Source organism: Nerophis lumbriciformis, linkage group LG11, assembly GCF_033978685.3.
Source record: "Nerophis lumbriciformis linkage group LG11, RoL_Nlum_v2.1, whole genome shotgun sequence".
NCBI classification, from domain to species: Eukaryota; Metazoa; Chordata; class Actinopteri; order Syngnathiformes; family Syngnathidae; genus Nerophis; species Nerophis lumbriciformis.
Genome location: NC_084558.2, coordinates 7,885,881 through 8,010,827, shown reverse-complemented (window position 1 = coordinate 8,010,827; position 124,947 = coordinate 7,885,881). Strand labels below are relative to the sequence as shown.

Genomic DNA, 124,947 nt, shown 5'->3' with positions numbered 1-124,947 from the left:
GTAGTTTAGAGTAGCCAGTGTACAGCTTGTATAAATATGTCAACATTGGAGGCTTGCATGGTCCTGCTACAAAGCCATGAGGACTCAAGGAAAGCCAAAGAAACAAACACTGGCTGTTTTCTTCTATGAAGTTCTCTCTAAAGGGATTAAGGGTTTAATGAACGGCCGATTCCTGGCCAGAAGTCCGGGCGATAGGCAGGCAGAGGGTGGGTGTCACCAAAGAGCTCATGTGAAGGTGGGCCACTCAAGTATTAGTGGGATTAAAGGAGTACTTTGCACTGAGTTAACCCAAATAGGACACAACAATTAAATAATATGTAATGTACCGTAATTTCCGGGCTATAGTGCACACCTATAAATAAAATGCAACCACTTACTTTTTGGATGAATTTGATTTTGTGCGCATATTTGCCGCACAAGTCTATAAGCCACAGTTGTACACATTGCACATTAAATATTTACAGTCGCTTGTGTTATTTCACAACTTTAACAAAATATTTATCGTGCGGGGATGTTTTTTGTTTTTTTCGATGGCGGGATTGATCTCCCTCGGCTTTGGGGCTGCGTCGTGTGCATTTTGTCATGTATTCTCCATGATGAGGGTGAGTCCATAACAAGCTAAATGGCTGACTGAATGATTGTGTGAGTGCAATTGATTTATTGTCAACAATTTAGTTGGTCTACCGTGACACGTTCGGCAATCTCATTGGTCTGATGTGACGAGGCTAAACTTATCGGCGGCATGTGGCGCATGTGAACCCGAAGAAATATCCATAAATTAGCCGCAGCATTGTACAAAGCACATCTTGGTATGATTATTCGATTAAGGATTTGAGTCTCTATTCAAATCAATTCTCTTTTCAAAACAGTAACAGTTACACAATCTCCTCTTGGCTGCAGACGTATGACGTATCCAGTCATCCCTTGTTTATCGCTGTAAATTGGTTCCGGACATGACTACAATAAACACATTTCAGCGAAGTAGAAATTAATAATCATAAATTGGAAATTTTCATAGTTAAAACATAAAAAGATGTTTGCGCCTTCTAAATACGTTTTTCAACATTATGAGAGCCCTCTAGACATGAAATGACACCCTTTACACTTTATAATAGTATTACTGTCTGAGGCTGGGCTAATCAGTGGGCACAGCACCGAACAGAGCGCTCTAATTGGTTTGGTCTTCTCTAGTGGCCAATACTTCTGTAGTATTGATATTTTTTTGATATTTAGTTTATTTAGGCATTTTTATGATTGAAAATACTTATTTTAGATACAAAAATTTGTAGAACATGCCATAGAAAAATGGCATCAAAAAGTAATCTGCAATCTGGTAAGGCCGCAATATTTGTACGACGACTGTACGTCAAATAAAACATTATATATACTTCATTTTTGAAAATTCTGAATTGATTCAGAATCGCATTAATAAGAATTGCGATTCGGATGTTATTATTATTTTGTTTTATCACCCCTAATGGCTTATAATCCGAAAATTACTGTAGTTTGCAGCGGTCCACATTATTAGGAGAAATATACTCATTGGGCCCCATTCAGCAATAAGTTCCTAACTTTTCCTCTTATCTTTCTTCCTAAGTGATTTCCTAAAAGGAGTCCATTCAAATTCATGACATGTTCTTAAACGCCCAAATTGTTCCCACCTGCGGTTCTTAAGTTGCTGAATACCAAATGGTTAGCGCGTGGGTGTCTATCATAATTTGCATATAAACACACCCTTATTTCCCTAATATGCATAGGTAAACACCCTTAATACCGTAATTTGCATAGGTAAACGCCCATAATTCCCCATATAAGGGCACAATTCTGGCGGAAAAGCCGAACATCAAGCACACGGAAAAAAACACAAACAGTCATAACGTAAATCTAAGAAAGGGGCGACTGCTCTCAGTAGCCTAAAGCGTTCAAATAACTATTCGTCACTTCGGGCAAATAGGTCGACATGGTCGTGAAGTATGCGCTCCCTCCCAGGGCACGATCTGCGTCATCTTGCAGTGTGTGTGTGTGTGTGTGTGTGTGTGTGTGTGTGTGTGTGTGTGTGTGTGTGTGTGTGTGTGTGTGTGCGTGTACACGGTATTTTGAAATGTCTATATATTGCTCATTTAGCTGTCTGTCTGTATCTATCTATCTATCTATCTATCTATCTATATATATACAGGTAAAAGCCAGTAAATTAGAATATTTTGAAAAACTTGATTTATTTCAGTAATTGCATTCAAAAGGTGTAACTTGTACATTATATTTATTCATTGCACACAGACTGATGCATTCAAATGTTTATTTCATTTAATTTTGATGATTTGAAGAGGCAACAAATGAAAATCCAAAATTCCGTGTGTCACAAAATTAGAATATTACTTAAGGCTAATACAAAAAAGGGATTTTTAGAAATGTTGGCCAACTGAAAAGTATGAAAATGAAAAATATGAGCATGTACAATACTCAATACTTGGTTGGAGCTCCTTTTGCCTCAATTACTGCGTTAATGCGGCGTGGCATGGAGTCGATGAGTTTCTGGCACTGCTCAGGTGTTATGAGAGCCCAGGTTGCTCTGATAGTGGCCTTCAACTCTTCTGCGTTTTTGGGTCTGGCATTCTGCATCTTCCTTTTCACAATACCCCACAGATTTTCTATGGGGCTAAGGTCAGGGGAGTTGGCGGGCCAATTTAGAACAGAAATACCATGGTCCGTAAACCAGGCACGGGTAGATTTTGCGCTGTGTGCAGGCGCCAAGTCCTGTTGGAACTTGAAATCTCCATCTCCATAGAGCAGGTCAGCAGCAGGAAGCATGAAGCGCTCTAAAACTTGCTGGTAGACGGCTGCGTTGACCCTGGATCTCAGGAAACAGAGTGGACCGACACCAGCAGATGACATGGCACCCCAAACCATCACCCAACCATGCAAATTTTGCATTTCCTTTGGAAATCGAGGTCCCAGAGTCTGGAGGAAGACAGGAGAGGCACAGGATCCACGTTGCCTGAAGTCTAGTGTAAAGTTTCCACCATCAGTGATGGTTTGGGGTGCCATGTCATCTGCTGGTGTCGGTCCACTCTGTTTCCTGAGATCCAGGGTCAACGCAGCCGTCTACCAGCAAGTTTTAGAGCACTTCATGCTTCCTGCTGCTGACCTGCTCTATGGAGATGGAGATTTCAAGTTCCAACAGGACTTGGCGCCTGCACACAGCGCAAAATCTACCCGTGCCTGGTTTACGGACCATGGTATTTCTGTCCTAAATTGGCCCGCCAACTCCCCTGACCTTAGCCCCATAGAAAATCTGTGGGGTATTGTGAAAAGGAAGATGCAGAATGCCAGACCCAAAAACGCAGAAGAGTTGAAGGCCACTATCAGAGCAACCTGGGCTCTCATAACACCTGAGCAGTGCCAGAAACTCATCGACTCCATGCCACGCCGCATTAACGCAGTAATTGAGGCAAAAGGAGCTCCAACCAAGTATTGAGTATTGTACATGCTCATATTTTTCATTTTCATACTTTTCAGTTGGCCAACATTTCTAAAAATCCCTTTTTTGTATTAGCCTTAAGTAATATTCTAATTTTGTGACACACGGAATTTTGGATTTTCATTTGTTGCCACTTCAAATCATCAAAATTAAATGAAATAAACATTTGAATGCATCAGTCTGTGTGCAATGAATAAATATAATGTACAAGTTACACCTTTTGAATGCAATTACTGAAATAAATCAAGTTTTTCAAAATATTCTAATTTACTGGCTTTTACCTGTATATATATATATGATATTAATTTAACATTAGACAAGAGAAGCAAGGGAACTTGTCACACTTAAGAACAAATAGGCCACCCTCAGAGAACTCTGGAGCACTCGTACATTTTATTCTTACCTACGAACAAATCCCAGCTAAGAAAACATTGGTGAATACAAAAATCTCCTTAAAAACTTCGTAAGTGGGCCTAACAACAGAATTTGTTCTTAAGAATGGTTGCTGAATGGGGCCCATTGAACTTATTTTTATTGCCAACATTTAATAAAACTAAAATTAATTTAAATGAATAATAAACAAATAATTGAGTATAAATCAAATAGATAATACAACCCTAGTAGTGTCATTTTGAATACTTTAATAATTAATCTCAACAATCAATAGAAACATCTGTCAACACAATACTGCAACCACAGATAACAAACGTATTATCATCACAATCATCATTATCATCATTATGATTGCCATCGTTGTTATTAATAGTATCACTGGTATTGTTATTATCATCATTATTATTATTATGACAAAAATGGCGAGGCAAGTGTAACAGGTGGGACATTGTCAAGTGAATTTGAGTCAAGTGGGCGTGGCCCAGAGAGAGAGAGAGAGAGAGAGCAATAGAGAGAGAGACCTTACCATTATGAGACTTCCAGTGCGCGCGAAGCAGCAGTGTCACTGTCTTGCGTGGGGAGGTCCTTACGGCGTTTCTACCTGTTGGAGCCCACCATCCTTCCCCACGCTCAGAGTGGATCTGCTGCCCTCTTCAAAAAAATGTTTCCGAGGATTTTTTCTTACGCTTTGCTGCTTTATGTCCACGCAGCGACACTCTCCCGTGGATTTAACATAGATGAACGCTTCCCTGTGATCAAGCAGGGCAAAACCAAAGGGAGCTTCTTCGGACTTTCCGTGGCCATGCATGAACAGACGCAGGGCGCCAGCAAATACCTGTAAGTCACGCTTTTCTCTCCCTAAATGCTCCACTTTGCTGTGTGGCTTCAAACAAGTGAATGTGAGCTGACACCTGTTTCGGTCCAGTAGGCGGAACCAAATCCTCCCACCTTATTGCGCACCCAAAAAACCCCACTATCTGCCGTTTATAGTGGCGCACCTGCTCTCTATTTATACACTTTACAGATACTTCTGTTTAGCAAAAGGTTCTGTAAAGTCCAAAAGTTGATATAAGAAAGTGTAACCAATGGGCAGTGTCCCACCACAACCAGCAGATGGTGCTGTTTTTCTTTCTTTTCCTCCATAGTCATGATATTATTTTATATAAATTCAACGATCTTATATTAGGCTATATTTAATATGTCTCAGAAGACCCACAATAGAGTATTTAAAGTGTGTTGCCCAAACTGTGACGATCTGTCGCTTCATTTCTGTTTGTTTCCTTGTTTTGTATTCACTTCCTGCCATTGCTCTTGTTTTGTTTCCACTTCCTGCTTGTCCCTCTGAGCGCTGAGTGTTTCCCCTCACCTGCTGTTGATTGGCAGCCGGTCCACACCTGCTGCCAATCAGCATGTTCCTATATCAATCGATCAATCAATCAATCTTTATTTATATAGCCCTAAATCACAAGTGTCTCAAAGGGCTGCACAAGCCACAACGACATCCTCGGTACAAAGCCCACATACGGGCAAGGAAAAACTCACCCCAGTGGGACGTCGATGTGAATGACTATGAGAAACCTTGGAGAGGACCGCATATGTGGGTAACCCCCCCCCCCTCTAGGGGAGACCGAAAGCAATGGATGTCGAGTGGGTCTGACATAATATTGTGAGAGTCCAGTCCATAGTGGATCCAACATAATAGTAAGAGTCCAGTCCATAGTGGGGCCAGCAGGACACCATCCCGAGCGGAGACGGGTCAGCAGCGCAGAGATGTTCCCAGCCGATGCACAGGCGAGCGGTCCACCCCGGGTCCCGACTCTGGACAGCCAGCACTTCATCCATGGCCACCGGACCTGTGCCCCCCCCCCTCAAGGAAAAGGGGAGCAGAGGAGAAAAGAAAAGAAACGGCAGATCAACTGGTCTAACAGGGGGGCTATTTAAAGGCTAGAGTATACAAATGAGTTTTAAGATGGGACTTAAATGCTTCTACTGAGGTAGCATCTCTAATTGTTACCGGGAGGGCATTCCATAGTACTGGAGCCCGAATAGAAAACGCTCTATAGCCCGCAGACTTTTTTTGGGCTCTGGGAATCACTAATAAGCCGGAGTTCTTTGAACGCAGATTTCTTGCCGGGACATATGGTACAATGCAATCGACAAGATAGGACGGAGCTAGACCGTGTAGTATTTTATACGTAAGTAGTAAAACCTTAAAGTCACATCTTAAGTGCACAGGAAGCCAGTGCAGGTGAGCCAGTATAGGCGTAATATGATCAAACTTTCTTGTTCTTGTCAAAAGTCGAGCAGCCGCATTTTGTACCAACTGTAATTTTTTAATGCTAGACATAGGGAGACCCGAAAATAATACGTTACAGTAGTCGAGACGAGACGTAACGAACGCATGAATAATGATCTCAGCGTCGCTAGTGGATAAAATAGAACGAATTTTAGCGATATTACGGAGATGAAAGAAGGCCGTTTTAGTAACACTCTTAATGTGTGATTCAAACAAGAGAGTTGGGTCGAAGATAATACCCAGATTCTTTACTGATTCGCCTTGTGTAATTGATTGGTTGTCAAATGTTAAGGTGGTATTATTAAATAAATGTCGGTGTTTAGCAGGACCGATAATCAGCATTTCCGTTTTCTTGGCGTTGAGTTGCAAGAAGTTAGCGGACATCCATTGTTTAATTTCATTAAGACACGCCTGTCTCGTGCAATATATGCCTGTCTCGTGCACTCCTCAGTGCTGCAAGGAGGACGATAAGGAGGACACGAGACCATCAACACGACGGGGTGAAAGAAACACAGAGAGAGAATGCATAGTTCAGTTCAGTTTCAGTTTATTTCGAACATGCATACAATACAATGTAGTACATCACACAATTCCAGGTGTTTCATTACCGCATGTCCGAAAAGGAGTAGGAAGAAGCAGAGCTTATTTAATCCCACCCCTTTTCATACCATAGCAATTTTATAGAGCTAGATGATCGCTTACTGTACAGGAACAGATGACTACGTTCTGGCACAGGATGCAGGTTTGCACTGGCATAAGAAGGCAGGTCTTCTGATCAGCCACAGGTGCGCTGATTGCTGGCGATTGATTGCAGCTGCCGGCTTGCGCCGTGACACCATGTCAGTCTTCGACAATTTGTGTGGCTCCGAGAAATGCTTTTGTGCATTTTATCCACTTTTTACATGCATCATCATTCTGTACATATATCAACCCTGACATTAAGGAGTGCAGGGCAGCAATCAACATTGTCGACAAATGTTGACAATAAAATTTGGTGCCGACAATTAAATTTGTCGACAGTAGAATATTTCCCCCGCCTCTACTATACAATATGCTAGATCAGGGGTGTCAAACTCATTTTAGATCAGGGGCCACATGGAGAAAAATCTACTCCCAAGTGGTAAAATCACGGCACGATAACTTAAAAATAAAAGACAACTTCAGATTGTTTTCTTTGTTTAAAAATAGAACAAGCACATTCTGAAAATGTGCAAATCATAATGTTGTCGGGGTTTTTTTTGTTGCAGTTAATAGTATTCTATCTTTATTTGTCGTTATTTATACTTTCTGAATAAATTATGTGATAATGTTCATCAGTCAACTCATTGGTGTTAATTTTCAAACTATCACGATGATAAATAATATCAAAATCAAATTACAGTATGTTATTTAGGTAGCTTGCTCATTTTCCTCTGGTGCACTAACATCACATGGTTTATTTTTTGTACATATGTAGCATCATCTACAAAGATACAAAGAATTGTGACATCCAGTGGACACATTTAGAACAGCAGTTTCTTTCATTAAAAAATTTCGGCTCATTTTTATACTGAGCAAATTCATCCCGCGGGCCGGATAAAACCTGTCCGTGGGCCGGATCGTACGTTTGACACCCCTCTGCTAGATGTTACCAGTATCAGTAGTGACGTCATCACTCATATTTTACCGTCCGGAAGTGGGTCACTCGCAAAAACATTGCCAGTGGTAACATGTAAAGTGTGAGGATATTTCCTCTTATTCTTGTTAAAAACATGAATACCTTGCTCATTTTGCAAAGCGGATCTTGTTTTTATGGCAGTACATCTGTGATGCGCGGGCATTTAAAGGGGAACATTATCACAATTTCAGAATGGTTAAAACCATTAAAAATCAGTTCCCAGTGGCTTACTATATTTTTCGAAGTTTTTTTCAAAATTTTACCCATCACGCAATATCCCTAAAAAAAGCTTCAAAGTGCCTGATTTTAACCATGGTTATAAACACCCGTCCATTTTCCTGTGACGTCACATAGTGAAGCCAACACAAACAAACATGGCGGAAAGAACAGCAAGCTATAGCGACATTAGCTCGGATTCAGACTCGGATTTCAGCGGCTTAAGCGATTCAACAGATTACGAATGTATTGAAACGGATGGTTGTAGTGTGGAGGCAGGTAGCGAAAACGAAATTGAAGAAGAAACTGAAGCTATTGAGCCATATCGGTTTGAACCGTATGCAAGCGAAAACGACACGACAGCCAGCGACACGGGAGAAAGCGAGGACGAATTCAGCGATCGCCTTCTAACCAACGATTGGTATGTGTTTGTTTGGCATTAAAGGAAACTAACAACTATGAACTAGGTTTACAGCATATGAAATACATTTGGCAACAACATGCACTTTGAGAGTGCAGACAGCCCAATTTTCATCAATTAATATATTCTGTAGACATACCCTCATCCGCGCTTTTTTCCTGAAAGCTGATCTGTCCAGTTTTGGAGTTGATGTCAGCAGGCCAGGGAAGCTAGGGTCGATATTCTTCTCTTGATCATCTTCGGTGGCATAAGGGACGGTGTGAGCCAAGACATCCAGGGGTTTAGCTCGCTCGTCTGCGGGAACAAACTGCCGCCATTGCTTGCCGTGCTACCGAGGTCCTTTGTCCCTGAATTGCTCACACACTCCGGCAGATTCAATGGGGGTCTGGCGGCAGATTTCTTTGACTTTATCGTTGGAAATGCATCTGCTTTGAGTGTCGCAGAATATCCACACATTCTTGCCATCTCTGTCGTAGCATAGCTTTCGTCGGTAAAGTGTGCGGAACAAACGTCCAATTTCTTGCCACTTTCGCATCTTTGGGCCACTGGTGCAACTTGAATCCGTCCCTGTTCGTGTTGTTACACCCTCCGACAACACACCGACGAGGCATGATGTCTCCGAGGTACGGAAAACAGTCGAAAAAACGGAAAATAACAGAGCTGATTTGACTCGGTGTTTGAGAAAATGGCGGATTGCTCCGAGAGCGAATATTAGAAAGGCGTTTAATTCGCCAAAATTCACCCATTTAGAGTTCGGAAATCGGTTAAAAAAATATATGGTCTTTTTTCTGCAACATCAAGGTATATATTGACGCTTACATAGGTCTGGTGATAATGTTCCCCTTTAAAGCAGAGACATGATGTCGGACATTTGGAGGGACGATGCGGACACAGCCTCGTTAGCTCGCTAACAAGAGTGACAGTTAATAGTATTCTGTCAGCTGCTACTCCAAAAAAGATTGTTAATGCATCATGAGTAATTTTAGTTAAGTTTTTTCACTTTATTGGAATGCAAACACACCCTACCAGTGCAGCACCAACCCACTTTAAACAGCTTAAATGACTTAATTTGGGATAGAATGCATTGTTTGTGTAGCTGTAGGTAAAACAGCTGGTCCAGGTGAATTGGACAGCTTAAGGCATGTCTCAAAAGTGGGGTGTCCACTGACACATGCTCTGTAACCTTCCTCACTTTCTGTCCACTTAACCTTGCGCTCCGTTTAACCAAGCTTTGGTTAAACGCAGTTTTTTTCTGAGACTACTTAGTTATAAGAAAGAGCCTTTGTGTGAGGACTTGTCTTCCTATAGAGTCTTTGACCATGTGATGTCACTGTTTATTTAATGTAGGATTCCCCCCTAGCCAATTACAGCCCCCCCGCCCCCGTCTCGGAAGCTTCCACATCCATAATCACACTGTAAGTGCACACCCGGCAGTTATCTGCGTTCCCGCCTCCGCTTTGAGAAGGCCAGCGTGACAAAAAGTAGCAAACCGGGACACAGATATTTTCCGCGTCCTCTATCAGTATAAATGTACTCTCTCTACAAAGAGGGACACAGATGTGCATTAGGGCGAGAAGAATGGACAGCAGTGTCCTGATGAAATATAATCAATGTGCCATCTTGGCTGTGTCCCCATAGAGTGGCAGACATCCTCCCCAGACGGACACTCAAGATGTGGACAACATGCTAGTGGCACTGAGGAGGTTGTCATTGCTCTCCGTAATACTAGTGATAATAATAATAAAATGAGTATGCAAATATAAAATAGAGAGTATTATGGAAACAACATGATAATAAAATGAATAAACGTCTCTATTTACATGTTCCGCAATCCTTATGTGAGAGAAGAACACACGTCTTTCTCCTTCAGTGCATTCTAAACTGTGAAAACATGCCAGTAAGTGGTGGCTAACAATGCTAATAATGAGGATACGATCTATTCCGCCTATAACGCACTCTAAAACACATCTAAAAACCTCTAACACCATTTTATATACAGGCTGTAAGTATGTATGTAATCAATCAATCAATCAATCTTTATTTATATAGCCCTAAATCACAAGTGTCTCAAAGGGCTGCACAAGCCACAACGACATCCTCGGTACAAAGCCCACATACGGGCAAGGAAAAACTCACCCCAGTGGGACGTCGATGTGAATGACTATGAGAAACCTTGGAGAGGACCGCATATGTGGGTAACCCCCCCCCCCCCTCTAGGGGAGACCGAAAGCAATGGATGTCGAGTGGGTCTGACATAATATTGTGAGAGTTCAGTCCATAGTGGATCCAACATAATAGTAAGAGTCCAGTCCATAGTGGGGCCAGCAGGACACCATCCCGAGCGGAGACGGGTCAGCAGCGTAGAGATGTTCCCAGCCGATGCACAGGCGAGCGGTCCACCCCGGGTCCCGACTCTGGACAGCCAGCACTTCATCCATGGCCACCGGACCTGTGCCCCCCCCCCCTCAAGGAAAAGGGGAGCAGAGGAGAAAAGAAACGGCAGATCAACTGGTCTAACAGGGGGGCTATTTAAAGGCTAGAGTATACAAATGAGTTTTAAGATGGGACTTAAATGCTTCTACTGAGGTAGCATCTCTAATTGTTACCGGGAGGGCATTCCATAGTACTGGAGCCCGAATAGAAAACGCTCTATAGCCCGCAGACTTTTTTTGGGCTCTGGGAATCACTAATAAGCCGGAGTTCTTTGAACGCAGATTTCTTGCCGGGACATATGGTAATGTAGTAACAGGTACATTCATGATAACATGTAGTACGGTATTTATAGTATTTTGCTCTTTGTAAGCATTGCCATAACTTACTTGCTGAGTGCACTTTCTGTGTTTGCTATCAAATGGCAGAGTTTGTAAGAGCCTTGGAGTGTTATCATGTATGACTTTTGCTAGTTGTTTCAAAAAAGAACATAAAACAGTGACTTACAATGTCCGCTTTCACTGAGATCGAGGCTTCTTCATGTGAGATTCTGAGATTCCCTGCGTTGCAATGAACTGCTGACCAAAGACTGGAATTTGCCGTGCTTTCTTCTGCATCTACGTACCGAGTGAAGATGCTTTTGTCCGTCAGAGGAACATGGACTTTAACATCGAGCCACTCTCAACGGCGCAACTGAGAATCGGAAGGGCGGAATCACAAGACAGCGGAAATTGCCAAGGCTGCAGTTCACCCCTGCGAGGCTTTGCCATCTCAGGAGCAACTCGGAGCCTTGACAAGATCCGGAAGAGATTGCCGACCGCGCAATCGGCACGTATTCTGTTCGGATTAAGGATTTTCCCTGCGCAAAAGCTGTCGGACTCAATCGCCTTTCTCTCTGGCAAATGGGTAGGAACTAAATTAAGAGACACCAGGTCACAATTGTTCTTTGATTTCTACTTTATCTGACTGGAGCTCATTTCACCAACTATGATTGTTCTATTTTTTAATTATTACCTTGCTTGCTACTACTCGCTTTTACTATCCCTTGTTCCTTTAATACATGGGTGTCAAACTCTGGCCCGCGGGCCAAATTTGGCCCGCCATGTAATTTCACTTGGCCCTTAAAGTGATATCAAATTAACACTAAAGCTGGCCCGCCCATCCTCCCGGGAGTCTTCCAAACGCCGGCCGGTCAGCATGCCAGCCAGCCAGCCAAACAAGTGCTGGCCCAGTCACATAGCATGTGCGGCTTCTGCACACACACACACATTAGAATGCAACGCATACTTCATCAACAGCGATACAGGTTACACTGAGGGTAGCCGAATAAAAAACTTTAACAATGTTAGAAATATACGCTACACTGTGAATCTACACCAAACCAGAACCCTTTGCAGCACTAACTCTTCCGGGACGCTACAAGGTGTGTGTGTGTGGGGAGGGGGAGGTTTGGTGGTAGCGGGGGTGTATTTTGTAGCGTCCCGGAAGAGTTAGTGCTGCAAAGGATTCTGGGTATTTGTTCTGTTGTGTTTATGTTTTGTTACTGTGCAGATATTCTCCAGAAATGTTTGTCATTCTTGTTTGGTGTGGATTCACAGTGTGGCGTATATTTCTTACAGTGTTAACGTTTTTTATTCTGGCACCCTCAGTGTGACCTGTATCACTGTTGATGAAATATGCGTTGCATTCACTCGTGTGTGCGTACACAAGCCGCACATATTTTGTGACTCGGTCTGAACGATGTTAGAATGGATGAAAAGCGGACGTGACGATAGCTCGTAGAGTACGTTAAAGGTTAATTTGTTCAACCTTGGCCCACGGCTTTGTTCAGTTTTAAATTTTGGCTCACTCTGTATTTGAGTTTGACACCCCTGCTTTAATATATCCATCCAACCATTTTCTACCGCTTGTCCCTTTTGGGGCCGCGGGGGGTGCTGGAGCCTATGTCAGCGGCATTCGGGCGGAAGGCGGGGTACACCCTGGACAAGTCGCCACCTCATCGCAGGGCCAACACAGATAGACAGACAACATTCACACTCACATTCACACACTAGAGTCAATTTAGCGTTGCCAATCAACCTATCCCCAGGTGCATGTTTTTGGAGGTGGGAGGAAGCCGGAGTACCCGGAGGGCATCCACGCAGTCACGAGGAGAACATGCAAACTCTACACAGAAAGATCCTCAGCCCGGGATTGAACTCAGGACTACTCAGGACCTTCGTATTGTGAGGCACATGCACTAACCCCAATTCCACCGTGCTGCCCCTTTAATAAATTTTTATTGTTAAAATGTATATACTAAATTGTCACCTCAAGTTCTTTATGATGGAAAACTATTGTGCGCAGTAAGTAAATTCCTTTTAGGTTGTTACAGTTTTATAACCTTTGTAACAGGTCCTATCCTATCGATACATAAAATGGGTAAATTACCCTAGGTTGTTTTCAAATGTAATTAACCTAAGAGGGGGCTCAGCTCCTCACGTTATACTGAATCCAGTTACTCCATTCGCGCTTGGGACTGAATGCAGCAGGGCCGCCTCCGCACAACTGGCCGTAACTAACTGGGTGAGTTTCCCTCACCCCGACTTAAACGTTTCGTCCTTAACACAGCGAGATTAACGCTTTAAACACCGTAGTCAGGTCGGTAGGTGCGCGCGCCTCAGACACGAATCAGCACCATTGTGTAACTAGGGTTACAACAGATGCCAAATTATGAGATGGTTGTATCTTTCAGCACTTGTGCTCTCCTTGAGCTGGTAGATTTAGAATAATGTTCACTCCTCAGAAGTTAAAGTAGAAGCTGCTCAAGCTCTTTCTTCTTTATTTTTTGGCGAGTCGCAGCCATCATTAACAGTTCAAGCTAGCGAATAGCTAGTAGCTTGCTACTTGCTCGTGGTCAGTGCAAGCAAAGCGATGTGTCACAACGCCGAACAAGTATCTCCTCAGTGTTAGCTCTTGCAATAACAATGTCGCTGAAGCTTGGTTAATAGGCAGGTCAAGACATGTAAATTGAGTATTGTTAGTGGTTTTTGGATGTTTTTTAGTGCGCTTTATAGGCAAAATAGATTAAACTCTATTTCTTGCATTGTTAGCCGCCTCGTACTAACAGCTTTGCACTATTTAGAATGTGATCCCCTGTTCCTGAATGCTATCCCTTGCACATTAAAGGGAAATACGTGTGCTCCTGTTTGACATGGGGATTGTGGATGATGGGTAAAATAAAGGGCAGTTTTCCCTGAAAGTGAACACCTTTATGTTGTCTTGCAACATAAAGTGAACCAAAAAAAAGGAAAATAATCCACCACAAATTCACAGTAAAACAAAAAATATTTAGCTGAAAATCACAAGAAAGTCGATATTAAAAAGACAACATAACATTTAAAAATACTGACTAATACATTTTTTTTACATTTTCTGCATATTTTTAAATTTAATTCTAGTCTTTCTCAATACACTCATTATCCAATGTTGTCCAAGTATAACTGACTGGAATGCTATGCAATATGCTAGATGTCATCAGTATCTGTTATAATAAAAAAGTAAATTGGAAAAATATATATATTTTTTTTTCTTAATATTTATTAACACAACTTCCTAATCAATTACAGCAAGAAGATCACTTTAACAAATAATTTTGTCCAAGTACTTGAGTATTTTTACGAGACACATAAACAATGGCTTCTCTTGGTTCTTCTACATTTTGATTTCTCATGGTTCCTTTTTTTCCTGAAGTGATACATGAGAAAAGATTAAAATTGGCATAAAAAGCATGTGAACCTTGACTCAAAACAAGAGTAAATCCCCCATGTGTAATCAAACTTTCTCAAAATAGAAAACCCCAATTCCTCATCGGATCTTAAGAAGGTGTTTTTCTTCCCAACATTCATTTCTCCCCCACAGAAACGCTGGTGTTTACCGTGTAACTGTGCAAAGGGTGTACTCTACTGACGGGGTCTCTCATGTTTGTCTTGGGCTGGCTTCTTTTGAGGTGTCTGCTTAGTTCATTCAGTACTACTGAGGGCATACTTGAAAATGCACAATGCAAGCATATAAACCAGCTTCAACAAGTCCCAACAGTTAAAGTGGGCATACTTTTGTGCTTGCATGAGTCAGACTGAGACCGGGATGAAAGTCAAGAGAGATGCTTACCACTCCTACTTCGGTAATAACGAAAATGCATTAAACTTTTAACCAATTAGTTGCAATGAAGCAGTGCACCTTGGCTCAGTTGAAGCCATTTCAGGAACACATTTTAGACTAGTTAGAAACCTCCTAGCTGGGTTGGACATATATTCAAAGTTGTACAGGTTGCTGCTACACTACCACTCACCTAGATTGGCTCTACGATTTTCCCCCCTCAGAGGGCTTTTTTTTGTTCCCACTTGTATCAGGAGGAGGGACTGTCCAGTCAGCTGGCCACCTATTGGCTCTTCCAGTCCCCTGACCCCATGGTATGTCTGGAATGTATTAGCCTTCTGTGCACAGTCACAACCTGCAAGATTTCAGGTTGAGACAAGACAGTAGTCATCGTGATGATTTGTTTAGAAACACTCACAAACCCACCAAAATTTAGAATTCTGGGCTTTTTTACCCCAGACCAGGTTGATAACTCCTTCGTTTTGTAGTTACAACCCTCAGTAATCCTGATGAGACCACAATGAAGTAATTTACCTTACCTAGAATAATAAATGAATGTGTCTTTTTGCTGTTTGGCTGCAGTGACTGGAGGCCATGAAAGTTTGCAATTTAATTTGTTGGTGACGACGCCCTTTTTTTTTTTTTACTGTGAGACGATATTAGCCAGGTCAAACTATGCTATGAGGTTTATACACACAAACAATCATGCTGACTTTGCTTAGCTTCTAAGTTTAACCAAATGAAACACACTTTTATCTCAAGAAAAACAAAAAAAAACGGGCTTCACTACACATCATAAACAAAGCCTGGCGCTCTACCAACAAACTGTCAGTCAGCTATCAATTAATCATCAATCAAAGTTTATTTGTACAGCCCTTAGTAACAAGTGCATCAAAAGGCTGCACAAAACACGACGTCCCCTGATCTGAACCCACAAATGGGAAAAAGAAGAAACCTTAGGAAGGGACCTCCAGAGGTAGGGAACCCTATCTGGGTGTCATGCTGCAATGGATGCCAAGTGGGTACAGTTATTGAATTATTCATAATAATTTGAGAGTCAAGTCCATTGGGAGAGCTAGCAGAGGGTCTTAGGAGGTCTTCTTGCATGCCTTTCAGGAGTGGTCCACTCCTGGTCAGGAATTAGAACAGCTAGCACTTCTTCCAGACTGGTGCCTCTCCAGAGATGATCCGTGGCCACCTGGTAACAACTCCATGCAGGTGAGGGGGGCAAAAAAAGAAAAGCGTCAGTTCAACAGATCTAAAACAGAGTCTATTTAAATGCTAAAGTAAATAGATAAGTTTTAAGATGGGACTTAAATGCTTTTACTGAGGTAGCATCTCAAACTGTTGCCAGTAGAGCATTCCAGAGTACTGGAGCACGAATAGAAAACGCTGTAGAGCAGACCTGGGAATTATTTGGACCACATTGAAAGAAAAAAATGTGTCTGGGGGCCGGTGTGAATGTATAAGTGTGTGTGTGTATATATATATATATATATATATATATATATATATATATATATATATATTTACTGTATATATATATATATATATTTACTGTACCGTATTTTCCGCACTATAAGGCGCACCTAAAAACCACAAATTTTCTCAAAAGCTGACAGTGCGCCTTATAACCCGGTGCGCTTTATATATGGATAAATATTAAGATTAATTTTCATAAAGTTTAGGTCTCGCAACTACGGTAAACAGCCGCCATCTTTTTTCCCCGTAGAAGAAGCGCGCGGTGCATGCTGGGATATGTGACGTTTCATTTCCATTTGTGTGTTTATGTAAAGACCCCAAAATGGCTCCTATTAAGTGTGTTGTCTGTCTAATTATAAATAATGCAGACGAGGCGTGTTAACTGAGTTCTCAACGTTTACTCACAGCGTGCTAACTGCCAGCATACAACGCTTCTCAGGGCTACCGCGCATGCTCGTAACTATCGTTGCATGCGGGGTAGTGTAGTTGTTATATTTGCTAGCTCATAACAGCACATTGAGAGACACGCTTACGCGCTTAATTCAATACTCGCCGTCATTCCGGGTGGATTGACAAAAGACCTCCAGCCGCTAGATATTGGTGTCAACAGGGCATTCGAAGCTAGACTGCTAACTGCGTGGGAACAATGGATGACAGAAGGCGAACACACCTTCACTAAGACGAGGAGGCAGCGCCAGACGACGCCAACATCTGCCAGTGGATCGTAAATTTGCCCAACTTTTCACTTCGGACACCGAAGACGAAGGATTTACGAATGAAGAATAACTTCAGAAAGTGAGCGCTATGTTTATTTTGTGTGTTGTGACATTAACGTTCGAGCAACATTATGTTGCTATTGCTCTGCACTATTTTGAATTTTACTATGTTTGTGATTGCACATTTGCGTACATTTTGGGAGTGAACAGAGTTGTTAGAACGCTGGTTTTTAATATATTATTAAAGTTTGACTGACCTATCTGACTGTTTTTTTGACATTCCCTTTAGCGCAGCGTAGGCGCGGCTTATAGTCCGGGGCGGCTTATTGGTGGACAAAGTTATGAAATATGCCATTCATTGAAGGTGCGGCTAATAATCCGGTGCGCCTTATAGTGCGGAAAATACGGTATATATATATAGTTGTGGTCAAAAGTTTACATACACTTGTAAAGAACATAATGTCATGGCTGTCTTGAGTTTCCAATAATTCCTACAACTCTTTATTTTTTTGTGATAGAGTGATTGGAGCACATACTTGTTTGTCACAAAACACATTCATGAAGTTTGGTTCTTTTATGAATTTATTATGGGTCTACTGAAAATGTGACCAAATCTGCTGGGTCAAAAGTATACACACAGCAATGTTAATATTTGGTTACATGTCCCTTGGTAAGTTTCACTGCAATAAGGCGCTTTTGGTAGCCATCCACAAGCTTCTGATTTAATTTTTGACCACTTCTCTTGACAAAATTGGTGCAGTTCAGCTAAATTTGTTGGTTTTCTGACATGGACTTGTTTCTTCAGCATTGTCCAAAGTCAGGACTTTGGGAAGGCCATTCTAAAACCTTAATTCTAGTCTGATTTAGCCATTCCTTTACCACTTTTGACGTGTGTTTAGGGTCATTGTCCTGTTGGAACACCCAACTGCGCCCAAGACCCAACCTCCGGGCTGATGATTTTAGGTTGTCCTGAAGAATTTGGAGGTAATCCTCCTTTTTCATTGTCCCATTTACTCTCTGTAAAACACCAATTCCATTGGCAGCAAAACAGGCCCAGAGCATAATACTACCACCACCATGCTTGACGGTAGGTTGGGTGTTCCTGTAATTAAAGGCCTCACCTTTTCTCCTCCAAACATATTGCTGTGTATTGTGGCCAAACAGACATAATTTGCCCAGGTCTGCTCTAGCGCCTGCAGACGTTTTTGGGGCCCTGGGAATCGCTAATAAGCCAGCGTTCTTGGAACGTAAATTTCTGGACGGAACATGGGGTACAATACAATCAACAAGATAAGATAGTATTTTGTACAAAAGTAATACAACCTTAAAATCACATTTTAAATGTACCAGGAGCCAGTGCAGGTGGACCACTATAGGTGTAATATGATCAAACCTTCTTGTCTCATTTAAGACTCTAGCAGCCACATTTTGTACTGCCTGTAACCGGACATGGGGAGACCTGAAAATAATGTGTTACAATAATCAAGACGAGACGTAACGAACACATGTTCAATGATCACTGGCAGCATACAAATGCTGAAAAGTGCAGGGCCAAGAACTGAACCCTGTCGAACTCCGCATGTTACCTTAACATACTCAGAAGTCGTAGTTATAGGATGCATAGTGCATCCTTTCAGGGAGATAGGAGTTAAACCAAGAAAAAGTTCAGTCAGACATACCGACACATGAGTTGATGTGTTCTAATAGGATGTTATGATCAATGTGAGGTTTATTTTATTTTGATCATATCTATTTACTCCCAAACTTTGTAACTTTTAGTGTTATAAATAATAATAAATAATAATCACTTAAATATAAAGTTAAAATATTTTTCCATCATACTGATATTCTTAGGGCAAAATCCAAAAGATTTATAGCAGAGCGAATAGTAGGAAATAATTAGAATTTTTGATATTGTTTCACCGTCATCCTGTGTTTTTGTCTGATTATAATTGTGATCAAAAATGTAATCATATATAATATAATAAGGATTTTTAATGTATTTTTTTAAGTAATACCATCAGTATTGGTATGACTAATACTGCCTCTGTAACTACTTTGTATTTGATCCATACCCAAATGTGTAGCTTTGTCCAAAGCTAATGTAAAGTTAACACAGACCCGCAGACGTGAGCACATCACCCCTATTTTAGCGTCCCTTCACTGGCTCCCTGTGCGTTACCGAATACATTTTAAACTCCTTTTATTTGTTTTTAAATGTCTAAACAACCTCGCGCCAACCTATCTCTCCGACCTCCTTCAGCCTTACTGCCCCACCCGATCCTTAAGATCAGCCGATCAGCTGCTGTTGACGGTCCCTGACACAAGGCTGAAGCTTAGAGGTGACAGAGCTTTCGCCGTTGCTGCTCCCAAGCTCTGGAACGACCTACCCCTGAGTGTTAGACAAGCCTCCTCTCTTCCTGTTTTTAAATCTCTCTTAAAAACATACTTTTATTCCATGGCTTTTAACACTGAGTGATATCCATCCTGCAATGGCGCCCCATAATACACCTGCTGTGATCCTGTTTTTATGTTTTTATGTTTTTATTAATTCTATTTTAATTATTTATTTTTTATCGTGTTCTGTTTGTGTTGTGTTGTGTTTGCTCGGTACTCGTTTTATCTTTTAACCTGCTCATTGTACAGCACTTTGGCTACCCCTGTGGTAAATTTTAAATGTGCTCTATAAATAAAGTTGATTTGATTTGATTTGATAAAGTATCCAAACAACAGTAAAATAAGTGCTAGTTATATTTTAACAGAAGTGTAGATAGTAACCAGATATTAAGAGTAAATTAGCAATAAGAATTGTTGTGAGAAAATAATACAACAGGAAATTACGCAATATGTTACTGCATTAGCCAGCAGCCAAATTAGGAACCTTTGTAACCCGTTTTGAAATAGTTATGTTAATTACATACCAAATAATATATTGTGATATATATATTTTTATCGCATGAGGCTGCAACATACAGTATATCTCGATATAGATTTTAGGCCATGACGCCAACCCCTACTCTGACCCTTGCCCCCACAAGTTTAGGCTCAATTTAGGCTCAAAGGGCCGTGTCTACCTATTCAATGACACTAGCAGTTTAGCTCACCTAGCTAGGTAAGTGTTGCTAACGTTTGTGTCCTTAAGGTTACATTGTTGTACGTGACATATACTCCTTAGAACTGCGTCCTGTCTAGTGGAGATTTGTTTTTGGTCTATTTCTTTTGTCAAATTTTACGCAAAACACAAAAGTTCACTGCAGAGGACACTGCTTTTCAGGGAGGATTTGGCATCTATTACAGTGGACAAGTACACATGGAGACATTCATATAGTGCTTCTTGGAGACACATTTTGTTAGAGACAGATATTAAAATAGCTCATCACCATTCAATCTATAGACGCACAACAGTGTGTTTCCGGTAGAAAAACACTTAAATCGAAGATCAAGGCTTCAGGAGATTTTAGCCCACACTTTCAATACACTATTGTGGAACATATTTAACTTTTCGAGGCTTTTAAAACCTGTCACAAACTTTGCGATTTATGGTAGCTCATATACAGGACTGTCTCAGAAAATTAGAATACATGCTTCCATCTGTTGAAAAGCTCTATGGAGATGATCATTTCATTTTCCAGCATGATCTGGCACCTGCCCACAGTGCCAAAACTACCAGTAACTGGTGTACTGACCATGGCATTACTGTCCTCAATTGGCCTGCCAACTCCCCTGACCTGAACCCCATAGAGAATTTGTGGGGTATTGTGAAGAAGAAGCTGAAAGACACCAGACCCAATAATGCAAATGAGCTAAAGGCCGCTATTGAAGCATCCTGGGCATCCATAACACCTCAGCAATGCTACAGGCTGATTGCCTCCATGCCACGCCGCATTGATGCAGTAATCCGTGCAAAAGGATTCCCAACCAAGTACTGAGTGCATTAATTGACATTTTCAAATGTTTGATTTTGTTTTGCTGTTATAAATCTTTTTTTTTTACTTGGTCTGAGGAAATATTCTAATTTTTTGAGATATGATTTTTTAGTTTTCTTAAGCTGTATGCCATAATCAGCCATATTAAAATAATAAAAAGCTTGCAATATTTCAGTTGATGTGTAATGAATCCAGAATGTATGACATTTTTGTTTTTTTAATTGCATTACAGAAAATAAAGGACTTTATCATAATATTCTAATTTTATGAAACAGTCCTGTATATGCTAAACTGTAGGACAGGGATTCTCAAACTGTGGTATGCGGGCTCCATCTAGTAGTATGCCAAATAATCACTTAATTGTTACTGTTCAAACTGTGCGTAATGTTACAATGGCCAAAAATGTTTAATATATCTGGTAAACAAAACCTCTGCCTTGATTTTAATGAATATTTAGGCCTACTACGCTACTGTTTTTTTTAATGTTGGTCATTACGGTGGTACTTGGAGTGCTAAGTGTTTTCTGAGGTGGTACTTGGTGAAAAATGTTTGAGAACCACTGCTGTAAGATGTGGCACAGGCTAAATAAAGTAAATGACACAGATTTACATCATGGCTGCGCTCCAAGCTTTCTTTATCTGCAAAGTGTTGGTGGTCTTTGAGCCTGGAGGAGGCCTTTTGGTGATCTACTGTCATGCCCAGTGAAACACTTTGAGATAAGAATGCAGGCGTGTTCATTGCACCCTCATTCATGTTTTACAGTCTAATTCTGCTGCAAGTGAAAGTTAGTCCATGGTGACCGTTGTATTTATTGTGTGTATCCAATCAGTATGTTGAACTTGCACAATGAATGGCAGCCTCTAATAACATAGTGAAATGGATCCCAGCAGGATGCTATACCTCCTGCTATTCTCCACAGAGGAGATTCTCTCCAGTGGGCCTTTCATTGCTATACTACCTGCAGAGTGGACTGTTTCAAAACTGTAAGAGATCCTTTTTTTTGCCCCGTGTGTGGAGCAGCATGGAAAAGACGCTGGTGTAGTTGGCTGGCCTGCGGGTGGATGAGGGTCACCTGTCTTTAGAAAAACTATATGCTTCAATACCTCAAAGACCATGTTTCATCTTTGACACGGAAATGAACCACAAGGTTTGGCTTACACTCCTGCTTGGTATGTGTTTGAGGACATATATCATGTGTGCATACTTGTTCAAAATGGCACTAACAATTTATTATATGGATTATTCATAAATGTAAAAAATAATTAACTGTATAAATAAATACATTATTGTATATGTATATATATATATATATATATATATATATGTGTGTGTGTGTGTGTATATATACGTGTGTATATATATGTATATATGTGTGTATATATATATATATATATATATATATATATATATATATATATATATATATATATATATGTGTGTGTGTATATATATATGTATCCATCCATCCATCCATCTTCTTCCGCTTATCCGAGGTCGGGTCGCGGGGGCAGCAGCTTAAGCAGGGAAGCCCAGACTTCCCTCTCCCCAGCCACTTCGTCCAGCTCCTCCCGGGGGATCCCGAGGCGTTCCCAGGCCAGCCGGGAGAGATAGTCTTCCCAGCGTGTCCTGGGTCTTCCCCGTGGCCTCCTACCGGTCGGACGTGCCCGAAACACCTTCCTAGGGAGGCGTTCGGGTGGCATCCTGACCAGATGCCCGAACCACCTCATCTGGCTCCTCTCGATGTGGAGGAGCAGCGGCTTTACTTTGAGCTCCCCCCGAATGACAGAGCTTCTCACCCTATCTCTAAGGGAGAGCCCCGCCACTCGGCGGAGGAAACTCATTTCGGCCGCTTGTACCCGTGATCTTGTCCTTTCGGTCATGACCCAAAGCTCATGACCATAGGTGAGGATGGGAACGTAGATCGACCGGTAAATCGAGAGCTTTGCCTTCCGGCTCAGCTCCTTCTTCACCACAACGGATCGATACAGCGTCCGCATTACTGAAGACGCCGCACCGATCCGCCTGTCGATCTCACGATCCACTCTTCCCCCACTCGTGAACAAGACTCCGAGGTACTTGAACTCCTCCACTTGGGGCAAGATCTCCTCCCCAACCCGGAGATGGCACTCCACCCTTTTCCGGGAGAGAACCATGGACTCGGACTTGGAGGTGCTGATTCCCATCCCAGTCGCTTCACACTCTGCTGCGAACCGATCCAGTGAGAGCTGAAGATCTTGGCCGGAGGAAGCCATCAGGACCACATCATCTGCAAATAGCAGTGACCTAATCCTGCAGCCACCAAACCAGATCCCCTCAACGCCCTGACTGCGCCTAGAAATTCTGTCCATAAAGGTTATGAACAGAATCGGTGACAAAGGGCAGCCTTGGCGGAGTCCAACCCTCACTGGAAACGTGTCCGTCTTACTGCCGGCAATGCGGACCAAGCTCTGACACTGATTATACAGGGAGCGAACTGCCACAATAAGACAGTCCGTTACCCCATACTCTCTGAGCACTCCCCACAGGACTTCCCGGGGTACACGGTCGAATGCCTTCTCCAAGTCCACAAAGCACATGTAGACTGGTTGGGCAAACTCCCATGCACCCTCAAGGACCCTGCCGAGAGTATAGAGCTGGTCCACAGTTCCACGACCAGGACGAAAACCACACTGTTCCTCCTGAATCCGAGGTTCGACTATCCGGCGTAGTCTCCTCTCCAGTACACCTGAATAGACCTTACCGGGAAGGCTGAGGAGTGTGATCCCACGATAGTTGGAACACACCCTCCGGTTCCCCTTCTTAAAGAGAGGAACCACCACCCCGGTCTGCCAATCCAGAGGTACCGCCCCCGATGTCCACGCGATGTTGCAGAGTCTTGTCAACCAAGACAGCCTCACAACATCCAGAGCCTTAAGGAACTCCGGGCGGATCTCATCCACCCCCGGGGCCTTGCCACCGAGGAGCTTTTTAACTACCTCGGCAACCTCAGCCCCAGAAATAGGAGAGCCCACCACAGACTCCCCAGGCCCTGCTTCCTTATAGGAAGACGTGCTGGTAGGATTGAGGAGGTCTTCGAAGTATTCCCTCCACCGATCCACAACATCCGCAGTCGAGGTCAGCAGAGCACCATCCCCACCATACACGGTGTTGACACTGCACTGCTTCCCCTTCCTGAGGCGGCGGATGGTGGTCCAGAATTGCTTCGAAGTCGTCCGGAAGTCTTTTTCCATGGCCTCCCCGAACTCCTCCCATGTCCGAGTTTTTGCCTCCGCGACCGCTGAAGCCGCACACCGCTTGGCCTGTCGGTACCTGTCTGCTGCCTCAGGAGTCCCATGAGCCAAAAGAACCCGATAGGACTCCTTCTTCAGCCTGACGGCATCCCTTACCGCCGGCGTCCACCAACGGGTTCTAGGATTACCGCCACGACAGGCACCAACTACCTTGCGGCCACAGCTCCAATCGGCCGCCTCGACAATAGAGGTACGGAACATTGTCCACTCGGACTCAATGTCCAGCACCTCCCTCGTGACATGTTCAAAGTTCTTCCGGAGGTGGGAATTGAAACTCTCTCTGACAGGAGACTCTGCCAGGCGTTCCCAGCAAACCCTCACAATGCGTTTGGGCCTGCCAGGTCTGTCCGGCATCCTCCCCCACCATTGCAGCCAACTCACCACCAGGTGGTGATCGGTAGAAAGCTCCGCCCCTCTCTTCACCCGAGTGTCCAAAACATGAGGCCGCAAATCCGATGACACAACTACAAAGTCGATCATGGAACTGCGGCCTAGGGTGTCCTGGTGCCAAGTGCACATATGGACACCCTTATGTTTGAACATGGTGTTTGTTATCGACAATCTGTGACGAGCACAAAAGTCCAATAACAGAACACCACTCGGGTTCAGATCCGGGCGGCCATTCTTCCCAATCACACCTCTCCAGGTTTCACTGTCGCTGCCAACATGAGCGTTGAAGTCCCCCAGTAGAACGAGGGAATCACCCGGGGGAGCACTCCCCAGTACTCCCTCGAGTGAATCCAAAAAGGGTGGGTACTCTGAGCTGCTGTTTGGCGCGTAAACGCAAACAACAGTCAGGACCCGTCCCCCCACCCAAAGGCGGAGGGAAGCTACCCTCTCGTCCACCGGGTTGAACTCCAACGTGCAGGCTTTGAGCCGAGGGGCAACAAGAATTGCCACCCCAGCCCGTCGCCTCTCACTGCCGGCAACGCCAGAGTGGAAGAGAGTCCAGCCCCTCTCAAGAGAAGTGGTTCCAGAGCCCTTGCTGTGCGTCGAAGTGAGTCCGACTATATCTAGCCGGAACTTCTCCACCTCACGCACTAGCTCAGGCTCCTTCCCCCCCAGCGAAGTGACGTTCCACGTCCCAAGAGCCAGCTTATGAAGCCGAGGATCGGACCGCCAAGTGCCCTGCCCTCGGCTGCCGCCCAGCTCACACTGCACCCGACCTCTATGGCCCCTGCTATGGGTGGTGAGCCCATTGGAGGGGGGACCCACGTTGCCTCTTCGGGCTGTGCCCGGCCGGGCCCCATGGGGACAGGCCCGGCCACCAGGCGCTCGCCATCGTGCCCCACCTCCGGGCCTGGCTCCAGAGGGGGACCCCGGTGACTCGCGTCCGGGCGAGGGAAATCTGGGTCCTTGGTTTGTGTTCTTCATCGAGGTCTTCGAGCTGCTCTTTGTCTGATCCCTCACCTAGGACCAGTTTGCCTTGGGAGACCCTACCAGGGGGCATAGAAACCCCCGGACAACATAGCTCCTAGGATCATTGGGACACGCAAACTCCTCTACCATGGTAAGGTGGCAGCTCAGAAAGGAGATACATATATATATATATATATATATATATATATATATATATATATATATATATATATATATATATATATATATATATATATATATGTATGTGTGTATGTGTGTATATATATATATATATATATGTATGTGTGTATGTATGTGTGTGTATATATGTGTGTATATATATATATATATGTATGTATGTATATATATATATGTGTATATATACTGTATGTATATATACATACATATATATATATATATATATATTTTTTCATTATTTTAAATGTTTATTTAGGAACAGCATATGAATGAGGAAGGATTATCACGTTTGAAACTTAAAGCAGCTGTATGTAATAATTTGACGTTAAAATTATTGTTTTTAACTTAATAATACTATTTGAATTGTTGGCATTTAATAAGGAGAATCATGTCCGCGCCATTGCTGTGGCAACCCTGGATCACTTACTTTTGTGCACCAGCCAGGACACCTCTCTTATTGTGTTAGCAGTAGACTTGGCGTTAATGTTACATTTGAATACACTTCAATGATTACAAAATGCATATTAAAAGACATTAGCTGCCTTTCATTAGCTTAGTGTTGATAGCTTATGTAAAGGTCAATTCACAAAATTCACATTTGTCTCTGTCAGTTTGTACAAGGGCTGCCATCATTTATCGATTAAATCGATAAACTCGATTAGATAAAAAGTTTTAATTCATATTCTGTTGCTTCGAGTAATCATTTAACAAGTGTAACTGACAACATTTTATAGAATCCGGACTGCATGGAGTTCCTGGGACTTTAAATATGCGAACTCGGCCTGGGCGATATATCGATTTATCGATATATTTGATTATTTTGTTGTAGACGATTTAAGAAATAAAATATAATTATTTTTCTCCTCTTGCTTCGGCATATTACTTGCCCCCAAGACTTTCTGTAGCTTGCGCCGCCCCCTTTATTTCCTTTGCGGCACACTTAGAAAAACATGGCTAATGCTAATGCTAACAAGAGCGAGGCGTTTGTTCCAAAGAAAAGAAAAGTGTATTCAGTACTTCAGTTTTGAGGCAACAAGCATGGAACAAATGATTACACACTGCAAAGTTTGTTTGAAAAAGGCAGCAGCACAACAAATTTATTCCAGCATCTGAAACCGAAGCCTCTAGCCGAGTACGGGAAGTGAAATTTTTTTTTGAGGCGAACAAGACCGCAACAACAAACTGTGACTAAAAAGGAGCTTCCTGTGGAGGAATCATTTACACCAGGTGTGTATGATGATCAGTGTTCTGATGTCACATGGAACGCTATTTTTGATGTGGTTTTATGTTAACATGTCAGTGTCAGAAACGCAGCAAGTTCAATGCAGGGAATATCATTTTGCTAATGAAAGCAACAACCAGTACTCAACACAAAAATTAACTTGATATCTAATAGGAAGGGGCAACACCACACACAGACAACAAACACACGCACACTTAGACTTCCTTTTATTGTCATTCAAATTTGAATTTTACAGTACAGATAAGAACAACATTTCGTTGCATTAGCTCGTTGTAGTGCAGGATAAAAGTGCAATAAGGTGTAGATATAAATAAACAGATTACTGTACAGATAAATATTGCACTTTTGCATATGCATCCACGTTTATGGATGTACAGTATGTTTTATTGTCTTTATATTCCAGCGAGTTAATCCGTTTTTGGGGGGAATTGAGGGGATTATTATGATGCATACATACACACTACTACTAATTGCGAGAGAACAAATCAAAGTGTGAAGTGACAGTTTTCCGCTTACAATCCAAACAATACTCCCTGTGTGGACCAGAAGATATGACAGCCATGGAGACACAATCCAGTGAAAACATGCAACAGAGCTGCCATAACTGCCGACAAACTACCGCAGCTAAGCTAACAAACACCATCCATCCATCCATTTTCTACCGCTTGTCACACGTCACGTGGCAACAGGCACCGCCTTTTAAAGGCACACACACACGCACACGCACACTTTGCTCCAATATGAAACATCTCTCAAGTGCATATTTTTTTTATGTAGCATGTAAATTACTTTCCCTAGTAATTAATTATATTTATCAGAGTAATTCCATTATTGATTCAATTGTTTTTTTTTTGGTAAAGTAACTATAATTAATTACTTTTTTAAAGTAATTTTCCGAACACTGATGACGATACCATGTAGTATGAGAAAGAAGCACAGTGGAGAACAATTACTAAAGCAGTCGCTGTGCACTCCGCCACGATGTGTGAATGAAAAAGCCTGCCTTTATCCACTTGACTTACTTAAAATATACTCTTGTCAATGTTTTACTTGAGTATGTATTTGCATACAATGTACAATACTACATTTTTATGTACAGAAGTATTTTATTGAAGACAGAAGTTTAAGTTTTCACTTTTTTATTATCAATGTGAGATTATTGTTTACTTGCATGCAATGTGCAATATAACATTTTTGTTATATGTTATATATAATATTATTTTATTCAAGACAGAAGTATTGCTTCCCAGAAGAAACTCTTAATATAGTTCTTTGAAAATTATTCCATAAAAAAAATATATATCTGGTCTAAAAAAACAACATTATTTAAATCTAAATGTTGCGAAGAGTAAAATACAATGTATGGAAATATTTCAAACTACTAGTTTTTGATCAAATGAAATAAAAATATGTTTTAAATGATCTCTGTCATTTGTATTCAACAGTTTGTTTAAAAGGTAGGGGGAAAAAAATCATAAATCAAATTTTTGGAACAAAAAATCAGAGATTTCATTTTCAGGCCATATTGCCCAGGCCTAACGCAAACATAGTTTCCGCAAGGCCGCTGAAATAGAGCGCACAAGAGACCATGAACGATGTGGCGGCAAACAAGAGATTAAAAAAATTCAAACGATATTAATGCACACATTTTAAAAGTGCAATTTCAATGTTGATAATATGCATTTGTTGTGGGGAAAATAGTGAAAATTATGGCATTTTACTATTTTACCCAAAATAAATATTGAGGTTATGCAGTGTATTTTGTCCGATGATTCAGTTACTCGAGCAAACTAATTGATAGATTACTCAATCAGTAAAATATACAATAGCTGGAACTCTAATTTCTACTATTCACAGTGGGATAAAGGCAGTTTAAGTTTTTATAACTGTAGCGACAACCCAGAGGACAAACATACTTTTTCTTACTGTAGCTTTAACCGGGCCTTTTTTTTTTATATGGCTAAGTCCAGTTGTAATGAACTTGAACTGCAAAACTTAACTGTTAATGATATTATAATTTTCCGGTGGACTATACTATTGTGGCTGTTGTGTTTTTGGTCCGAATGACAATAGCAGACAGTCGGAGGCCCCTTTTCCCAGCATAAACCAGCCTTGTCAGTCGAGATTTTTCTAGCTGCTAATGAAAAGCAAGTTAGTTTAGTATCAATGTAAGTCCTGCCATGTTTCATTCGTCACACTGGCCCTAAATGAGTTTGTTCTCTTGTTACTGTTTCACTAGTGGCATATGGTGGTCTCCAAACAGGATGTTTGGCCTGCTGAGATGGCGATTTGACTAGTGTATGACAACACAGGTGTGCACTGTTAAGTCCTGCACGTCAACACTATTTCATCTGTTTGAATATGATTTGATTCATTTTGGAATCCGATTTCATTTAAATGTATCCCTATGGTAGGGATTTAATACGGTTTTGGGGTTGTTGTTGTTGTTCGGTTCATCTCCTAATAGGTGTCTTCATGTAAACAATTATGTTCTGTCATTGTTGGGCTTCTTTGTTGTTGATTTATGAGATCTGTTTCGAGTTCAACTTGCTACAGTTTATTTTGTCGGCTGATGGCTGGAAAGATTACATTTGTGTGCCTGCATGCCACAGTCTGCAATAATCCCTTGTTATAGTTTGCCAGAACCTCAACTGTAATAAATCACATGTATGAAGATTGTATCAAGTTGTCCTCTATCCAAGTTGTTTTACGCAATATAGTTGTCTGCAAGTTTTTTTTAATGTGTAGTGCTGTATCACTGTTTGTCCAGTAACAGCTCATGTGTGAGTCATATTTTGTGTAAGGTCAATGTGTTAACAGCAAGGTGTGCTTGCTCTGAATAGTCCAATAGCAATGTGTGTATTCACCAGCTCATGCTGCTTTATTACCCTGTTTCCTGAACACACAGAGCCAATTCATCACTTTGCTATTGAAGCACAGGAGTCAATCACCACATCACTGTTATCTAGGTACCGCAAGGTGTACAGCTACACTTCTTGAGTGTTACCAAAAGTCCTTTGTGTAAAACCTTCCATTATTTTTTCCATGTAAAATGACATATACGTATAAAATCGTTATTCATTTTTTTGTGTTTAGAAAAAAACAGTTATGTTTATGTAAAAAAAAAAAATATGTGGAATTTTTTTTTTTTCTATTATTAAATATTAGGGAGTATTTACTCATTATTGACAGTGACATTAATTTACATAAAATTAAAAAAAAACACTTTGTCTTAATGACTTCCCCAAAACTGCTGTGAATGTTATGCATATATTTATTTATTTTTTTCACTTTTAGCACTTTTAAAGGGGAACTGCACTTTTTGGGGGGAATTTTACCAATCATTCACAATCATTAGGACAAGAAGACAAAAGTTTTTTTTATTTTTTTTGCTTTCTAACCTATAAAAATTGTCTCATTCCAGGTGGCTGGCAATGCAGATAATGAGAGCAATCAGTTCTACCTCTAAATCACTTTAAAAATGCATTAAAAACTGTCAACAATGCTTGATTTACGCAGGCCTCGATATTTAACTTTTTAAGGTCAAGGCAAGTGTTGCCTTAAAGGAGGGCTCATATTTTAGGGCACTAAGGCAAGTTGGAAGGGCACCAAGGCAAACATTGTTTTCTTTCAAGGCAGGGGCTCCAAAGCATGCATGCATATATGTATATATATATATTCATACACATTTATATGAAAAAAATGGGCATAGTTTCCCCTTACGCCGGCCTACAAACTTATGGTAAAGTTGTGTGTAAACCAGGGGTCGGGAACCTTTTTGGCTAAGAGAGCCATGAAAGCCAAATATTTTTAAATGTATTTTCGTGAGAGCCATATCATATTTTTTAACACTGAATACAACTAGATGCGTGCATTTTTAAGTAAGACCAACATTTTAAAAGTATAATAAGTCTCTTATTCTTTTTAATAACATTGTTATTCTGAAGCTAACCAATAATAAATAAAATGCTTCTTACCATTAATGCGACTTCTTGAACAGGTGCGGTAGAAAACGGATGGATGGATTAAAATGCATGAGAATGTTTTATATTTGAACGTTATTTTTAACACTGTGATTACCAGCTGAATTATTCATTACTTATCGTGTTAAGCAATGCCAGCTAAGATTTATCTGAGAGCCAGATGCAGTCATCAAAAGAGCCACATCTGGCTCTAGAGCCATAGGTTCCCTACTCTTGGTATAAACGAACATATAAAACGGCATGCAATTTTAATTCAATTATTGTTTACATCAGCGATGTTCAACATTTACAAAAAAGTAAACAAATCCTTGTGTTTTACACACGAATCAAAATAAACATTGACGATACAGCACATAAACAACATTGACTGGTCTAGAATTGCTGAGTTTTGAGGGCAAATGATCGACTAATTTAGCACTCCATTTAAACTATGAAATAAACCTACCAAAAGAAGTTGTGTAGCTTGCTACATTTTCCCCAACAGCCTGTAATTGTTCGTATTTTCCTTTTTTGATTCGTTCCTTACTCGGCATTTTGAGAGGTGCCTGACCTAAATTCACCGAACACCTGACGTCCTTCCAAACCCTGATACAACTAGTGTATCTCTCGGAAAATCTCGGAACAACTCGGCTGTTCTCTTTTTCGGTTAACCTTTGACACACCCTTCTGAAATGGCTGCGCCCATGTTGTTTATATCGATTAACGTTAATTATGCGATGTCTTAAACAGTTGAAAATGTAAGAAAAAAAGGAATGTCGTGGTGTTTTATCAATTTATTCGACAAAACAATTACGTTACTATTGCCCATTAACAAGTAAAAAGTCAAGGGCGGTCACGGCATGTTCTTGTCGTTGATGCTGGTCAATTTTCTAGTGCATTACTGCAAGTTTCAAGGGCGGTCGCGGCACTCACCGCGGTTGCCGTGGTTAAATTCGAAACCTGTTTATGTTCTGTAACCCGTATAATAACCAAGCTATAGCAACATTGTTATTGCAAGAGCCAACACTGAGAAACTATTTTTCTATTGTAGTAACACATCGGTGTGCTACGGTTTTAGCCGTAAAAGCTAACTACGGCAAGAGATAAGCTAGCTTCTACAACAGCACAAAACGCCTTTGAGTTTTTAATGCACAACACTGCGATAGAACACCAATCTGTATTGACTGAAAAACATAAACAATCATATTACAGTATCTGTAAAGTATTAGCCCACATTTCATATATTGTTTGTACAGAGCTGAGCTAGCCAGACAGCGTATGTACTGTAGTTGTACTAACATGCATTAAGTGCTGCGTTAATCATGACCGATATTAAAGTGACTCAGTCAATATACACTTGTTTGTCTGGTGCAGCTGGCCAGGGATGTTTCCTGTTGATTTTGGGAAGGCAATCCATTTATGTTGAAATAGCTTGGCTCCAAGTTCCATATTTATAGCGTCAAAATTGCTTTCATCCCCCTCTCCCGGCTTCCGTCTGCTCCTACGTCTCACACTCTTCTTTGTGCTCGCTTTTATAAGCACTAGTTCATCCTCAATATATTTAGCTTCAAAAACATAAGGTTGTAAATCCAGATTTGTCCAAAAAATAGTTGTTTTCGTTGTCTGTTACCAAGTCTGCCATGATTAGAAGACACTCTCGTGTTTGATTCCGGAAGTAGGAACACACATGTTGCCAGAAGTCAGACGTACAGAAATCAATGCGCGAAATAAATCAGTCCCGAAAATGATTAAAATACGGTACATATTCAACATATTACATATTGTTCACATCAGTGTGTGAATGTGTGTGTGTGTGTGTGTGTGTGTGTGTGAGAATGGGTGAATGTGGAAATAGTGTCAAAGCGCTTTGAGTTTCTTAGAAAGGTAGAAAAGCGCTATACAAGTACAACCCATTTACCATTTACCATTTGTTATGAATGTGTCTGTTACTACATTATATATAGACTTGCACTGTGTTTATAAATTGTTGCTGAAGGGTTTGAAGTTGTTTTAAAGGGCTCTGAAGGTTACAATGGTGACTCCCATTAGCCTCATCTTTTAAATGTTTTTTTTATCATCTTTAAAATCATTGAAAAAAAAAGACTTGTCTCTTGTCTCTCATAAAAGTGTTGTTCCCTTTTAAAACTATTTCTACATAAAATATACTTAATTCATGTATTTTATATATATATATATATATATATATATATATATATATATATATATATATATATATATATATATATATATATATATGTATTTTTATATATTGCATATGTGTGTGTAGGATATATATACACGCACACAAAGATATATATCTACACCTAAGTATTTTATATATGTGCTGTGTGGCGTCTCACAGCGATCGTGGATTTAAAAAAAAATGTTTGTCTTGTCGGGAGAAGAACTTGTCATGGCTTTGGACGTGGTATTTCCATAATTGACCCTTTTCTTTGTTCATTTCTGATCACTATTTTTCCGCTTGTGGCTCATCAGTAAATAGTAAAAACAGCCACATTCCTAACCTACGGAATGGTACGAGAGTCAAAAAGGAGTGGGGGCGCATGCGCGTTTATCGGGGATTAAAAAAAATATTTCGGTTAAAGGAACTTACAGTATAGTTAACGCGTTATTATTGCATTAAGTTCGACATCCCTAACATATATATATATATATATATATATATATATATATATATATATGTATATATATATATATATATATATATATGTATATATATTATATATATATTATATATATGTGTGTGTGTGTGTGTGTGTGTGTGTGTGTGTGTGTGTGTGTGTGTGTGTGTGTGTGTGTGTGTGTGTATGTAGATATACTTATATATGTATATATACATATATATATATCTATTAATATTTTCCCTGTGTATAGCTTTGTGTTTTAAGCATTCTTGGCTGTTCAGCTGCCGCCTGTTTGTCTTCTTAGTGCTGTGGATGGTGAGCGACTATTCTATTCTGTTGTATTCTATAATTTGTGACAAATATGTATCCATTCAATTCATTAGCAGAAAATAGTAAAATGGGAAGTTTTGCTGAATGCTTTAAAAACACAATTGCAGCACCATCCTGTGGACAAACGAAAAAAGTTATCAAATCATTCATCCATCCATTCATTTTCTACCGATTGTCTCTCTCGGGGTCGCGGGGGTGCTGTAGCCTATCCCAGCTGCACTCGGACAGAAGGCAAGTTACACCCTGGACAAGTCGAGTATATAGTAAAGTGCTGTATTGCATTAATTTGTGTTAAAATAAATGTCGGATTAAAACATTGAAATATTAGTAGTTTTGAATGGGACATTTTGTGTTTAAACCTGATGACAATTTTTTTTTATTATCATCCTGTGGCAAACTTTGTGTTTAACCATTAAAAAACTGAATGCCAAAAAAAATTGTCTGGGTTTGTGTGGCTATTTCCATTTTTAGGCAATTTAAAAAAAAATTATTAAAACAAAATGATAAATAAACAAACTCCAGGATCTTTTCATGGTTAAATACTGCAAGAAAATGATAATTAGAACATATTTTCTGTCTCCAGTAACCAACTGTCTGTCTGCGTTTCCCCTAATCTTACCCTGACAACAGCTACAAGCTTCTACATGTTTACAATTTGGCTGCCAAAAAACAAGCCTTACACATCACATTTTTGGTTAGAGAGGAGATGGTTGAGTTTATTGACGACAATAAATATCTTGTATTCTGCGTATATTCTTAATGTTACTCTTCATTCTTAGCCACAATGTCAAGGAAAACGATTGACGGTCATTTGTAGTGTTGTGTATTCTATCAAGAGTTAAAAACAAAACCTGAGGTTTTGTAAAACATTTTCTTTAGCCTGAGGGCCATATTGGCACACCCTGCACTGGACAGGTTACGTATTAACAAGAGATACAGGGAAATTGTGAAAAACACTTTAAAAATTCACAGCCAGACAGCTTACAGTTAGACACTTGCCTTGTGTTTGCTAGACAAGCTTTTCCTAGACACTATTACAATACTATTTATACATTGACATGTAAGGCTAGAGGCAGCCGTGTGAAAATACACTATATTGCCAAAAGTATTTGGCCACTTGCCTTGACTCACATATGAACTTGAAGTGCCATCCCATTGCTAACCCATAGGGTTCAATATGATGTTGGTCCACCTTTTGCAGCTATTACAGCTTCAACTCTTCTGGGAAGGCTGTCCACAAGGTTGCGGAGTGTGTTTATAGGAATTTTCCACCATTCTTCCAAAAGCGCATTGGTGAGGTCACACACTGATGTTGGTCGAGAAGGCCTGGCTCTCAGTCTCCGTTCTAATTCATCCCAAAGGTGTTCTATCTAGTTCAGGTCAAGACTCTGTGCAGGCCAGTCAAGTTTATCCACACCAGACACAGTCATCCATGTCTTTATGGACCTTGCTTTGTGCACTGGTGCACAGTCATGTTGGAAGAGGAAGGGGCCCACTTCAAACTGTTTCCACAATGTTGGGAGCATGGAATTGTCCAAAATGTTTTGGTATCTGGAGCATTCAAAGTTCCTTTCACTGGAACTAAGGGGCCAAGCCCACACCATAATTCCTCCTCCATCAAACTTCACACTCGGCACAATGCAGTCCGAAATGTACCGTTCTCCTGGCAACCTCCAAACCCAGACTCGTCCATTAGATTGCTAGATAGAAAAGCAATCACTCCAGAAAACGCGCCTCCACTGCTCTAGAGTCCAGTGGCGACGTGCAAAATAATTTTGCCACACCTGGTGTGTGTGTGACAATCATTGGCACTTTAACGTTTAACTTTACACCACTGCATCTGACGCTTTGCATTGGACTTGGTGATGTATGGCTTAGAATGCAGCTGGTCGGCCATGGAAACCCATTCCATGAAGCCCTCTGCGTACTGTACGTGGGCTAATTGGAAGGTCACATGAAGTTTGGAGCTCCGTAGCAACTGACAGTGCAGAAAGTCTTTGCACTATGTGCTTCAGCATCCGTTGACCCCTCTCTGTCAGTTTACGTGGCCTACCACTTAGTGGCTGAGTTGCTGTTGTTCCCAAACTCTTCCACTTTCTTATAAAAAAGCAGACAGTTGACTTTGGAATATTTAGGAGCGAGGAAATTTCACGACTGGATTTGTTGCATAGGTGGCATCCTATGACAGTTCCACTGAGCTGAGAGCGGCCCATTCTTTCACAAATGTTTGTAGAAACAGTCTCCATGCCTAAGTGCTTGATTTTATACACCTGTGGCCCGGGCCAAGTGATTAGGACACCTGATTCTGATCATTTGGATGGGTGGCCAAATACTTTTGGCAATATAGTGTATGTTGTTGGTAAACACAGGAAATGGATGTTCTTTGAATGAGTCAAAACAGGGAGGGAGGAAGTCTCCTTTAATTGACTTCCTGGTGGTCAGGTGAAGTTTGAGTATTTGAAATCTGGTCAAGTTTTTGGAGTGTCCTACCGACAGATCCCTGTTTACAAAACTCACATGACCTTGTGACATTTTTGTTTGTCCTTCTTTCCCCTCACCATCACTCCCTCGCTTTCTCTGTAAGACAGTGGTTTACAAAATCTGAGTGGGAGGCGCAAGGAGACTTCAGACAGTGGCGCAGCAGTTTTAGAAAATTGTAAAAATTATATTTTTAGAATATAAAATTATATTTTTAAAATATAAAAAATTATTTAAAAAATTATATTTTTAAAATATAACATTTTAGAACATGCTAAACTAAATTCTGTTATACTTTTCCATTTTCTTCTGTGACTAGAAGAAAATGGAAACGTATAAGAACAAAAAGTCAAAGGGAACCCTTTTGAGTAAGTTATTTTTTTAAAGGTATACTATATTGATTTTTAGTTACTATAGTGAGAGAACAAACAAAATCTAGGATGAGAAGGAAAAACTCTTTAGCAGTTGCTAACTCTTGTTATATTTTAACAATTTAATAAGGCCTTATAGTATATCGACAGGTGTTTGTAATGCTTATTTATCGTGCTGTCGATAAGCGATTAAAAAATGAGCAATTAACTAATGATTTGTAATAATATTTTATTAATCTCTTTTTCTTCTCACCTAAAATGCTGAAAAAAGCCCCTCAACTTGAAGTATTTTCATTAATATTTATAATATTATTTAAAAAATAAATATTCTAATTTTAAGTCAGTTATTATTTGAACATATGCAGTCTGACGTCCTTCCAGACCCCGATGCAACTAGTGTATCTCTCGGAATATCTCGGATCAACTCGGCTGTTCTCGTTGTCGGTTAACCTTTGACACACGCTTCCGAAATGGCCACGGCCATGTTGTTTATACTGATTAACGTTAATTATGCGATGTCTTAAACAGTTGAAAACATAAGAAAAAAAGTAATGTCAGGGTGTTTTAATCAATTTATTCAATAAAACAATTACGTTACAATTGTCACGGTTATCATTATTATGGCCGTATTTTTAAATGTGTTCAAAAAATACTTACACTGAAATCTTTTAACTAAGTTTTATATAAAAAAACAAATAAAACATTCAAAATGATATACTTTGTAGAAGAAACATTATTGTAGATAACTGTTACATGTACCTCAAGTAGAAATTAAATGTGCGTATGAAAGCAACATAAGCATTATTAACAGAGTAACATGGCAGAAACTAAATAACATAAATAAATAAAACTAAATGTAAAAATGTGCAAGATGAGACATGGTGGCAATAAGATGTAACTGCATTATTTGTCCTAGTATACAACAATAGTGTTGATGAGAGGTTTAGTCTCATCAGATATCTACACATAGCAGAGAACACCTCTCAACCATTTGAAAGTTTGTCAATTAAAAATGACAGCATTGCAGTGAGGTTTTTTGCCATTTTTGACGATGGAGCAAGCACTTGCTTCTGGAAGGCATCAGGTAGTTGGTAGACGATGATGTACTGTAACTGTGGCATCGAACTTGCCCACTGCACGCCCACTCTTTAAATAAGGGAAAAGCAAATGTATTATTATTTTTATTAGATGCTAATTATTACTATAATCATCTGACTGACACACACACAGTGACACGCAAACCCTAATGTTATAAAAACAAAACATGTTGCAGTGTTTTTGCTAGGATTTGTTTTTAACACTAAGTTTTAAAAGTAACGTAAAGTAGCAGCAGTCATTAACAGCACAAAACACACAAGCAGAAGTCCATTTTGCTCTGCTGCAGTATATGTTGTGTACACGCTCTCACCCAATAACAAGTAACTTTATGTAACACTTAAGTGTAACTATAAGAACGTGTGTGTTATGATCCGCTGCCCGGATCATATTTTTGTTTTTGTTTTCAAGTCACTTGTGTTTTCAGCACCTCTTGAGTTTGTTTCTGTTGCCATGACGGCAGATTATAGTCACCTGCCTCTGGTTAGTGTCCCGGACGCGCACCTGTTGCCCGGGCACTAATCAGAGGGCTATTTAGTTTACGCGCTGGCCTCATTCGGTCTGTTGGTTTTGTTTGCTCCTACGCAACAAGTTACGCTCCTAGTTTCGCTCATAGTTTACATTTTTGATATTAGCATCTTTGCTACCCTCTTGTTTTCCGTGCCGTGGTGCACCGCGCAGCATTTTGTTCTGCAATCAGAATAAATCATTTATTCTCACCTGCAAGCCGCTTCCTGACATCCCTCTGCATCTTGAAAAGACGACCTCCGGCATCACAATGCCTCGAAGGCGTAACAGTGTGAGGAACAAACAATGATATGTTCATTTTTAACACTTTCCATTATGCATTCAGCTACAAGTTTATAATAACATTTAATATTGTCGTATTAATTTAAAAAACGCATCACATTTGCTTTTTTTTTTTTCTTCATCACTGATTTCTGCTCAATGCAGACTTTAGGAGAGACAACAAACATAATAAAATATCACTTACTGTACAGGGTCTGCTTTCATTAGGATGCCGACTGCTCGGATGTTCATATATTCCCATTTAGGTGAAAAATGTCTCATAATCCTCGCAAAGAAACGGGGTGGGGGCTTTTTATGTCGTTCTCGCCAGATCCATGTCATAAATGGCAGTCTAAGTGTCCCAACTCGTCGGATTATATTCTCAGTCATCTACTCTCCAGGTGAGAGGCACGATTTATGATCTACAATAAACTTAAAGGGAGCAGGGGAGCAAGGAAGCAGCAGTTCACTCGATGATGTAAACATGGGGCCAAACAGAAGTGATTACATCGCCGCTTTAAATAGTTTGTCTGTGTTAGCGCTTATAATAACAATATCACTAATACTTGGTTAATATTTAAGTCACAAAATGTCAATTGATTATTGTTTGTGCATTTTCAATCAATCAATCAATCTTTATTTATATAGCCCTAAATCACAAGTGTCTCAAAGGGCTGCACAAGCCACAACGACATCCTCGGTACAAAGCCCACATACGGGCAAGGAAAAACTCACCCCAGTGGGACGTCGATGTGAATGACTATGAGAAACCTTGGAGAGGACCGCATATGTGGGTAACCCCCCCCCTCTAGGGGAGACCGAAAGCAATGGATGTCGAGTGGGTCTGACATAATATTGTGAGAGTCCAGTCCATAGTGGATCCAACATAATAGTAAGAGTCCAGTCCATAGTGGGGCCAGCAGGACACCATCCCGAGCGGAGACGGGTCAGCAGCGCAGAGATGTTCCCAGCCGATGCACAGGCGAGCGGTCCACCCCGGGTCCCGACTCTGGACAGCCAGCACTTCATCCATGGCCACCGGACCTGTGCCCCCCCCCCCCCCCCCCCCCTCAAGGAAAAGGGGAGCAGAGGAGAAAAGAAAAGAAACGGCAGATCAACTGGTCTAACAGGGGGGCTATTTAAAGGCTAGAGTATACAAATGAGTTTTAAGATGGGACTTAAATGTTTCTACTGAGGTAGCATCTCTAATTGTTACCGGGAGGGCATTCCATAGTACTGGAGCCCGAATAGAAAACGCTCTATAGCCCGCAGACTTTTTTTGGGCTCTGGGAATCACTAATAAGCCGGAGTTCTTTGAACGCAGATTTCTTGCCGGGACATATGGTACATATGGTATTTTGAATGGTTATTTATCGGATTTTATTGAGCGGTATAGTGGAGCTCCCATTGGCCTTGCAGTAAGCTGACTTTTTTTACGTTTATTTAATATTTAGAAAGCATTAAAAAAAAAATTCATCCGTCATATATTTCATAATGATTGTAAACGATAGGCAAAATTCCCAAAAAAGTGCAGTTCCCCTTTAAATGTAATTGAGGGGCCCCTAGTTCAGAGAATCAGAAAGGGGCATTTTATAGGTGCGTCTATCATTTCCTTTTTTATCCCTTCGCGGGTGGTCTTTGAACATATCATCTGCAAATAGCAGGGATCTGTTGTACTGACTGTAAAAAACTGACTGTAAAACACCACTTTGAGACACAATGTAGTAAATGGTGGCTTATCTAAGTCCTCTTACTGGTGATGTGAAGAATGCTCAGCCACTCTCACCTCACCTGGGCGTGCTAGCCATACTAAATACACGCTTCAAGCAGCCGTTCACCTCACTTCTTTAGCAGAAGAAGACAGATTTCAACCTGTCCTCTACACGGTTTGGAATGCAGAAGTTCGGGGCCCACTCATTTGCTATGCTTTTTTTTTGTCAGCCTGTTTATGAGGAAGTGATGAGCTGGGAAGGAGACGGAGGTGAACACACATGGTTGTAGAGCTTGGCCTGGATATGAGTCGTGTTGGCATGGCTGAGTCAGTGGTTATGTATAAGAACAGAGTTGTTGCAGGAAAGGACTCAGGATAAGCTGGAAGTATTAGAACATGTGTTACTTTTATTTTCTTTATGGTCCTATTGGGTATATTGAAAAGTAGATTATTAGTTTTTTATGATTATGGTTTTAGACGGTATGCTACTTTGAGGAACTAAAGCATGGTGTTACCTTGATGGGATCAGTCTACGGTGATTCATTTCAGCAAATCCCTTATTGAGGGATTTGTAACACTTTTATTTACCCAAAATCAAATTTCCCTTGGAAATTGCATGAGGAAAAACACTTTATTTGCTGCAATTCCTTACAAAGTGCTAACGAAAGTACAAGAAGATTTGTATCTAGAAAAGGTCAGCTAGTATGAGATGAGTGCGTACATGTAAATAACTCCTTTATTATAGTCATAGCTTTTCTTCCTGTCACTCACACACATACCATTGACCTGGAGAGATGCTTCCGCATCTTACATTACGATGCTAATTTTAAGATTATGGCTATGGTATGAGTTTATTTCGAACATGCATATAATTACAACATAATAAACACTATTTACCATTTATTGCATTGGTAATTTCCTCAGTTATTTCGATTAAAGCCATCGATGATGAAATATTAGCTTTTTATCCATATTAGTTCTCAGCGAGTATTCTATGTTTGTTTATGAAATTGTCCAATATGTTATTGAAAAGTTTTTCAATGATTTTAGAAAATTGTAGAAGTGAAGTAACAGGTCAATAATTAGTACATTGGTGTTTGTCTTCAGTCTAATAAATTGGTAGAATTTTAGCTATTTCCATTTTGTTCGTGAATTTGCCTGTTTGAAATGATAGGTTACTGATATTAATTATCCTGAGATCTCATCAATAACCGTTTTTATCGTTTCCATATAAATTCCATTACAATCGATTAAAGTCTTGGATTTGCATTTTTTAACAAATTTAACTATTTCGTCTTGTGTCACTTTCGTGAGGAACATTGAGTTGGGGATTTCTATCTACGGTGTCATTGAAGTCCTGTCCTTAAACTGTGTCTGGAATCCTTTCTTCCAATTTTGGTCCAATATTTACAAAGTAATTATTGAAGCTTTCAACTACTTCCTTCATGTTGTTATTATTTACGTTTCTGTCTAAGAAGTATTGGGATGCCCCATGTTGCTCTCATATTGTTTTTGTTCCTGTCCAATAATTCACTGTAATATTATTTTCTACATCTTCGTAGTATGCTAGTAAGCTTGTTTTTATCCTTTCGGTACATATTTCTTGCCTCTGAAGATTTTTGTGTTATACATTTTCTATATAATGTATTCTTGTTATTGCAGGCATTTTAATAATTTTGTCATCCATGGTTGATTGTTCTTTTTCTGCTTTCTACGGAGTTGTTTCCATGGACAATGTTTGTCATAAAGCACTATGAACGTGTTTAAAAATGTACCATATTCTTTATCAACATCATTTTCATTGTACACATTGTCCCAATTGTGCTTCTTTAGCTAATTTTTGAAAGCAATCATACTCCTCTCCGTGCATGGTAATCAATGAAGCAGAGTCATTGACGACTATTGGGCAGCTAAGAAATATGATGAATGAAATATAACTTTACGCATCTTTGACTCTGCCCAATATGATATATACTATGAATGTGTCAATCGATCGGTCACTGATCAGTATCGACCGATTTTCGTGTAAAAGTAGGTGATTGCAATTGGCAATTAATTTATTTTTATGCCAATCACAAGCACCGGTCTCCTGAAGCTGACAGTGTATTTATTTTTAGCAGCAGCTATCAGCTAATTATGTGTGTCCATACACAGTGTGTAGCCGCTCCCCTAAGTTAACAACAATGACCTCCATTAACACTCTTACTAATATGTGCCACACTGTGAACCCACACCAAACAAGAATGACAAACACATTTCGGGAGAACATCCGCACTGTAACACAATATAAACACAACAGAACAAATACCCAGAATCCCATGCATCCCTTACTCTTCCGGGCTATACATTATACACCCCCGCTACCACCAAACCCCCCAACAATAACAATAATCTGCATTTTTTAGAATATTTAAGTATTATGTAGTATTATCACTGGAGGACGAGACGAAGTCTAGATCAGGGATGTCAAACATGCGGCCCGCGGGCCTCATTGAGGCCCCGAACAGGTTGAAGTGTGAAAATGAGCTGCATTTTTAAGTGAAAGAAACATAAAACCTGCCGTTTAAGATAGATAGATAGTACTTTATTGATTCCTTCAGGAGAGTTCCCTCAGGAAAATTAAAATAGTTTAAGTCTCTGCTTCAAACACACCGTGCTTTGGCACCCTCATTTACACGAAATGTCTCTGTCAAAAAAGACAAAAGTGAACTCAGAGTGCACAAAAATGATCATCCTCCTATTTATTCACAGAAGTGAACGGGAAACCACATATCTTTGTGAGTAAGTTTTATCTGTAATGAGCATCAATAAAACAAAGCCACGCTTAAGGCTCACACACAAGCACTTGAATAGCTTTCTGAAACTGTCTGCCACTCAAGATGTCACACCTGCTATCAGGGGTGTCGAACAAGTTTTCATTGAGGACCAAATCGCAGTTATGGTTGCCCTCAGAGGGCCGCTTGTAACCGCGAATAATTTATGAATATAAATATAGAGGGATTCACCTCATCATATGATTATACAATTGCCAATGCATTTTATTTTTTTACATTCACTGTAAAAAAAAGAAGTCTTTAGATTTTGCAATAAAAAACTCTCAGCTCAGTCACCACAATTTGACCATAAAATGTACAGTGTGTGTTTTTTTTTTTACAGCATATTACTGTCAGTGGAAAAACGGTACTATAGTTTTTTACGGCAAAATTCTGGCCGTTTTTTTTTTACCTTAAACTATTGTCATTTTTGTACAATTTGATGGATGAGTTGCTTTAAAATCACAAGTCAAGCAGCTATTTATTATTATTATTTTTGTTTTCACTAACAACAAGTTTGAAATGTCTGATATATATTTGTTGCTTTATTAGACAATATTGAAGTTTAAAGGATATTTAATTGCATGCAATACATGTATGTTTTTCTGTCAAAATGGAAAGATCGAATACATTTTGTAAAAAAAGAGAAAATCCTTTATTGATGCAAACATTTTCAAGGCTTTTGCGGGCCACATGTGGCGGCTAGATCTGGCCAGCGAGGTTTGAGTTTGACAGCTGTACCCGATATTGATGCACTTGTGAAAGTTAAAAGATGCCAGGTTTTAAGGGTAAAATAAACAATTTGTAACCCCACTTAAAATGTTGCATGGAACACTGGACCCTGATATAGTTCGGTGAAAATGATTTTTTTCTGTGGAAATTTAAAGAGAGTGAACAGTGTATGATTTACTGCAATACTGTCAGTCTCTTAAGTTCATACATGTGGTTTGTTGAAATTGCTCATGCATTGTGCAAGCGATAGAAAATGGATGGATGGATGGATGGATGGATGGAATACACAGTGTTGTCTACCAGACAGGGAGTAACTTAACCCTCTTGAATAGGTTCTACCTCAGTTTGTATGGTTTATTAAGTTAGCACAGGATTAATATGGGGAAATGACAAATGAGGTATTTGATACCTACAAGTTTTTATTTATTATTTACTTTGTATTTTGTTCAATCTCAGATAGGCTGTGACTTACAATTTAATAGACTTATCTCAATGTATCTACTATAAAACTGAGTTAATTGTGTTCTTCACCGTGTTATTGCAACTGCAACATTTTTTTCCTTAGAATTTTCAACTAACTTGAAGTGTTTTGTCAAGAGAATTATTTGGGATTGTACATTTTCAGAATGTGCTTGTTCAATTTTGGGTCAAAGTAAAGCAAAGAAAACAATCTGAAGTTCAATCAATCAATCAATCAATCTTTATTTATATAGCCCTAAATCACAAGTGTCTCAAAGGGCTGCACAAGCCACAACGACATCCTCGGTACAAAGCCCACATAAGGGCAAGGAAAAACTCACCCCAGTGGGACGTCGATGTGAATAACTATGAGAAACCTTGGAGAGGACCGCATATGTGGGTAACCCCCCCCCCCTCTAGGGGAGACCGAAAGCAATGGATGTTGAGTGGGTCTGACATAATATTGTGAGAGTCCAGTCCATAGTGGATCCAACATAATAGTAAGAGTCCAGTCCATAGTGGGGCCAGCAGGACACCATCCCGAGCGGAGACGGGTCAGCAGCGCAGAGATGTTCCCAGCCGATGCACAGGCGAGCGGTCCACCCCGAGTCCCGACTCTGGACAGCCAGCACTTCATCCATGGCCACCGGACCTGTGCCCCCCCCCCCCCTCAAGGAAAAGGGGAGCAGAGGAGAAAAGAAAAGAAACTGCAGATCAACTGGTCTAACAGGGGGGCTATTTAAAGGCTAGAGTATACAAATGAGTTTTAAGATGGGACTTAAATGCTTCTACTGAGGTAGCATCTCTAATTGTTACCGGGAGGGCATTCCATAGTACTGGAGCCCGAATAGAAAACGCTCTATAGCCCGCAGACTTTTTTTGGGCTCTGGGAATCACTAATAAGCCGGAGTTCTTTGAACGCAAATTTCTTGCCGGGACATATGGTACAATGCAATCGACAAGATAGGACGGAGCTAGACCGTGTAGTATTTTATACGTAAGTAGTAAAACCTTACAGTCACATCTTAAGTGCACAGGAAGCCAGTGCAGGTGAGCCAGTATAGGCGTAATATGATCAAACTTTCTTGTTCTTGTCAAAAGTCTAGCAGCCGCATTTTGTACCAATTGTAATCTTTTAATGCTAGACATAGGGAGGCCCGAAAATAATACGTTACAGTAGTCGAGACGAGACGTAACGAACGCATGAATAATGATCTCAGCGTCGCTAGTGGACAAAATGGAACGAATTTTAGCGATATTACGGAGATGAAAGAAGGCCGTTTTAGTAACACTCTTAATGTGTGACTCAAAGGAGAGAGTTGGGTCGAAAATAATACCCAGATTCTTTACTGATTCGCCTTGTGTAATTGTTTGATTGTCAAATGTTAAGGTGGTATTATTAAATAAATGTCGGTGTTTAGCAGGACCGATAATCAGCATTTCCGTTTTCTTGGCGTTGAGTTGCAAGAAGTTAGCGGACATCCATTGTTTAATTTCATTAAGACACGCCTCCAGCTGACTACAATCCGGCGTGTTGGTCAGCTTTAGGGGCATGTAGAGTTGGGTGTCATCAGCATAACAATGAAAGCTAACACCGTATTTGCGTATGATGTCGCCTAGCGGCAGCATGTAAATACTAAAGAGTGCAGGGCCAAGAACCGAACCCTGAGGAACTCCGCACGTTACCTTAACATAGTCCGAGGTCACATTATTATGGGAGACGCATTGCATCCTGTCAGTAAGATAAGAGTTAAACCACGACAAAGCTAAGTCTGACATACCAATACGTGTTTTGATACGCTCTAATAAAATATTATGATCGACGGTATCGAAAGCAGCGCTAAGATCAAGAAGCAGCAACATAGATGACGCATCAGAATCCATCGTTAGCAGTAGATCATTAGTCATTTTTGCGAGGGCTGTCTCCGTAGAGTGATTTGCCCTGAAACCGGATTGAAAAGGTTCACAGAGATTGTTAGACACTAAGTGTTCATTTAGCTGCTGTGCGACAATTTTTTCGAGGATTTTTGAAATAAAGGGAAGGTGGGACACCGGTCGGTAATTTACCATGAGGTCAGGATCAACGTTAGGTCTTTTGAGCAGAGGATGAATAACCGCTTTCTTGAATGCTAGGGGAACAGTGCCAGAGGAAAGTGATAAGTTTATAATATTTAGCACTGATGGACCTAATAATACAAAAAGCTCCTTGATAAGTTTCCCAGGAAGTGGGTCAAGTAAACATGTTGTTTATTTTATCCCACTTACACGCTGTAATAGTTCCTCTAATGTTATTTCATCAAAAAGAGAGAGACTATTTTGTATTGCCGTATCCGTCGTAGATACAGTTGTATCTGTGTTCATAGAACCCAGTTGTAGCTGGGTTGCGTTGTCTTTAATCTCCTTTCTAATGAGTTAAATTTTCTTATTAAAGAAATTCATAAAGTCATCTGCCGAGTGGGTGGAGCTATTGGGAGGAGTCCCTTGTTGGGTTAGTGATGCTACTGTACTAAACAAAAATTTAGGGTTGTTTTTGTTGAGGCGGATGAGATTTGAGTAATATTTAGCTTTAGCTAAGGTAAGCATGCGTTTATACGATATTAAACTATCACTCCATGCTTGATGGAAAACCTCAAGCTTGGTCGCGCGCCATTTGCGTTCCAACTTTCTACATGATAATTTATGAGCTCTGGTTTCTTCTGTAAACCATGGGGTGCGCCTTTTAGGGGCCCTTTTTTGTTTTAGCGGTGCTATACTATCAATGGTTTTGCGCAGGGCATTGTCAAAGTTGTTAGTGAGGTTATCAATAGAGCCGACATAATTTGGGGATGGTGCCATTACCGAAGGCAGTAGGTCAGCAAGAGTCATCGTTGTGGCAGCATTAATGTTGCGGCTGCTATAGCAGTTATTATTATTATTAGTTTGTTGACAATGAGTCAGAACTTCGAATTTTATAAGGTAATGATCGGACATTACTTTAGTATACGGGAGTACCATAACTTTGGAGGTGGTGACACCCCTGACCAGCACTAGATCTATCGTATTGCCGTTGCGATGCGTAGGTTCATTTATTATTTGTGTAAGACCACAGCTATCAATTATAGTCTGGAGCGCCACGCACTGAGGGTCCGATGGGGTATTCATATGGATATTAAAGTCCCCCATTATGATTATATTGTCTGCGTGCGTCACTAGATCAGCAACGAACTCTGAGAATTCATTAATAAAGTCCGAGTAGGGCCCTGGGGGGCGGTAGATAACAGCCATATCGAGAGGCAGCGGTGCGACAGACCTCATAGTAAGCACCTCAAACGATTTGTATTTATTATTTAGGTTAGGGGTAAGGTTAAAGTTTTCATTGTATATTAGTGCGACCCCCCCACCCCTTTTAAGGGGACGGGCAATATGCGCATTCGTATAGTTAGGAGGAGATGCCTCATTTAGCGCAAAAAATTTGTCTGGTTTGAGCCAGGTTTCGCTAAGACCAATGACGTTAAGATTGTTGTCTCTAATGACCTCATTAACTAATAACGTTTTGGGAGACAATGATCTTATGTTTAAAAAGCCCATATTATAAGTATTGGGCTGTTTTGACGAGTTTTTGTTTAAATTATCCGTAGTAGAAATATTAATAATGTTGCGTTTATTATACGTAGTGCACTTTAAATAGTTTCGACCATATCTAGGAATTGATACGACGGGAATTTTCAGATTGTTTGCTTGATGCTGCGATCGACTGAACGCATCATGATTTGCCACCTCAGTAGAATGCATATCTACCCCGGACACATTCACAACAGAAAACACATTATGTGAGTTGTGTGTTATTCTAAGAAAATTGCTATGCGTACAGGAATTATCCAGCCTGGTGCTGGCTAGTTCTAGCTTAACTGACTCCTCACCCGGACTAGCAGGCTCTGTAATTGCCTGTGACCGGGCTTGCTCTAGTGTAGTTAGTCAAATGTGACTTAAACAGTAGTCTATGTTCTTAGACAGGATGATGGCGCCTTCCTGGTTAGGGTGAAGGCCGTCCCTCATCAGCAAGCCTGGTTTGCCCCAGAAAGAGGGCCAATTATCAATATACGTTAGTCCCTGTTGTCTACAGAAGCTAGCCAGCCACTTGTTAAGCGAGACTAATCTGCTATATCTCTCATCATTGCCTCTCGCAGGCAGGGGGCCAGAGACAATTACTCGATGCCTGGACATCTTTCTAGCGAGATCACAAGTCCTGGCTATGTTTCTCTTTGTAATCTCTGACTGTCTCATTCTAGTGTCATTGGAGCCAACGTGTACAACTATATTCGCATAACTAGTGGTGCGATTAGCCTGTCGTACGTGTTTACTAGGCCTGTTGCGAGTTAGCTCCCTAAGATTAGCCTCAATGTCAGGTGCTCGGGCCCCAGGGATGCACTTAATTGTTGCTGGTTTGCTAAGCTTTATGTTTCGGGTGATGGAGTCCCCTATGACTAAGGTGTGGTGCCCGGTAGACTGGGGTGTAGGACTAGCTAAAGAGCTAAATCTATTATGCGTCTCAACCGGTACACCGTAGCTTGTAGGCCGCTTAGGACTACTACAGGCTGGGCTAGTTAGCTCGCTACAGCTAACGCTAGCAGATGTGTCCGCAACATCTAAAGCTACGAGATTACTCTGCTCTAACTGGCGGACACGGCCCTCTAGCAGAGCCAGCCTCTCCGTGAGTAAGGTGCAAGACGCGCAGGAAGCCATACTCACGGTGTTTTCTGTCACCGAGTGAAGTTCCTGCTGTCTTCCGAGAAGTCCTGGTCACGGTGTGCAGGAGTAGACTCCTTCTGACCGGCGACGCCTTTCTCCGCGCTAGCTTCGTTAGCTTAGCAGCTAGCTGCTAGCTAGCTGCGGGAGGGGTGGTGAGACAGAGATCGGGTGATTTGCAAGTTAAATAGTACTACTAAATATGTTGAGAAAGTAATAAAGAAAGCTGCAGAACAATTTAAAAGCACACAAATAGAACGATACTTAGCTTTTGTCGTAATTGTATTTGTAAGTTGGTATGACTTAATTTTAACAGTGCGGCCCACATGGTAATAGAGTTTCCTCCAAAAATGATTGATTAAAACTAGGGATGTCCGATAATGGCTTTTTGCCGTTATCCGATATTCCGATATTGTCCAACTCTTTAATTACCGATACCGATATCAACCGATACCGATGTCAACCGATATATGCAGTCGTGGAATTAACACATTATTATGCCTAATTTGGACAACCAGGTATGGTGAAGATAAGATACTTTTTAAAAAAATTTATAAAATAAGAAATAAATTCAAAACATTTTCTTGAATAAAAAAGAAAGTAAAACAATATAAAAACAGTTACATAGAAACTAGTAATTAATGAAAATTTGTCAAATTAACTGTTAAAGGTTAGTACTATTAGTGGACCAGCAGCACGCACAATCATGTGTGCTTACGGACTGTATCCCTTGCAGACTATATTGATATATATCGCTATATAATGTAGGACCCAGAATATTAATAACAGAAAGAAACAACCCTTTTGTGTGAATGAGTGTGAATGAGTGTAAATGGGGGAGGGAGGTTTTTTGGGTCGGTGCACTAATTGTAAGTGTATCTTGTGTTTTTTATGTTGATTTAATTAAAAAAAACCAAAAAAAAAATCGATACTAATAATAAAAAAAACGATACCGATAATTTCCGATATTACATTTTAACGCATTTATCGGCCGATAATATCTGACATCTCTAATTAAAACAAATGTAATTGATGTGTTTGGTGTCCTTCAGTATTGTTTTAATGATGTTGGTCTTTTTCACATAGAACATATATCATTAACATTTTCTTATGGAAAAAAAAACTTCTTTAAGTATGCATTTGTTGGCGTCTTCAGTGGAAAAGTGCAGCTTCCCTACCATGCACTTTCAGCGATTGAAAAAAAAAAAAGCGGTTTCAATGTAGATGCACCGGCCTGCTTCTAAAATGCCCATAAAAAGTGGTAGATGTCTCCTGGTTGTTTAAAAACATAGGAAAAGACCACAGTTAGGAGCATGATAACATGAATGTGCAGTAAATGAGAGTGTCTCCGTGGTGATGCCCGTGAAGTACACTGAAATATAATATCGCCGATCCACTTTTAAATTTACATGTCGCAAAGTGAAATGTGAGAGGCCGCTCCGCCGGATCAATCCATGAATTGGTGGTGCTGATACCAAAGGTAGTATCAGTATATGATCGATAAAAGAGTGATTTTTAATTATCTCAAAATATGTTTTTGTTGATTTTTGTCAATGTTTACAAACTCAGGCTAGTCAAAGCTCAATTTTCCCACAATTTTTTGCATTTGAGACACATGCAACCGCAAAAAAAAACATGTTCTCACTTTGCTCAACCTGGTGCTAGACACAATTATGCACATATTCTCTGCATGACTCTCCGTACTGTACACATACCTCAGTGCAGTCTTACTTACTAAAAGCTCCCGTCAGCACTGCTCTTCCATTGTCAGCCCTTAGAGGCTACCTTGGCTCCTGTTGCTTGTCATTGCCAAGGCCAGATTAATGATTCCAAGATGATGTGTGATGGCTGAATTACAAGATAAACGTACTGCTCTTTAGAAAATGATTCACACAGGTTGGTTTTTGTGTGTTTACAGCAGAACTAAAACTTTTGGTTGATGATTTATTCATTGTGAAAAGTAAAATTATGTGTCCAGTACATGTCATGCTAAGACACCGTTATGTCGGGCTGCTTTTTGATGTCTTGCTGATAAGATTGTGGGTGTCTGTTGGGGGCAGTTTTATTTGACAATGTTTAACTTGCTATACGGTCTAAACTAGAACAGAGTAGAACAGGTCGAGTAGAACATGAATAAACTGGTCAGCCGCTGTAAACAGGTTTGTCCACACCTTCCGCCTTCAAATGACGATAATAAATCCTGGTGCTGACAGTCAATAGTGTCCCAGCACACACACAGCACCAAGGAATAATCCCTCCACTTCAAAGTTCACTGTGTTGAAAGGTGCAGACATAGGGCGTGTGTATGCTGCGTAGGGGCAACAAAAAGATTAGGTCAACCACCAACCTTGTATGAATAGGTGTGTTGTTGTCCAGACTTGTCAAAGGTCTTGTGGATTTTCTTCTCTAGAGACTTTGCAATATAACAGCATGTTTCTATTGTGTTGTTTACTTTAGTAGTTTGTTTCAAAGATCATTCCTAGTACTTTTTTAAATGTTACAGAATAATGTGCAATTATGGAGTCAAAAAAAAAAAGTGTTTACTTCAGATGCAGTCAGTAGTAGGGCTGCAGCTAACGATTATTTTTCTATCGATTAATCTATAGATTATTTTTTTGATTAATCGGTTAATCTATAGATTATTTTTTTTTCGATTAATCTATAGATTATTTTTCCTTTTACCGATTTTTTTTTTAATTTAAAATGAAGAGGAAAAAATAAATGTAGGCCAGTTTTTTCAAAAGGCATGGCTTTTATTTACAAAAAAAAAAGTATGGCCACTCAGTCAACATTGACAACAACATGACAAAATATTCTGTAACAATGTAAACATTTAAAACTTTTAACATTTAACAAAATTAAAAGTAGCTTATTTGCTTTTTAATGTGCAAATATAAAAGTAAACATCCAGTGCAAATCTTAATATTCTGGAATAGTATAAGCATTTCAAAAGTAAAAGTATTGCTTATTTTGCTTTAAAATGTGCAAAAATAAAGATAAACATCCAATACAAAAAAGTGCAAAACGGAAATATTCTGTAACAAGTGTAAACATTTCAACAAAAGTAAAAGTATTGCTTATTTGCTAAAATGTGCAAAAATAAAGCTAAACATCCAATACAAAAAAGTGTACAGTGTAAACATTTCAACAAAAGTAAAAGTATTGCTTATTTTGCTTAATAACACAACAATGATAGTATGATTAAAGTGAAAGTTAATTGTTCGTTTGTACATAGTATATGTAACTGTTAATGTTGTAAAAGGTATTTGCACAACTAATTAACGTTAGCGTTTGTGACACGTCTTGTGCCGTGGGGTTCTTTCAGGACCGACAGACTGAACGCCAGACGGCTTTGCCAGGTTTACAATCTTTTAATTTTACACAAAGTCTTTTCTCTTCCAACTGCGCGGATCGCGCACCTGGGCACGATTGCGGCGTCGCTCCCGGCGCGCCCCGCCTCGCCGCTCGCTCGCCGCCGCCGCCTCTCCACAGCGTTAAAGAGGAGCGCGTCTTTGTAAACACTGAACAGGCACGCCAAACGCGCCTCTCAGAGCGAAACGGTGCTTTAGTTTATGAATTTACAACGCAGATACAAATGACACATTCATGTTTTTGTGTAATAATGACAACGTATACGCACGCGGACGATTGACTTGTTGATGGTGATGGCAAGAACGCTGTCGGGGGTTTTCTTTTCAAATGTTCGTTCATAGCCGTTGTGCTGCTATGATAGGCCATTTCCGCTCGACACAGTGTGCATACAACAACATTATTAGGCCGTTTATTGAAATACTCCCACACTTTTGACGACTTTTGGCGTGCTTTTTTCCCCTCGCTCGCATCGTCTGCTTTGCGCTCCGCCATGACAGTAAAGTAGAGTGACGTAAATATGCGACGCGCCGACGCACAAAAACGGCGTCGACGTATTTACGTAACCGATGACGTCGACTACGTCGACGCGTCGTTTCAGCCTTAGTCAGTAGTCATGTGTTCAACTTCTTTAGTTCTATTATTAGTGTACCTCAAGGTTCCGTTTTAGGTCCTCTCTTTTTCATAATTTAGACAAGTTCAGTTCAAAAAACTCGTGAGGGACTCATATTTTTGCAGCAGATTCTTAAAAACACTGTTGTCATTGAAATTATCTTTGATTAGCTTTTTTGCATGAGGTCCATAAAACACTGAACGCTTCTGTAATTGACAAAATAACCACTAGTGTTTTGTTATGTTGTTGATATTAAGCACATGAATATAAACTGTACCACCTTTTCTGGGCTATATAGAAGCGCAATGTAGTAAACAGAAACTACTTTTAACACATTGAAGGTGCACGATGGGAGGTGTTCCATGTTGTGATGGTACATCTGGAATGATCCAGAGGCAAAAACATGTATATTGCAAGGATTTACAAAGGAGATATGTTTTAATAATATCCTTCCTACATGAAAAATCAAACACAATTTAAAGAAAAAAAGGCCAGCAGACACTAAAACCAATAAATGTGTTTTAATCGGCCCCTTAAATCATCCAGTGGCGATACAATTATAAAATATCATTGCGGAATAGATAGTGTGTATAATATTGAGATACTTTGGGCATCTCACGATTCGATTCGATTACGATTCTTGGTGTTATGATTTGATTCAGAATCAATTCTCGATGCAACATGATTCTCGTAATATATTATTTGGTATATAAATTCTAATAAAACCTTTTCAAAATAGGTTACAGGTTACAAAAACTCCCCTTGGCTGCTGATGTACAACCTTTACGCACACTGGTGCATAAAACCAAGCAACTCCAACCAAATCCCAGTTTTACAATACTTAGGTTAGAAATTTGCAAAGCAGTTGAGAAGACATACAAATACAATACTTATTTATGGCAAGTACAATACTAAGAAAAAGGAAAGCCAAAAAATAATAAAACACACAGTATCAATAATAATGTTAACATAATTATTAGTTGTTTGATGTTCTAAATCCAAATATGGTTTCTTTAAAACAAAAACTATTTTATTTTGCAATTCTTTTTTAAATCGATTCTTGAAAATTATGAATCAATTTACCATCAGAATAAATAAAAATCGTGATTTGGATTTGAATACATTTTTCTTAGTACCACCAGTATCATTTTTTATTTTATTTCTACCAGTCCAGGTATGTTGACACACACACAGACAGAATATTATCTCTCTCTCATTTGTTTGTCTTTGCAATGTGATCACCTCCTTTCTCACAGCCATTTGTGTGTAACTGTGCCAGTCTGCACAGACAGTGCGTGCTAAATATTGAAACAATCAGGCCGTAGGTCTTGCACATATCTATATATGCGCAATTTAAAATAGCACTAACAATTTCAACCCAGAAAATTATTATAATATATTGCAATTCTTTCTTTGTCAATTTTTTTTTCCAAAATTTTTATATTTTTCCATTAGATCAACAATACAATTTGGATTATTTTCATCATATTTTTTTTTTTTGCTGAAAGAGAATCGAAGGATTCTATTGCCTTATAATATTGATTCAAAATTACTTGATCAAATATGATTTCTTGTTGAATCTTTTGTGTGTGTTCACTTTCAACAATTCAGCTTGCTTTTTTTTGCTGCCGTTATCTTTGTACTGTCACGCACCGTGACAAAGTTGAGATATAATCTTGTCATTGTGTGTGGGTGTGTGTGCGTGTGTGTGTGTGTGTGTGTGTGTGTGTGTGTGTGTGTGCGTTTGTGTGTTTACAGGCTACTAGCTGGAGCGCCCAAGGAGAGAGCCTTGTCGCTGAGTAACGTCAATGAAACAGGTGCTGTCTACTCCTGTCCCATTACTACAGAAGCCTCCGACTGCTCGAGAATGGACTTGGTCAGCTCAAGTGAGTGATGAAACTTGTTGGATGGATCGATGGGATCACATCTCCAACCATGCCAGCAGCAGCTTCTTATGAGGGGCCATTAGGGACATAATTCAGGATTACCTCTTACAAAGACTACTGAAATGCTCTCACATAAACAACTGAAATGTTTTTCTCTCACACACACTATTTAAACACTCACATACACTACTGAAACACTCTTATACACACTACTGAAATGCTCTCACATAAACAACTGAAATCTTTTTCTCACACACACACTACTGAAACACTCTTAGTTGTTTATGTGAGAGCATTTCAGTAGTGTGTATGACAGTGTTTCAGTTGTGTGTGATAGAGAAAAACATTTCAGTTGTTTATGTGAGAGCATTTCAGTAGTCTTTGTAAGAGGTAATTCTGAATAATGTCCCTAACGGCCCCTCAAAGCTTATGTCTAAACAAGTCATTTTGAATGTGTTTGATAACATCCCTTTCAGTTCAATAAATTAAGTACATTTTTATAATAAATTGAATAATTTTTTTACAGCAAATTCTTTAGAGATGGTGGAGGGCATGTGGCTGGGCGTGACCGTGGCCAGCCAGAAAGTGCAGTCAAAGGGTCGTGTGATGGTAAGATGCCCTCCATTTTTAGGGCTCGAACAGCAATGCAAAGCACTGCAAAAGCCCTATTGAAACCGCTCTGTTTTTTATCATTATTATAATTACATACATTTTGACGCATTTTTGAGGCCTTTAACATGCACGGAAATTCACCAAATTTTGCAGGCATGTCAGGACCGGCAAAAATATATACAGGGTGATTCAAATAGAACACGCCAAAATCAGGGGCGTCATTAGCTTTTAAGGACAGGGGGGGCTTAGCCCCCAGGAGATGCACAGGATGTGAGCGAACGTAGCGCACGAGCACAAAACCTCACAATTGGCTAACAAAGACTTAGAAATTATTCATTGTTATTATTATTATTTCAGTGGGTTTATTTTCAATCTGTGTTCAGTACAACAACAAACATGGGTTTGCACAGTGACATTTTGTTTACAGCATCAACAAGAAACAATGACTTGCATGATCCTTCAAGATACACTGAAACACAATGAAAGTCATGGCATTAGCCTCTATGTTATTACTTCACAACATAGAGGCTAATGCCACGACTTTCGCTCACAATACAATAATTGTTTGTTCCCAAATATTTTGCAGTTACACAGATTACATTTTGGGCACATATGTGACTAAAATGGTTGTAAATTCAAGCCCTGGAAATATTACTTAATTACTTGAATTAAAGTAATATCTGGATCGGGATAATGTGGCTTGTACATAATATATTTATATATATATATATTATGGCAAGTCGTTAAGGAAATTAAATGTATATGGAAGTCTGAATAGAAATGAGAAACGTTTATATATACTGTAAATAAGTAAGACTTAGAGTTTGTCTGCTGATCTGAAAAAGAGCCAAAGCTGTCAAAGAGCTGAGGGACCATCTTCAAATTCAATGCTGAAACAAATAATGCAAACAATAAAATGTAACTTCCAGGGCTTGAGATTAACGTAGTCCCGTCGTCCCGGGGACGGTAAAAAAATGCACGGGACGAAATTAAATGCTCTCCGGGACGATGGTTTTTAACCATTTTTTTTCTTTTTATGTATTTATTCATTTTACATTTTATATTAAATGTCTTGGTTTTTCCTCCCTCTGAAAATCCTATGAAATGTTTAACAAGCCATCCTATAACAATACCACAGCTATTAATGTAACAATACAATAAAACAAATATATTTAATGATGTTTTTTTCATTATTTTAACAATAGGCTAATGTATATTACTTTATATGGATTCTACAAGAAACACAAAACTTAAAAACTAAATTATTTACACATGCAGACACAAGGTTTCGTGCAGCTTCACTCATTGTAAAGGAAGACGGAAGTACACGCAGGAGAAAAATGACTACAAAGATGGTGTCTGGGTTTTTCTTATATATATATATATATAAATACATATTAAGTCTTTCATACATATATATATATATATATATATATATATATATATATAAAAATATATATATGAAAGACTTAAAGGTATACGAGATAGGCTCCAGCTCCCCCCGCGACCCCAAAGGGAATAAGCGGTAAGAAATGGATGGATGGATAGAGGATGTTGTGGATCATGTTGACTATTGGTCCTCTTAATTGTCAATCATTCTGGTGATGTTACGTAAGGACATATATATATATGTATATATATATATATATATATATATATATATATATATATATATATATATATATATATATATATATATATATATATATACATATATATATAAAATAAAACAAATGGCTTTTCGATAAGCCATTTTTTATTTTTTTATTTATTACAACGCCAAAATAGGCCTAACAACGCCAATGGTTTAATTCTGTAGCACTTTGAGATTTGGAATCAAATGTAAAGTAGATTACAAATACAATATATTATATAAATAAATTGTATATATATATATATATATATATATATATATATATATATATATATATATATATATATATATATATATATATATGTCCTTACGTAACATCACCAGAATGATTGGCAATTAGGAGGACCAATAGTCAACATGATCCACCCAGAAATAAATAAAACAAATGGCTTATCGATAAGCCATTTAAAAAAAAAATGGTTTTAATATTTATTTATATGTATCATTATTCTCCTACTCACCTTTACAGTAGAGGCCTCTCCCCTCTCACTTTATGTGCTCCTCTGCCCTGACTCCTACAGGTCAATAGGGGTTGTGGAGTGATTATTATTATTATCTACTGATGATAGTCATACGTGAATGAGCTCAGCTCCTGTTCTCCTCCATGTGTAAAGTGAGAAACACAGCTGATGCTCCAGAAGGAAGTAACCCCAAAGATAGCAAATGGTCAAAAAGAGTGCACATTTAACTTTATAAATAACCAGGACCATCATGATGCATTTCAGGCTAACTAGCTAACTAAGTAGCAGCATTGTTTTAGAGTGGGAATGCAACTTTTTGTCAAACACAGACCTGGTGTAAAGTGGAGCTAATACATTTTACTACAAGCAGTGATGAATACTTACTTTCTTGAAAAAGTTTCTTATGTCCATTTTGCATCTGTTCACGTTCTTGTTCTGCAGTGCTGTGTGCTAATGTGCTTCGTACACCTGCAGGACAGCAAGCAAGGTCGCAGAGAAAATGCGGACTGGTATTTGAGTGATGTGGGCATTTTCTATATGAACAAGTCCAAGGACCGCAAGCAAGGTCGCAGAGAAAATGTGGACTGGATTTTGAGTGATGTTGGCATTTTCTATATGAACAAGTGGAATGGATTCGATACTGACACACTAAAGGGGCTCTCTACCTTATGCTATGAAGTGAGGGGAAACTGAGTGAATAATGACAGGTTATATTATTATTTATTTAAACCCATATTCGGGCCACTTTATAATGAATATGTTGGCATGTATTTGTAAAAAAAAAAAAAAATTATTTTTTTTTTTTTTTTTTTTTTTTTTTAACACCAAATTATTTAGGGGGGCTTAAGAATATTTTAGGGGGGCTTGAGCCCCCCTAAAATAGGCCTAGCAACGCCAATGGCCAAAATTATCACTCGATATTTCAAAAATTAAAAACAATAGAAAACCTAGCTTGAACACATGTGTTGTACATAACTTTTAGTATTCATTTCATGCTCAATATGGCCACCACCGGCAGCACGGACAACAACAAGACAATTTGAGAATTCCTCCCAAACGCGCCCCAGGATGTCGTGATCCCCTGTGTTGATTGCTGCTGTTATTCGATCTTTCATGTCATCGATATTTGCTGGCAATAAAGTTTGTCTTTAACATACCCCCACAGAAAAAAGTCACACACAGTTAGGTCCGGGGATCTGGCAGGCCAAGCGTGGAGAGCGAGGTCTTTAGCACTTCTACGTAGCACCAATCCACCGCTGAGGCATACTTTCATTCAGATAAGTTCGAACCTCGAGATGCCAAAGGGGCGGTGCTCCATCTTGTTGACAAAAAAACATCTCTTTAAACTGTTTAACCCACTGTCGAATGCTCTCACGATGGGATGCATCAATGCCAAATTCTGTTCTAAAAGCACGCTGCACCGTGACAATGGCATATGTTTTCTCAAAACGCCTACTGTTTAGGAGTCGCCATTTTGAGGGTAAATAAACACGTGGTCTTCCTACAATTGAACGGCACAGAAAGGATTACATGATCACATATACGTGTGTAACTGTACGGTGAAACGGTGAAATTGTAACACAATAAAACGTGTATAACTCCTGTATCAAATGACCATTGATTCAGTCTATTACAATGCTTTAGAACTGAATAAATGTGTAATGATTTTGGCGTTTTCTTTTTGAATCATCCTGTATGTATGTATATATATATATATATATATATATATATATATATATATATATATATATATATATATATGTATATATATATATAGGCCCTGCGATGAGGTGGCGACTTGTCCTGCCTTCCGCCTGAATGCAGCTGAGATAGGTTCCAGCACCCCCCGCGACCCCGAAAAGGACAAGCGGTAGAAAATGGATGGATATATATATATATATATATATATATATATATATATATATATATATATATATATATATATATATATATATATATATATATATATATATATGTGTGTGTATGTATATATATATATATATATGTGTATGTATGTATGTATGTATGTTTTGAGGGTTCCGAACACTAAATTTAAGATGCATCCCTTTGAAAATGAGAAAAAATAGCCCCTGCCAACAGTTTCATGGATTGTCACAAAATTTTGGGGAGACGTCTATCATGACAGAACATGCTTTAAGGTCTCAAGAACCCATAATTAGAAAAACAAAAGTCAGCCTTTTTGTCAGCTTTTTTTATGTAAAAGTAGTATTAAAGCTTTTTAACTAATTTTGCTGGTATACTCGTCAGAGTCATATATTTTGGTACTTGATGCATACTGACTGTTAACATGTTAACATCAGCATATTGGTGTGATATTATTAGCATGTTAGCATTTTTAGCTATTTTGCCGACATACGCTTCAGAGTCATATATACAGTATATTGGTAATTGACACACGCTTATTATTAGTACATCATTAATATGTTGTGTCCACAGGCTCGTGTGAAACCCAAGTTGTATGATGTTGCGAGGGTCCATTCAACATTACTCGCTGATTAAATTTTTATTTTTTTCCTTTAAATCCAAAGTTCCACTGAACATCCTCACATTTCAAAGAAATATGACACATGCAGTGCAGAGCTCTCAAAAGTTATTTGTGATACTGCTGCTTGTTGTCTGTCTACTCTGTTTATCATCATAATGGCAGGCATTGCGTCAGTGCCACTATTAATTAGGAGCGGTGCTTGTAGAAAACACGAAAAAAATATGTCAAGCATATTAAACTGCAGGGGGAGTGACGAACGAACATCATCAAAGCAACGATGGTATCCTAGTGTTGGCTCCTTTTAAAAAAATGTCCTCTGTGGTTTATAGGCATGTGGGCACCGCTACGTCAAGATCATCAAAAGCGGCTCGGAGGAGCAGCGACAAATGATAGGAAAATGCTACGTGAGGAGTAACGATCTGACGTTTGACCCCCAAGACGACTGGCAGATTCACAGCTACGAGGTCTGCAACCCGAGCTTTGGCATGGAGCTTGAGGGCATGTGCAACATGGGCATCTCAGGCGGGATGACTGAGACCGATGTGTACGTGGGCGCCCCGGGCAGCTATGTATGGCAAGGTGGGCGGGCGCTGGATTGAAGAAAGATAATTCTCTGTTTTTTTTTTTAATGAAAGCTAACAATTCTTGTCTGGTTTGTGTTTGTTAAAGGAAATGTTTATGTTATATGGAGAGATCCTGATCCGGCAAATGCATGGGACTCCATTGACAAAAACTTTGGACAGCTGAAAAAGCGATCCAACAACTATATTGGTAAATATTTCTTCTTTGTTCTATACTCACTTACTTTTAATACATATCATTAATATTCCAATTAACGCCTCCAATTAGTTAACTCCTATAGTACTTTGGTACACGCGTCTCTAAGGGGGGGGTTACCCACATATGCGGTCCTCTCCAAGGTTTCTCATAGTCATTCACACCGACGTCCCACTGGGGTGAGTTTTTCCTTGCCCTTAAGTGGGCTCTGTACCGAGGATGTCGTTGTGGCTTGTGCAGCCCTTTGAGACACTTGTGATTTAGGGCTATTTAAATAAACATTGATTGATTGATTGATTGACATCACATTTTAAAAAATGGCTGTTGGCAACCTCTAGATTGTTTTGTCTATGTTTTTTAATTAATCCAACAAGATGGCAGAAGTTCCATTACTATACCTACATATACATAATTTTCTTTCACTTTCTCATGCACTACAAATCATTATCAATGATAAAACGTGAGCCAGTAGTCTTTTTTACCGTTTAGTATGCACCTGATGACAGTTCAATGTGCCCTACGCAGGTTACTCTGTTCTTGAAGAGAAGAAGCTGCTGAGCCTCACCGAATTCACAGTGGTGGCGGGGTCCCCCAGGGAGGAGTCCAAGGGCTCGGTGGTGTTCGGGATGAAGACTGACAACAACATCGAGACAACGCTCATCATCCCTGGGGAACAAGTGGGCTCATACTTCGGAAGCAGCCTGGCTGCCACTGACCTCAACAACGACAAGTACGTTTCGTCACATCAGATCATGTGACCATCCGTCAACACTTCTTGCAGGCAAAAAGATTGACAAGCTGATAAATATGCATTTTTGGAAATATTAGCCTTTAAATGCTTAAAGGAATTACGAATATGACACACAGAGATATAATTAAGACATTGGGATGTTTTGTGATCTGCATTCATAGTTATTAGAGACCTATGCAGCTCAGCCATGATATGCAGAGAATGCATTGAAGCTGAGTTGAAAAGCTGTCAGCAGCCCATTTCAGGTGTTTTTCATGATATCATTGCAAAAATCACAGCCTCTCCCCTGAATGCATGATTGAAAGTCTTGTGATGTCTCTGACAGACAGGAATTTAGACTTTAGAGAATTTATTTTTTTGTTCACATTTAGAGCATACATTTTTGTGTTTTTCTGTGCTTTTCAGTTGGAACGACCTGATAGTGGGGGCCCCCTTTTACTTTGACCGCATGAAGGACGAGGGAGGTGCTGTCTATATCTATATGAACGAGAATGGCTCCTTCCAGAAGACTGCCACCATAGTGCTGAAGGGGCCTGCATCGTCTGCATTTGGCCTCGCAGTGGCCGCCATTGGTGACATCAACCAGGATGGATTCCAAGGTAGGCAGAAAAACTGAGACATATCTTCTAAGATCCAACTACTTTGTGCTAAACAGCGTTTGCAAACCATAACATTGCATGAACCGTTAGTGGGCGTGTTGGATGTGAGCTCCTAAGACTGCATGTACAATTCATAACTGGTGCAGCCCGTTTTATTTCAATGAGGATTTTGCATGTACTACCTGCTGTCACCATGGAAATACTCATTTACTGCACATTCATGTTATCATGCTCCTACCTGCGGCGTTTTGCTATGTTTTGAAACATGCAGAAGAAATGTACGTGTTCTGGGCATTTGTAGAAGCAATGCATCAATGAAACAGACTTTTCTAGGGCGCCGAAGGTGCGCCTTTGCATGAAATGTGAGCATGTGCTCCAGACTCAAAGGGATATTGCAAGAAGTTTTTTTCATACATGAGAAAAAAAGTCTTAAAAAAAACGCAAGCAGATAACAAACACATCAATTGAATTTGTTTCAATCAGCGCCTTAAGCCATCCAGCTGCTAAAAGGAATTTCGCCGGCGACCAATTACATCTATTTATTATATTAATATGATCGACATATAATTAATATAATTAATATAATTGAATATTAAGAGTGTGTGAAAGTCCTCCTACCTTGTTTACTTCCGTGACGACCTTCTTAAAGTTTTGTAATCAATCAGAAATATCAAGCAGCTAAAATGCGCCAAACATGGATAAGTGTGGAGAGAGTGGTTTACATGTTTCCCATCATGCACTTTAATGTTTTTAAATAGGTGTTACTTAGAATTTTTTATGATGTTTGGTTGTTTTTCATAATATCCACAATGCTCAGTTAGCAGGTTATGTGACCAAGTGTGTTGACCTTTATGTTAGTTGCATTAATTTTTGTTTTTCTTGCACCTTGACGAGGAAAGATTGTTTGGATTGTGTCATGTGACGTCACTCAGCCAACACGTTGCCATTCTCCCAAACATGCTTAGACTTAGACAAACTTTAATGATCCACAAGGGAAATTGTTCCACACAGTAGCTCAGTTACAAAGGATGGAAAGCATAAGGATGGAAAGGATAATGCACGCAAGGGCACAACAAAAGGGCGAAAACAAAAGTAGACTACAAATGTACCATAGTGCACATACAGATACATAGACGCGCACACAGCTGCTTGGCTTGATGCCAAATATTAACGTAGTCAAAATTGCTGCATCTAGCGACAACTAATGTAGTTGAAATTACTGAATTTTGCAACACATTCCAACAATTTGTGTTTTGTCTTTAATAAACGTGTTTTACCTGCTACATGGCTTATCTTATCCATAGTTTTGTTTTTAGTGCTTAATTAATACTTAATAATTGTATTTTTTCTTAAAGCACAAACCAGGAGTGGCAACCATAAATCATGAATAATTTAGTGTAATGTCAGTAAAACTTTGTTATATTCTAATCTAACCCTTGATTATGGCAGACTATATGTAATATGGCAAATTGTAAATTGTTCGAGTGCAACAAGAAATGCCTTTTCATCTTTATTTTAACCTTGTAAAATTGTTCTTTTACTGTGAGTGTAAGATTTTGTGTTAAAATAAAGCCGGTATTGCAATTTTTCGTAGTTCCCTTTATTTGGAAACGTATCGAACTATTGGTATACATTTTGATACTGGTACCGGTACTAAATTATTGGTATCGGGACAATACTAAAATGGAGTATAGTTGGCGCTTTTTGGATTATTATTTGATTTTATGGTCGAAATAGACACAATGGCTCCATTGTAAGTGGACTTTTATTTACGGTTATTAACGAGTTATAGGATTGTAAATTAGAGGCAAAACTCCAAAAAAGTGCAGTTCCCCTTTAAGTCTGCATACAAATTTGATACCAAACTGAAAGGCAAACTTTAACAAACATGATAAGCTGCATCTTGTCAGGAAGTGGTGGTGACAAACCCCAAGATGCAGAGATGGCAGGCTTGGTGCAGGAAAACATGGTTTAATGTCCAAAAACTGCAGGTAAAACACAAACCAGGAACCAGGAGACAGGAAACAGCAAACAGGAATCAGGGAATAACTCCCAGCATACAAGAAACAGCTAACAAGGGAGAACTAGAGACAACAAGCAGTCCACAGCATACAGCAAACAATACTCCAGCACTGACTTGGAGGGACAGGCAGGTATAAATAAGAGCCTGATTGGCAATTGCCACCAGGTGTGCCAGACTGCCAATCAGGTACAGGTGAGGGAAACAAGTGCTCAGGGAGACATGCAGGAAAAGGAACCAAAATAAGAGCACTGACAGGAAATAAAACAAACACAGAGAAAAAAACAAAACATAACCCAACTGTCAGTGAGAATCCTGACACATCTGAAGTATAAAACTACATACAAGCAGCGATAAGGCCTTATTTCTGGGAGAGGCGCTCACGTGTGCACACACACACACACACACACAGATGGTTTCACCTCGGTGTAGTGTGGAGATAGCAATTCAGGAATGACAAAATAGCCATACACCATTATTACATCTCTTTGCAGACTTTGCAGTTGGAGCTCCGTTCCATGACACAGGCAAGGTCTTCATATGGACGGGGAGTAAAAAGGGAATCTCAAAGGAGCCTAGTCAGGTAACAACAGACTTCCTGATGTTTTCTTCACTTTAATCATTCTGACAATGTCTTTGTCGCCCACTACAGGTGATTGAGGGAAAGTCAGTGGATAGTGGGGGGTTCAAGACGTTCGGCTACTCCATCAGTGGAGGCATGGACATGGATGACAACAGCTACCCAGATATCTTAGTTGGCTCTCTTGATGACCGCATTGCCCTGCTCAGGTTTGTGTAGAAAGGAGTCCTCAAAGGCTCAATGCCATTTTGACAATAAATGTTCCTTGTTGTTGACAGGACTCGGCCAGTGGTCCACTTAACCAAGAACTTTACTGTGGAGCCCAATATTGTGGATCCTAATCAGTGCAAAGGAAATATACCATGGTGAGGCTGCTAATCAGAAATGGCTTGTTTAATTAATAGTGTTGGCAAATGTATATATATTTTTATTTTTTATTTTTTTTAACTTTGTGTTTTACAGCATCACAGCCACTCTCTGCATGTCTTTCACCCTAAGCAATGGCAACAAAAACTTCAAGAAAAACATCAGTGAGTCAGTCATCAAATAATATTGCTTCCGTAAACAAACAATATAATCTTTCTTTAACTTGTTGTCTTGACAGCGGTGAAGTACACAGTGGAGGCTGACATGGAGAGAAGAAGGAGTCCGCGTGTTCGCTTCCAGGAAAACAACGGTGACACCTACACGGGCCTGCTGACCCTGCTGTCCGCTAAATCCAAGTGTCAAGTTCTCTATTTAACTGTTATGGTACAGTATCCATTGATATGTTTTTACTGCATGTCATGCGCACACAACAATATAAACTTCATGGATGCATTTAAAGGCGCCTGTGAGGGACAAACTGGAGCCGGTGGTCTTCTCCGTCAACATGTCCTTACATGAACAAAAACCTAAATCGAGACGCTCCATTCAGAACTTGGACTCATACCCTATTCTCAGTCAGGAGCAGAAACTCACCCAAAGAAATGAGGTATGGAACTCTATTGTTTATATGCAACCATCGGCCACATCAATGGGTTTGATTGATTGATTGATTGATTGAGACTTTTATTAGTAGGTTGCACAGTGAAGTACATATTCCGTACAATTGACCACTAAATGGTAACACCCGAATAAGTTTTTCAACTTGTTTAAGTCGGGGTCCACTTAAATTGATTCATGATACAGATATATACTATCATATATACTATCATCATAATACAGTCATCACACAAGATAATCATCAGGGTATATACATTGAATTATTTACAATCCGGGGTGGGGGGGTTAGGTTTGGTTGTTATCATCAGTGTGCACCTGTACAATCCACTGCAATAAGTGCTCAATCAATGTTGTTGTTTTAATTTTTTTGTTGACACTTTGTTTGCAAAACACACATCCGCAAACATTACTTAGTATACCGTAATTTGCAGACTATAGAGCGCACCTAAAAACAAGCCCCATCTACTTAATTTTTGGAAAGATTCTATTTTGAACCCATCTATAAGCCACAGGTTTGGAAACATAAAATGTTTACACAGGCACTTGTGTTCATTCACATATTTAACATAAGACAGTGCCTGTAACACACCAAAAAAGTAATTGAGCGCTGTCTTCATCCTCCTCGTCCTCCTGCGCTTTGAAATTGTTAAAGTCGTTGTCACTACCTGACCGGTTCGGGAAGATCCGATCGGTCCACACATGCGCGAACTCTATGTCACTTCTTTTTAAGAATATTTTACGACGGAGCGTCTGCGACCTCACGTACTGTGATATTTGAATGTTTTAGTAATGGTTTATAATTACTAATAATCATACTTGCCAACCCTCCCGAATTTTCCGGGAGACTCCCGAAATTCAGCGCCTCTCCCGAAAACCTCCCGGGACAAATATTCTGCCGAAAATCTCCCGATTTTCAGCCGGAGCTGGAGGCCACGCCCCCTCCAGCTCCATGCGGACCTGAGTGAGGACAGCCTTTTTTCATGACGGGAGGACAACAGGGTGACAAGAAATAAATCATCCAGACTAGAGATAAATTGTATTATTATGTTTATCTTACCTACAAATAAATATATTTATTAATTAAAAAAAACAAAAAACTAAATACATTTTTACTATATTTTGCTAAAAACATCAAAATTAATTGTATTTTTATTTGTATTTTTTCTGACTCCTTTTTACATCCAGGCATTAGAATTATACATTAAAATAAACATATTTGAAATAATTAATTTTAAATTATCATAATAATTCATTTAAAATGACCATATTTAATTATTAAAATAATTGCTTGTTTATCAACAACTTTAGCATTTTATTCATTACATTTTGAAGCTCTCAGAAGCCAAGTTATGTTATATTCCTTAATATTTATTTATGCAAGTTTGAAGTATCAATTATCTAAACACAGTTTTGTTTGCATATTTTCAGGATGTAGATATATATATATATATATATATATATATATATATGTATATATATATATATATATATATATATATATATATATATATAAGGTCTCAAGGTTGGCAAGTATGCTAATAATATTGTTTATTCAATAATATGTATATCAATGGGGCGGCATAGCTCGGTTGCTAGAGTGGCCGTGCCAGCAACTTGAGGGTTCCAGGTTCGATTCCCGCTTTTGCCATCCTAGTCACTGCCGTTGTGTCCTTGGGCAAGACACTTTACCCACCTGCTCCCAGTGCCACCCACACTGGTTTAAATGTAACTTAGATATTGGTTTTCACTATGTAAAGCGCTTTGAGTCACTAGAGAAAAGCACTATATAAATATAATTCACTTCACTTCACACAATAGAAAGAATATATTACATAGTAATGAAAGATAAGAAGAATATAAAAAGGACTAAGGGGTAGATTTAACAAAAAAAATGAAGTATTATTGCAACAATTACCATTATTTTCTGTTTCAAAATAAATACTGTATTCTTAAATAATTGTAGTTTTGGGTTGTATGTAATATTTTATTGAAATAAAGATTTTTATAAAAAAGAAAACCATGATGAACCATGATAATTGCTGTAAAACAAGTTGTCAGGAAGGGCAGTAGTCTTCCCGTACGTGTGGACCGCTTGGGTCTTCTGCTACTGGTCAGATAGTGATAGTCGTCTTTTTTGGTGTAAGTGATGAAAAATGTCTTCATCCGACATTTTGTCAACCTCGTTTTCACTTTTGTCTCGAGGCAAGTTCGCCTCTAAGCTTGTGCTGTCTTCTTCACTCGCAGCTGAAACTTTTCTGATGTTAGTCATTTTAATTTAATTTAATAACTCTTAATTTCCCCTCGGAGACTAATAAAGTACTTCTGATTCTGATTCTGTAATGAGGGTAAAATTTTTTGGCGGCATTTGAAGCTTGTGAACCCGGAAACATCTATAAATTAGCCGCAGAATTGTATGTGTCACAGGGGTCCGAGCAGGGCGAGGGGATAAAACGATATTGATTTACAGTATATCGCAAAAAAGCTTTTATTTCAATTGTAATGAAGGACAGTTTTAATATGTATATATAATATGTAGTATAATATGTATTAATATTAATATGTAGTATTAGTATTAACATGTCTGGTTCTACAAGACGCAAGACTTGCCTGCCAAAGACGACTGCAGCAACATCAACACAAAGATAATATGTAAGTAGAAAAGAGGTCTCACTCTGTCATGAGACTTGGCTGAGTTAAGGGTGTGATGTTGGTGGCTTCAGATAGTGCAGATATGACCAATTATATCCAACAAATAGTAGAAAAAGGTTCATAGTAAAATTTAAGAAATATCAGAAGTTAGTCTACGATTTTTATAAGTATGAATGTTGATTTGTTTTAGCATAGAGTAAACTAGCGTAACGTGCATCTTTATATTACACCATCCATTGAGAAATGGCATTACTTCTGGATGTGGTGTGCCCAACATATATCATCTGTACATCAATACAGTGAAATATGACATGTACAATTAGGTGTACATCATATTCAAAATCAGAGCAAATCTCAAAGGGGACGCACGCACCTGTGCCGCTGGACGAAATAAATCAAACAAACATTTGTAAGTAAATACCTTAATGTTTTGTCGTTAAACAAGGTTTGTAAATTGTACTATGAAAAATGTTGATGCTCCAGTCTCCCACCCCTGTGCATGTAACTTACACAATAACAATAGCTTTAATAATGTTAACATACATATTAACATTAAGAGCTGTGCACAAAATGTCATTTTTAATATAATACTGGCAGTATGTGTAACTATGATACCGTAAGATACTGTACATTGAGCCTGTTGTCTGAAACAGTTGTATAATGTTCTTCAATAAATCTGTCATGTTCAACCCCTGACAAAAAAATACATATTTGTAATCCTTCTGATGTCTTCACGTCTCACTTATTAGCGATGGAACATTCAAACATGACAAAAATGGTGATGTCATTAACGTGATATATATCGATCTCAACTAACATGAAAAAATAATATCAGGATATGATTTTTTTCCTAAAAAGTTGCGGCTTATAGTCAGGAAATTGCAGTACAGTACCGACAACTTCCCCAATAAATAGCACTTGCTATTGGAATGCATGCAAATATGCCTGGTGGGATACATTGTGGTAGGATACATTGTGGCTTATTTATTATATTATTTTATTATTTTTGGGTAAGACGTGGCGCAGTTTGGAGAGTGGCCGTGCCAGCAACAGTGCCACAGTTCCTGGTTTGATCCCCACCTTCTACCAACCTCGTCCGGTCCGTTGTGTCCTTGAGCAAGACACTTCACCCTTGCTCCTGATGGGTCGTGGTTAGGGCTTTGCATTGCAGCTCCCGCCATCTGTGTGAATGTGTGTGTGAATGGGTGAATGTGGAAATAGTGTCAAAGCGCTTTGAGTACCTTAAAGGTAGAAAAGCGCTATACAAGTATAACCCATTTACCATTTATTATGTTTTACCTAGACCAGGGGTCGGCAACCCGCGGCTCTCGAGCCGCATGCGGCTCTTTAGCGCCGCCCTAGTGGCTCTCTGGAGCTTTTTCAAAAAATGTATGAAAAATGAAAAAAGATGAGGGGAAAAAAATCTATTTTTGTTTTAATATGGTTCCTGTAGGAGGACAAACATGACACAAACCTCCCTAATTGTTACAAAGCACACTGTTTATATTAAACATGCTTTACTGATTCGAGTATTTGGCGAGCGCCGTTTTGTCCTACTAATTTTGGCGGTCCTTGAACTCACCGTAGTTTGTTTACATGTATAACTTTCTCCGACTTTCTAGGACGTGTTTTATGCCACTTCTTTTTCTGTCTCATTTTGTCCACCAAACTTTTAAGGTTGTAAATGAAAGGTGAGTTTTGTTGATGTTATTGACTTGAGTGGAGTGCTAATCAGACATATTTGGTCACCAGTGTTGGTTTAGTTACTGAAAACCAGTAGCTAGTTACAGTTACTAGTTACTTTATTTCAAAAGTAACTCAGTTACTAACTCAGTTACTTACACCAAAAAGTAATGCGTTACTGTGAAAAGTAACTATTTAGTTACTACATTAATGCCCTTTTTGCCTTCATTTCAGTACTGTTATTGCACTGGAGAATAATACAATCTGTTGATCAACTTGACATACATTTTTATTTTCCTTTTAACATAATTAATGAAAAACAGTGCAACATAAAAAGGCATTCCTCCTTTCTTTAAACTTGGACCAATGACCATGAATAAAAAACAAGTTAAAGTGCAACATAAGAAGGCACATCATCTTCCTTGAAACATAAAGCCTGACATCTGGAGTGATGCTGCTGTCTTCCACACTTGGAGCCATGGATTGTAGAATACTTGTTTTCAGTGGCAGGATCATTGACACAGATGGTGAAGTTTCAGTGCTCAGTAGAGATGGAACACTTTTAAGCACCTGGAGGACCTCATCTGCCACTCTCACATCATCATCAGACAGGGTGACATTTGTCTTCAGGGTGTTGTGGGTCAATGCAGAGTATATAGCTGCCTGCTGCTCCAACATATCATAAGTGGAGTTCCACCTCGTTGGGACATCATGTATGAGCAGGCAGCTTTAGCATTTCTTGCTTTGTCTTAAGCACATGAGCAGCTGTTGTGCTTGGGTGGAAGTAAGAAACCTTCCTGATCCTCCCAAAGAGGCGCTCCATCCTATTGACTGAGATTCCCTTCTGTGATGCCAAATTCACTACATGTGCAAAGCACCTATCTGTGGTCCCAGTCCTGCCTCATTCTCTGTAATTATTTGATTTTTGGCATTATCACGTGTGACTGGGATATCTTTATCTTCCAGTCCTCCACTGCTTGTGTCAGTACCTGCGCAAGGTGACTCTCGTAGAGGGGGCGTGTCTTCTCATCTCCCAGTCTGCTGTGATGAAGTGAGCGCTTATAGTTCCGCTGGACGTCCACCCGTCTGTCATGAGCGCAACAGCTGATGCTCGGGATAGTTCATCCACAACTTTTTTCTTCTCCTGCTCATAAAGATCTGGCACAATCTTATTGCTGAAGTGGGTGCGCGACGGGATGTCGTAACGTGGTTCAAGCACGTTCAGCATGTGTTTAAAACCCTCGTTTTGCACAACCGAGTCTGCACTTATAAACACACCGATTCAATGGCGGGGGCGTTCAAGCTCCTCCGTTACTCCGCTCGCCATGACCACGCTGTGTGTAGACTGAACGTGCCAACAACTTTTTTTCCCCACACCCACACCCACACACACATAGACCGCGCCTCTTTTCTTCTCTCCGGCTTGTGACAGAGGAAGATTCAGAAGAACGACACCGCAGCGCTTCTGTTTCTAGCCGATACTACATCAAAAGTAACGTAAAATAACGCAGTAACGCATCATGTAGTAACGGTAACTAAATTACTGAATAAAAAAAAATAACGCGTTAGATTACTACTATTATTACTAGTTACCGCCGAAACTAACGGCGTTACAGTAACGCGTTACTTTGTAACGCGTTAGTCCCAACACTGTTGGTCACTGCATGACTGCAAGCTAATCGATGCTAACAGGCTATTTAGGCTAGCTATATGTACATATTGCATCATTATGCAATATGAGGTCATTTAGTTTCCTTTAAGTCCTCTTAATTCCATGACACACTATCTGTATGTAATATGGCTTTTAATTTTTTGCGGCTCCAGACAGATTTGTTTTTGTATTTTTGGTCCAATATGGCTCTTTCAACATTTTGGGTTGTCGACCCCTGACCTAGACTTTGTTAACTGAATCCCTCTCCTAAACTGTCAGTCAAAGCACTTAAGATGTGACTTTAAGGTTTTACTACTTACGTATAAAATACTGCACGGTCTAGCTCCGTCCTATCTTGTCGATTGCATTGTACCATATGTCCCGGCAAGAAATCTGCGTTCAAAGAACTCCGGCTTATTAGTGATTCCCAGAGCCCAAAAAAAGTCTGCGGGCTATAGAGCGTTTTCTATTCGGGCTCCAGTACTATGGAATGCCCTCCCGGTAACAATTAGAGATGCTACCTCAGTAGAAGCATTTAAGTCCCATCTTAAAACTCATTTGTATACTCTAGCCTTTAAATAGCCCCCCTGTTAGAACAGTTGATCTGCCGTTTCTTTTCTTTTCTCCTCTGCTCCCCTTTTCCTTGAGGGGGGGGGGGGCACAGGTCCGGTGGCCATGGATGAAGTGCTGGCTGTCCAGAGTCGGGACCCGGGGTGGACCGCTCGCCTGTGCATCGGCAGGGAACATCTCTGCGCTGCTGACCCGTCTCCGCTCGGGATGGTGTCCTGCTGGCCCCACTATGGACTGGACTCTTACTATTATGTTGGATCCACTATGGACTGGACTCTCACAATATTATGTCAGACCCACTCGACATCCATTGCTTTCGGTCTCCCCTAGAGAGGGGGGGTTACCCACATATGCGGTCCTCTCCAAGGTTTCTCATAGTCATTCACATCGACGTCCCACTGGGGTGAGTTTTTCCTTGCCCGTATGTGGGCTTTGTACCGAGGATGTCGTTGTGGCTTGTGCAGCCCTTTGAGACACTTGTGATTTAGGGCTATATAAATAAAGATTGATTGATTGATTGATTGATTGAAAGCCAGACAGAATGGTCTTCCTAAAGATGTGTCCATTGAGTTCATGTCAAGATGACATCATTTTTGCTACTTCCTGTAGATAAACTTCCAAAAGGAGTGTGGCTCGGACAACAAATGCACCAGCAACCTGCAGGTCAAGGCACATTTTGCCAACAATAAGGAAAAATCGTTCCCAAGGTGAGCATAAAATCCGAGTAGTGAAGCCTCTTTTGCAACACTTGCATCTCTTTTTGTGTGTGTGTGTGTGTGTGTGTGTGTGTGTGTGTGTGTGTGTGTGTGTGTGTGTGTGTGCGTGCGTGTCTTTTTTGGGCGTGTGCGTGTGTGTGTGTGCTATAAAACAAAGGAAGCGTGCATAAATGATGTTCCTGTGCCCAGACAGGACACATTCCAAATATTTCAGTTCAACAGCAGTATGAAGATAATAATGCTGATGATGGAGGTGACCAACTTTCCTTCTGGAGGGAAGCTGGCTGAGGATGCTCACCAGGCCATGCTCAATGTCACCATCCCCGACGCTCTGAAATACTCTGGCGTCAGATCCCAGGTACGTCCACTAGAGAGCAGCAGCACCTGAGCAATATAATATAGTATATATACCCACACATTTGGAGTAGCCTGTGTTTTGCTTTTACCCTGATAATGAAGTTGAGTTTTGATGCACTTAATAAAGTGTCTCATGTGTCATGAAGCTATTAAACCTCTTTTTTTCTTTCAGGACCACGATGTTGAATGTCGTTACAAGGGCACAGTTGTTTGTGAATTGGGGAATCCACTTAGAGGCAAAGAAAAGGTACAGTACATTCCCACTTTTAAGTTATTTTGTTAGTTAGTTATTTTGCTTTCTGCTAAAAAATAAAATAAAATAAAAATACAAGTAATAAATTGTGGCTTCCTAATGTTTCAATGTCATCAGGTGTCACTTGGCTTGAGGTTCGAGACGTCAGGTATAGATCTGTACACCCGGCATATCGAGTCTCAGCTGCTTCTTTCCACGTAAGATTTGGATACATTGATGTCTTCTTTTATTTTGTATCAAAGTACTAACAATGTCCTTAGAAATGTTGTGTGTGTGATAAAATATGCTGTCAACATGTCCAAGTGGCAAATAAAGGTACTAACACTGGTTGATGCATCACAGCATATTATAGCATTCCCCAGATGCCTACAAGGTGCCCCCTAGTGACTGCTGGTAGTAGTGTGACGACGACAAAGCAGTCGAAATGGTTTACACTCTCCATGCTATCAATGCTTTTATCTCTGTGCAGAAAACGCCCGTTATGAGCTTTTCAGTTGAGAATTACATATTTATCTTTTTTTACATCATTTTAATATTTTTGAATAAATACTATTTTATTTAAAGACAATAATTTGCATCATAAAAAAGTATGTCACATAGTAATCTTAGTAAGCGCGCAGAATAGTTATATAAATCAAATACCGGTAGATTAAATTAGGGGTTCTTAACCTTTTTGCCCTCGGGGCCCAACTTTTCTACTATGGAGGGCAGGGCTGCGAATCTTTGGGTGTCCCACGATTCGATTCAATATCGATTCTTGGGATCACGATTCGATTCTAAATCGATTTCTTTTTCTATTCAACGCGATTCTCGATTCAAAAACTATATTTTCCCGATTCAAAACGATTCTCTATTCATTCAATACATAGGATTTCAGCAGGATCTACCCCAGTCTGCTGACATGCAAGCAGAGTAGTAGATTTTTGTAAAAAGCTTTTATAATTGTAAAGGACAATGTTTTATCAACTGATTGCAATAATGTACATTTGTTTTAACTAATAAATGAACCAAAAATATGACTTATCTTATCTTTGTGAAAATATTGGACACAGTGTGTTGTCAAGCTTATGAGATGCGATGCAAGTGTAAGCCACTGTGACACTATTGTTCTTTTTTTAATTTTTATAAATGTCTAATGATAATGTCAATGAGGGATTTTTAATCACTGTTTTGTTGAATTTGTAACTAATATTGATACTGTTGTTGATAATATTCATTTTTGTTTCACTACTTTTGGTTTGTTTTGTGTCGTGTTTGTGTCTCCTCTCAATTGCTCTGTTCATTGCAGTTCTGAGTGTTGCTGGGTCGGGTTTGGTTTTGGAATTGTATTGCATTGTTATGGTATTGCTGTGTATTGTTTTGTTGGATTGATTAATTAAAAAAAAAGAAAAAGAAAAAAGAAAAAAATCGCTTTTTTAAAAATGAGAATCGATTCTGAATCGCACAACGTGAGAATCGCGATTCGAATTCGAATCGATTTTTTTCCCACACCCCTAACGGAGGGTCCCAGGGCCCACCCAAATATTAACACTGAATTACTAATCTTACTTTTGATTTTAATCATATTCAATAATTGTATCTAACCTACTTACAGTTTTACAGGGTAAACCTTGTCAAATACAAGATATGATATGAAACAATGTGTTAATCACAAAGAGTATTATCAAGGCTTAGGTCAGGCTGATTACAATGTAAATATTAATCGGATATACTGCATAAGAAGGGACTCATAAATACTGATGAAAAATAAATATACATACAATTACGAAGTGCTTAAAGAAATACATTCTAACAAATTAATTCTAAACAATTATAACTTTTATGTTTCTTAAATAAACTGTCAATAAAATTGAAGTGCAAATGAACCACTTTAGTCATATGTTTTGCACTTAAGAAACTTCTCTTTGACTTTAGCTCTAGACTTCTTGTGTTTGTTTGATATTCTCATTACTGCTAAAAGTGGCGAAAAGTACATTACGACTGAGTACCGCCCAACAATGGGCCCTGGCCCGATGGCAAAGAAACACTGTGTTAGAGAATTGCTGCATTTACGTGACTATTGGAAGGTAGTTTTTTCCCAGAGAAAAGGGTTTTAAAAAGCCTTATTCTGGGGTCCACATAATTCTAAATGCAAACGGGCGGACGGTTCCAAACGACTTCTCCCACGAGTCGGAGCTTTTTTTCCTGTCACTCACACACCGCTGCGTTGAGATGCATAGATTGTCTCGAAAAAAGCGTCTCAAAGCTGTGACAAATTGGGAAGAGCAGAGTAGAAGTTATACCAATTTTGTCTAAAAAAAAAAAAAAAAAATATTCCAGAAAAACGAGCGTTAAAAAAGTGGGGTCGTCTTATATTTGGGTCAGTGCGGTGCATTTTAAAGTTGGGATTGTAAACAATGTTTTTTTCCATGATAATAATCAGTTTTGAGCAAATTTTTTTTTTTAAGTAGTAAAAGCTGCTAAAGTGATTGAATTAGTAATTGAATTATTACTTCATGAATTAATTACCAGGGAAATTAATTATTGCATTTCTTTTTTTGTAAAATCTTGAAATATGTCAAATATTTAGAATTTAGCCTTGCAGTGTTATTTTAATGAGATTACAGTTACTCACGATGAACACAAAGTACACGTCACATGTATGTGCTTGCCTTTTACATCGACAACATTGAAGTTTAATAATATAATAATAATGTTGCATGTTATGAGCTTAGAGATGTGGGGTTCACAAACAAGTCAAGTTTTTTTTAGAATAAGTACGAAAACCGATTCCCAGTTATATCATATCAGAACGTCTTGTAAAACTGTATATCTGCAAATTGGTTTTTTCTTTGTTCACTCGAAAGAGTCATTCAAAAGACTCAACTCGTTCAACTATCACATCTCTGAGAGTGGTTAGATATGAGAGCATAATAACGTCATGACAGCAATGACTATGATATAAATAAAATAATACCTTTTTGTTCTTATTGCTTTTCTGCTGTTGGTATTTTCAAATAATTCATTATTCAAATGCAGCGTTGTCATTTGATTGGTTCTTTCAGTGTCAGTGAGCAGAATGACCTGCATCCGGTGTCTGTGAGCCTCCTGGTTGAGAACACCATCCTCCCTTCTTTCTCCATGTGAGTTTCTTTGACTTATTGTTAGTGATGGCCACCTTTCACCTTTGAATCAATTTGGCTCCAATTCCCCTTACCTTGGAACCAATACCGGTACAAAACGATATAGATTTTTGGTATTTTTTGTGTGTGTTCAAATGTGATGACCAATGTTAATTATTTAAAAAAAAAAAATTTTTTTTTCAATTTGACACTAAGCTGTGCTGTCTAGTTGTTATATTTTCTTACACTTCTGTGTATCATTTGCAAATATACTCAAAGTTCGATATATGACGGTCTTTGGGGTCCATAAAATTCCGAATGTGTTGTTCCGGAGGGCCAGAGCCGGCCCAAGGCATAAGCGTACTAAGCGCTTGCTTAGGGCCCCGCGGCCACCAGGGGGCCCCCAAAAGCAATTAACAAAAAAATCTTATTTTTAATTTTTTGCATGTACGAGTCTGACTGATGATTTCTAAATGATCAAAGATATATTATTGTACAAAAACACAATGTTAGGTCAACAGAGTGCTGCTGCTGATCTAGGCTTAGTGATTCTTCCTGCCTCTCTTTAAATGTAAAGCTGCCTCTGCTGCACCTGTGACGTTTGCCGCCTGCTATGGCGTCACATTAGTGCCAAAAATCAGAGCGCATAAAAACTGTTATCGCGCGCTGATTCTCCACTTCGTGCGCGCGCGCGACACCCTTTTGCGCGCGTGTGGTGCCTTTTTGCGCGCGCGCCGTCTCGGTCTGTGCGCTGGCATGTTTCGTTTTGGCACTTTGGGGGCGGGTATGCTTAGACGGCCCCTTCTTTCTGATTGGTCAGGCGAAATGCTCAGAGCCAATCAGAAGTATAGCAGGGCGGGTCATCGTCAATATGTATCAAGATTGTTATAGGCGCAAAGTTTTCACTTCTTCTTGAACATTTGTTTTCTAATTTATGGAATTTCTTTTGATTCAGCCATAAAATTAATGAAATAATCTTTGAATTTTGTTTTTAAAATGTTAAAAATAGCCTTTTAATAATGTATTCTGAAACAGTTTAAAATAATCAGAGAACTGACTATCACTGACCCTACACAACTATGTTGCACAATTAAGTCATTTTTTTTTATAGCGAAAGAGGTAATTTCAACAGGTGCAGCATCCTATGTCATATCTACATGTAATAAGATTTGTAACAAGGCAAACCGTTTGTAAATTGGTCGAAAATCGAGCAAGTTATGGTAATTTAATTGGTACATGTACTAATTAAATTACCATAGCTTTGACATCAATGTAATGATTGAAGCTAGCTGTCCGAGGTAAGATGGCTACAACGTTGCTACGCTGGAGAATGATTGGTCATATGAAAAATGCTCAGAGCCAATCAGAAAGGAGGGGCTGTCTAAGCATACCTGCCCCCAAAGTGCCAAAAAAAAAATGACAGCGCGAGGAGAGATGCCAGGAGTACACAGAGAGCGCACAGACCGAGACGGCGCGCGCGCAGAAAGGCACCGCGCGCGCGCAAAAAGACACCACGCGCGCGCAAAAAGACACCACGCGCGCGCAAAAAGACACCACGCGCGTGCAAAAGGGTGTCGCGCGCGCACAAAGTGGAGAATCAGCGCGCGATAACAGTTTTTATGCGCTTGGATTTTTGGCACTAATGTGACGCCATATCTTTCCTCTCAGATTCAGACAGGACTGAGCAGGTGATCAGAGGACCACTGTCTATTAAGGAGAACTTTTCATTCCCCAAACGGCATGATGGCCGAAGTTTTCATTATCATTATACCTACAGACAGCTAGTCAATGGGGAAAAAGTCAAGCGTAGCTGGCTGACTTATTCAAGAAGTAAAGATGCAGTCTATTGCTTTTGCTGCAAATTATTTTCCAAAAAGTCCTTAAAACTGGCAGCCGAGGGACAGCGGGATTGGGTCAACATAGGTGCACTGCTGAAACAGCATGAAAACAGTGAAGATCATTGTAGCAACATGGTGAAATGGAAGGATTTTGCCTTGCGTCTTTCAAAGGGGAAAACTATTGATGAATTTAACTTCAGTAGACTGCGCTCTCTTTGTACAAAGTAAACATTAAATATGAACAATTAACTAAAAATGTAAACTAGTAATTAAAGACTAATATGTACAAGACTGATGAGACAAGATGACACTTTTACTGTAAATACAAAGCTTTATCACTTGGACTGTTCAACCCCAGGCCACTCTTGTAGCTGAATGTTTTCTACATTTTAAGATTAGGAACCATATGTGGCACTCTGGACATCATTCGTTCATTCATTGGTATTATTTATGTTCTTAACTGGGCCACCCCCATATCTTTATAAATGACATGTCATTTGTAAAGACATGCCAGGCTGACAATAGGATAATGTAAACAACACTGCCAGAGCCGCAATGAGTTTATAGTAGGTGTGTGAATGATCAACAATCAATATTATTGGCAGAAATAGAGGGCCCCAAAATCTAATTTTGCTTAGGGCCCCATGGAGGCTTGGGCCGCCACTGCGGAGGGCGCATTATATATAACTTTATTTTTCCCTTATTTTTTTCAAAACAATACAATAACATGATCCCGATTTATGTGGTGAAAACAGCTGGGATTTGCAGACTTGCCAAGGCATGGTTTGTGACTTCCTGTCTTGCTGACGGTGAACAGTAGCGTGGCTCTATCTTTAAGTTGTTTGAATTATTATCTGCTTTGTGCTTCGTTCTTGCTTGGGTTCTTGAGACTGCATAATCCTGTCTCGTCAAAATTCGGGGTCCATGACACGAACGCGTTTTATAAAACATCACTTTATACTGGACAGCGACATATAGAACTTTACCTGTAATGTGCTGGATTGTAGTATTTAGTAGACTTTGCATGCAGTTACGATTCTACCACCTTATATGGCTGTACTGTACAGACTACGGTGTGTTGCCTTAGCCAGGAAGTAGTCTTTGCCATTAAGTTAAATGTGGGCATTATTTTCTTTTGCTGAGCCCTACAAAGTGTTTAATCTGTAAGTATTGTATTTTTACCCCGAAAGGAACAAGAGGTAGAAAAATGGATGGATGGCTGGTATTGTATTTATTACACTCCAGCTGTTTCATTGCAATGAGCATTTTACTTGCAGTTTTCATTACAAATGTAAAGGTATTGAAATCGCCATGTGAAATTGCTAATGCTAATCTTTAGCATGTCTATGGCAAATCCAACATAATTAGCATCAAAGTAGAGCATTTTGAAAATTTGAGCCTGACTATAGTTTTGAGCGATTTATTTGTAACATTACCGAGAGGTAGTCCATCTGAGTGCTTGATTGCTTCTTTACCGGCCAAGTGCTTGAATCTGCTACCGGACGTGGTTGAGCGTGCAACAAAAGGTATCAAAATATGACACTATTTAATTTTTACAAGAATCGATACCCGGTAGTATCAACTGACTTTGTTCGGTACCTATAAATGTACTGGATTCGGTACCTATCCCTACTTGTTTTGCACTTAAACAACACATCTTTGCTGACCTATTTCCCTATACAGAACAAATGCGCAACTGCATACCAGCTATGACGGGATAGTGATGGGCGAGTCAGCCATGGTGAACAGCAGCGATGTTGGCAGTCTGCTTGAGTTCACGTTCAATGTGAGTCACCTCCACCACTCATCTTTTATTAGACCTACAGTATAGTGTATATTTTACCCTTCGAGGTTCATTACAGCAAGTTTGTGGTGCAGCCATGTGCAGAGGTGGATGCTATTTAGAGCAACAAAGTCACACTGCATGTTTCTCTTTTTCTTCCACCCTGTGGTAACGCTTTTTTTTTTATTCTTACACTAGGTCAACATGAGGGGACAACCTCTGGGGGACTTGGGGACCCTGGCTGTGGAGTTTGAGTGGCCCTTTGAGGTGTCTAACGGCAAGTGGCTCCTGTACCTGACCCAGATCATCGTTAAGGGAGCGTCAGAGACCGAGTGTAGACCACCTGGAGACGTTGTCAACCCTCTCAACCTCACTGTGAGGCTTCTTTTGACACAACACCTTTAATCGGTCGATGATTGTTGCATGTCAGTCCCTCCGAGATTTTGCGATGTTGCGATCGCGCCAATTCACGCAAATTCAACCAATCCCGGCAAATTATGCGTGTCCTCGCAGTCCAATCCCCGCAGTTTCCCCGCATATTTTGGCCTATCATGGACATTTTCTGCAATCGAATTTGTCCTAGCAGCACTCAAACGCAACGCAATTGTCTAACCAATCAAATGGCTCCTTGCATCGCCCCGCGTCTTCACTTCTTTCTCTACATTGACAGAGATGTATTCATTCACTCATTTAGTACTCATCATTCACTCATTTTACCCACAAAAATCACAGCTACAGATCGCTTTTAACAGTTACTCTCACCGAAAGTGCGAATGAACAACTTTCAACTTCATAACATGCACAAATGTGCAGGAGAGCAGACATCAGACAATAAGACATACTAATAATAATAATTAAAACAAGACAGCCTTTGGTGGCATTTTACAAACTATGCACAACAGTGTGGTAATTGTAAGGTATTCCAGGTCGGAGGTTCAACCAACTCTGAGTTTAAACCTTAAGTCTGAGTTGATATACCCTCAGATGGGAAACTGTGAGTGTTGGGTTCAAGAACAGCTAATCTGAATTAGTTCAATCAATCCTGAATATGACAACTCTGAGTTAAGACCACAATAAAAAAAACAGGATCAATGGAGCACTGATTCTATGATTCACCATAGCTGAGGCTGGAACTGAAAGTGCTAATGCATGTTTATGGTGAGTGTGAACACTTTTATTAGAAATAAAAATAGTTCAATAATATTGGATTGAAGTGACATGCGTATTATTGCTTTAATGTTTAATCACATTTTCTTATTATCTCACAGGTAAAAAACAGTGCAGCTGTCATGGCCTGTAACGTCAGGTTTTAGCTTGCCCGTGCGTTTTTTCCGGCGGCACGGTCTCCTTTGTTTTTCAACTCCATTACCTTGCTTGAGTAGTAAAAGAGACTTTTCTTACCAGCAAAAAAAATACAAATAAAGACATTTAAAGGCTTACTTGTCACAACAAGAGAAAAACAAACAAAAGTAGTCGCATGAAGCGAACAATGGATCAGCGCCTACTAAAAGGCGAGACGGGTATAAATGGGAAGCTTTTAAACAGGAGGGAACACAAATCATTACAGGAGACAGGTGTGGGAGATCAATAAACATGCCAGCAGATGGCACACACTGTTGTTTAGGATACAGTATGTATTAAATACAATATGTTTAAACTTACACAATATGCAATATGGCAATGACATAAAAAAGTACAAAGTTGACAACACATAATAATATAAATTAATATAGTGCAAAAGGTAATGTATAGTATATAATGCATGATTGTCCAGTTTTGCCTGAAAGGGAGTGGGAAGAAGATAATTTATTTAATCCCACCCCCAGTCCTCCATTCAGTGATTATTCACATGAATTTCACTCTTACTTTGTTCAAGGATTATAAGTTAAAGTTAAAGTCCCAATGATTGTCACACACACACTAGGTGTGGTGAAATTTGTCCTCTGCATTTGACCCATCCCCTTGATCACCCCCTGAGAGGTGAGGGGAGCAGTGGGCAGCAGCGGTGCTGCGCCCGGGAATCATTTTTGGTGATTTAACCCCCAATTCCAACCCTTGATGCTGAGTGCCAAGCAGGGACGTAATGGGTCCCATTTTTATAGTCTTTGGTATGACTCGGCCGGGGTTTGAACTCACAACCTACTAACCACTAGGCCACTGAGTAATACAGATGTTGTATCATAGTGGCATTACCACAGGTAACAATAATTATTACACTGTAACAATAATTTGTATCAACAATGTAGGAATAATGAATATACTAGGGGTGTGGGAAAAAATTGATTCGAATTCGAATCGCGATTCTCACGTTGTGCGATTCAGAATCGATTTTCATTTTTAAAAAATCGATTATTTTTTATTAAATTTATTTAAAAACTTTTATTCATTTTTAAAAAAAAAATTTTAATTAATCAAGCCAACAAAAAAATACACAGCAATACCATAACAATGCAATCCAATTCCAAAACCAGACCCGACCCAGCAACACTCAGAACAGCAATAAACAGAGCAATTGAGAGGAGACACAAACACGACACAGAACAAACCAAAAGTAGTGAAACAAAAATGAATATTATCAACAACAGTATCAATATTAGTTACAATTTCAACATAGCAGTGATTAAAAATTCCTCATTGACATTATCATTAGATATTTATAAAATAAAAAATAAAAGAACAATAGTGTCACAGAGGCTTACACTTGCATCGCATCTCATAAGCTTGACAACACACTGTGTCCAATATTTTCACAAAGATAAAATAAGTCATATTTTTGGTTCATTTAATAGTTAAAACAAATTTACATTATTGCAATCAGTTGATAAAACATTGTCCTTTACAATTATAAAAGCTTTTTACAAAAATCTACTACTCTGCTTGCATGTCAGCAGACTGGGGTAGATCCTGCTGAAATCCTATGTATTGAATGAATAGACAATCGTTTTGAATTGGAGAAAAAATCGTTTTTGAATCGAGAATCGTGTTGATTTGGAAAAAAAAAATCGATTTATAATCGAATTGTGACCCCAAGAATCGATATTGAATCGAATCGTGGGACACCCAAAGATTCACAGCCCGAGAATATACCAACAATGGTAATCGACAACATAGCAATAATGGTAATAGACAACATAGCAATAATGGTACACAATAAATCATTTATTGAAAATAACTTTAACAGGCATATACAGTATAGTATATCACAAAAGTGAGTACACGCTTCAACGATTTTTACTGCAGTACATATTTTCAAGGGAAAATACTTGAAATGAAGATTGGATATACTTTAAAGTAATCAGTGTACAGCTGGTATGCAAAGTGGCATTTCTATAGTAATGTCCTTTAAGATTATTTGTATTGTTTACTTTTCTTTACTTTACTTGTGAAGGCTGAGATATAATTTTTAGTCTTTTGCTTGCACTAATACACGTGGACATTTTTGTTTGCAATGTTGGTCAGATGCTTTTCTTAGTCTTTTTTTTCATTCATTACTTTTTCTTCAGCAAATGTCCCTTTTATAACTACAGAAGGAAATATACAACAATTTATCGCATCTTTCCCTTCCTCCTGCGGTTTTATTGCAACAAACACCTCCATAGCATTTTTCGGGAAGCACTTCTACAAATTAAGGCATCTCAAAAAAGACCTGCGAGATCCTGGGGAAACGGATAAATTGCTGTCAATGTTCAACATTTTTTAATTTAAGATGAAAATAAAACATATTTGGTCAAATAATGTACTTCATAGGTCAGGGTTACAAAAAAAACTTCCAATTTTAACTATTATTTATTATATTTAATTATTTTTTATTTTTTTAAATAAGCCTTAAAGCATCGCAACGTTTGCTGCAATGTTTTGAAAATACTGCCGCGAAATCACAAATATTAGGCCACAACTATCACAAAAACTCCTGGAGGGACTGCCATCTATATCATTATATTGTGCAACTATACACTGTAAAACTTTTCATCGTATATTCGCAGCAAATTACTGCCTAAAATGTAACTATTACTTTTTAAAGCAATTTACTGTAAATGCAGAGCTTGGGGTTTTTTTACGGTTAAATAGAATAAAGTTACACCTGAATGCTTCAAATGCACTAGTTAATTAATCTCTTGGTTTTACATCATAGTTACTGTGTCACTTACTGTACAAAAATGTGCATTCTACAGAACCCCTTATAAGACAAATCAGTTTGAATGTGAAGTGAAGTGAATTATATTTATATAGCGCTTTTCTCTAGTGACTCAAGGCGCTTTACATAGTGAAACCCAATATCTAAGTTACATTTTTAAACCAGTGTGGGTGGCACTGGGAGCATGTGGGTAAAGTGTCTTGCCCAAGGACACAACGGCAGTGACTAAGATGGCAGAAGCGGGGATCGAACCTGGAACCCTCAAGTTGGTGGCATGGCCACTCTACCAACCGAGCTATACCGCTCCTGTATGTGTTATGATATTACGCAATATGATTACTGTATTTTACTGTGAAATAACAAGTAATTGCTGTAAAATATAAGGATATCGTATTTTTTTTAATTTTTTGTGATGTTGCAGTACATTTTGATTACAGTATTTTACTTTAACTCAACGTATTGTTAAATGCTGGAATCCTGGTAAATGTTTACAGTGTACCTAATGTAAGTGCAAGTCTGTGAGCTACTGCTGACTTTGTATGTTCATTTTTGGGCGGAAGATTTGACCACACTGAAGCTTCACTGAGCCACAAATAGAACGCAGAAGAGACAATTCTATTCTGAGAGCAATTTCCTGATCAAACCCCCGTCATTTTCTCTACGCCTCTGATGTCATCAGTCTGCTCTGCTTCCCTTCCCCAGTTGTCAGAAAGTGGATCAAGACGTGTAAAGAGGCAAATCATGACCGATGATTCCGATGATAAGCCGCAGGTCGTGGAGCCGCAGGCAACGCTTTCCGTGCTCACGCCGCGAAAAGAATCCTACTTGTTGGTGAGATCTCTACCAACCTTTCTGTTATACCACACTGGTGCTGCTGTGTGGTGATGCCTCTTTTTTTGTGTTTGCAGGAATGCTCAAAGGGCACGGCGAACTGCGTGACCTTTACTTGTCCTCTGTCAAACATGACCAACTCATCCACGATTTATGTCAGCGCTCGTTTGTGGAATAGCACCATGCTCGAGGTGCATTCACGGCTCACACTCATAATCTATAATCATAATCTATAATAGCACACCACGCTGAACGGCGTGTAGAAACTTTAAAATTGTGTGTACTATTAGTGGGCGTGTTGCGTGTGATCTACTAACTGATAACTGGTGCAGACCGCCCGATTTAAATTGTTTTTTTTGTTTACTACGCCGGCATTATGTGCCCATGAAGACACTCATTTACTGCGCATTCATTTTGTTGTGCTCACCAGCCTGTGGATTGTGCAATGTTAAACAAGCAGCACGCGTCTATAATCTGTAACATCTTTTCTGCAATATAGAATTGCAATATAGACAAGAGAAACTATTTTTAGCACACTGACGGCGCGCTCTGCTGGGAGGCGGTGGACCATCACAACACTGCAGCCCACTCATGCCTATGGAATGATCCAAACGAAAATGGCAAAAAAGACATTCTTCAGAATATTTCCTAAATTAAAAAAACAAACAGTATTTAAAGCACTAGCAGACATCCAAAACGCAACAATTGAAAAAAAAAAATGCAGTTTCTTAGGTCATTCAGCAGCTATGAAAATATGAAATAATATTGCTGAATAAATTATATTCATCCATCCATTTTCTACTGTTTGTCCTTCTCAAGGTCATTTTTTTATTTCCAAGAGTCCAAATATGTTGACACACACACACGTAGGACAATGGATTCTCTGTCCAGCTGTTTTTGCAGCGCGATCCCCTGTTTACTCACAGCTAACTGTCAGTCAAATATTGACTTTTCTAATTCCGTCCCATTTGACCCTCCATAGAAATCTACCGGTTATTTCACTGATTCAAAACATTCACTTTGTCTTTTAAAAATATATTTTCCAAAAAAGGGTCTTGACACATCTAATATTCTGGTCTTTGTGTGTTTTATGGTATATTTGTTATTTCTGCTGCAGGACTATCCTTATGCTTTGTGGGTCAAAGTTCGAGGTGAAGCGACGCTGAAACTCATCACAGACAAACCAACGATTAAGATGGACAGCCAGACTGTGACGGTAGCACAAATCCCCCTTTTTTGTTTGACCAATAATTGATTCATTTCGTGCAAGATGACGATTTGTTCTGCCGTGTATTTTAGTTCACCGTGGACATCGAGCCCGTAGCAGGGGTGGAGACGCCTTATGAACTTCCACTGTGGATCATCATCTCTGCTGTGGTAGCGGGAGTTGTACTTCTGGGAATCATCATAATTATACTTTGGAAGGTGAGACATACAGGAAGTTGATTTCTACACACAGTGAACAGCTGCAAATGTCTCCAGACTTCCTCACCAAAACCATATCCCCAGTAGACACTGTCCTACATGTAGTTTAACGTCTGACATCCTCCTCCGCCCCCAGTGTGGCTTCTTCCAGAGGGCCAGCAGGCGGGAGATGTATGAGGCCAAAGCCCAGAAGGCTGAGATGAAGATCCAGCCCTCTGAGACAGAAAAGCTCACGGAGGACTACTGAGACCCTTTATGGGTCCTCCGACCGCACACACCGGTGGGCTTTTGGGTAAAAATAACAAAAACAGCCCTTTACATGAATCATCATTAGAGTGTGATTCAATTTATTGCTTCTCTTTTTGGCTTTGTCTAACATCTTCTTGCCTTCTTTCCAGGCTGGTCTTTAAGCTGTGTATTATTGTGTGAATGTTGAGAGACCATATCAAAAATAATGCTCGACTAATTTAACAAATTGTACATTTTTTGGCGCACTTCCATTCACTTTCTTATGTCATTCTCTATGTTGCTCACAACCTTCACAGGACATGTTGGCAAGGTATCAGGTAATTGCTATGATATGCTGTGATGCATCAAGCAATCCAATTAATTGTCATATACATACAACAACCTCTCAGCATTTACATGTGTTTTATGATGAAACTGTCATTTCTGGCTGTTAAATTTCAGCAGCTATTTAGTTTGTTTGTATATCTTCTCAATGGACAATACAATAAGAAGTGAACTTGGATATACTTTTTAGCGTTGGCAGTGTACAGCTTATATATCAGTACAGTTGTCGCTGTTGATTAGTTCCAGACATGACCACGATAAATACATTTTTGTGAAGTAGTAAAAATTAATTATAGGATTCATTAATTATATATCAAATATTTTCATAGCTAGGGCATAAAAAACTGTTTACTATGACGACTGATACACTATATTGCCAAAAGTATTTGGCCACCTGCGGGGTTAAGGGGGGAGGAGTATATTTATAGCTAGAATTCACTGAAATTAAAGTATTTCTTATATATATATATATATATATATATATATATATATATATATATATATAGTGCACAGTAATGAAAACACATTTGTTCTACTAACTGTACTGCACTTGTTGCTTACTTTAAAAAAAAACAAAAAACACTTACCTTTCACTATTTGAGTAGCCTTTGTTCTGCCATTCGAGTACTGTCGAGCGATCTCTGAATCCGGGAACATATCCTTCACGGATTTGTTGAAAACATCCGCAAATGAGAACGGGATGTTGCTCGCAAGGTGGCCCATAATACTGCTTCTCTGACCGTTCATGAGTGACTATATTCATTTGGCCACCGTGTTATGGGTTATAGATAAACCTATGGATAACGGAGACATATACAAACCCCGTTTCCATATGAGTTGGGAAATTGTGTTAGATGTAAATATAAACAGAATACAATGATTTGCAAATCCTTTTCAACCCATATTCAGTTGAATGCACTACAAACACAAGATATTTGATGTTCAAACTCATAAACTTTTTTTTTTTTTTTTTGCAAATAATAATTAACTTAGAATTTCATAGCTGCAACATGTGCCAAAGTAGTTGGGAAAGGGCATGTTTACCACTGTGTTACATGGCCTTTCCTTTTAACAACACTCAGTAAACGTTTGGGAACTGAGGAGACACATTTTTTAAGCTTCTCAGGTGGAATTCTTTCCCATTCTTGCTTGATGTACAGCTTAAGTTGTTCAACAGTCCGGGGGTCTCCGTTGTGGTATTTTAGGCTTCATAATGCGCCACACATTTTCAATGGGAGACAGGTCTGGACTACAGGCAGGCCAGTCTAGTACCCACACTCTTTTACTGTGAAGCCACGTTGATGTAACACGTGGCTTGGCATTGTCTTGCTGAAATAAGCAGGGGCGTCCAGGTAACGTTGCTTGGATGGCAACATATGTTGCTCCAAAACCTATATGTACCTTTCAGCATTAATGGCGCCTTCACAGATGTGTAAGTTACCCATGTCTTGGGCACTAATACACCCCCATACCATCACAGATGCTGGCTTTTCAACTTTGCGCCTATAACAATCCGGATGGTTCTTTTCCTCTTTGGTCCGGAGGACACGACGTCCACAGTTTCCAAAAACAATTTGAAATGTGGACTCGTCAGACCACAGAACACTTTTCCACTTTGTATCAGTCCATCTTAGATGAGCTCAGGCCCAGCGAAGCCGACAACGTTTCTGGGTGTTGTTAATAAACGGTTTTTGCCTTGCATAGGAGAGTTTTAACTTGCACTTACAGATGTAGCGACCAACTGTAGTTACTGACAGTGGGTTTCTGAAGTGTTCCTGAGCCCATGTGGTGATATCCTTTACACACTGATGTCGCTTGTTGATGCAGTACAGCCTGAGGGATCGAAGGTCACGGGCTTAGCTGCTTACGTGCAGTGATTTCTCCAGATTCTCTGAACCCTTTGATGATATTTCAGATCGTAGATGGTGAAATCCTTAAATTCCTTGCAATAGCTGGTTGAGAAAGGTTTTTCTTAAACTGTTCAACAATTTGCTCACGCATTTGTTGATAAAGTGGTGACCCTCGCCCCATCCTTGTTTGTGAATGACTGAGCATTTCAAGGAATCTACTTTTACACCCAATCATGGCACCCACCTGTTCCCAAGTTGCCTGTTCACCTGTGGGATGTTCCAAATAAGTGTTTGATGAGCATTCCTCAACTTTATCAGTATTTATTGCCACCTTTCCCAACTTCTTTGTCACGTGTTTCTGGCATCAATTTCTAAAGTTAATGATTATTTGCAAAAAAAAAATGTTTATCAGTTTGAACATCAAATATGTTGTCTTTGTAGCATATTCAACTGAATATGGGTTGAAAATGATTTGCAAATCATCGTATTCCGTTTATATTTACATCTAACACAATTTCCCAACTCATATGGAAACGGGGTTTGTATAATAGTCTCCTTTTCAGGTGAGAGGACGCTAAAGGCAGTGCCTTTAAGGCACGCCCCCAATATTGTTTGTCCGGCTGGAAATTTTGGACATTACTACTTGCCGTAGTTTTGAAGCAATGCATGATGGGAATCCGGATGTTGTGTGTCAGTGTATTAACGTGCCGGCTGGAATAAACACGCGCTGATAAATAGCTCCGTGCCTGCCTACTTTATGGCTTATAGATAAACCTATGGATAACGGAGACATATATAATAGTCTCCTTTTCAGGTGAGAGAGAGGACACTAAAGGTAGTGCCTTTAAGGCACGCCCCCAATATTGTTGTCCGGGTGAAAATCGGGAGAAATTCGGGAGAATGGTTGCCCCGGGAGATTTTCGGGAGGGGCACTGAAATTCAGGAGTCTGCCGGGAAAATCGGGAGGTTTTGGCATGTATGACGCTGATTAAAGTCCATTTGTGTAGTATTGTTCCTTGAGAAGGTGTACTCGCTTTTGTGCGATACTTGTAACTTCTCTTTCCTCAGTTGGATACTGTGCTCCCTCCCCTCGCTTTCTCTTTCCTAGCTCTCCATTTCTATGGCGGATCTAAATCTCCCAAATGTTGTTCTCCAGCCGCCATTAAATCTTGGCTCTCCTTTAGTCTCTCATGTCACTTCTTTTCTCCCCAGCTTGGATTCTTCAAGCGATCCCTCTACTACCGGATAATGCCAAAGCACCGGGGGGTGAAAATTTGCAAGGCCGATCGCTATCAGGCCAATGAGGGATTTGAGCCTGAGGAGCCGTGCAGAAAGCATTGGATCACCAACTGGACAGAGACGCAGCATTTCTACTACTGAGGCCTTGACTTGGAACCCTGACTGTTCTGACGCAGGCCAAACAAAGAACATTGGCCCAGTAGGGACCACCTGTGGATTAAATGCACTGACTTTTTCCAGACTTCTCAGTGCAATATATTAAACTGTGTTTCTTTTCTGACATTGAATGAATTGGCGAATTCAGGACTTTTATGTTTTTAATTGAAAGTTTTTTTTGTTTTTTTTTTGTTATTCCTCAATGATTGTAAATATTTTCGCATCTGGATCGCTCATTTCCAGGCTTTAATACCCAGCCCAGCTGACCTCGTGTACAGATATCCTGACATGTTTGTTTTCTATGTTTTATTCCAAGTTTTCAGGGACTACTACTTGCATTCTCTTGGTAGGAGATCGGCTTAAACCCCCCCCCCCCCAGTAAGATGCAGCCCCTCGCTTGATGACTATTTATTATACATGTTTGTGTCAACACTGAATTTATTAGGCTAAATTAATGAATTAATCTAAATAATTCATTGCAGATGGCCAAAAATATGAACACATTTTAATGAGATGATCATAGCTTTACGTGCAAAAAGAAAATTCTGAAATACAGTACAGGCCAACATTTTGGAGACACCTTCTCATTTCAATGCGTTTTCTTTATTTTCATGACTATTTACATTGTAGATTGTCATTGAAGGCATCACAACTATAAATGAACACATGTAACAAAAAAAGGTGAAATAACTGAAAAAATTATTTTTTACATGCACCTGGGGATAAGTTGATTGGCAACACTAAATTGGCCCTAGTGTGTGAATGTTGTCTGTCTATCTGTGTTGGCCCTGCGATGAGGTGGCGACTTGTCCAGGGTGTACCCCGCCTTCCGCCCGATTGTAGCTGAGATAGGCTCCAGCGCCCTCCGCGACCCCAAAGGGAATAAGCGGTAGAAAATGGATGGATGGATGTTTTATATTCTAGTTTCTTCAAAATAGCCACCCTTTGCTCTAATTACCGCTTTGCACACTCCTGGCATTCTCTTGATGAGCTTCAAGCACACCTGTGAAGTGAAAACCATTTCAGGTGACTACCTCTTGAAGCTCATCGAGAGAATGCCAAGAGTGTGCAAAACAGTAAATAAATAATGATAAATGGGTTGTACTTGTATAGCGCTTTTCTACCTTCAAGGTACTCAAAGCGCTTTGACACCACTTCCACACTTACCCATTCACACACACATTCACACACTGATGGAGGGAGCTGCCATGCAAGGCGCTAACCAACACCCATCAGGAGCAAGGGTGAAGTGTAATCAGAGCAAAGGGTGGCTATTTTGAAGAAACTAGAATATAAAACATGTTTTCAGTTATTTCACCTTTTTTTGTTAAGTACATAACTCCACATGTGTTCGTTCGTAGTTTTGATGCCTTCAGTGACAATCTACATTGTAAATAAAGAAAAACCATTGAATGAGGTGTGTCCAAACCTTTGGCCTGTACTGTACATATAAATGAACGTTCACTATCCCTTCAATTTTCACTGAAGACTTGTCGGCGAAGACGGTGACACGGGGAGGGTTAAGCCATGCGGACGCCACCTTCGTGCGTCACTAAAAGTGCTATTTTTTTAACTTAATTGTTTTTCTCGCCTTCTTTGTCAAAGTGCTGGCACTCGCAACTTTCTTTGGCCCCATTTTGCAGCGGTACTCAATAAAAAAAACTAAAGAAACTGAGTCACCAAAATGTCGGTTTCTTTTAGGGGTGTCCCAATACTATATTGATATCAGTCCGATATCGACAAAAAACAAGTATCAGATTAAATCAGTTTGCATCTAAAATCTTCGATATGAGCTCCGATAATAACCCCAAGTGCCAGTTAACATCTAAATGTCCTCCAATAAACACACAAGGTTGGTCTTTTCTTGTATTTTAGTCAAGTCATTTACAAAAGATAAACATGGTTGACTGTAGGTTACTAGAAGCTAGCAACTACACAACAGCTAAGCACACAATATCACACAAGCTTGACATAGTGTCCTAAATTGAACAATATTGCAATCTAAACACTTTAGTCTACATAGAAAAGTATCAAATAACTATAGTCATATACTAATAAGGTTGAAGATTATTAGAAAGTATCCAGTAACAAATGTGTCCGCATTATTCAATTTGATGCCCTTTACTTAATTATTGTGGCAATTAGGTGTCGCAGAAATAACAACTCCCTCCACTTTAACTTAAAGACTGCATAAGTCCATTCCAGATGGTTTAGAATAAATGTTTGTTTTTCATAATTAACATTGTTCTCAGTTTGACTAATTTCACTTGATCAAGCCTTTTTCTAACATACCACCCAACCAAAAAAATATAAAAGTATGTATAATTTATTCAATATCGGTATCGGACAATACTCACAACTCCACTATTGGTATTGTGTTGGAAGTGAAAAAGCTGGCACCCCTAGTTTTTTTGAATGGACATTGACAGGCCGCCCAGATCTGAACCCGAGTGGTGTTCTGTTATTGGACTTTTGTGCTCGTCACAGATTGTCGATAACAAACACCATGTTCAAACATAAGGGTGTCCATATGTGCACTTGGCACCAGGACACCCTAGGCCGCGGTTCCATGATCGACTTTGTAGTTGTGTCATCGGATTTGCGGTGTCATGTTTTGGACACTCGGGTGAAGAGAGGGGCGGAGCTTTCTACCGATCACCACCTGGTGGTGAGTTGGCTGCGATGGTGGGGGGGGATGCCGGACAGACCTGGCAGGCCCAAACGCATTGTGAGGGTTTGCTGGGAACGCCTGGCAGAGTCTCCTGTCAGAGAGAGTTTCAATTCCCACCTCCGGAAGAACTTTGAACATGTCACGAGGGAGGTGCTGGACATTGAGTCCGAGTGGACGATGTTCCGTACCTCTGTTGTCAAGGCGGCCGATTGGAGCTGTGGCCGCAAGGTAGTTGGTGCCTGTCGTGGCGGTAATCCTAGAACCCGTTGGTGGACGCCGGCGGTGAGGGATGCCGTCAGGCTGAAGAAGGAGTCCTATCGGGTTCTTTTGGCTCATGGGACTCCCGAGGCAGCAGACAGGTACCGACAGGCCAAGCGGTGTGCGGCTTCAGCGGTCGCGGAGGCAAAAACTCGGACTTGGGAGGAGTTCGGGGAGGCCATGGAAAAAGACTTCCGGACGGCTTCGAAGCAATTCTGGACCACCATCCGCCGCCTCAGGAAGGGGAAGCAGTGCAGTGTCAACACCGTGTATGGTGGGGATGGTGCTGTGCTGACCTCGACTGCGGATGTTGTGAATCGGTGGAGGGAATACTTCGAAGACCTCCTCAATCCTACCAGCACGTCTTCCTATGAGGAAGCAGGGCCTGGGGAATCTGTGGTGGGCTCTCCTATTTCTGGGGCTGAGGTTGCCGAGGTAGTTAAAAAGCTCCTCGGTGGCAAGGCCCCGGGGGTGGATGAGATCCGCCCGGAGTTCCTTAAGGCTCTGGATGTTGTGGGGATGTCTTGGTTGACAAGACTCTGCAACATCGCGTGGACATCGGGGGCGGTACCTCTGGATTGGCAGACCGGGGTGGTGGTTCCTCTCTTTAAGAAGGAGAACCGGAGGGTGTGTTCCAACTATCGTGGGATCACACTCCTCAGCCTTCCCGGTAAGGTCTATTCAGGTGTACTGGAGAGGAGACTACGCCGGATAGTCGAACCTCGGATTCAGGAGGAACAGTGTGGTTTTCGTCCTGGTCGTGGAACTGTGGACCAGCTCTATACTCTCGGCAGGGTCCTTGAGGGTGCATGGGAGTTTGCCCAACCAGTCTACATGTGCTTTGTGGACTTGGAGAAGGCATTCGACCGTGTACCCCGGGAAGTCCTGTGGGGAGTGCTCAGAGAGTATGGGGTAACGGACTGTCTTATTGTGGCAGTTCGCTCCCTGTATAATCAGTGTCAGAGCTTGGTCCGCATTGCCGGCAGTAAGTCGGACACGTTTCCAGTGAGGGTTGGACTCCGCCAAGGCTGCCCTTTGTCACCGATTCTGTTCATAAGCTTTATGGACAGAATTTCTAGGCGCAGTCAGGGCGTTGAGGGGATCTGGTTTGGTGGCTGCAGGATTAGGTCTCTGCTATTTGCAGATGATGTGGTCCTGATGGCTTCCTCCGGCCAAGATCTTCAGCTCTCACTGGATCGGTTCGCAGCAGAGTGTGAAGCGACTGGGATGAGAATCAGCACCTCCAAGTCCGAGTCCATGGTTCTCTCCCAGAAAAGGGTGGAGTGCCATCTCCGGGTTGGGGAGGAGATCTCGCCCCAAGTGGAGGAGTTCAAGTACCTCGGAGTCTTGTTCACGAGTGGGGGAAGAGTGGATCGTGAGATCGACAGGCGGATCGGTGCGGCATCTTCAGTAATGCGGACGCTGTATCGATCCGTTATGGTGAAGAAGGAGCTGAGCCGGAAGGCAAAGCTCTCAATTTACCGGTCGATCTACGTTCCCATCCTCACCTATGGTCATGAGCTTTGGGTTATGACTGAAAGGACAAGATCACGGGTACAGGCGGCCGAAATGAGTTTCCTCCGCCGGGTGGCGGGGCTCTCCCTTAGAGATAGGGTGAGAAGCTCTGTCATCCGGGAGGAGCTCAAAGTAAAGCCGCTGCTCCTCCACATCGAGAGGAGCCAGATGAGGTGGTTCGGGCATCTGGTCAGGATGCCACCCGAACGCCTCCCTAGGAAGGTGTTTCGGGCACGTCCGACCGGTAGGAGGCCACGGGGAAGACCCAGGACACGCTGGGAAGACTATCTCTCCCGGCTGGCCTGGGAACGCCTCGGGATCCCCCGGGAGGAGCTGGACGAAGTGGCTGGGGAGAGGGAAGTCTGGGCTTCCCTGCTTAAGCTGCTGCCCCCGCGACCCGACCTCGGATAAGCGGAAGAAGATGGATGGATGGATGGACATTGACAGGCGGGCACATGGGACTAGTTTGTTGTGCGCAAAGTTTTGCCTTACGATAACCGAAACGGAATATGAAAACCGTGCAAATATTTGGGCAGAAAATCGCGCAAAAGAACAAACCATACCCAAAAATACCACTGTGTGTAGTTACAGTCGTGGTCAAAAGTTTACATACGCTTGTAAAGAACATAATGTCATGGCTGTCTTGAGTTTCCAATCATTTCTACAACTCTTATTTTTTTGTGATAGAGTGATTGGAGCACATACTTGTTGGTCACAAAAACATTCATGAAGTTTGGTTCTTTTATGAATTTATTATGGCTCTACTGAAAATGTGACCAAATCTGCTGGGTCAAAAGTATACATACAGCAATGTTAATGAAATGAACTATATTTATATAGCGCTTTTCTCTAGTGACTCAAAGCGCTTTACATTGTGACACCCGATATCTAAGTTACATTTAAACCAGCGTGGGTGGCACTGGGAGCAGGTGGGTAAAGTGTCTTGCCCAAGGACACAACGGCAGTGAATAGGATGGCGGAAGCGGGAATCGAACTTGGAACCCTCAAGTTGCTGGCACGGCCACTCTACCAACCGAGCTATGCCGCCCCAATATTTGGTTACATGTCCCTTGGCAAGTTTCACTGCAATAAGGCGCTTTTGGTAGCCATCCACAAGCTTCTGGTTACATTTTTGACCACTACTCTTGACAAAATTGGTGCAGTTCAGCTAAATTTGTTAGTTTTCTGACATGGACTTGTTTCTTCAGCATTGTCCACACGTTTAAGTCAGGACTTTGGGAAGGCTATTCTAAAACCTTAATTCTAGCCTGATTTAGCCATTCCTTTACCACTTTTGACGTGTGTTTGGGGTCATTGTCCTCTTGGAACACCCAACTGAGCCCAAGACCCAACCTCCGGGCTGATGATTTTAGGTTGTCCTGAAGAATTTGGAGGTAATCCTCCTTTTTCATTGTCCCATTTACTCTCTGTAAAACACCAGTTCCATTGGCAGCAAAACAGGCCCAGAGCATAATACTACCACCACCATACTCGACGGTAGCCATGGTGTTCCTGGGATTAAAGGCCTCACTTTTTTCCCTTCAAACATAATGCTGGGTATTGTGGCCAAAGAGCTCAATTTTTGTTTCATCTGACCACAGAACTTTCCTCCAGAAGGTCTTATCTTTGTCTATGTGATGTCAATCACTCTATCACAAAAAATAAGAGTTGTAGAAATTATTGGAAACTCAAGACAGCCATGACATTATGTTCTTTGCAAGTGTATGTAAACTTTTGACCATGATTGTATGTAACACATGTACATGTGTTTTATTGATTGACTGAATGAACACTTTATTAGGTACATTGATGCAGTTTAATGTAATGCAATACAGTTCACAGGCCGGTAACATAATTTGTATGTGTACCGAATGTTGTGGCCAGTGAGTGTAGTGTTTGTGTGTGTGGGGAACAGGAGGCAAAAGCTTGGATGGCGTCCAAGTCCTTTCAGCACTAAAAACCAGGCTGGACTAAGAAGACATTGATTCAGTGGTCTGTGTTGAGCCTATTTGTTGGCGTGCTGCTCTTGCTCATGTTACCTGACAGCTGCCAGGTATTCTCTTGTGAGACTGCAGGCCCTACAGAGGCTCCTTTGACTCGTAAAGATGGAGGTAAGGGAGGAGAGCTCCAAACCAATGTACAAACTTTTTTTTTTTTACTGCAATATGTAATTAAATTGTAGTTAATGAAAAGCCATACTATACATATACATATATATGTATGTTTTTATTGTAGAAATAAGAAACACAAATATGTCCACGCGATCAATAACTTTACAAATAGTTCCTCCCTAAATATGAACATATTACAAATAAATTACAAAATGCTCTTTTGCATAGACAAACATAATTGGACTCCAAGTGTATACAAGAAATATACAAGACATATGAGGGAGGCGGACAAAAACCAAGCAAATGTGACCATGTGCACTGTACACGCCATGACAAAACACTGATTTTCACATTAGGGTTGTTACTGTACAAAAAGTACATTAGCCGTTTTAGTCTTTTTGCTTGAGCTCTATCGTCGATAATGACCTGCCGGACTTTTTTGACTTCCTGTACTTGAAGGCCAGGAGGATGGTGGCCACCAACAGGACCAGACCCAAGACCAGCAGGACCCATTGGCCTGCGATGGCGGCTGCACTCTCAACGCTCATTCCCAGGAAGTCCACAGTGCTGGCTGGGGTCACAACCTCAGCACCTGCAGGATATGCATTAAGAAATAACAAGTAAGCATGACGGACATTAGTATTATTTCTGCTTGTCAAGGCAAGAACTGGAGTGATTGTCTCCAGTTAGAAGCTTTAAAAGTGGATATATGTGAATTTACAGGAATACGCAGAACATTTTGTTTTGTGTTTAATGAAATTTAAAGATTGTTGGAAAAGAATCATTTGGGAAAATGAGAATGTGTAAAAATGAACAAGAATTATCTCAAAATTTGCTGGATTTCATGTTTGTAAGGTTGCAGCTTTCAGTGACAATACAAAATAATTTAAAGGGATAGACTTACAATTAATGTGTTTGAAAATAATTGTAAAATAATGTAGAATGAATTATTCAATAAATAACTGGCAGGTCATATTTGAAACAAAAATAATTATATTTTGCATTTGCGAGGTCATGATAAGCCAAAATATTGTATAATATGTTGTACAAAACGAAATAAAAACAATAAAAGGAATTTACTCTTACCTACTTCTCAATGTGTCCAACATTCCTGACCTAAACTTCCCTAAAATAATGTATCAATATAATATTTAAAAAACGATTTTAAATATTAAAAATGTCCTTACCCAAACGTTCCTAAAAAAATATGAATAATATATAATTTTTTTAAATGCTTATTTTGAAAAAAACATTTTAATCCCTACCAAAACTTCCCTGAAAATGTATGAATAATATTAGCAATTTTAAAATAATATTTATTATGAATAGCTACAAAATGACCTATTTAAGCCTTCCAAATAAAATTATGAATAATAATTTTCAAATTACTTACCTTAAATATTTCCAGAAATCTCCTACCGAAATTTGCATGAATAATGATAATTTAGATAATAATAATAATAAAAAATAATTTTGGAAAAAAATACTTATTTTAAATATCTAAAAAGACTTATTTCAAAATATCTAAAACAAAATCCCTACCTAAACTTCCCATCGAATACATATTTGGAGAAAAACATTTATTTAAAAAAACTAAAATACTTAATTTTCAATATTTACAAAATTCCTTAATAAACTTTCCATGGCAATATTTAGCAGAATTTCTACTAATGTCTATTCTTCTTCTATATTATTTTATAATTGCATGTGTCATTTTTTTTGTATCTATTTATGCATCTACAGAAAACTGTTACTATTCCTCCATTTACACTATTTAGTCAGATACCATTGCTGTCTCTAATTTTAAAATCCAATTAAACTCTTTATTTCAAAATTGTGAAGGTATTATTTTGAGTAATATTCAAGATTTTTAAAGGAATATATAATATATACAAGCTTTTTAAAGGGAAACATGCTTTTTGTTTTTGGTGCAGCGTTCAAATACCTGCTTAAACGTTTCAAAGTCCAGCTTACAGTGCATATGGGAGTGTGTTGACTAAACCCAGACTATGCAAGTGTGTGTGTGTGCGTGCGTGCGTGTGTGTTCTTGTATCTCTACCCTTCTTGAGACATCAACAAGGAAAAGTACCTTCCATATGAGGACCGGTAAACAAGTTAGGACATAAATCATGGTCCCAATATGGAAAACCATTGCATCTAATTGAGAATGTCTCATTTGCACCCCTGGTGGTGAAATCTATCAAAATGAGGGTGGTCCCAAAAGGGAGGGATTTTTCAAATTGACTGTGTGTCGGTTTTAAAAGTGCTCCCCCTCTGGTCAACATATGAAATAAAAAGTGTGTGTAAAAATTTGAAGTGCTCCCGCTCTGGCCAACATATGAAATAACAAGTGTGTGTAAGAAATTGAAATGTGCTCCCTTTGGCCAAAATTTGTAAAAATAAATAAATAAAAAATGTATATAGAGACATACTGTAATAACTTGAAGTCAATAATGAAGATTAAAAACCAAATTACAAACAAAAAATTCAAAACAAAATAAATGAACTAAAAGCAGTCTTTTTCTCACAATATGTCGACTTTCTTCTTATAAAATTGGGGACAATTTCTCACATTCTTTCTGTTTCTGTAATTTTGCAATATTTTTTCGTAAAATTATTACTTTTTAATGCAAAAGGGTGACATTTGTCATATACAATTCTGACTTTTATCACAATACTGCCAATTTTTTTGTTGTTCTTGTAAAAAAGTGATATTTTTTTAGTAAAATTAGGACTTTTGTCATAATTTTGCCAAGTAAAATTCCGATTATTATTATAATATTGCCCAAATTTTTAAGTTTCTTATAAAATTGTGACTTTTGTCGAGTAAAATTACGACTCTTTTCATAAAATTGCCAAAATTTTAGGCTTTTCTTGTAAAATTGCAACTGTTATTGAGTAAAGTTCCAACGTTTATCATAATATTGCACAAATGTTCAGTTTTTCTTGCGTTGAGGGAAATTACAACTTTTGTTATAACACTGCCAAAATTCTAAGTTTTTCTTGTGAAATTCCAACTCATTTTTCCCAACAAGCTTTTTTATATTTGCATAGTATGTATATATTATTAGTGTTGTGAATACACATCTTTATATATCTAGAACATGTGGTCCGAAAGACAGAGGCATTTTTTGGAGGTATCCGAGAAGGTAGGGTTACAAGAATACAAGAATGTGTGTGTGTGTGTGTGTGTGTGTGTGTGTGTGTGTGTGTGTGTGTGTGTGTGTGTGTGTGTTTCGCTCTCTCTCTCTTTCACTCCCATCCAGCTAATGTGCTCACTTCCTTTCAGCAGGAACTCATCAGGAAAACAAGCAGCGAGAGATTGATTTCAGTAAGCTGCAAAAAGGCATCAAGTCTCCTTGCCAAGATTTCTTTTCCTCCCCTTGGAAGGAGATGAACTGATGCGGAGATGTGCTTCCCATATGTTGGACTCGCACTCCAACGCCAAGTGTGTATGCGCAGAATGTTCAACACTCACTTGAAGGCTTCCAGTCGTAATCAGGCCACCCGCGGATATCGCCGTTCTTGTTGTTCTCTTCCTCCAGCCATTTAATGAGAGGTCTGAAATATTCCATAAGGGGCTCGGCGCTCATATTGGGCTGTCCCGTGATCATGCTCATGGCTTCAGGCCAGGGCTTGCTGAAGCCTAACTTCATGACGTCACTGCAGCCAAAACACATGATTTGTACATGACATTTGATATAGTGACACATGACTTGTACATTATATTCAATAACGTGTACGCACCCCAGCAGCTTCCCAGCCTTCTTGGACCGGTAAATGTCACACGTGTGCAGGGGCCCCACGTGGTCGGCAGCGCCACACAGGGCCTTGTGGAACTGAAACTGGATAATAAAGCTGACAAAGTACCTGAGGGCGAATAATAAATATAACATCATAAACACGACGGTGATAGCGGTGTTCCGTCACATCATCGTTGCCATAGTTACAGTATCAAGGCTTATATTATGTTTGGATGTGTCACTGTTTAATTATCAGGTGCGAAATAGTAAAATGACTCTACCTCACATAGGGAACGTTAGCAGGGATGTGGAACTTTGCGCCCGGGTCAAAGTCGTTCTCTGTGCGGGTTACAGGCGGACACAAGCCCTGGTACTTCATCCTGCAGTTAAATACAAGAACATACTTTGATTTATACTTCATAAAGAGTAACAAATTCAGTTATGGAACAAAACATGGCTCGTTTGAAATGTTAGTTTTTACAATATTTGCCTATCAGTTCGTAATTATCTTTTTATGGATAGAAAAGCTATCTTCCCCTAAAAGACTGTTACGATCTTGTTATGATCCCTGCTTGGCACTCAGCATCAAGGGTTGGAATTGGGGGTTGAATCACCAAAAATGATTCCCGGGTGCGGCCACCGCTGCTGCTCACTGCTCCCCTCACCTCCCAGGGGGTGAACAAGGGGATGGGTCGAATGCAGAGGACAAATTTCACCACACCTAGTGTGTGTGTGTGTGTGTGAGACAATCGTTGGTACTTTAATTTAACAAGCATTCAATCATATTTGAATGTTTCTAATACCTACTAGGCACATGCAGTGCATCCGGAAAGTATCCACAGAGCTTCACTTTTTCCACATTTTGTTATGTTACAGCCTTATTCCAAAATACATTTATTTTTGTCCTCAAAATTCTACAGACGATAATGGCAAAGTGAATTTTTTTATTTTTTTATTTTCCAAATTAAAAAATAATAATAATAAAAAAATCACATGTACGTATAAGTAAGTATTTAACGCCTTAGCTCAATACTTTGTTGATGCACCTTTGGCAGCAATTACAGCCTCAAGTCTTTTTGAATACGATGCAACAAGCTTGGCACACCTATCTTTGGGCAGTTTCACTCATTCCTCTTTGCAGCGCCTCTCAAGCTCCATCAGGTTGGATGGGAAGTGTTGGTTTTCATCCAGGATGTGAAAACCTTTGTACATGTGATTTTTTATTTTTGTATGTTTATTAAATTTACAAAAAGAATGTTTTTAAAAATACTTTGAATTAATACTTTTCGGATACACTGTATACTGTACTTTAAAAGCATAATTTATAGTTGTTTTCAAAGAGAGGTGCAGCAGTTTGGGAAATAAATACACATTCACAGCAAACTTTAGCAACATAATAAATGCAGTTTTATAAAAATATGCAAGATGATGCTAAACATTTTCATTACAAAATATTAGTCTTTTTAGAAGACTAAACTTAGATGTTCTTATATACATTTAAAGTATACAATATAGATTAGAATAAAGTCAAAATATTACGAGAATACAAATATTAGTTGTAATATTAAGAAAATAAAGTCGTAATTATGAGGGGAAAAATAATAGGATAAAGTCGTAATATTACTCGGATAAAGTTGCAATAGTATTAGAAAAAATGTCCCAAAAATCCTAATTTTACAAGATTAAGATCACACTGTTATGAGCATAAACATGTAATATTACTACATAAACATGTTACACCGATAACATCTTAATAATACAAAAATAAAAACTATTTTATTAGAAAAAAAGTAATAATTTTACAAGAATAAGTTTCTATTATTGTGACAATAAATATGTAATATTAATAAAAAATAAAAAGAATTGTATGGATAAAGTCGTAATATTACCAGGATAAGATTGGAATATTATTAGAAAGAAAGTCATAATTTTACATGAATAAGGTTTAATAATATGAGAATATGTAATAAAGTAATATATTTGCAAGAGTAAAGTCATAGTATCACCAGAATAAAGTTCTCATATTTCATGAGAATAATGCAATACCGATCGGAAAAAAAGTCTGAATTTCACAAGAATAAGGTCATATTATGAAGATGATGTACGGCGAAAGTCCTAATATTACTAGAATAAAGTTTAAATTATAATAGAAAAAAGTCATAATTTTACCAGGATAAAATCATGTTATCATGCTAATAAACACATAATATACAAGAAAATATATCTACATCGCTAAAAATATATTATTACTAGAATTACGCAGCAATTTTTTATTTTTTTTTAAAGTCATAATTTTACAACAATAAGTAATTTTTAATTTTACAAGGATAAAGTCATAGTATTAACAGAATGAAGTTCTCATATTAGCATTACACTTTGGGATTTTTTTTAGAATAAAGTTGTAATAGTCATAGAAAATAGTCATCATTTCACAAGAATATGATTAAGGTGACAAAAAAGTAATAATTTTACAAGGATAAAGTCGAAATATTACTGGAAAAAAATTGCAATATTAAAAAAAAAAAAGTCATACCAGAATAAAGTTCTCATAAAAACACACAAATACTAGAAAAGTTTAGCTATAGTAATGTACTAGATGTTAAACATTTTAGTTGCATAATATTGGTCAAAAAAGTCAAATTTAATATTTATATAAAATATATTTATATGTATATACAGAGGATACAGTATATGGTAGCAGTTTTCAAATGGTGAGCTAACAAAAGAAAAAAATCAAAGAACAAACTTTGTCAAATTTTGTACCGTAATGCGATCATTTAGCGATGAATGGTAAAAGATCATAGCACTTACTGAGCATCCAGTCATATTTCTGTGTTTGTAGTAGCCTCTTGGTATCGAATACTGTGTATACTGTATATGCATAAGTTGACGGTGATTTAAGAGCGAGGCGATTTAAGGTCTACGTTACCTGAGGTTCCACCACTCTTTGTTGTATTCAGACGATGGGATGCGTCCATCAAAAACCTTCCATCTCCACTGGTCCATCAGGTAACCAAAAGGCAGGAAGGCAATTTTATCAAGCGCCATGTTCATCAGGAAGTTGATGTCACTCTCTGCAAACCAAACGTAAAGAAATGAGTAATAAATCCATCATTTTGTGTGGAACGTGTGCCTTTGAACGGTTTACACACCAGGGTTGTTTTCTACTTTGTCCAGGAGGCCGATACTCTTAAGGTGTTTTGGTGTGGACACAGAAAGGGCCAACACATCGCCAATGGCTTCGTGAAAGCCAGGGTTGGCTCCACCGCGGAAGGACACGGGCTGGTCCTTGTACTGCAGGAAGTACTGGACGTGACCCATCTCATGGTGGACGGTGATCAAGTCGTCCATGGTCACCACCGTACACTGCTTGATCCTAAAAACATGGTTCATACTTAGTCACACTGCAAATAACAAGTCTCTCAATCAATGACGTGATGTTGAACCTGAAGTCTTTTCTGTTGTAGAAATCCCATGCAGAGGCGTGACAAACTACTTGGCGTCCATCAGTGGGCTTCTCTAGCATGGACTTGTCCCAAAACTCCTTTGGCATAGGCAGTAGTCCCAAAGAGGTGAAAAAATTGTCTGATTCCTGGAACATTCTTTTTGCATTCCAGCCCTTGATAGAGGAACAAAAAAGTATTAGTAAAAATGTACTGTTTTAGTGTTGCTGTTTCTTTATCAATAATATATAATACTAAAACACTAAAGTCAAAACATTATGAGAATAAGTTTGTAAATAGGATTACGAGAAAAAAAGCCATGATATTACTCGAAATAAGTCGTAATTTTACTACTCTGCAGTTGTAATCTTACAACAATAAAGTTATATTTTTATGAGGAAAAAGGTCACAATGTTAAGGGAGGGATTTATAAAGATAACATATTTTTCTGCAAGAAAAAGTCTTATATCTTTAAAATGTAGACCTCTATACAAAGCATAAAGCATAGATGACAATAAAGTTGGAATATTATGGGGATATAATATATTTCTACAAGAATACATTTGCAATACTATAAGGATATTGAAGAGAAAAGTAATAATTTTACAAGAAAAAAAGTTGAAATATAACTATAATAAAGTCACAATATTTTTTTTTAAAAAGTCCTAATTTTACAAGAGTACGGTCATATTATTATAAGAATAGACATGTGATATTCCAAGAAAAAAACATATTTTTACATGAAGGATGAAGTCGTAATTGTACTAAAATAAAGTTGCAATATTTTTGAAAAAATACTTTGACAAGAATAAGGTCATATTATTAATAGAATAAACATGTAATATTACTGAAAATAAAATGTTTATATGGATAAAGTCGTAATATTACAAAAATAAAGTTACAGTATTATAAGATTTTTAAAAAGAGTCATATTATGAGAATAAACATGTAATATTACTTGAGAAAACATAATTTTACATCGATGAAGTCGTAGTATTAAGAGAACAAAGTTCTCGTATTAGCATAATGCATGTGTGATTTTATGAGAATAAAATTATTTTCCCAGAAAAGTCCTAATTCCACAAAAAAAAGGATAAAGGGTAAAGTGGAAATACTACTAAAATAAAATTGCATCATTTTGGAAATAAAAAAGTCCTAATTTTACAAAACAATTGTAAAAATATGAGAATAAACACATGATATTACTAGAAAAAAAACAAAATTTTACATGGATAAATCATAATATTACAAGAATAAAATTGTAATATTGTGAGAAATATACATAATGAGTATATGTATAGTGTGTTGGTTTTATCAGAAGAATATCTCATACTAGCATAATACCGTTGTAGTTTTATGAGAATAAATCTGTAATATTCAGAAAAGTCATAATTCAGCAATAATATGGTCATAAGTATATGTGAAAAAAAATATTTTTTAAGTATAAAGTCATGTTAATACCCGAATAAAGTTCACATAACAGGATAAAATCTTTGTGATTTTATGAGACTAAAGTTAATATTTCATGTTAATGCCCGAATAAAGTTCACATAACAGGATAAAATGTTTGTGATTTTATGAGACTAAAGTTAATATTTCATGTTAATACCCGAATAAAGTTCACATAACAGGATAAAATATTTGTGATTTTATGAGACTAAAGTTAATATTTTGAGAAAAAAAAGTAATATTACAATAATTAGTTCATGATATTTTGGGTAAAAAAAACCTAATTATTTTATGAGATAAATAATAATTTTACAAGACTAAAATTACACCACAATGAGAATAAAGCTGCAATATTCTAAGACAAAACAATCATAATTATAGAAGAATAACATCTGGATATTACAAGAATAAAGTGGTAATAATGCAAAAATGAAGAACATATACCGCATATAACATTTAATAATGTAACTATTTTTGTTCTGATTTGTGTGGCCTCATTCTTCATGAACATTGCACATTAGGGTTAGGCTGTGGCGCTTTGGGTCTGAAAAAGCACAATCTAAATCCAATCCATTATTATCGTTAATATTATTATTCCTGTGCTCTCCACAGTTGCTGTAAGAATCCATGCAGTATTCACCTTAGCCACCATTGCCGGCGTGGCATCAACTTGCGTGGCGTCAGGATACGGCAGCACCAGGTCCATGATGCCAGACCACGTCTGTGCCCACATGTTACCTGAAACAAAAGGAAATGAAAAAGAATAATCTCTGCTCTGTATGCAGTGTAAATTCTTGGCTGTGTGGACATGTCACACACAATCTCACGCATGACACCTTTGAAAGAATAAGAAATCCTTCCTGAATCCAAAGGCATTCACGGCCAGCTGCAGAATATTAGCGGATTATGTCACCACATAAAAGGAGTTTTTTGGCCGTGGTGTGTCCGTAAATTCCACACTGCCACTTCCAAACTACCATGTTTGTTTGTTTTATAAACTCTTTATCCAATTTAAAAGGTGTGTAAATATCCTGCTTTTATGAAGTAAAACAGCTTCAGGTTGGTGTAACTCACCCAACAGGTGAGCGGGAATAGGTCCTCTCAGGTTGATGCGTTTTGGACCGTACTTTTTGTACAGAGCCCTGCGAACATAGGCATGCACGTTCAGGTAGAGCGGCTCCAGCTGCTTCCACAGGCGCTCCAGGTCCTCCTCGAATGTCGGCGTTTCATACAGGGAGCGCCAGAAAGCACCATTGTCGCTGTGACCTGTAGTGTGGCATGGAGAGTAGAGTGGTGTGTTCTCCAAGGGACCCTGAACTCACCCCAGTTCAAGATAAAGATGGAATTTAGGGCTGTTTGAAGGAAGCCAACGTTTAAAGAACCGTTTTTGTTTTTAGAAGTAACTTGTTTTTATGGAGGAAACAATAAGACAGTCATAATATTAGAAGAGTATCTATCCATCCAATCCATCCATCCATCCATTTTCTGGATTTTCGCTGCAATTTGAAGAGTAAAGTCATATTATGAGAAAAAATTAAGAATTTTTCAAATATGAAGTCTTTGTACAATGGTACCCAACTTAAGAATGTTTTGAGATAAGAGCTAATTGTTACGCTTGAAGTTTTTATTTTAATTTTTTTTTATTTTAATCTTCATATGTCTTACTTGTATTTTAATCCTTATCTCTACATATGGTTCTTACTATTTTACAACTTGTATTATTTTTATTTTCCAACGTTCCTCAGATGAGCCATCTGCCTCAGGGGTTATCGGCCGTGCTTGTGGGAGCGCTTTTGTGTCAGCGTCCTGGTGGCCATCGTCTGATGACCTCCTGGTGCAGATGGCTCCTGTGATAGTGTTTACTCACATGTCTTCTCTGTACTCAGCCATGCAATCATTGGTCCATATAGTTGCATATGTGTGTATGTTGTGTGTGCGTGTTAGTGTTTAGTATCTGTGTCCGTGCGTGCGTATGTCATAATGGGGGATATGTGTCACTGGGGTATTCTTTTTAACTTTGTAAAGCACTTTGCGTTGCATTTCTTTTATGTATGAAAAGCACTCTATAAATAAAGCTTGATTTGATTTGATGAAGTGGCAAGCGAAAATTTGAGTTACAAGCATCCCTGACATTAGTTGGTGTAGCAGTGAACCACGTAAGATTCGGCCAAAACATTTGGTCTTTCTTGCCAGCATTAGCTTATAGCGAGAAATGGACATAACTTAGTTTTTCAACCCAGAGAAGGAAGAAAGTGGGTGTGAAGGACAGTGCTGAGAAGAAGAAGTGGATGATATTCATTGAATGGAAAAAAAGGAAATCATCAAAAACATGACCGAGCGTGTTGCTACCTTGGCGAAACAATTGGAGCATATCACTGCCAGTCTGCACCTTATTGAATCAGAATGAGTCTAACACCAGCTAAAGAATGTTAAAATGATATCTATATGTATCCATGAAAATGTGAAAAAAGTGCTGATGTTGTGTTTGACTGAAAAAACAGTTCAAAAGAGATACCACTATCCATAAAAAAAAAATAGTTTTTCCTTTTAAAAGGCATGTTACTTGTTAAAATGGTTCTGTTTTTTAAGCAACAATAAAATGTATTTAATTCCGTTTCAATAAGAGACGTTAACTTGAGATACAAATGTTTTGAGTTACTGTAAGAGCTCCGTCACAGAAACAATTCAACTTGTGAGTTGAGGTACTACTGTATTACCAGAATTAAGTTCTCATAATAGGATAATACATTTGTGATTTTATGAGAATAAGGTTAATATTTAGAGAAAAAAAGTCATAATTTAGCAAGAATAAGGTCATTATCATAATTAAAACAAAGTTGTAATATTTAGAGTAAAAAAACTCATAATTTCATAAGATCCATCCATTTTCTACCGCTTATCCCTTTCGGGGTCGCGGGGGGTGCTGGAGCCTATCTCAGCTACAATCGGGCGGGAGGCGGGGTACACCGTGGACAAGTCGCCACCTCATCATTTTACTAAAATTAAATCAGAATATTACTCACAAAAAAAAAACACAGTTCATCTTCAAAGATAATAGATTTGGATCAGAATAATTTAAACTTAACGTAGTATATATTGGTGAGAATTATTATGAAATATTCATAATAATTTAATTGTTGTTTTTGTAAATGGTAAATGGGTTATATTTGTATATTGTTTTTATGTTTTATGTTTTTGTTGTAAACATTCCATAAGGTGGTGCCACATGATAACCCACATATGCATTGACAATGAGATTTTCCCCTCACCTATAAAACATACAGGTTAAAATATACAAATAATAAATGCACCTGGGGATAGGTTGATTGGCAACACTAAATTGGCCCTAGTGTGTGAATGTGAGTGTGAATGTTGTCTGTCTATCTGTGTTGGCCCTGCCATGAGGTGGCGACTTGTCCAGGGTGTACCCCGCCTTCCGCCTGATTGTAGCTGAGATAGGCTCCAGCGCCCCCCGCGACCCCAAAAGGGAATAAGCGGTAGAAAATGGATGGATGGATGTCTACAATTGTATATAAAACATAAGCATAAGTATAAAGGTAGGGATGTCTTGATCCGATATTTGGATCGGATCGGCTGCCGATATTTGCCAAAAATTGCGTATCGGCAAGGCATGGGAAAATGCCAATCCAGATCCAGTTTAAAAAAAAAACTCTGTTTCGTGTTTTCCAACGCACCGATTTAAATAATACATTCCACTTTTCTGCTGCTCCGTAATTTCCGTTCCGCATTTTCCAGCACACCTTCAACACATCCACAGGTCTGTGAATTCTCACACAGTTGCTTTTAGCTGCTGGCATTACACGACAGGCTCTTCTCACTCTTTCCTGTGTCTCCCTCTCACAGACAGCAAGTGCACCTTCTTACACACGTCACATACTGTCACGTCATACGTCACATACTGTCACGTCATACGTCACATACGTATACGTCCTCCCCGAGCAGAGAGGTAGCAGCATGGCTAACGTTAGCTGTGATGCTAGCGCAGCCGTGCGAGCAACGCTCCCTCTAAGGTGCTCGCCTGTGCAATTGCGCACTGTTTAAGCGTCCTCTGCGCATAGCAAATCTATGCCACGCACAAAATCAAATAAAAAAATAAGCGCATAACAATTTTCGACACACGGACACGACAGAGAAAACAGTTTTCGTCATCATTGTTCAAATATTGTGACGTCTGTCGAGACGCTTATCTCCATTCGGTGCCACACGCCCACACCATCAAAATGCCGAGGCAAAAATTTCCACATCAACACCGTATGAAAAAATTAGTGATTTTTTTAGTTGTGATTTCCTTCTCTGCATGAAAGTTTAAAAGTAGCATATATTAATGCAGTATGAAGAAGAATGTTTTAATGTAGACATGCAAGCCTTGAAAGAAAATTTTGAAAATCAAGACTACATTTCCTGCAAATGGGTGCATTTCTACCCTATATTTTAACTTTAGATGTATTCTCATATCAAACTCTTTTGGCTGTCTTTTTGACACTTACATCCGGCGCCCCCCTCCACACCCTGGATTATAAATAATGTAAATAATTCAATGTGATTATCTTGTGTGATGACTGTATTATGATGATAGTATATATCTGATAGTATATATCTGTATCATGAATCAATTTAAGTGGACCCCGACTTAAACAAGTTGAAAAACTTATTCGGGTGTTACCATTTAGTGGTCAATTGTACGGAATATGTACTTCACTGTGCAACCTACTAATAAAAGTCTCAATCAATCAATCAATCAAAACACATAGAATCATCATACTGCTGTTATTATATGCATCAAGTGTTCATTCAAGGCTAAGGCAAAATATCGAGATATATATTGTGTATCGCAATATGGCCTTAAAATATCGCAATTTTAAAAAAAGGCCATATCGCCCAGCCCTAGTTCAATGATGCCATTTCTGTTTGTCATGTATAATTGTGTCTATTTTGTGTTTATCCTTGAATAAACAGGTCAGTTTCTTGTTACCAACCATTGTGCATTATTCAAACTCCCTTAATTCAGCTGGCCAGTTGTTATCAAGAGTACTAAAACCCTTTTCAACATAATTCTGACAACTAAGTAGGCTAAATAACTTTAAACTTTAATACATGCTCGGATAGGCCAGTATCGGTCAGTATCGGTATCGGATCGGAAATGCAAAAACAATATCGGTATCGGATCGGAAGTGCAAAAACCTGGATCGGGACATCCCTATATAAAGGCAAAACTGTTTTACCCTACCTGGTGTGTGTACACCTGAACTACGTTACAAATCCGCAGCTGCACAAATAACAAGAGCATTTAATCCAAATGTTGCTACGTTTTTTCTGACTCCCACTCATTTTCCAGTCAAGTCAGGTGTTGCGCACATTCCTCTGCCATCCATCCATCCATCCATTTTCTACCGCTTATTCCCTCGGGGTCGCGGGGGGCGCTGGAGCCTATCTCAGCTACAATCGGGCGGAAGGTGGGGTACACCCTGGACAAGTCGCCACCTCATCGCAGTTCCTCTGCCATTTGTATACAAAATAGTGAATCGGTTCTTATCGTTCACTTTTTCTCTAACACGAACACAGTCAGAGTGTTACCGTTGAGTCTGGCAGCTTGGTTGGCCAGTTCCACGTATCTCTTGTAATCCGAGCGAAGTACTTTCCCTGCTGCGTCTCGCCAGCCCTTCCAAGCAAATAACAGTTCATCGTAGTCTCTGGACTCTGCCATGATCTTCTGGAGGTCTGAAACGTACACAACACGGTCACTACTGCACTAACTATAAAAAGAAAGACAGATTTGATCAGATGTTTAATTCATACCAGGATCCAGCGGGTGGCATTGGCCGTTTTCTCTGCAGACCTCGGCTACGCTGTATTTGGTCTCCATGTTGGACAGGAGATTGTTGTACTGAACACACACACATTTCGATAAAGCTTGCTCAGACGAAAGCAGTAGAAAGGTATTTCAGACTTGAACTCACCTCTTCAAGGTGTGCTGGTGACAGCGCAGCCCTCTCGATGTCGCTGAGTTTCTTAACAATGCGCTTGACTGATGCATCCTGGAAGTCAGCCGTGTCGAACCGGCGCGTCTGCTGCCCGTACCTTAGAGTATGGGAGGACATCACCAGGTTCTTCTCAAGCTGAGGAACAATAATGAAGACATTTAATTCATCTGATGGATGAATAGAGATAGTGGATAGATTTTGGATGTATGGTAAAGCTTAAGAGAATAGACGGCGGGCAATGGATGCATAGATGGTTTAATGAAGCGATGGATGCAGCAATAGATAATGGGTAGATGGCAATAATAGATGAATGCAGAGATAATGGATAGGAGGAAGGATATAAGGAAGATTATTGCTCAGAGAGGCTTGGATTGATTGTGAATGTGAAAGAAGGGTCAAAAGACAATGGAGTAATGGATGTATAGATTTAATGAGATTGCTGGATGATGACTAGATGATGGATGGAGGAAAGGACGAATAGGTAGTTGAAGGATTGACTAAAATAGATGGATGAAGGATCAAAACAGTTTGGATTAATGATGGATGGATGAATGGAAGAGTGAAGGATAAAAAAGGTGTGGAATTGCAAATTGAAAACGAGTGGATGGAAAGTTGTATCGGTGGTGTAGTGAGAGAGGTTGATGAAAGAGAATACAAAAATCTCATCTTTCTTGATCCTTTATCCCTCCTTAATTCCATCTATCGTCTTTTGATCCTCTTTCAATATAAACGCACACATGTGAAAGGAAAGACTAAAGGGAGTAGATGGATGGATGGAGGCAGGTAGGGAGGGATGGAAGATCAAAAGAAAATAGATGGGTGTTAGAACAAAGGAAGGATAAAGCATCCAAAGAACATGGATGGATAGAAATAATGAATAATGACTTAAGGATCAAATAGGCCAATAAATGTATGCATTAATATAAATAATGGATTGATGCATGGCTCCGTGGATGATTGACAGATAGATAAATTACTTTGTTCTCTATCAATAGATGGATGGATAATTAGACAAATGGTATATCATTGGATGGATAGATGGATGGATGGATATATGCATTGATGAATGGATTAATGGATCATGGATAATTGGGTGGATGGATAAACAGATGGATAATTAGATGGATGGATGATGAATTAAAAAAATAGATTGATGGTAGATGGATATATGGATAGATGAATAGATAGATGACGGCTAAATGGGTGGATGGATCATTTGATGGATGGATGAATAGATAGATGAATGACTGGATGGATAATTGGATGGATGGGTAGATGGAAGGATGATGGATGATTGAAGAGGTGATAAATGGATGGATGGATGACAGTGTTGATGTTCTCACCATATTCTGCTTGTTTTTTTCATTGATGTCAGTGTTGTAGGCCCATGAAGCTTCTGTATAAGCATTCCACACCACTTCAGCTGTGCTGTTGTATTCTTCTAGAAGCTGCTTTGCGTCTAGCTCATCTGTGTTCTTATCTAGATGGACAAGAAGAACATTAGCCACGATTCAGCAGCAACAAGAACAGGATGTATGTGTGTGTTTATGTAATTTTGTCTTGTATGTCAGTCGTCTACTTTTGTCTTACCAATATCCTCTGGGTAGCCCTCAGGAACAGGTGGGACCCAGTTGAAGTCGGGCCATCCGAGGGTATCATTGACATTTTGCTCTTGCAGCCACTTAATAATGGGGTCAAAGTATCTCATCAGCGATCCCGCATCCATCTTGTTTGTGCCTAGAGCGTCTTGGAGCACTACAGGCCACGGTTTGGAGGAGCCTGCCTGAAGAACTTTCCTAAAGGACAATGACCGGTTTTAGAAAAAGAAAAAGAAAAATGTTCATTAAAACTTGCCAAACAACATACTTTAAAATTGCTCCTGCTTCTGCAGAGCGGTAGATGTCACACGTGTGCAAGGGTCCATTGTGTTTGGCTGCCTGGCACAGTTTTTCATGGAACTGGAACTGCAGGATGAAGCTGACAAAATACCTGCAGAAGACAGATTAGCAAAGTCAACAGTTGATATTTAGCTTGAGAAGAAGTTGAGTGACAATGGCTTTTACTGCACATAATCTAAAATGTCTTAATGCACAAATGTGACACAAGAGTGCCTTATAGATAGGAAGAAGAATGTTCTGTAAAATAACCCCAGCTGGGGTCATTGCAACCAGCTTCCTGCGATTGTAAAGCGTTTCTATTGTTTAGAAACACATTCCCGGCTATTGAATGACTACATTAGGTTCACAGTATACAGTAAAACTTTAATTCCCATCTCGCAGATATTTTTTCACAATGTTATTCTCTTGTCGTCATGCGTGTTTATGACTGTCGGCCCATAAAACACTTGGTTACAAGCACACACTCCTGATGCTCTGAAAGCTTGTGTAGTTAACATGTCAATACAAAGTGAATTATGCAATTCTATGTCGAGAAACAAGATGCTACCTGATGTAAGGTGTATTTCCAGGGATGTGGAATTTTGCACCGGCATCAAAGTGCTCCTCAGTGCGCTTGGTGGGCGGGCAGATGCCTTGATATTTTGTCCTTGAGCAAGAAAAAAGAAACAGATGGCTTATGTAACTAAAATACAATGGAAAGTTATTTAGTGTAAAACAGTCTGCGTGTTGAGGTAAAGTAGCAACACCTCTACATACACAAAGCAAAATTAATCATTTATTAGCTACTAATCCAAGCTAATAGCTATTGGCACAAACACAACTCTTTGTTAATCCTTGTTCTTTAAAGGCTTTAAATCGGAAAATGTATCACGATTTATTGGAACAATAAAACAATTTAAAGCCAGTGGTACAAAATCCAAAGTCCAAATCATAAGATAAAGCATTGCATTGGTTTATGTTAAGATAACATTAGACTTAGACTTCCTTTTATTGTCATTCAAATTTTAACTTTACAGTACAGGTAACAACGGAATTTCGTTGCATTAGCTGGTAGTGCAGGATAAAAGAGCATCGGGACAACATGGGATTAAAAAAACATTATTGGAACGTTTTTGTGTACCGGTAGTTTTACCAGTTTAGACTGATTTAATGATTTAATAAACAATTTTTTAAAGTTACATTCATTCAACACAGCTAAAATGGCTTAGAAAAATAAAAAGTGAAAGGCACATTCAGGATCTCTCAAAAATTAAGAATGCAATGCCATTAGTACTGGAAGAACTCCAAACGGCAAACAAAAATGGGTGACTGCCTTTACCTCTTATGGCGTTAAATCCTGTCATGATAAACTTAAGTACCAGATTTTATGTTGCTTGCACTGGTGACGAGTGCAAATCATTTCTCATTCACCAGCCTTCACCAGGGGTTTCACTAAGCATGATTTGGGTTCAAATATGTACTTTTTTGGGCTAACTACAAATACTTGTGTATATATAGTCCAACATGCCACACTGGCTTTCTGGAAGATAAGCTGAGGAATATCCGCCGAAAACTAAGGGATGATCAGCGCCGTTATTGCAGAAGGGGTGGCTCATCTGAAGTCGCTGTTCGACTTGAAGAAGTTACAGAAAGTGATGAGTCTGTCCAAGAATGGATAACTGTAATCAAAAGGATGAAGCCTAGTCCTGAGAACCTTTCTTCGATCAAGATGGGTATGGACAAAACCTACTTCCACCGAAGATGCTCACACATTATCTGCCCCCTACTGTGTCAGGAAGATCTAAGCGATGGACAAAATGCAGCATCAAATCAGCGCTATGCTACATGTTGGACAATAAACAAGTAAGAATATCTTAATTTGTGATAAGAATATAAAACAAGTGAGATATCGTAATAAATACATTATTCATAACTTGTAAAGATCATCTGTGTGCATGACGTAATAAAATGTGTTGCATACACTGTGTGTTTTAGCCAGGAACAAGCTTCCATGACCTCCTACAAACCACTGACCCTGCTCCAGTGATGCAACCTCGTCTGGTGAGCATTGGACATCCCAGCACAATATCAACATAATATGTCATCGTGGCTGCCAATGACTACGTAATCATTCCACTCCAGGTAAAGGGCCTCACCTGCAGTCTGGACAAACTCTTCAAGTTGTACTGGGTTTGTAACCTTGCCTGTTTGGTAAAGTATGAGTTGTTGATTGAAAAAATGGCAGCCTGTGGACATGATTTAAACATTTTGAGTATGATAAGTGTGGCCAGTTGTGTGTCTATATTTGGTCATTGCTACAGACCTGGTTGTGTGGTTTCCTTAAAATGTGATCTGGACAACGAACATATCTTTGGAGAGACAGTGTATATTGTTCCCTTTTTTGACCGTGATGAGGTGTTCATTTTGTTGAGAGTTCTCACTGTTAAGTATTTTGATGACCACCTTCACACTTATGTGATTAAAAAGACAAATTAATTTCAAGTAGAGATGTCTTCGGCATTTATCGGCCGATAATATCGGCAGGCCGATATTATCGGCCGATAAATGCGTTAAAATGTAATATCGGAAATTATCGGTATCGTTTTTTTTTATTATCGGTATCGTTTTTTTTTTGTTTTTTTTTAAAAAATTTTATTAAATCAACATAACACAAGATACACTTACAATTAGTGCACCAACCCATATATCAATATATATCAATACAGTCTGCAAGGGATACAGTCCGTAAACACACATGATTGTGCATGCTGCTGGTCCACTAATAGTACTAACCTTTAACAGTTAATTTGACTAATTTTCATTAATTACTAGTGTCTATGTAACTGTTTTTATATTGTTTTACTTTCTTTTTTATTCAAGAAAATGTTTTTAATTTTTTTATCTTATTTTATTATTTTATTTTTTTTAAAGTACCTGGTTGTCCAAATTAGGCATAATAATGTGTTAACTCCACGACTGCATATATCGGTTGATATCGGTATCGGTTGATATCGGTATCGTAATTAAAGAGTTGACAATATCGGAATATCGGATATCGGCAAAAAGCCATTATCGGACATCCCTAATTTCAAGTGATTAATCTGAAAATTGCAACTGATGCTTTGCCACTTGATGTATATGAGCTGGGAGATTCTGAATTGCACTTACAGACAAGATATAGACTTATGTCCGAAATGTTGTGACTTGTGGTAAACGTGAATGTAAGTAAATGTAATGAATAGAAGGAATTATTGAATTAAATGCCAATTAAATTTCAATTATGTTGTTTTTTTACATAGCATAGCATGCACACACACAAACACGTGCTGCCAATATACACTAAATGTGTTGATTTTGAGTAAGTAACAAACATTTGTTACTAAAACCTACACATTTACTGTGTTAATATAAGTAACAAAGTTAATGTGAACAAAAATAGAGTTGTCCCCCTCTGGACATGGAGATATGTAAAAAAACAACACAAATTGTGTTATTTCCAACACATTCGTTTTAAGAGTGTACCTAAAAAAATGACTATACATTGTTGCTGTGTGTGACTGGGCTCTATAGTTACCACCAGACTGAGTCAGGTTGGAGTGCTCAGGGTGTATTTTTCGTGCAAAAACAGCATAGAAATGATCAAACCCGCAATGGAATAAACTAAATATCATAAATACATTTATAATGGACAATAAAAGTAGTTGTCAAGACTTGATCTTGGTTGTTTGCTTTTCCGGGATGCAGCGGAAAGTTGGCACGGGCGAGACGGGAACCAAGGTACATGATTTATTTATTAACTATAAATACAAAAAAAAAGATCAAACAAAAAGCGCGCACAGTGGCGGAGAATAAACTATGAACAATTAAACAAAACATTAACTGTGGCTTGAGAAACAAAAACTTACTTGGCATGGAAACGGCATGAAAAAGGAGCAGCAAGGATCATAAGGGTGTGCAGAAGCATATATGGGGTGCGAGGTCGTCAGAAAACAAACTGAAAAACACTGAACTTAAATACTACAGACATGATTAACGAAAACAGGTGCGTGACTCAAGACGTGAAACAGGTGCGTGACTGACAGGTGAAAACTAATGGTTGCTATGGTGACAAGACAAGGGAGTGAAAAGACAGAAACTAAACAAAACATGACTTAAAACAAAACATGATTACACAAACATGACAGTAGTCAGCAGTTCTATCTGAACTCTGCTTGCCCTTTAAAGTGCAATACATTATAATCAAAAACGAGTACCTGTCAAAAACAGCCATATAGTGTTACCAACTTTGACAGGCATAATAAAATCAAATACATAAAAATAAACCAAAAGCTGAAATAACAAAGACATTTCGGCGTCTTTAAACATGACCGTGGCACCCTGGTCACGTGATCGGCGCTGCGCGCGAACAAAAACATATTTAACGAACCCGGAAGTGATAAAGCGGTTTGGCCGGCGGGGAGAACGCGGCACGACAGGTGCAATGTCAATGTGTTGACATTTAACTTGTATTTAGAGAGGTGAATAGAGGTAAAAGAGAGGAAATATCGTTACTGTTGTTCCTAATTTGATGGCTTTGACGGCACAAGAGGGAAGAAAAGTCAAGTGTGGCTATTCGTTGGTGTTTATATGGGCACGTGCTCCTTCACACGTTATCTCTTTTGTAAGTCAATTGTAGCTTCATACTCATGTTGAATATGGTTGCAAATGATGAAAAAAAGTACTAAAAGCGTGAACCTTAGGTATACAACTGAAACATTAATTGGCTCACCTGAGGTACCACCATTCAGAGTTGTAGCGTTCTGGGGGTGTATTCCCGCTGAACACGCCCCATCTCCACTGGTCGATGAGGTAGCCAAAAGGAAGGAAGGCTATCTTCTCCAGAGCCATCTTTAACAGGTAATTAATGTCTGAGTCTGAAAAACAAAATGTATGTATATCCATTTAATGTTTGGATGTGGCCCCTTACTGTACGTCTCATGTCTCTTTACTAGGATCAGAAGTCACGGATTCCAGTAGTCCAATGGTCTTCAGATGTTTTGGAGTTGAAACCGACAAAGACAAGACGTCGCCGATAGCCTCGTGAAATCCAGGATTGGCCCCGCGACGGAAGCCCACCGGTTGGTCCTTGTACTGCAGGTAATACTGGATGTGGCCCATCTCATGGTGGACGGTAAAGAGCTGCTCCATTGTCACAGTCGTGCACTGCTTGATCCTATAACACATGCAATCCATTAATATACACATGTCTTGATGCAGTCAAAAGAGGTACAGGAGTAACCCAAATAATACACATTTGATGTCCACTCTTTTTCAAGGCTGTATTTTAAAAATACGATGAAAGAGGACAAACAATTTTTTTTTTATACCATGTTTGAAAATTATGGTTTGTAGACATTTTATAATTTGTAGATGCTTGTTTGAAGACTACTTCATTGATGGCCATTATTTTAAAATTAGCATCTTAACTCCGTTTAATACACTTTTTTTTCCCACTGAGTGTGTGTGTGTGTGTGTGTGTGTGTGTGTGTGTGTGTGTGTGTGTGTGTGTGTGTGTGTGTGTGTGTGTGTGTCTGTGCGTGAGTGACAGGAAGTAAAGCTCCCTTGGTCTGCATGAATAAATCGCTAGACAAGCAGTCTTTCTCAGGTTGTTTTTATAATCTAGGGAATGAGTTGTCTCATTTGGGTCATTAAAGTATTTGTCACATTATGTATGTTTCATTTGTTGTTGTTGCAGTTTGCCCTAGTGTATTTATGTGGACTGCAGGTCCGTTTTATTTCAAATTCAAAAGTCTGATAACAATTTAATTTGAGCTGACAACTGCAGGATGCCCAGGGTGATGATACAGTGTGGTCATATGCTTTGGTAAAAGCAGAGTTTTACATTAGATTGTTGTGCACCTGAAATGTACTTTATTAATAATTTATTAAGGGGTGCTTTGAGAAAGCATGACTGTTGGTTTTCTGTTTACCATCGCCAAGGCAAGAAGTATTGTTTTGATTCACATGTGTTGTTTTGTTTGGCAGAATTACACAAAAATTACAAAACCTATTTTTCATAAAACTTAGTGGAAGATTTCATTAAAGTTGTCTTCAAAAATCCAATATAACAGAGCTATGATTGATCCATTCAAGGACAGAAATGTTCCTAAAGTCTTACAGTATGTCATCTTTAGGGATGTAGCGATTACCGGTCTTAATGGTAAATCGATATAAAACTCTCTTAGGCCATGTCTACACTAAGTCGTTTAACCCCTTAAACCCATAATTATTTAGCCTAAGCCCCGTTTCAACCACACTAAACCAGAGTTTAAGGTCCCCCTCCGCGGACAAATTTTTACACGGGTAAGTCAGCCGTGTAATTCTTGAATCTCCGGCACTTAGCTTTGTATGGACTCATTGATCGTTTACAAAGTGAGTTCAGAGAGAAAGTGACGCCAGAAAGACCTCGCCCACACAGGAAGTGACGTCAGAAAGAACACGCTACAGCCAGCTTCATAATAAAGCTCGGAGCTAACCACTGGAAATATGAAGGCGAGTCATCCAGACATACCCGTGTTTCTCCTTCTTCTACATGTACAGACGCTTGTGGAAATCACTCATGAATACCTTAAGAGAAAGCGAATTGCAGCCATTTCGGATACAACACTTCTCAGACGGCAAGAGAACTTTCCAATATCCGGCCGGATTAGCTGTGATGCTACTTAGCGAAAAACGTTGTCCATTTGTCGAAGGAGAGACAACAAGAATGCTAGCTCCCATGGATGTGATAAAAAAAGATAGCGTGTGCTTTGTATTACCTGGCCGTCGAGGAAAACGGTGAATGCATTTGGACTGGCAAAGCGGACTGTATCAGTTATTGTCCGCCATGTATGTCGCGGACTCTATGTCTAAGTCCAGAGTATATAAAGTCACCAAAAATGAATGGACAATGAAGGTGAAGTCAAAAGAGTGAGTGTCCTGACCAGATATCTAGATCCCTAGTTTGATTTATGTAAAATGTTCTTTATCACATTGTTTACGTGTCTAATAAAGTTTTGATTAATTTATGATGTCTCAGGTGTGATTCACTACAATAGGGCCCCACAGCACACTGAATTCCAGTTAATTGAAATACCACAACACTGGATAATTCCGATAAGTTACATTTGAGAAATTGCACACAAAACAACTCTGGAGATGACTATGACGCGCATTTTCCGCGCATGCGTACTAGGTCGCGTTGTGCTGGCGGACGGAGGGGGGCGGGGGTCTTAAACGGTGGCATTGTTGAGTGTGGACATAGATAAGGTTAGGTGTGATTTACCCTGGATAACCTTGAGTGTAAAAGGGGCCTTAAATTGAAATGACTAGTTTGTAAAGCTGCACGATTAAACGAAATAGAAGCGACACTGAGGTTTTAATTAGTGCGGTTAATAACCGCAAAAGGCTGAAGTTTTTTTTGTTTTGTTTTTTTTCCACCGCCGTTTACCAGCATATGACTGACGGATATGTTGGCCAATCAGAATTATTGAGCCTCGTATATACTAAATATACATAAACATTTGTTTAGCATTTTTAAAGAAAATATATGCATCACTGCAAATTAGAATTATCATTTCATATATGATGAGGTCATATTGACCACGCCCCCACCGCCACGCATATAGTGGCAGTCTAGGGGAAATCCTGTTAACTGATAGCAGGCTAACATTAACATGGTAGCATCCTAACATTAACATGCTAACTTTTTTTCTAGCTAATTTTGCATGCGTGCACTTTATAGTCTTATGATTTGGTACTTGACACATTTTAGAGTGTTAGCATGCTAACTGTTTTAGCCGATTTTATATCCGAACACCTCAGAGTCATATAACTTGGTATTTGAAACATACTCTTAGCAGGCTAATGTTAACATGTTGGCATCCTAACATTAGCAATTAGGTTTTTTCTCCAAATCGTGCAACCCTGCCGGTGTGCAAGTTTTCACCTGCACTTGAACACCAATAAGACAAACAAGCTTGTGATTGACCGGTGAAAATCCTGGGATCAGACATAGAAATAGTGAAATAATTCAAATACCTGGATGTTCATCTCAACAATAAACTGGACTATAGGCTCACAATTCAAACAGGGTCCTACAGGGGCAGCGTGGCTCTCAGGTGGTTGAGCGGACGGCCAGAAACTTGAGGGTTCCTGGTTCGGATCCAGCTTCCCCCATCCTAGTCACTGTCGCTGTGTCCTTGGGCAAAACACTCTACCCACCTTACTCCTAGTTCAACCCACACTTGTGTAAATGTAGCTTAAATGTGGATAATGGGTTTCGCAATGTGAAGCGCTTTGAGTCCCTAGAGAAAAGTGCTATATAAATATAATTCACTTTACTACTGTGCACTTTTTATGACACCCTGTTGGCTTCTGCGGTGTTGTATGCCATCGCTTGCTGGGGTGGGGGCAGCACGGTCAGAGACAGGAACAGACTTAATAACTGAATGAGGAAGATGACTCTGTCCTAGGCTGCCCACTAAACAGCATTGAGGAGGTGGCCGATAGAAGGATGGTGACAAAGTTGACATCCTTGAGGAGACCCTGAGTTGCTCCTTCAGCATTAGATTGTTATAGCCACGGTGCAAGAAGGAGCGCTACCACAGGTCCTTTCTGCCCACAGCTATAAGACTTTACAAAGCACTTATGTGATTACTGTGATCTTTTTCCTGATGTGCAAGACGGGTGTTAAGATATTGTTTTATTTTTATCTATACATCAATACAATGCAATCGATATTGCGCAATAAGTATTATTACATTTTTTTAGTTTTTCATTACATTGTACTTCTGTTACTCCTTGTAAAAATCTGCACTGCAACAACATAATCTCCCGTTTGTGGGAATAAAAGTATATCTATAAAAGTGTTATCTACTTCGTTAATAAACTCACAGACCGGAGGAGAAGAAAGCTTGCTCACTGATTGCCAGCGCTATGTTTTGCTAACTAGCATGCTCATCCCTGGCTATCTTAAAAATGCTAACATGAATACAAGGGACATTAGTGTCTTTCCCCATTACAAACGTTATAGCCCAATCTAAACTTGTATAAAAACAATATTGTCTGAGGCAAAAAGTTATTCCAAGTGTGCGCATTCAACATACAGACACTGCTCTATTAGCATATAAATATGAAGATATATATTGTGTCTCTATTTATTTTCAATAAAAGGTTGTTAAAAGATTTCACTCCACCTCATCGCAGGGTCAACACAGATAGACAGACAACATTCACACTCACATTCACACACTAGGGCTAATTTAGTGTTGCCAATCAACCTATCCCCAGGTGCATGTCTTTGGAGGTGGGAGGAAGCCAGAGTACCTGGAGGGAACCCACTCAGTCACGGGGAGAACATGCAAACTCCACACAGAAAGACCCCAAGCCCGGGAATCGAACCCAGGACCTTTTTATTGTGAGGCACAAGCACTAACCACTGGTCACCGTGCTGCGCGATATCAACAAAAAAAAAAACCAAGTACTCGATATCTGCTTGCATCTAAAATTTCCGATACAAGTTCGGAAACAAGCAGTCCTTAAGCGCATTTACTTGTGCAAAGCTTGACATCCAAATGTCCTCCAATAATTTGCAGCAGGTTACTAGGAGATAGCAGCTACACAACAGCTAAGCCCACAATAGCACCCAAGCTAGACATATGTAATAAGTGTTCTTTAATATTGAAATCTAAAAGACATTGTCAATACAACACGTATCAAATAAATATATTTACGTATTACTTCCACATATAAATTCTCCGAAGCAGAAGCGTAGTAGAATATGTACAGTAACAAACGTGTCATTCAACTAACTGTCATTCGCTTAACTTTAATGAATTATTGTGAACACTAAGTGTCGCCAAAAAACTAATTAGCACTCCATTTCAATTTAAAGACTGCAAAAGTCAGGTTGGTGTTTTTTCATTAGGTTGGTGTTTTTCGATAAATGTGTTTTTTTTATTAATATGCAATTGATATCGCAAAGCCCAAAATTCAAGGCTCCAATCGCGGTATCGTAAGTGAAATAGTTGTATTGGGACACCCACAATAAGAAATTCTTATATTGCTACATCCTTAGTTATCTTCCATGAACCAGGAAGTGTCTCGCTATCCCACAAATGGACATATAAAAGCGTTTAGATATTTTTGCATTACACATTAGATAACAAGTAGATGGAAACTTTTCTGTCTTTGCAGTGACTTCATTCTGTATTTTATCTTTTAAAGTTACCTGAAGTCTTTGCGGTTGTAAAAGTCCCAAGCGGACGCATGACACACCACCTCCCGACCTTCGGGCTTGTGCAGCATGGATTCTTCCCAGAACTCCTGAGGCATCTCAGCCAAACCCAAAGAAGTGAAGAACTCCTCGGCAACCCGGAACATGTGTGTGGCATTGTAACCCTGGGAAACAAATACAGTAATGCAACGCAGTATTTATTATTATTATATATTTTTTTCTCCCCACTTACTTGTTTGACCATTTCATCAGTCACGTCCAAGTTGGGTTTGTCAGGAAATGGTATCATCAAACCGTAGATGTTGTTCCAGGTCTGGGCCCACATGTTTCCTGAGGTTGAGGAAGAAAACACACTTAAGCAACAATTCAGCCTTGTTATTGGACACGGCGCTTGCAGGCTCTGTAGGAAATGCCTGCGTGAAGCACGTCCATCTACGGCGATGAGATAAGCTTCTCAAAGCGGTGCACGTATTGTTTTCAAGCAAAGTGTTGTTACCGAGCAGATGAGCAGGGATTGGTCCTTGAAGGTTGATGTACTTGGGTCCGTACTGATTGTAGAGTTGGCGGCGCACAAATGCGTGCAGGTTCTGATAAAGCGGCTCTATTGTCTTGTACAGTTTCTCGATGACATCCTGGAAGTTGTCGGTCT

The 124,947-nt window shown here is 39.3% G+C and overlaps 3 protein-coding genes and 1 long non-coding RNA gene across 9 annotated transcripts in view; 2 read left to right on the top strand and 2 right to left on the bottom strand.

Moving 5' to 3' along the window:
• The first annotated feature begins 4,410 nt into the window (after nucleotides 1-4,410).
• itga3b (integrin, alpha 3b) lies at nucleotides 4,411-92,645 on the top strand. Of its 2 annotated transcripts, none has more exons than XM_061967527.1 (26): nucleotides 4,411-4,708; nucleotides 55,093-55,220; nucleotides 55,747-55,829; nucleotides 60,783-61,032; nucleotides 61,123-61,224; nucleotides 61,756-61,960; nucleotides 62,387-62,580; nucleotides 65,095-65,183; nucleotides 65,253-65,389; nucleotides 65,459-65,545; nucleotides 65,643-65,710; nucleotides 65,785-65,930; nucleotides 66,007-66,153; nucleotides 73,327-73,424; nucleotides 73,623-73,791; nucleotides 73,963-74,037; nucleotides 74,161-74,240; nucleotides 77,088-77,165; nucleotides 80,666-80,768; nucleotides 80,964-81,140; nucleotides 85,603-85,731; nucleotides 85,809-85,922; nucleotides 86,849-86,947; nucleotides 87,031-87,156; nucleotides 87,293-87,436; nucleotides 90,792-92,645. In XM_061967527.1, the coding sequence occupies exons 1-25, from the start codon at nucleotides 4,533-4,535 to the stop codon at nucleotides 87,401-87,403; spliced, it is 3,171 nt and encodes a 1,056-aa protein (XP_061823511.1). In that variant the 5' UTR covers nucleotides 4,411-4,532; the 3' UTR covers nucleotides 87,404-87,436; nucleotides 90,792-92,645. The 2 variants fall into 2 exon arrangements, with proteins under 2 accessions (XP_061823511.1, XP_061823512.1); XM_061967528.1 differs by having other exon boundaries at nucleotides 87,293-87,448.
• LOC133610848 (uncharacterized) lies at nucleotides 37,922-51,112 on the bottom strand. Of its 2 annotated transcripts, none has more exons than XR_009815932.1 (3): nucleotides 51,068-51,112; nucleotides 49,356-49,493; nucleotides 37,922-38,174 (listed from the first exon to the last, which is right to left on the bottom strand). It is a non-coding gene; the product is annotated as an uncharacterized lncRNA (long non-coding RNA). The 2 variants fall into 2 exon arrangements; XR_009815931.2 differs by lacking the exon at nucleotides 37,922-38,174 and adding an exon at nucleotides 45,112-45,279.
• A 4,980-nt stretch (nucleotides 92,646-97,625) lies between the features above and the next one.
• Nucleotides 97,626-124,947, bottom strand: part of ace (angiotensin I converting enzyme (peptidyl-dipeptidase A) 1) — a 35,284-nt gene continuing 7,962 nt past the window's right edge. Inside the window, exons 5-25 of the mRNA XM_061967511.1 lie at nucleotides 124,795-124,947; nucleotides 124,531-124,628; nucleotides 124,293-124,462; nucleotides 119,032-119,255; nucleotides 118,812-118,956; nucleotides 114,612-114,710; nucleotides 114,033-114,155; nucleotides 113,757-113,962; nucleotides 113,510-113,646; nucleotides 112,143-112,301; nucleotides 111,982-112,069; nucleotides 111,760-111,903; nucleotides 107,239-107,430; nucleotides 106,805-106,902; nucleotides 104,719-104,891; nucleotides 104,425-104,648; nucleotides 104,202-104,346; nucleotides 101,554-101,652; nucleotides 101,277-101,399; nucleotides 101,008-101,192; nucleotides 97,626-98,121 (exon numbers count right to left, since the gene is read on the bottom strand). The exon at nucleotides 124,795-124,947 is cut by the window's right edge and continues 39 nt beyond it. Coding sequence (XP_061823495.1) covers nucleotides 97,919-98,121; nucleotides 101,008-101,192; nucleotides 101,277-101,399; nucleotides 101,554-101,652; nucleotides 104,202-104,346; nucleotides 104,425-104,648; nucleotides 104,719-104,891; nucleotides 106,805-106,902; nucleotides 107,239-107,430; nucleotides 111,760-111,903; nucleotides 111,982-112,069; nucleotides 112,143-112,301; nucleotides 113,510-113,646; nucleotides 113,757-113,962; nucleotides 114,033-114,155; nucleotides 114,612-114,710; nucleotides 118,812-118,956; nucleotides 119,032-119,255; nucleotides 124,293-124,462; nucleotides 124,531-124,628; nucleotides 124,795-124,947 — 3,188 coding nt within the window. The 3' untranslated portion in view covers nucleotides 97,626-97,918. The remainder of the gene's footprint in view (nucleotides 98,122-101,007; nucleotides 101,193-101,276; nucleotides 101,400-101,553; nucleotides 101,653-104,201; nucleotides 104,347-104,424; nucleotides 104,649-104,718; nucleotides 104,892-106,804; nucleotides 106,903-107,238; nucleotides 107,431-111,759; nucleotides 111,904-111,981; nucleotides 112,070-112,142; nucleotides 112,302-113,509; nucleotides 113,647-113,756; nucleotides 113,963-114,032; nucleotides 114,156-114,611; nucleotides 114,711-118,811; nucleotides 118,957-119,031; nucleotides 119,256-124,292; nucleotides 124,463-124,530; nucleotides 124,629-124,794) is intronic.
• abi3b (ABI family, member 3b) overlaps nucleotides 118,472-124,947 on the top strand; it is a 37,247-nt gene continuing 30,771 nt past the window's right edge. For 3 of the 4 annotated variants that reach the window (XM_061967520.1, XM_061967521.1, XM_061967517.1), the window contains exons 1-2: nucleotides 118,472-118,939; nucleotides 119,035-119,179. The gene's annotated coding sequence lies outside the window, so the exon portion shown is untranslated. The remainder of the gene's footprint in view (nucleotides 118,940-119,034; nucleotides 119,180-124,947) is intronic. The other variant, XM_061967516.1, reaches the window with a different exon arrangement.

Bases quoted from the DNA above. Each gene is read 5' to 3' on its own strand.
- itga3b (XM_061967527.1), top strand. From the start codon at position 4,533: ATGTTTCCGAGGATTTTTTCTTACGCTTTGCTGCTTTATGTCCACGCA. The intron at 85,923-86,848 runs GTGCATTCACGG...TTTCTGCTGCAG, and splicing joins GGAATAGCACCATGCTCGAG to GACTATCCTTATGCTTTGTG. The intron at 86,948-87,030 runs GTAGCACAAATC...CGTGTATTTTAG, and splicing joins TGGACAGCCAGACTGTGACG to TTCACCGTGGACATCGAGCC.